Consider the following 144,179-nt stretch of genomic DNA (forward strand, 5'->3'; position numbering starts at 1 on the left):
TTATGAAAAGTTGTTCCTAATATGACCTCATGTTGAGAAATTTCAAGCCTCTAGTTTCACATTTCTTTGAATGGTTGGACATGGAATCATCACCGTTTATATAAAATGCGAAGCAGTGGCGAAAATGTGCCAGTTGGTGCTACACAATTTGACATACTAAATGAAATTGTTTCGTAAACCACCAGTTCGCGTCAATTGAGCTGTAAACGATTTTTATGTTATAAGTTTCCGTAACTATACCCAAGTAGAAACACAAGGGGTTGAAATAAACATGCCCCACCCACTCACAAACATGCATGGCATTTATCGATGTTTCTCATCGATTGTTATAAATCAGCCAGCAAAGAAATCAATATACTTATATTGTTTAATGAATTGACAGGGGCTAAAAAAAATTTTTGCAAACACCCTCTCTAGGAGGATAATATTTTTCATGTTCGAACTTATTGAATGATAACAGTACCGTTCTAAAATATATGAAGTTATATTATAATGTTGTTTGTTAATTTGTTGTTTGAATTTTTGCATAGGTCGCAGTATTTCGGTCAGTTTCACACATCACTTTTTGATTGGTAAGCTGAAGTACCAGCAAACTTAGAGGACAATTTTGTACGAATGAATACCAAGTGTGATCGCCGGTTACTGTTTAACGCGGGGATCCGTCGTGTCGTGTGCTGTCTTTATTTGGGATTAAAAGGAAATACCTGCGAGCACAAACATTTTGACTTGCTACTTTACGACATCTTGCGTACATAATGGAACCCTCCTGGGTTCCTAATGTATCCCGTCATCTCTACTTGAACCATAGTCTGAAGGATAATACATATTGTATACTTTTTATTATATGCAATGCAAATGTAGTGAAATAAACAAGATTCATACTAACCGCCCAGGTCGCACCAATGCCCCACAGTCAAATGTGTTATCACAGTCGACCATACCGGAACCTTGCAAGAAAGCATTACAATTAGGAAAGTTGCACGTCGTGAGGGACTTTCGGTAAATTGTCTCCAATCTTCAGGTGTGAAAGCTTAGGTCATTACATTCGTTTAACGTTTTGCACGACATGTATCATTTCCTTTTACGAGAAACCAGGCGGCAAAGAATGGCAGCTAACTCGAGGCCTGTGTCTAATGGCTCTCTTAACCAGGTGTGTGTTCCTTCCAGGGGCGATTTATAAAAAAAAATCAGTTGACACGTTCAAAAATGTATCAAAGGTTTCATGAATTTCCAAATTGTTCTCAACCACAAACTGATCGTAAACTCGGCGCCTTCTCTCTCTCGATGGAGCCATGATCATGCACAGATGCGACACGCTCTGGATCCGTGGGGTGGTTTTTAAAATGCAAATGGAACACCTCTCAGTGTGCCATAACAGTCACTTACTGAAACATATGGAGCAGTGTGTTTACCATTTTGACGAAGGAATAACTTAAAATGTTAGAACAAGCTTCCTATAGAATATATTCAGCACAGCTAAAGAGGTATTAAAGGGGTCTTTTCACAGATTTTAGCATGTATTGAAGTTTGTCATTAAATGCTTTATATTGATAAATTGAAATATTGGACCTAACAATATACAGTAAAAGAACAAGAATACAATAAAACAAAGAAAAAAAGTGACCATCAAGTGGGCTCGAACCACTGGCCACTGGAGCTCTGGATTTAAAGCCGTCCGCTTAGACCGCTCGACTATCCGTTCTCATGCTTTCCGGGAATGCATTTTTTACTTTATTTAAGCAATCCTCCTGGTTTCACAAAATATAACTTCAACAGCAGATCTTTCCAAATTATTCAACCGTTTCGCGTTGCAACGTTTTATATTTTTCAGGTTTTCAAATCGTCAAAAGATTGATATAATGGCTATTTTAGAGCATGGTTAATGTTCAGTATTATTGTTTCCTCACAAATATCATAACTAAAACAAAAATTTGCGAATCTGGAACAACTTTTTTTAATTTTGTCAATTTACCAAAATGTGAAAAGGCCCCTTTAGTATATCTAAGAAATTTATATACGTTGTAATTCTCGTTGCTTAGCATATTCTAGTGATTTGTATGCAACCGTATGCCGTTCGTTTTCTAAACGTGAACCATTCGTGGCAATAAATTTTTATTCGGCGTGAAATTTGAAATCACATACATAGTGCCTTTTTAAAAACGATTAGCGGAAACTTTCCCATTATTGAACGTATTTAAACGCATTTTAACGAACGCTTGACCGAATTTTTATTTGCCTCGAGTTTTTTTAATGAATTTTCCGACGATCAAAACGTTTTGCAGCGGATGAAAAAAGTAACACATGCATCCACTACCAACACTACAAACGATGTTCAACGTACAAATGCCCATCGGAACGAATTTCTCTCGTGTATTTGCCACTATCATTGAGTAAACGTCGCGACTTATTTTGACAATGCTTTTTAAGGTTCATGTAAAGTGTAAAAAGGCGTATTCTTCACATAGGAATACTTCAATAAATATTATGGGAATTAATTCAATTTATATGTCAATAGGCTTGTAAATACTTGTAAAACAGATCAGTAAATTCTTATAAAAAAATATGATGCAAAATGTTGCTTTTGACGAAATATACAGCGCACGCAGAAATTATCAAAATAACAAACGTAGTTAAATTGAACAAATTCCTTTGGTCAAAATATTGTATACACTTAATGTTAGATACTACAAATAAAAAGTCCACACAACACACACCAACAATCCTAAAATATGCAAAAGAAAAACATCAAAAACAGTCCAAAGTTAACACAAAAATTGGGAACTACTTTAAGTATGGTGGACTTTCCAGTGAAACTTCATTTTCAAATTTACTTACTTACTCGCAATACAGTACTCATTATAGTCACAAATGGCACAATTACAAAAAAAAAACTATATTACCAAAAGCCAAACACTTTGATTGTTCATTTGAAATATATAGGGCTCGGAAAGACGAGTAATTGGCTACCTTGAAACAAATTACACCATGTTTATTTCACAGCTTGAACACCATACACTTTCGTCAAACATGTGGGGCATAAAACATCCGGTTTCAAGGAAGTCGACATAACAATATTTTAATTAACGATCTAGGCATAATATTTGTGGGATCGGAAAAATAAATTATACAAATGTTGGGCACACGTACATATTAAACCAAGTGAACACTTATCTTTCTATGAAAACCTTGGCATCGATCAAAAATGCATTTGCTATTGTCTTGTCATGTTTACTTCGTTTACTTGTTCAGATAGCCATTATTTGCCGGAAGTATATTCGAAACAATTTATAAATTATTACCGATCCATTTGTTTCTCAATTTTTATAATGTGTTTATAATGTATTTTCAAGCTATCTAATCGAATAAATATAATATGTAAGCAATATTTAACAAATTCGTAAATGCGGATCAATACAAACTGCTGACCAAGATGGACGACAGATGAAATTAAATCGGGAGGAGACAAATGTATCAAGATTCTATTGAATTAATGAATTTCACGTAAGCTTCATTGTTATGGAGATTATAGGAAAATGTTATAGCTTCATGAAATATATTTTATAACATCATAACTCCTCTTGATCGCATGCTATGCAAGTGGAAACTTAGACTTTTTCCAAAATCTATAAATAGCAACTCATGGGATAAACATGTTCATTTTGAAATACGCATAGTGTCGTTGTGTGGCTTTATTGACGCAATTCAATGGTAGTAGTACCTTAAATATAACTGGCCTATACTGTTGGTGGTTTTATTTGGTTCATGTGTGTTTTTTTTAAATTAATTTGAGAATTTGCCATACATTGGAATATTTTTGCTAATAATGACATTATTACTAAGATTTGTGATTTTTTTTAATGTTTACATATATGGAAATAATATGTAATTATTTTAACCATATGTAAATTTCATTTATTTATTTTGGGTATTACTGATCATTTTTATATTTTTCAATTTCTTCAATGTGGGTCATTTTGGCACTTAACATTAACCTTAATGATAAGTTAATGATAAACCCAATTTAATTCTCAAATAAAGTTTACCATGTTAGAAACCTTATTGAGGGCAACTCTGGTAAATTGCGTAACTAAATAGTAACACGCAATAGAAAATATACATAAAATGGAAACTCTAATTGCATCAGAAAGCAACATATTTTACAGAGGACCGGACGAAGCATGTTAGATTGTCACGTGGAAACATCTACAACCATCCGAGTAAATGGGTACGACGTATTTTATCATGATAATTCGGTATACCAATACACACACAATATAGACAGCTATTTATATGTGCGGAAGTTGTGTCATTACTTCCTTATGCAAAGGCAATATTTTGTACGTTACTTGAAACATGCTAATACGGAGAATTGTGTATTCTTCAGTGTTTCGTAAAATGAGTGCCGATACAATTAAATACTATGTAACATGTACGAATTCAAGTTTAATTAATAATTTTGTCCTGAAATAGCTTGTGGCAAAAACAAGGGTACAAGTGTATCTGGGCAAACGAATCAATTCACAAACTAACGGCCAATCCTTTTCATCACCACATTTGTATCAATTATTCATTAGCACTCTTTTACAGTTCTTAGATGATTATTTCAGAAACAATTTGCAATGCCAAGTTGGTAGAGGAAACACTCAGTGGACATGTTCAATTACGCATGGATTAACATGAAACCGTTTCCATTGCAACATTGAAAGCGATGGTCATCGGTGGTTTATCAATGCATCATATTGTATGTCTGTATTACAAGGCCTTTAATCACGGGCGCCAATTCCTTTTTGCGATGCTTTAATAAATGAGCCAATGCTACTTCCGATGTGGCGCTAAGGACCGGATGTTATTAAATGCCAAACATAATTCTACATAGAGAGAAAGTTTTATATATTTTTTCCCCGTTTTTCGTGTTTTTTTTTAATTGGGCAATGTAGTGCGATTCAGTGAAGATTTATTCATCCACACATGTAGAGAAACATTTAAAAACAACCCATTTGGAAACGTTATGACCTTTATAAGTTGTGGCATTGTAAAGATTGTAACATAAAATCGATGTATTTTGCTTGTGTGACCAGCAAATTTCCACCCATCGAATTCACTAACAACGTCAAACCATTGGTTTGAACATGTATACGTTTTTCGATGCACAAAACATTGGCTTCTTGTCGATCTAATAGATCATTTTGTTTTTCCAAGAGATGAAGCCAATGCCAAGGAGGTGGCGCTAATGACAGGAGGTGGCGCCAATGCACAAGTTTGGCTATTTTCATTTTCGAAGCCGACCATACACTTTTTGTTTCGTTTTTCAGGTTAAGTGTTCAATCTTTTATCTTGATTCGATCATAATGAAATATAATTAAAAACGTAAAGTCTACATAATTATGAAGAAACATGTGTTGCAACGAGATTTTTAAATCTCTTTGATTGAATATACTACACAACTGGAAAGAAGCCTGAGTATAATAAAAAGGTAACGATTGAGCCGAAGCTTTCCTTACGTTTTGCAGATATTAGTAGGAATGAATGGCAATGTTAGCCTAATTAAGATGCATTGACCTGTGCCTTTCAGTAAAATAAGCAATTTAAAAGGGGCTTTTTACAGATTTTGGCATATATTGAATTTTGTTATTAAATGCTTTATATTGGTGAATGTAAACATTGGATCTTAAAAGCTCCAGTAAAAAATCAAGAATAAAATTTAAAACAAGGGCTGTTTGTAAAACATGCATGCCCCCCATATGGGCTCGAAGTTGTAGTGACAGCCATTTTGTAAATATGTTTTTTGTCACTGTGACCTTGACCTTTGACCTAGTGACCTGAATATCAATAGGGGTCATCTGCGAGTCATGATCAATGTACCTATGAAGTTTCATGATCCTAGCCATAAGCTTTCCTGAGTTATCATCAGGAAACCATTTTACTATTTCGGGTAACTGTGACCTTGACCTTTGACCTAGTGACCTGAAAATCAATAGGGGTCATCTGCCAGTCATGATCAATGTACCTATCAAGTTTCATGATCCTAGGCATAAGCGTTCTTGAGTTATCCGGAAACCATTTTACTATTTCGGGTCACCGTGACCTTGACCTTTGACCTAGTGACCTGAAAATCAATAGGGGTCATCTGCTAGTCATGATCAATCTACCTATCAAGTTTCATGATCCTAGGTATAAGGGTTCTTGAATTATCATCCGGAAACCATTTTACTATTTCGGGTCACCGTGACCTTGACCTTTGACCTAGTGACCTGAAAATCAATAGGGGTCATCTGCTAATCATGATCAATCTACCTATGAAGTTTCATGATCCTAGGCATTAGCGTTCTTAAATTATCATCCGGAAACCATTTTACTATTTCAGGTCACAGTGACCTTGACCTTTGACCTAGTGACCTCAAAATCAATAGGGGTCATCTGTGAGTCATGATCAATGTACCTATGAAGTTTCATGATCCTAGGCCTAAGCGTTCTTGAGTTATCGTCTGACAACCACCTGGTGGACGGACCGACCGACAGACCGACAGACCGACCGACCGACAGACCGACATGAGCAAAGCAATATACCCCCTCTTCTTCGAAGGGGGGCATAAAAAGAAAAAAAATAACTCTGAGAAGGGCTCGAACCACTGACCCTTGGAGTCCTGGAGTAAATGTCTACCACTTAGACCACTCGGCCATCCGCGCTCATACAATGAAGGATGTATTTTATACTTTTTATAAGCAATCCACCTAGTTTCACAAAATATAACGACACCAACATAACTCTCCAAATAAGTCAATCGCTTCGCGTTGCAACGCTTTATAATTTTCATGTTTTTAAATCGTCAAAATATGCATATAGTGGCTATTTCAGAGCATGGTAAATGTTCAATACTACTTTTTCCTCACAAATATAATAACTATAACGAAAATTTGCGAATATGAAACAACTTTTTTTAAATTTTGTCAATTTACCAAAACGTGAAAAACCCCTTTAATAGGGAAGACAACTCAGCGTTTCAAGAAGAAGTAATATCTTTTTATAACTTAGTGAATTTTGTTTTTGTATAAACACATTTGTTGTAGAGAACATATTTTGAGAAGTGTTGAAGATTTAGTTATTTGATTTATTGAATATAGCATATTTTGGATTTATATCGTAAATATGTTTTTGTTCAGATTATTGACTTCTTAATTGAGTTGGTTACTTATATATTCACATCTTGTTTTATAGAATGTTTATATGTTCTGTATAGATTTGTGTTTAAGTATTTACGTTGAAAAAATAAAAAGAAATCTGAAAAAGGAACATTGTGTATTAAATGTAAGTCATGTGATGATTCATATATCGTGCATTGGCGCCACCTCATGTCCTTAGCCCCACCTCTTTGGCATTGGCTACATGTTTTTGGAAAAATACAAAATTATCAAATAGATCTGCAAGATGTCAATGTGTCTGTGCATGCAGCAACTAGTATATGTTGAACGCAACCATTCAAAGTCGTTCGCGAATTAATCGGGTGGAATTTTGCTCATCACACAGGCACACTACATTTATTTGCTTTCAAAAACTCCACCATGTTGCAACTTATAAAAGACCCAAATTGAAAAATTTATGTTTATGTACATTTGTGGATGAATAAATCTTCGCTGAATCGCACAACATTGCCCGATTTTTAAAATATTGCGAAATATGTTGGAACAAAAATAAAACCTACTCACCCTGAAGAATTATCAGTGAAATTTCAAAACATCCGGTCCTTAGCGCCAGCTCGGAAATAGCATTCGCTTATTTATTATGGCATCACAAAAAGAGAGGTGGCACCCGTGATTAACGGCCGTGTATTACTGCAGCGACCAATAACATCACTCCCTTGCATAGCAGAACTTGTCAATGATATTTATTTTTAAGAGGCATATAGTTGAGTTGTTGAGGCAAAAAAATCTGAATAAGTTGGAAAATGCTTATGGGGTGTTGCTGCAGTTTTGCTATTTTTTTTCCACCAAATAGATTTTGCTCAAAATTTATCTTCAAGTACTATATACAAATAGATCTACTATATAGCATATCTAATTTAAACAAGGACCATTTAAGTTGATTCTGAAAATGAAAATAGATAGTCTTTTAGAAGCAGAATCGTAAATAAATAAGATTATAATAATTAACTGCGTTGAAAAGGTGTGCCACAGTTTGTTGTTCGTGATAAAATGATACGGAGCTGATAAACCACCACTGTTTACAAAAAGTTTCTTCACAGTTTCACAGAATTTAATGCGTTCCGATGGAAAACTACTAATCAAGTAGTACAGACCAAGTACAATTCAGTCAACTGTATTTAGTCAATTCGTATTGACTTTGTTGCCCTTAACGTTAAGACGGCAACGGTTTTTAAGCATGTGATCGTCAAAATTATAGCGTCGTAATCAAATGCATCACAGAATCTAATCGTCTGACGAAGATTTTTTTTCGTAAAGCTTCCTGATTACGGCGACAAAAAATACGTTCGAGTTGCGATGTGTGATTTCTCTCATTTACTGAATTTTTGTAACATTACAGAAAAAAAATAGTTCCACATTAGAGAAACAACCAAATAGGTTCATAATGCAGACCAATGTTTTAGAGAGGGGAATGATATGTCCAAGATTTAGCTGATTGGTTGAACTAATGTATAAAGTGTGCCTAGTAAAAAATTGAACTATTAGTACACAACGAAAATTGAGTTACGGCTCTTTGTAAGTGATCTCCTTTTGTGACCCTTAGCGTTGTGTGTGAAAATTTAATTGGGATGGCTCTGTGAAAAAGTGGTTGAATGCGTTTGCGTTATGTGTCGTCCCAGAAAAGCATGTGCAGTCCGCACAGGCTAATCAGGGACGACACTTTCCGCTTGTATGGTATTTGTCGTTTACATAAAGTTTTTACATAGCAAAAATAAAGTTTAGCCAGAAAGTGTCGTCCCTGATTAGCATGTGCGGACTGCACAGGCTAATCTGGGGCGACACTTTACGCACGTGCATTAAATCCCCTTTTCACAGAGCGTGGCTCAATGAAATTTATCCATCAGGTCGTGGATATCGAAGCCGCCTGCAAAACATGCCAGAATTGTTTTTATCTTTATATAAAACCTTGCAGTGTCAGAAAACCGAAATTGTAAACGTTTTGTTGATGTATTATCTTTCTTTGAATAATTTTACAATCCAAACTAAATTCACGTTATTGCTTGATTCAGCGGGCACAGGTGTAATGTGACCTTGGTTCGAATGGCTCAAAATACATTCCCAGGCTGAACCTCCATGCAAGTTAACTTCATCAAAAAAATAGTATGAGACTTGTTAAAGCCAAGTTATTTACAAGAACTCAGCTGTTTGACGCCTCAGGAAATGCCGGTCGTCCGCATGCCGACATATCTCATGACGTACATGCATTAAAACAATATCTCGTTTGTAGCCTCAATGAGGATGCACAACGAGAGAAACTAGGCCGCAAAACATTTTAATAATTTATGAAATATTTTGACACATGTAACCTGAATGACCACGGAAGATTTACAAACGAAGTCTACACGCACAGACTAAATAAAGAGTACACATAATGTATTATTCTGTTCGATTTATGAGAAGATTTTAGCTATAAACGTCTCAAAAAAGGTGAAAGAAAAGAGGACCTTCAGGTAAGCAGTGACGGTTTGAGGGCTTTGAGTACCATGGTTATGTTTGCACCACCTTTAATTGTATCCATGTGTAATGAAATTAATGTGATTAATAATTTTCTCATGTTCGCGACAAACCGTACAAAGACATTGGCAAAAAATTAGACTGTTGCTTGTGTATTGCAAAGAAGTATGAAACAATGCATCCCAATACACAATTTGAATGGTGGTTTAAATCATGTATGTCATTATTTTACGCACTAGAGAGTATTTCTTTGTAAATATGATGTTGTTTATAACGTTAAAAACGGAAATGGAAATTCATTTTAAAAGTTGGTATCACATTAATATCATAACACTACAAACAGCTAGAATATAGTGACCGTGAAAAGTGTGACATTTACCTGTACCTTTTGTTGTTCAAATTATTTTTAATAATTATGTTAAGATTGAACAAATGGGATGGCAATAGGTAATTATTTAATATGAAACGTCGGTTTTCTGCTTTTATAATGCTGGTCAAGCGGCTGAAAGCTTCCCCGTAAAATAATCACATTATAATGCAGATGAAATCATACGCGAATTACCAGCTAACCCGTGTACGTGATACCGAGGATAGCGAAGGTTTAGTGAAATTAGACACATTTTCACTGTTTGAATTGAGCTGAAAAGAATGAACAGGTCAAAAGAGTTAGTTAAAATGTGGTAACTGACCAATTATCTGCAACTCATCTTGCTACCAGTTGTTTATTAAAAATATATTTTATATTCGATATTTTACACGACTCACCCAGTCTAAGCCGAAATGATCCGTATCATTATCATCGTACATGCATGATCAGTTGTCAAACGAAAGTACGGTTTATATTCAAATGCATTAGTTTTCTCTTTCCGGGATATTGTTTTAGTATGTTGATGCTAACACCAAAAATAAACAACGGTTGCCATAGACACCTATAAACTCTTAGATGCCCACAATATCACTTTAACAGCATCTCCTTGCCTTACTTTAGCAACATTCCCAAGAGTGTCCCTATGTTTGAAATTTTACGCGATCTTTATTAGACACAGTAGAACAAAGGTCGTGTTGCTTTAAAAACTATATATAAAGTACACAATGAAACACATGTTGAACAGAATATCTCTGCGGCCAGGTATATCCTTAAGTATTATTTTATGTTAAGCATCAGCTCCATTTCGTCAAAATCAGAAAGAAAATAGAACACTTATGTATGCTTACACAGTTCGAATTTTTTAAGCGCCGAAATGCTTTTTAGCTTGGTCAACAGTGACGATAAAGACGCGGTTTGACATAGAAAGGAAAAAAGCATCTGATGTATATAAACAATCTCCTTATGGAAACTTATTATTTGTTGGAGAGTTTTTGACGTCTAGCTGCGTATGCGTGGTGTATTGTTTTAATGGTCATGTAGAACTCTATTTATTACACCAGGGCTTTTATGCACATGGTCGTGTCCACCCGTACGCATTTTACGATGTATGAAAAATTGACGTAAATAAACGCTATATATGCACCATAAATGTATAACATTTCACGATTTCGATGTAATGTGTTAATGCTTTATCATAATCCATTGCTTTTCGCACATTTGCTGGAAGCTCTAAATTAAACACGTTTTCGACGAGCTCTAAACAGTTATCTTCCACTAATGAAATATTGATCCTAACATAACCTGAAGTAGAGAAATTTCAAGCCTCGTGTCTTAAGTTTCTCGGACTAGTCGGACATGGTATCATCACCTTGATAGACGACATGCGAAGCAGCATTAAAAATTAGATATGGCGTTGAGTTGGTGCTACACATACATGGAATTGTTTTGTAAATTATTATTTCGCGTCAATTTCTCTGTCAACGAAGTTTTATGTTCTTAGTATCCGTAACGAAGAAACATTAATAATGTACCCTACCCGCAAAAATGCATTACTTTTTAATAATGTCTCTCCACAATTACAAATCAGCCAGCAATGAAAATTGATATACGTGTACTGTATTGTTGAATTAACTGACTGAACTAGATTTTTTGTAAACTGAGTTCTACATTTTAATGTGTTAACGCTTTTAATGATGGAAGTACCGGTGCTATATACACAGAGACAGTGTTTTATGCTTATGTAGTAATAATAATAATAATAATAATAATAATAATAATAATAACTTTATTTCATGAAGAATTCACATTAAGAAATAATTTCTTTTATACAATGTGGTCTTCAGTAACAAAACACAAGTATATATTTTGAAACATGCATACGAACATACAAGGGAAAAAATAAAATGAACTATACAGTTAAATGTTATAATAACTTCCTTATCAATTCCGACAACGTCGACGTCGACGACGATGATGATAATGATGACTATGCTGATTATGATAATACAAAATATGCAAAATATGATACAAAAATCAATCTTTCAAAAACCAATCTTTCAAAATAAATCACATCAGACACATCACAACAAAGTATTAACATAGAAAAAGTAAAAAATGAGCATATCAATGATTTGTTTGTAGGTATTCTTTAAATTTTATTTTGAATGTAGTATTCGAAGACACTTGTCGGATGCTTATTGGAATTGAATTCCATATGGTTCGTGACCGAAACGAAAACGCTCGTTTTCCATAATTTGTTTTAAACTGAATAGATGATATATCAGTATGTGTGATGGATCTAAGAGCGTACACATTGTTATTTGAGATATGAATAACATTATTGAAATAAGAGGGCATTGCGCCTATTACAAACTTATGAACATTAGATCCAATTAGGAAAGAACATCTGTTAATGAATGTCAACCAACCAAGTTCTCTGAATAAGGGAGCTGAAGGAGTTGAATATGGTTTATTCAGTATTATTTTAGCAGCTCGTTTTTGTATCGAATGTATTTGACGTAAGTGTGACTGTGTTGCTGAACACCAAATGGCGAAACAATAATCCATAGTCGTTAATATATATATGAGTTGTAAAATAGTTTTTTTGTTTCATAGTTAATAAAAAAGTTTATTCGTTTTAATAAGGCCAGTTTAAAGTTTAGTTTACGACATACACTGTTTATGTGAGATTGCCATGTAAGATGCTCATCAATCGTAACTCCTAGTAAATTAAATTCTTTGGTTTGTTCAAGGATAATGCCATTAATATTAAGTCTAAGATTGTCAGTAGAACTACGAGCTTTTGATAAAAGCATACATTTAGTTTTGTTTGGATGAATTGACATGTTATTAAAGGAACACCATGTTGCTATACTGTCCAAATCGTTTTGCAAATTTAATTGTATATTATGAATGTTATAATACGTGTAATGTTGAATCGTCTGCGTAAAGATCAATTGTTGAGTTTTTAACGAAGAATGGGATGACATTAATGTAAAATAAGAAATAAAATTGGCCCAAGTATAGAGCCTTATGGTACACCGGTATTGATATATTGAAACGACGATTTTCTGGAACCTATTTAAATACACTGTCTTCTATCAGAAAGATGAGATTTCATCAAAGCAAGAGCATTGTCAGAAAAATGGTTCATGCTGAGTTTTTCAAGTAAAATGTCATGATCGACTAAATCGAATGCTTTCCGGAGATCCAGGAAAATTGATCCAACCATGCGACCAGAATCAATATACTGTAACCAAGAATCTACAAGACGAATCAAAGATGTTTGACAGGAATGATTTTGGCGGAAACCAGATTGGTAACTGTGGAGTAGTTCATGATTTTCAAGATATGATTTAAGTTGATTTGTAATGTGTCTCTCAAATATCTTCGAAATTGTTGGGAGAATATAAATTGGTCTATAATTGTTAAGATCAATTTTATCTGCACCTTTATGTATTGCCAAAAAATATGCATCTTTAAGTTGGTCAGGAAAGATTCCAGCATTTATACAATTATTAATAAAAGAAGTAATTGGACCTACAATGGTATCCCCACAATATTTGAGAATTTTAGCGCCAATATTGTCTATTCCGGCAGCTTTGGATATTTTGAGAGAATTATTTTCCGAACGTCAAATATCGTAATCTGAGGAATGTCAAATACATTCATTCCTATTTTTTGTCTAAAAATGTTTTAAAAGTTTGATTAATGTTTGGGTCATATTTTCTTTTCGAAACTTTATGGGAAATGTGGATGCAATGATTGTTAAACTCTTCTAAGATGTCTTCAACATTTTCAATATAGTTATTATTTATCATTATTTTGTTGGAAGAGTTAGTAAAGTTTGTGGTTTTGTTAAAGCATTAAGAGTATTCCATTGATGCTGAACTGATGCATTTTCCTTCACCGATTGGTTATAAAACTGCCTTTTACTTTTTCTTATTAGGAATGTTACACGATTTCGCTGTTTCTTGTATTCATCTTTTTTATGATGCTTTTTTAACCAATCGCGAATTTTGATTTCTTGTCTAATTTCCGCTGTAAACCAACTGGGTAGACGATCAGATTTTATTCTTTTTGTTTTTAATGGTGCGTGAACGTTGAGCGCTTCATTAATTTTATTTAGTAAATAACTAAGTGAAGTATTTGGATCTGCTATTGTTTCAACATGTTCTACATTTGACATTAACAAACAATTTTGAAAGTTTGATTCATTGAAATTTTTGAATTGCCTATATTCTTTTGTTAAATGCGTGTTTTTAGATAGTTTATAACGTGTCTTTCGCGTGAAACACACTGGAAAGTGGTCACTTATACTATAGGACGATACAAACATTACCATGATTCGATCCGGACGATTTGTATACAAATGATCAATTATAAAGTTTGATGTTTTTGTTATTCGTGTTGATTGCCTGACCATTTGTTGGAGTCCATTTGTCATCACAAAAGAAGACCATTTATTATTACTGAACACATCTTTGTCGGAAAGAAATTTTATGTTTAAATCTCCTAATATAAAAAATTCTTTATCCATTAAGTTATAAGCGTTTTTAAAATTAGATTCATATGTCGATATCCATTCAATTGTAGAATCCGGTGGTCTGTATACAAAGTTTATTAAGAATGATTTTGTTTGAGAAAACATTATTTCAATCCAAACTGATTCTAACGAATTCACGTTCAAGTCCAATCTTTGTTGGAAAGGTATGTTATCTTTAATATAAATTAATATGCCTCCACCCTTTCGATTGTTTCTGTCACGGCGAATAATATTATAATTTGGAATTTGTATATCACTATCTAATATTTCAGCATTCAAAAATGTTTCAATAGGTCCTAATATGTGAATATCTGAATTATAAAGTACATATTTGATTTCATCAATCTTTTGTAATATGTGATGAATGTTTAAACAAACAACATGTAATCCACTATTAGTGAAATTAAAATTCAAAGTTGATTCTGTAATAATACTGCAATTTTCATTAGAAAAACAATGCTCTTTTTCAATGGTAGTGCTACTTTCTAATAGAGTATTTTTATCATTAATATTTGATACTAAGTAGACAGCTTCATTTGATACAATCGTATTTAAAATTCTAGTGTCAGAATCACATTTGCATACACAGTTATTACATTCTATACATAAGTTATTTAAAACATCAAATTTATTATAATTAACAGTACCGCTCTCAGAATTTGAAATGTGTGATGGCCTGATGCGAATGTCCTATGCCGCCCGTTGTTCAGCTGGGGCCGTGCTCTGACGGCGAAATCGTCCGTATCTCCTAGACTCGGACCACGAATTGCTATGGTAACTGTCCGATCGACGCCATTTCCGGTAGCAGTCATTTGTGTCGTGATTATTCAAGCAAGTGTTTTATCTTTTTATAAGACGCGCAAAGAATTTAGAGATACTTTTTATATAGGCTAAATTCTTTGGAACTCCAAATATTATCAATATAAAAAGTAGCTTAATATTTGAGAGCGTCAACAAGTTGGGCTAGTGTTTTATCATAATACGGTTTACTTGTGTGTTGGGTGTTTTGCTGTTTTCTGACAATAACGTAATGACGTCACCATCTATGTATAGAATGACATCACTGCGGTCAATGTACTCACTCTACCAATGCACAATTTCCTGGGTAAGCCTGTGTACCAGTTCTTCATACACAAACATATGCCAGTACCTGACAACTCCCCTACTTGAATCAGAGATGGTGAGAAATCGCCGTTGAAAAGATTTTGTTACAAATCCCATACAAATTGTATCCGGGCCGTAGGGAGACGGCTGTTACACGCGTTTCGAGTCTTAAACAGGTTTAGATTTGTGGCAAGTCTTCTTATACACGGTGATAAGGCGATTACCACAACTATTCCGCTCCCCGCCAAAATTTTATACTTCTGACAAGAGCACCGTATCCTTCTGACGAAAAGAAACATGGTGGACGAAGAAATATCCGGTAAGTGGGTACACAATATTTTATTATAAGACACTGCAAAATGATTGCCACTTCTAAAGCACTCCATCGAATTTCTGAACCAATATGTCGTCTATTTAAAAGTTTAACAGTCGTGAAATATTTAGCATGACTTTGAAATAGTGTTTACAAAAAGTCGTGTCGCGCTTGTCACCATTCGTACTTGTGAGAACAAGAGGGCCAAGATGGCCCTAGTTCGCTCACCTCAGAGGAGTCAGTTCATTCAATCTTTACCTAATGTCAAACATGACCTAGATATTGACCAGACAAACATCCTGGTCAAGTTTCATTGTATTTGAACCAAAACTCTGGCGTAGGGAGTGTTTTTGTTTTTGTAAGATTTGAAATGGTGAGCTATATTTTGAGTTGACCCCCAAACATCAAACTTTGCTTACAAGGATTTTGTATAATATAATGAAAATTTGGACAATCTAAAGGCAATAATTATGTGATTTTGCTCATCATCAAACTTGACTGACATCTTTCAGCAACTTTGATCAAGAATGCTTGAGAAATGTGAATGCTAGAGTGTTTACAAACCAAATGTGGACGGACGGACAGCGGACAAAGACCAATCCTAAAACCTCACCCGAGCAATCAGGTGCGCTAAAAAGTGTGTTTCACCGATCTGAACCATTTTCGCACTTGTCCAAGAAATCAATAAAACCAATGTATTGACTAAGTTTCACGATGATTAGGCAAAAAATGTGACTTCTATAGTGTTCGATCACAAGGTTTCTCTCTATATAGTCACATAAGGAAAACTGCCCCACCCCCCTGGCAGCCATGCTTATTGACCCATCGGGACCATTTGCAAACTCATCTGAGATATATATAAAACAAATCTATTCACCAAGTTTCATGATGATTGGGCAAAAAATGTGACTTCTAGAGTGTTCACAAGCTTTTTTTAAATATATAAATATAAGAAAACTGCCCCCCCCCCCGCCGGCAGCCATGTTATTCAACTGACCGGAACCATTTTCGAACTCAACTCTCGTATCAAGGAAACAAATGTTGTGACCAAATTTCATTAAAATTGGACAAAAAAATGTGACTTCTAAAGTGTTCACATGTTTTCGCTCTATACATATAGAGAAAAATGCCCCGCCCACTGGCAGCCATGTTTTTTCACCGATCTGGACCATTTTCGAACTCGTCCGACATATCAATAAAACCAATGTTTTGATTAACTTTCATGATGATTGGGCAAAAATTGTGACTTCTAGAGTGTTTAAAAGGTTTCTCTATAGCCATATAAGGAAAACTGCCCCGCCCACTGGCGGCCATGTTTTTCAATGGACCGGAACCACTTTTGAACTCAACCAACATATCATTAACACAGACATATAGCCAAAGTTACATGAAGATTGGGCATGGAATGTGACTTCTACAGTGTTTACAAGCTTTTCTTTTTTTTGACCCAGTGATCTAGTTTTTGACTCAACATGACCCATTTTCAAACTCAATCGAGATTTTATTGGGACAGATCTTCTGACCAAGTTTCATGAAGATCAGACAATAAATGTGGCCTCTAGAGTGTTTACGAACAAATGTGGACGGACGGACGACGGACAAAGACCAGTCACAAAAGCTCACCTGAGCAATCAGGTGAGCTAAAAACGAGAACTGTCACCATAGGATGACATATGCCCCCTATAAACGCTTTGATAGAAGTTATAGCATTTTTCGAAACCTTAACGCAGATTTCGAAACCTAAACGCGGACCCTAAGTTCAAGGTCAAGGTCACAGGGGTCAAAATTTGTGTGCGTATGGAAAGGCCTTGTCCATATAAACATGCATACCAAATATGAAGGTTATATCTCAAGGGACATAGAAGTTATGAGCATTTTTCGAAACCTAAACGCAGATTTCGAAACCTAAACACGGACCCTAACTTTAAGGTAAAGGTCACAGGGTTAAAAAATTGTGTGCGTATGCAAAGGCCTTGTCCATATACACATGCATACCAAATATGAAGGCTATATCTCAAGGGACATAAAAGTTATGAGCATTTTTCGAAACCTAAACGCAGATTTCGAAACCTAAACGCGGACCCTAAGTTCAAGGTCAATGTAACAGAGGTAAAAAATTGTGTGCGTTAGGAACGGCCTTGCCCATATACACATGCATACCAAATATGAAGGCTATATCTCAAGGGACATAGAAGTTATGAGCATTTTTCGAAACCTTAACACAGATTTCGAAACATCAACGCGGACCCTAAGTTAAACGTCAAGGTCACATGGGTAAAAATGTTTGTGCGTATGGAAAGGCCTTGTCCATATACACATGCATACCAAATATGTAGGTTATATCTCAAGGGACATAGAAGTTATGAGCATTTTTCGAAACCTAAACGCAGATTTCGAAACCTAAACGCGGACCCTAAGTTCAACGTCAAGGTCACAGGGGTAAAAAAGTGCGCGTATGGAAAGCCCTTGTCCATATACACATGCATACCAACTATGAAGGTTATATATCAAGGGACATAGAAGTAATGAGCATTTTTCGAAACCTAAACGCAGATTTTGAAACCTCAACGCGGACCCAATTTCAAGGTCAATGTCACAGGGGTAACATTTTGTGTGCGTATGGAAAGGCCTTGTCCATATACACATGCATACCAAATATGAAGGTTATATCTCAAGGGACATAGAAGTTATGAGCATTTTTCGAAACCTAAACGCAGATTTAGATGAAAAGGCCTTGTTCATATACACATGCATACCAAATATGAAGGTTATATCTCAAGGTACATTGCAGTTATGAGCATTTTTCGAATCCTAAACGCAGATTTCGAAACCTAAACGCGGACCCTAAGTTCAAGGTCAAGGTCACAGGGGTTAGAAATCGTGTGCGTATGGAAAGGCCTTGTCCATATACACATGCATACCAAATATGAAGGTTATATCTCAAGGGACATAGAAGTTATGAGCATTTTTCGAAACCTAAACGCAGATTTCGAAACCTAAACGCGGACCCTAAGTTCAAGGTCAAGGTCACAGGGGTAAAACATTTTGTGCGTATGGAAAGGCCTTGTCACATATACACATGCATACCGAATATGAAGGTTATATGTCAAGGGACATACAAGTTATGAGCATTTTTCGAAACCTAAACGCAGATTTTGAAACCTTAACGCGGACCCTAAGTTCAAGGTCAAGGTCACAGGGCTAAAAAAAATGTGTGCGTAAGGAAAGGCCTTGTCCATATACAAATGCATACCAAATATGAAGGTTATATCTCAAGGGACATAGAAGTTATGAGCATTTTTCGAAACCTAAATGCAAAGTGTGACGGAAAGACGGACAGACAGACAGACGGACGGACAGTCCGATCACTAAATGCCCCCTTTTCTTCGAAAGGGTGCATAAAAACATCCAACCTCGTATAACAATTAACACATAAATGAAACACAACTACACTGTATTATTATGAAAACATTAATAATCAAAGGGGAGTAACTACTGAATTCTTAAATGCAATATTTAAAAGAGTTGTCTCACATGTTACATGACCTTAATTCATTATTGTTTGCAAGCCTTTTTACTATATAAATATAAGGAAAACTGCCATTTCCCCCTGGCAACCATGTTTTTCAACAGACCGGAACCATTTTCAAACTTAACTCACGTATCTAGGAAACAAAAGTTCTTACAAAATTTCATGAAAATTGGGCAAAAAATGTGACTTCTAGAGTGTTGACATGTTTTCACTATATACATATAGAGAAAAATGCCCCGCCCACTGGCGGCCATGTTTTTTCACCGATCTGGACCATTTTCGAACTCGTCCGAGAAATCAATAAAACCATTGTGTTGACCAACTTTCATTATGATTGGGCAAAAATTGCTACTTCCAGAGTTTTAACAAGGTTTCTCTATAGCCAAATAAGGAAAACTGCCCCGTCCACTGGCGGCCATGTTTTTCAACGGACCGGAACTCAACCAACATATCATTAAGACAAACATTTTGACAAAGTTACATGAAGATTGGGCATGAAATGTGACTTCTACAGTGTTTACAAGTTTTTTCTTTTTTTTTTACCTAGTGACCTAGTTTTTGACCCGGCACGACCCAGTTTCGAACTTGACCGGGAGTTCATTGGGACGAAGCTTCTGACCAAGTTCCATGAAGATCGGACAATAAATATGGCCTCTAGAGTGTTTACGAACAAATGTTAACAGACGGACGGACGGACGTACGACGGACAAAGACCGGTCACAAAAATTCACCTGAGCAATCAGGTGAGCTAAACATGTAATAATCAGATGATTTTCGATGTGTCAGACCTGATGTGACAGACTAAAATCATTGTATATATAAAAAGAAGATGCCATACGAACCTGTTTGTTTCAATATCTGTTTAAGGCCTAATTTTTTGGTGAAAACATGCATCACTTACATACATATCGATGCACCGCGCAACACTGATTATAAACACCGTATTTATATTCCGTGTAACTGAAATTCGTGGCACCGCTAACTTCTGCACATGGTTTTAAATGATGAGCTAGAACGAGCCATCGTGAGCTAAATTTATTTACGATAATCTTCCATTTATCATGTCCCTGAATTGATCTTGAAATGAAGGCATGCTTGCACCAAAAAAGGTTCACCGAGATCGAATGTATTGCTTTCCAGTACGTGGAGGGCACATGTTTAAGTCTCATGTTTCAATTTATCTATATTGTTATTTATTGATTTCAGATTCACAATCCGTAAAAAAGATGTCCAGCTACGATTATGGAAAGGTAAAGGCAAATGTTGGTGTAAAACTAACCGAAGGAAATAATAAATTTAGTTATGTATAGAGTGTACAGTGTGATGTTGCTTTGGTTACATTTACTGAAATATGAATTTGGTGTTTGTGGCCAAAACCAAAGATATATATACCAAAGATGCTCTCGACTACTTATATAAAAAAAAGGGATTACAATTATAAAAAACAACTTTTTTGACTGTCTATAGAAGCTTGTGAGTGCATGTCTCCATAGATAAGGCATTACAGAGCGGTCCGTTTACACGAGATGTAAAGGGTTCGATTCATATATAGTTATTTCCGTCAAGTATTAAAAACAACAATTGAAAACCAAATATTTTCAAAATGCATTGTAATATTGCTTTGAAACCGTTTGTTTACCATCGTGATTCAAATTATGAATCCATTATTTGACATTGTTTTAATATTTTGCTTTATAATTGTTAACAAACTTACCACATTTTTATGCTTCCCGAAAATTTTCGGGGAGCATATTGTTGCCAGTTTGAAGTTCCTTCCTTACTTCCGTACTTCCTTCCTTCCGTCACACTTTTGTTACCGTTTCTCATAGAACCTTCAATACTTTACCGATCTCTTTCATATTTGTCATGTAGGTACCTTGCACTGACCTCTTCCTTTTGATGAGGTTTGAGGTCACTGGGTCATGGTCATCGAGGCTAATAATAATATACTTTTTCCGTCACACTTTTGTTACCGTTTCTCATAGCACCTTAAATACTTTACTGATCTCTTTCATAGTTGGCATGTAGGTACCTTGCATGGACCTCTACCTTTTGATGAAGTTTGAGGTCACTGGGATCAAGGTCAAGGTCACCGAGGCTAATAATATACTTTTTCCATCACACTTTGTTTACAGTTTCTCATAGCACCTTCAATCCTTTACCGATCTCTTTCATATTTGGCATGTAGGTACCTTGCATGGAACTCTACCTTTTGATGAGGTTTGAGGTCACTGGGTCAAGGTCACCGAGGCTAATAATAATATACTTTTTGCGTCACACTTTCGTTACCGTTTCTCATATCACCTTCAATACTTTACCGATCTCTTTCATATTTGGCATGTAGGTACCTTGCATGGACCTCTACCTTTTGATGAGGTTTGAGGTCACTGGGATCAAGGTCAAGGTCACCGAGGCTAATAATATACTTTTTCCATCACACTTTGTTTACAGTTTCTCATAGCACCTTCAATTCTTTACCGATCTCTTTCATATTTGGCATGTAGGTACCTTGCATGGAACTCTACCTTTTGATGAGGTTTGAGGTCACTGGGTCAAGGTCACCGAGGCTAATAATAATATACTTTTTGCGTCACACTTTCGTTACCGTTTCTCATATCACCTTCAATACTTTACCGATCTCTTTCATATTTGGCATGTAGGTACCTTGCATGGACCTCTACCTTTTGATGAGGTTTGAGGTCACTGGGGTCAAGGTCACAGAGGCTTATTATAGATTTTTCCTCAACACTTTTGTAACAGTTTCTCATAGCATCTTCAATACTATACCGATCTCTGTAATATTTAGCATGTAGGTACTATGCATGATGAGGTTTGAGGTCACTGGGATCAAGGTCACCGAGGCTTATAATAGATTTTTCCTTTACACTTGTGTTACAGTTTCTCATAGCACCTTCAATACTTTACCGATCTCTTTTATATTTGGCATGTAGGTACCTTGCATGGACCTCTACCTTTTGATGAGGTCTGAGGTCACTGGGGTCAAGGTCACAGAGGCTAATAATAGATTTTTTAGGTGGTTATTAACACATAGATTGACAAAGCGCATCATCGGGGAGCATCCATCAGTTTCACTGATATTCTTGTTTCTAATTAGAATAGCTTTATCATACTATAAAGCACTGAGAATAGTTGAGCACACTGTCTTTCGACAGCTCTTGTGGAATAATACAAACATTTAGTGCTATTTTTCCAGATCTTGCTGGAATTTGCGATGAGTGGCGTTGAGCGGTGCATACTTGCTAAGACGTGAAAATGTTAAAATCACAGTTATATTCAATACAGCATGCCATAATGTGTTGCAAACTGATTCTTCTACCATAAAATACCGTTTAACAAAAAAATCTTTCATTTAAAATCTGCAAAAAATACGATTTTTCCCGTCATGAAAGTCACTTCTTTCACGACATGCTCAAATTGTTTTCACTATTTTGAAGTTTATAGCGACTCAATTTTGATGCGGTAAACTGCAATAAAATGTAAAGTATATACTTCGTTCGATGAAATATCTTTTTATTATCAACTTACCTTCTTTCTCGTTTTTTTTCTCTTTCATTTCTGGACTCGCCAAATATTTTGCGGCCATGTTTTTGACAGAAGGATACGGTGCTCTTGTCAGAAGTATAAAATTTCGACGGTGAGCGGAAAAGTTGTGGTATTCGCCCTATCATCGTGTTATATCCATCAATATATGGCAGTTATGGACGAGACAGGATTTTAAGCAGTTTCATGACCTAATGACCCTTGATCTCTTAGAGGCTGAATACCTGATGTGTTTATTCCATTTGACCTATGTATCTTCTGCAAACTGATGGAAACGATTTCATCGCAATATATTTTTGTCAAACTGGCCACAGTAGCACAACGGAAGTCAATAAGATGATTAAACATTTTGCTAAATTTTGACAAGATTTAGACCATCATGCTCAGCTTGTTCACTAAATTTTATTATGCCCCCCTTCGAAGAAGAGGGGGTATATTGCTTTGCTCATGTCGGTAGGTCGGTACGTCCACCAGGTGTCGGTACGTCCGTCCACCAGGTGGTTTCCTGATGATAACTCAAGAACGCTTGGGCCTAGGATCATGAAACTTCATAGGTACATTGATCATGACTCGCAGATGACCCCTATTGATTTTTAGGTCACTAGGTCAAAGGTCAAGGTCACGGTTAATCGAAATAGTAAAATGGTTTTTGAATAATAATTCAAGAATGCATACGCGGCCAACAGGGCACACTCTGAACAATATTACTGAAGCAACTGGTCTGAAATCCTAAATCTATAATTATCAGTCCAATGAAACATCATCCTTTTAGTAAAATACAGTGGATCAGTAAAAATATTATCAGAATATGAGATTTTTTGTATATTTTGTATATTAAATATTGTGTTAATGTTTAATTTTGTTGATTAATATAAATATAAGCAGGACAGGGGAGGTAATACACTACAGGGGAAACAAATGCAATAAGTTTAAATTTATTGTTACAGATTTGCCTCCCTTGTAATATAATTAAATTTTACCAAATGTAAGGCTAACAGCATTTTTGTAATGCATACTACTACTACTACTACTACTACTGCTGCTGCTGCTGCTACTACTACTACTACTTCTACTACTACTACTACTACTACTACTTCTACTACTTCTACTGCTACTACTACTACTACTACTACTACTACAACTACTACTACTACTACTACTACTACTACTACTACTACTACTACTACTACTACTTCTACTACTACTCTACTACTACTACTACTACTACTACTACTACTACTTCTACTTCTACTACTACTACTACTACTACTACTACTACTACTTCTACTACTACTACTACTATTTTTCATGCAACTTTTTTTGTAATGCAGTCTGTAATTGTTATCATATGTATCAATGTCAACAATGTCAGGTCACTAGGTCAAAGGTCAAGGTCACGGTGACTCAACTTAGAAAAATGGTTTCCGGATGATAACTCAAGAACGCTTACGCCTAGGATCATGAAACTTCATAGGTACATTGATCATGACTCGCAGATGACCCCTATTGACTTTCAGGTCACAAGGTCAAATGTCAAGGTCACGGTGACTTGACATAGTAAAATGGTTTCCTGATGATAACTCAAGAAAGCTTACGTCTAGGATCATGAAACTTCATTGGTACATTGATCATGACTTGCAGATGACCCCTAAAGATTTTCAGGTCACTAGGTCAAAGGTCAAGGTCACCGTGCCAAAAATGTATTCACACAATGGCTGCCACTACAACTAACAGCCCATATGGGGGGCATGCATGTTTTACAAACAGCCCTTGTTTATATAGTGTTGAGTCTGTCTAAACGCCGATTTCGAGGGGGAAGATATGAATATTCGTATAGCCGAGATTGGTTGTGAGCTGACCAACGTTCTGAAAACTCAAGAGCCAAGTGGAAAGTTAATCTCGTCTTCTGAGTTGATCTAAGCAATTGAAAATGTTCCAACACTAACCCGAAGTATATATATTTAAAGTCAGAATTGGTGCGTATGTAAGGATGAGTTACAATATTTTAAATACAAAAGTCATGCCATAGAATCATTTTAGTAATAGAAAATTACAGCCTCCAACAATCGACGTGTATACTTGGTAAAATCCATATTGGCGCACATAATATCTGTTTGTTCGATTACCAAATGTTTCAATGAAGTGATGGTTATTTAAAAAGAACAAGTTACCCGTCTCAGTTCAATACATAGTGAGGAGTTAAAAAAGGAAACTCAAGTTTTTCTACACTATTTATTCTCAATAAAATATCTGAGAATTACAATCCATTCAAACAATTCCTCTTGCACTCTTATTTTTGAACAGCTTATGTGTAAACATTTTAAGAAGCAATACAAACATTCTATCAATGACAACACTACAATCTATTTCACAATACGAGTAACAGACAGAATACTTACAACAAACAGCAGATGTACATCATTTTTATTGATTCATGAAACATTTGATAGATAAAAAGCATACCAAAATGAGTTCAACATTCAATGCACATGACATGCATCCAAAATGTTTAATGCATACAAAAACTTGTCAAGAATAAATGTATAACTGAATCTTCTGATCTTTTTTTACAAACAAGAAATGACAATTTTTACACATTAAAAAATCTAGACTGGTTCTAATTTCAAGATGATTGCAGACTGTTCCTGGCAGTGTAGGCTGAGAAAAAGACCAACAATGCGACCAAAGTGGCAACCAGCTCACTTGATACAAATGGACCCTTCCATACGCCCTGAAATATACACGCAATATTATGTTGCAGCTTTGAATCTTATTTCAAGTACCTTTGCATTATTCATAAAGATTGATAGTGTTTAGTTGTGGTTTGCACAATGAAAACCATGAGATATCTAATAAACACTTGTAAAATAAATTTTAAATTATATAATGTACTGTTATTAAATCAACTTATTAAACATACTGTACAATGCTCAGCGTGTGTTTGCATTAAAATAACATAATCTTCATCGCCCCAATGTGGTCCCAGTTTGGCAGAAACTTTGTGAATTTGTAGAAAGTAAGTGGCGACAACTTTTTTCACACCATAGGGTACCCTGTGATATGCATTTTATTTTAATTTAAAATTAAATTTACTATGATTAATATTTTACATTTTACACCATTAATTTATAATTTTATATTGCATTTGACTATTGCAATGACGGCATTACAATCTGGGACAATATGTAACAAACATTCCTTCATTTTATATTTTTAATACACTAATGAACTTATTAAAAAAGTAAAATTACCCAAAGTTAAAGCCACAATAAATATTCTTTCGTACAAGAATGCAACAAAACATGACACAAGAAACCTGTCTTACTGCATAAGTCTAGATTATATCTAAATGACTGATCCTTTCCTTTCCTATCACATAAATACAAGTACTATTGTAAGCAAGCATGCCCAAGTGTAGCTTATGGGTATCACATTTTCTTCACTGTTCCTTATTTGCAACCAGGAATATTCCTGTTTGTCTCAACTTGCAATCAAGAGAAATTCTATTTACAAGTTTGACAATAACTCTTTTGACACAAGATTTTAAATCAATTATGCAAAGATGAAATTAACAACCCTACTAATGTGAGAACATAATTGCAAATTATCAGTATTAGATAGCAATAAATATAAGAAAACATCAACACACTACCAATTTTTGTGAACATAACAAGGTTGAAATATTTGGAAAGATGAAAACAGACAATGAACTAAATTGCCATTTGCAAACTGGATTTGTTAAAAATTGTTTTCGAAACAAAAAACAGGCATTTAAATGAACAATTTTGCACTTATTTGGTTAAAAGTTTTCAAAAAATTTGGAACTCAAAAGTCCCTCTGCATACAATAATAATAGACACACTCTTAAGAAAGTGAATGTAGTGATTTTTAAAGCATTAAGGCAATCTGACAATCTAATTTAGTTTGCACACCACCAGGCCAGATTGAAACCACAAGAGTTTAAACGTAATTGATTCCATCTAGTCTGCTGTGGATCAGTATTGGCCTTTGCACACAGTATTCAATATGAAATTGTGTCATCTTGTACATGTATTATCTGTTTACTTCAGATTGCCTTGTATATTAAAAATGACATCTTTTGAAAAAGATTTCAATTGATTTTCATAAAGTATTCTATGTGAAATGGTGTTATCTTTTTTTCAGGCTATATGTTACAAGAATCTTTGAAATGTACTGAATATATTCACACAAATGTTCTTTTAAAAGTGATTTTAATATGTTGTCAAAGGTTTATCAGCCTACTGGTCTTGGCACAATAAAACTTTCAAACTGCAGTAACTGAATACCAGGATTTATTTTTGTAATGATAAAGAATATCACACCGAATACCATGTTTGACTTGTGTTATTGTTATCATGGTGAATAACAATCTTTTTCATTTTTTTGGGCACTGTTTTTCTTTTCATTTCTCCATTCATAAAAATCAAATGACTTGTTTGTTAGTGGTCACGCTTAAATAAAGATAAACAAATTTATAAACAAATGTATGCAAATGTTATATAAAAATCTTATTTCATACAATACCCCCATTCACTTTAAATGACAATATCTCAAGATTTGGAAACAAGAGGACCATAGCCCTAAGGTGCCAACCGGAGACCAAAAGGAACTAGACTATTCTGAACAAGAGATGTTTTTGTCAGAAACACAATGACCCCTACTGCTTCGCTTTGAAGCCATATATATTTGACCTTGAAAGATGACCTTGACCTTTCACCACTCAAAATGTGCAACTCCATGAGATGCATGCCAAATATAAAGTTGCTATCTTCAATATTGCAAAAGTTATGGGCAATGTTGAAGTTTTCGGACGGACGGACGGACAGACTGACCGACAGTTCAAATGCTTTATGCCACCCTACCGGTGGCATAAAAAGTGCGAGCTGATATATGAAGATTGGACCCAAAGTGTATTCAAGAGTATTAACATGTTTGTATTTCACCTAGTGAAGTAGTTTTCTAGCTCACATATCCAAGTTCAAGCACAGTAGAGATTTAATTGGGACAAATGTTCTCAACTACTGACAAAGTTTCATGAAGATTGGCCAATAAATGTGGCTATTATAGCGTCAAGAAGTTTTCACTAAGCCACCATTCCCCCCAACCCCCCCCCCCCCCCCCCCCAGCAACCCATGTTTTTCAACAAACAGGACCGAGAAGTCATTAGAACAAGTATTCGGACTAAGTTTTATTTAAAGTTAAACAGTTTTCACTATAGCCATATAAGGAAAAATGCTCCACCCCCCTTCCAACTCAACCCAAATATGATACGAACAAATGTTCTGACCAAGTTTCATGAAGATTGGACAATAAATATAAATTCTTGTCGAATGTAAACAAGGTCTTACTATAGCCATATAAGATAAACTTTCCCATCCCCTGGTGGCCATGTTTTTCAACATAACCGAACCATTTTCATCTAATCCAAGATATCTTTAGAAATAATATTCTGACTAAGATCAATGAACTTTGAAGTTTGGGCAATAAATGTGACATCTAGAGTGTTAACAAGGTTTTATTAAAGCCATACAAGGAAAACTGCCACGTCCCCTGGTAGCCATGTTTTTCAACAGTTATTTTTTTTTGCTTTTATTTGTTACAGCCTGTGCCATTTGAATTGGGAAAATTGCATGAAATTGGGAAAAATAGTGCGATAAACCAAGTAATTGGGAAAAAATAAGCATTTAAATATGATTATAAGTAACAGAATTAAAATTGTTTTTAAGTTAATGTTCAGGGTTTTTTTTCTAGCCATTTTGGGAAAAGGAGTCTGGTCAAATTGGGATTGCTTTAATTGATAAATGTGGCAAATTTGGGAATATTTATCGAGAAAAAGACTAAATTAAAGTTATATATTTTGTAGGATGTTTAAATAAAAAGTTGAGATCTAGAGTTAAGAAATCATAAGTCATAAGAGACTTCTTTCTTAAATTTTTTTATTTTTTTTTGCGTTTTGTGGAAAATTGTCAGCTTTTTGGGAAAAAACATTGATTTTTGCGATTGGGAAGCAGTCGAAAATTGGCTGTAATTTTTAGCAAAAAAATCACTGACAAGCAGGAACAATTTTCGAACTCTTCCAAGATACAGTTTGGACACATGTTCTGACAACGTTTCATGAAGATTGGACAATAAATGTGGCCTCCAGAGTGTAAACAAGGTAAATGTTGACAACGGAAAATGGACCACCAACAAAAGGCGATCACAAAAGCTCACCATGAGCACATTGTGCTCAGGTGAGCTAAAAACAAGAACAGTAACTTACCGGATGGTTAACCTCAATAGAGAACAGGGACTTTACAGATGATGAGCTCTCTCCACTCCTCTGAGCCTGTAAATACAAAATATACTTGAGTGTATCATATAATATCAGGTGCCTTTCCATAACATATGTTTCTATTGAACAGGGGTCGTATTCCAGAAGCATCTTAAGTTAAATTTTATTCTTATCCTTAAATTGGAATATTTTCTTAAGTGTTTCATTTCATATTCATATAGATTGGCATCAAGATATACATGTAAATAATATAATTATGCCAATGTTATTTTAGGAATGCCAAAAACACATGTGTTTCATAATGTAGTAAAGAAATACATAACATTGTAATTTTTAACTTAAGTGAAATTATTTAAGAAATGACTTAAGATGTTTCTGGAATACCACCCCAGAAGTTACCTTGGCATTTTTATCACAAAAGTAATGTAGATTTTATTTTACTCAAACATAAAATAAGATTATAAGGATTATGATCGTCTGCATAACAGTCCCTTATATCAATTGTGTTCTGTACGGAGCTTTAAACTGAAAGGTAACCAATACATATAAAGCTTTTCTGTAAAAAAAAATCCCAAATGAACAACATAAACTTATCTTTTGACCCTAATGAAAGAAGACTTGAAGAATGATACAAATTTTAAATATTTGTACTGACTGAGCTGCCTTAATTGTTTAAATTGCCTGAAAATCAGAGAAAATGCTGTATAATCTTGCTTCAAAGCATGTTTACTAACTAAAGATAAATATAAATTATACAGGAAATATTGATGAACATTTGCATGTACTTTAGTGGTTTACCCCATGATGAATTTGCCTCAAAAATTGAACTTCTACAGAGTTATGAACCACATTTCAAATAAAGATTAAGATATGTTGCAGCAGTTGTGCTAATTTAGTTCAACAATAACTTTTTTCCAGAAAATTTGTCTGCAAATTAAACTTATTTTGTTTACCTTTGACCATGAAGGATACCTTGACCTTTCATCACTCAAAATGTTAAGCTCCATGAGATACACATGCATGCCAAATACCAAGTTGCTATCTTCAATATTGCAAAAGTTATGGCCAATGTTAAAGTTTTCGGAAGGACGGACGTACAGACAGTTCAAATGCTATATGCCACCCTACCGAGGGCATAAAAATACAGGTCTCAGTAATACAAAATAAGCAAAACCCACAACAAATATTTATAAAAATACCACTCTGTTGCAGACACAAAAGCATTTTTTTCGAAATCCACACAGTTTGAATAAACTTAACTATTAAAACATGCTTATAAACAAGAGCACCGCCTTGCGGGTGCAGACCGCTCATCTATTTTCTTTTTAAAGGTGAAGGGACTCTCAATTTCAATCACAAAGGAGGGAGGGGTGGAGTGAAGAGGGGTGTATAGTGTCGGGGAGTGGACATTTATCACATTATCTTCCAAGGATCTTTCGGGGGTGGGGGGGTGGGTGGGGGAAGGGGATTCTTGGGTGCGATGGTTGGACGGTATTTCAAAAATAAAATAATAAAAATAAAAAATTGTGTTTTTTTAACCGTTTCAAAAAAAAAATGGGGGGGGGGTGGGGGGTAAAGTGTGAGGGTGTGGTGGTCATTTGTGAGATGATCTTAAAAAAAATATAAAAAAAATTAGGGGGGGGGAGGATTCGGGGGGGATGGTTTGGGTGGAGTCTATTGTGGTATGTCAGGTAAGAGTAGTTTTGTCAAAGTATCAATCAAATCTAATCATAAATAAAGAAGTTATGGCAATTTTAGCAAAATTTAATAATTTGACCTTTAGAGTCAAGGTCATTCAAAGGTCAAGGTAAAATTCAACTTGCCAGGTACAGTAACCTCATGATAGCATGAAAGTATTTGAAGTTTGAAAGCAATAGCCTTGATACTTTAGAAGTAAAGTGGATCGAAACACAAAATTTAACCATATATTCAAAGTTACTAAGTCAAAAAAGGGCCATAATTCCATAAAAGTGACAACCAGAGTTATGCAACTTGTCCTTTTACTGTACCCTTATGATAGTTTGTGAGTGTTCCAAGTATGAAAGCAATATCTATGATACTTTAGGGGTAAAGTGGACCAAAACACAAAACTTAACCAAATTTTCAATTTTCTAAGTATAAAGGGCCCATAATTCCGTCCAAATGCCAGTCAGAGTTACATAACTTTGCCTGCACAGTCCCCTTATGAAAGTTAATAAGTGTTGCAAGTATGAAAGTAATAGCCTTGATACTGTAGGAATAAAGTGGACCTAAACACAAAACTTAACCAAATTTTCAATTTTCTAAGTATAAAGAGGGCACATAATTCTGTCAAAATGACAGTAAGAGTTACATAACTTTGCCTGCACAGTCCCCTTATGATAGTTAGTAAGTGTTGCAAGTATGAAAGCAATAGCTTTGATACTTAAGGAATAAAATGGACTTAAACACAAAACTTGACCAAAATTTTCAATTTTCTAAGTATAAAAAGGGCACATAATTCTGTCAAAATGCACGCCAGAGTTATCTAACTTTGCCTGCCCAGTCCCCTCATGATCGTTAGTAAGTGTACCAAGTTTGAATGCAATAGCATTGATACTTTCTGAGAAAAGTGGACCTAAACGCAAAACTTAACCGGACGCCAACGCCGACGCCAAGGTGATGACAATAGCTCATAATTTTTTTTCAAAAAATAGATGAGCTAAAAAGGGACTCAAATTTAACCATTACATCTTAATAATAAACTCTGAATGAACAACAACAATCCGATGATTCCAACAAATTAAAGAAGTGTGTCCGTAATTATGTTTTCATGTAAAACAGTACATGCACGACATCCATATGTTAAGTATTTTGTTTTGTTTTTCCTAATCATAATTTCAGTGGAAAGAATGGGTGTGGCATGTAGAACTCATCAAGGTGCATCTACATATGAAGTTTCAAAGTTGTAGGTGGAAGCACTTTGATTTAAGAGCCAATGTTAAGGTTTTAGCACGATGCCGGCGGACGACGAGCAGGCTATGACAATACCTCGGGTTTCTCTGAAAACAGCCTCGCTAATAAAAACAAGGGACAAAATTGTCACAAAACCAGGTTTTCATTGTGAAAAAAAAATCTGATAAAGGGAGAAAACTCAAACTGAACTTTTGAAATGACCAAAAAAAATTAACCCCCTTTCTTTCGTGGGACACACCGTCCCATGATGGTGAACAAATGTGCCAAATGATTTTAAAATCTCACAATGAATGACATAGTTATGGCCAGGACAAGCTCATTTATGGCCATTTTTGACCTTTGAACTCAAAGTGTGACCTTGACCTTGGAGATATCGACGTAATTATTTCGCGCGACACACCGTCCAATGATGGTGAACAAATGTGCCAAATGATTTTAAAATCTGACGATGAACGACATAGTTATGGCTCGGACAAGCTCATTTATGGCCATTTTTGACCTTTGAACTCAAAGTGTGACCTTGACCTTGGAGATATCGACGTAATTATTTCGCGCGACACACCGTCCAATGATGGTGAACAAATGTGCCAAATGATTTTAAAATCTGACAATGAACGACATAGTTATGGCCCGGACAAGCTTATTCCGCCAGCCCGCCAGCCAGCCAGCCCGCCCGCCCGCATTCGCCAATCTAATAACCAGTTTTTTCCTTCGGAAAACCTGGTTAATTATACAGTCTCTTTTGAATGAATACCACTATTTCGAAATAAATTTGCATTGACAAAAAGTTATTTAATGTAACTGAAAACAAGTAAGTAGTTAAACATTACTATGTCCACATAATAGAATATTACTGATGATAGATTTGAAATATCCTTGATATATAAACCTGGTTCAACGCTCTTTAAACTATGGGCAAACATAGGTACAATTACTACAGACTTATACACTAAAAGCACATTATGACCAATACAAAATATTGTTTTTACCTTTCTCAGGTTTGCAAATCCATCTTCATCGTAAAACTTCACTTCGTACGTCCCAGATGGGAGATTCTTGTTCTCGTCACTGAAGCTAACCTGAAAGACAATTTGTGTCATGTTACACAGATTTCATTAACCCTTTCAGTGCTGGAACCGAATTATGAAGGCCTTTGCAAACAGTTTGGATCCAGATGAGACGCCACAAAACATGGCATCTCATCAGGATCCAAACTGTTTGCTATTCTGAAAGTATTCTTTGAAAAAAATCAAAGAAAATGATAATTTTAAAAATTCAGCAGACAACATTTTAGCAGACGACAAATTTCCCAGCATGCAAAGGGTTAAGCCTAATTTAGTAGTTTGTTGTCATGTGACTTTTTTTCAAGTCATTTTCAGCTTTAACATATTAATTAGATAAGAAATGAACAAAAACATTACAGACCTGGAATGGGAATTTGACATTGTCATCATTTCTGGTAACAGCAACAGTTTTTCCATTCACATCAGCATAGAGAGTCAAATCCTGAAAGATAACAGATTTTGTGTTAAATTTTAAACAAATCAAGGCCATACAAGGGACAAAATTGTCACAAAACCAGGTTTTCATTGTGAAAAAAAAATCTGATAAAGGGAGAAAACTCAAACTGAACTTTTGAAATGAACAAACAAAATTAACCCCCTTTGTAAGTTTGTTTTTAAAAAAAATCTATTTTTAGTCGTGGCGACCTTGACATTGGAGATATTGACGTGATTCTTTCGTGCGACACACCGTCCCATGATGGTGAACAAATGTGCCAAATTATTTTAAAATCTCATAATGAATGACATAGTTATTGCCAGGACAAGCTCATTTATGGCCATTTTTGACCTTTGAACTCAAAGTGTGACCTTGACCTACGTAATTATTTCGCGCGACACACCGTCCAATGATGGTGAACAAATGTGCCAAATGATTTTAAAATCTGACAATGAACGACATAGTTATGGCCCGGACAAGCTTGTTCCGCTCGCCTGCCAGCCCGCCCGCATTCGCCAATCTAATAACCAGTTTTTTCCTTCGGAAAACCTGGTTAAAAACTCTTAATAATGTTAATGACTGAACGTGGCTTTTTGGTATGATAATATAATTGTTATATATAATATACAAAATATAAAGCTCAAAGGATTTCACCAAGGTGTGCGTTGATCTAATAATTACTGTTGGGACTTGATGGAAACAGCTAACAAAGAGATCAAGATAATCAAAGGGAAACAACTACAGCTATCAGGTGCTTCTTTAACCCTTTCAATCTCAGAATCAGAGTGAAAATGGCTATGTGCAAACAGCGTAAAACCAGAAAAGGCTGCGAGTAATTCGCAGTCGGTTCAGGTGTTATGCTGTTTGCTGCTCATCAGTAACTGTATCTAAGGGTTGGAAATGAAGCCTTTAAAATTTGAATCTAGTAAAAAAGATGTTTAATTAAATTTCACTTTCTTAGTGACTACAAATGCGTTAAAATACGTATCTAAGTGGTAAAGGGTTAATAAGAGTTTGACATCATAGGCAGGTTCAAAACATTAAGATTTGGGCATGGTTATCCACTCTTGATCTTTCAATAGGTGTTGTACAGATGACAAGCAAATTCTCAGAACATATAGGGCATATGCAGTTTTAGGGACCATTGGCTATTGGGCCCCTGTTCACTTCCATCCCTGTTTAAGTGCTGTATTTTTACCTTTATTGTCAAAGCAAATGGAAATACGGGAAACATTCATTGCAAAATGTTTTTGCTTCAATAGCACTTGTCCTTCATGTTAAATAACGGACATAATTCATGAAACTATCTAAAACCTCAATGTCAGAGTCTACAAATTAACATAAGATTGTACACTAAGTGAGCCTACCCTTGAAACTAAGTAAAAGGGTGAACATGCCTTACATTTTACTTTTCTCTGACAATCACAAATACTGCTGTAATTCATTTAACTATCTTAGCAAATGTAAAAGGTAAGACATACACTTGGTCCGCCCTTGCAGGTCAATGAAAACTGAACAATGAAGACAGTATCAGTTGAACTGCTGGCTTCAGTGGTTGTGTAGATACTAGGTTTCACCTGAGGGCTTGCACAGCTGTCACCTGAAATATAAAAGTGACAAGAACTCTGACAGAGCTTTAATTGACCATTCAAACATAATGACATTTTTAAAATGTTAGTGTATGAATATTCTTAAAAGTTGTCAATACTAATCAGGGATCGCAACTGGGCAAAGTGGGCGATTCCCTTTAATCGCCCGTATTAAAGCACCGGCAATATTCACTTCGCCCTAAAATCTGGCAATAATCATATGATCCGCAGCGCTATCAAAGTGGCCTCTGTTTATTACCGAATACACGCCGATGTCAATCAATTGACCGAATCGACGAAGATCCGCCCCAGTGGCATAGTAAATTACCTATTTACCTTAAATAATGTTTTGTAAGAATAACTTATTCTGGACGAAGCCTATTGGCAACCCATGCGAAAGACATTGGACCTCGGACATTTCCGATAACATTTGCTGAGGTCCTGTACTATTCCCGACATTTTCGGACCTTGTGTCCGACCATAAATAAATTGTGTGTTTTGGTAAAACAATGAAAACGAAACTTGAATATTAACAAATACCGAGTTCAATGTTCAAAACCAAAATATGACCAGTATTGATGCTAATGTGATTCAGAATTGTATAAACACAAAGTCCGCCATTTTTTGCAAGCGCTTATGAAAAGTGAATTTTTTGATGGGATCATTCCCATTTAACATGCGTAAATCAAGTGATGCAATGTGCGAGCATATTCATATTCACTGGTTATATTTGATTATAACAACCAATCAATGAGCGACTTTAATTTAATTTATAATTCATAAATTTACGTATTTTGTCTATAGTTTCAATGTGTCAATAATATCTCATTGTGTGCATTAATGCAGATGTATTTTTTTATTTTAAAATACTACATGTACCGAGTTGCACGTCTATATATAGTTACGGCACATGGTCTGTTTTGACACTCAGGCTTAAACCTTGCCATGCGTGGAACTCAACTCTGACGGCAAAAATTTCGCGCTCTTATTAAAACACAGGCTTTACATGGCATCATGTGTAGTGAATGGTGCAGATGAGTACAAATAGACTTAAATAATATTATCACGTGGCTGTAGAAAAATGTGTAATTCAGTTCTAAAAATGGACATGATGAAATATACTACTATTTAAATTAAATTGTTACCGCATGCAATTTGTAACGGGTATTGCTTTCACAACTTACTCGCCATAAGTTATTAATTGCTAACCATTTGCATTTAATTTCTCATAAGGAACAATGATTGTTTAAGTAATTGTTTATAGTAAAAAGGTGTGATGATACCCGACACCGTCTTTCATATACTGTTTAATTACCATTGGATATTGCGTAAATTTTAAAACTGTGATTTTGTGTAAATCAATCTGCGATAAACGCTAACTTCAAGACTGACGTCGATCAAAAATAATGATCGCCATTTATCCCTGCCCTTATGATACGCATTCTCGTAACCGATTGGACGCTTTGGCGACTGAAAAGTTACCCTAGAAGTTTTCGTGGTGCATCTTTGTCAGCATACATGGCTGTGTAATGTGACTATTATTCAATATTAGACAACAATATGAGTGCAGATTATCGGACGTCCGAGTGCCTTCCGCCATTTGTTAAAAGGACGTAATACGGACGATTTTTGGCGTAATTTACGGCCGGTAGTGCCGACTAAACGGGCATAAATTTAATTGTTATTTTATTGTATTTAGAGTTGTTAAACATTGTGAACATCATAACGATAAAAAACTATACCATGTATTTTTATTGTTTGTTTAAAGCAGAATAAAGTCCGGTAAAATGCGGTGAGGTCCGGTACATTTTTAAAGTTATCGGACCTCATGTCCGGTAAGATTTTTTTGTCTTTCGCATTGGTTGCTATTGGTGACCTACAAACGCCCAGGGCCAAAAAACCCTTCTTTGCAAGGGTCATTTTTTCTTCCCCTCAAACAAAAAGGCCCTCTCCCCACAGAAATTTCTTTAAAATCATGCATTTTTCTCTAAATTTTCAATCTACCTCAGTATTTTTCATTCCCCAAAGCCAGAAAATGGTGTATTTTTTTCCTTGGAAAAAAAAGGCTGTGGCCAATTCCCAAAAATTGGTGTTTTGGCCCTGAAAGCCTGTGATGTTAATAGCCAATGAAAACGTTGTTTGTGGAATGATTCCCGCGTGACAGATACAGCATTGTAAAAATAATTTTTGGTGAGAATTACTTATTCGGACAAATACTACTTCATTTTGAATGCGGATTCTTGGATGCTTGTAATTCGGACTGATGTGTTTTTCTGATTTTAATGTGTCATAGATGCAGGACGCGCACCTAGATTTATCACTGTGCATATATGATCAATTGCATTGTTTGCACATGACAAACGTTACAAATAACTTAAATCATCAAGAGTAATGCAACAGAAATTAAATAGTATGCTGCATACATGATCCAGAAGAACCTCATTGAGGTAAATCCATAACTGTGCATAAAAAGTCTACCTCTTGTAGACTTTTGCTGTGTGAGTTTTCCCAAAACTATATGTCATGCAGTCAGAAAATATCAAAAGTGCCTTTTTAAGTATATACACTACACAACCCGTGATTTTTTCCGGGATTCTTGCATCACCGCAATTATTGCAATGTGACAAATCTCGGTGATTTCCAAGCGACAAGAAAATTTGGGTGATGCCTCAGCGATTCCACTGTGACCGTTGCGCGCTGTATCTCGCTGTAAGGCAATCAGAGCGAATCACTGCGAACCGCCGCGTTTCACCCTTTTTTGCAAAATTCGGAAACATGAAAATTGACAATATGCATTTGGCAAACTAGGATACCCGAAATAATAAATATTTGTCCCATTGGGAATTGGCAAATAATGACTTCGCAAACTGGAAATCTGAAATTAGGCAATCTGGTTCAAAGATTGCGACAATCACAGCTTCCATCTGTTTAAACGATTTTAATTGCTTGGAGGTTAAACGACCTTCAACAGCTAATTGGTGTTGATCTGATGTGTAATGTCAATAAAGGTGTAAAAAAATTCGCGAGTCTGTGTTGATTACATCAGTCTTCGAATTAGCCTATAAGCCCGAAGCCCGAGTCGATTCTTGGGCCGGTCGGTCGATCCTAAATGCTAATAAAATAGCCCGATCGGTCGATTAAATATTTGAGCGTCATATCAATAACCTGATTTATACGCGTTTTTAAGAAGCACGTTTAAATTTGCTATTTAAATGCCTAAAATGACGTTTTAAAGCATGCGGCCGCCATTTTTCTAAACTGTCGTGTAAGCATCCGGGTATGTTGCTATTTAAAGTAATGATGCAATTGACGCCCAACCAAGATGAGGTTATTCAAACTGAACATGTGTAGATCACGTTCCGGGATGTTCGCGCATCGGGCACTTCGTAATGTTTTAAAATAATGACCAATCTAGAAGCGTATTTAATTTGAGAAGCGTTTTCCGAAAATGTATTTATAATTCATGAAAAATGGACAAGTAATTTTTTCAATAAAAATTAAAGAGTCTGTAAAGGATATTGTACGCATTGGGTTAAAACAAATTGATACTTATTACAGGTAGGTTTCCATGTGTTTTAATCAATTATTTTTGCGCATTAGAATAAGTTTTTTTAATGTATTATTAATAATTGTAGTACTTTCGTTTATTCTGTAATCTCGTTCTGCTACGTGACCTATTTTGCTACTTATAATCTGTTTACAAATATACAATACTTTTCACGGTTGACACATGCTTATCAAAACATCGGGAGTAAATTAAAGAAGCAGACATTGTCACTTGTAGATTGGGCAATTAACACACCCAGTGGCCTTTTGTTCTGAAGTCACATGCCGACAATTCAGAAATTCACCGGCGATTGTCCTAGTAATAATACGATAATAATCTGTTATTTTAATAGGCTGATGTATTTTTGAAGTTTTTCGGATATTTTTTAAACATGATAATAATTCGCTTTAAAATAAAACAAAACACCGGTCAAACTGATTAATGGAATCATTGAATGAGAACATGTGTAATAATAAAGTTACAATAAACAGCATAATTATCTGGTGCATTTTGTATAAAATGCATTTCAAAAGGAAACATTATACCCTTTATTACTGTAATCACATGCATCTGTTTTTACTAATGGAAGTAGATTTTCTGATTGTTAATAACTATTTTGGTGTTCCTGGCCAAAAAAGTCATAAGATTTAAATTGACCTCCTCGGGCTATTGAACATGTCTTCGGGCTATTCAAAATTCCATCGTATTAGCCCGAAGGGCTATTTGGCTAAAATATTTAGCGTGAAGACTGGATTACATGTATTACCTATCAGAGCAATACATGTAAGAAAAATAAATGATATAATTCAGAATTCCCTATCAGAGCAGTACGTGTAAGAAAAATAAATTAAATAATCCCGACGATTTAATAACTGTTAACAAATATTCACTTTAATTGTTACCAGTTTTACCTTTAGATTTATATTATTATTGTGTTTTCCGTTTCTCCATTTATAACTTTCAACTACCTGAATAACCTTCATTTATTCAACAGATAATTCATGAAAAAAGTGGAATATGGTTGTAATTCGAAGAAAAGTGGAATTAGGTGTTTCCACACACACAAATGTCAGAAGTTTTGAAAGCTGCAGATTCATATTTAGCAACTTATCATGAACTAAAGAATGCACCAACATTAAGAATTTACATACAGAGTTAAGGTTAAAGGTCTAAAAAGCTACATTCAGTGCTCAGAATCCACAAATTTACTTATTTTGATAATATCCATTCCCCACCCACTACATGCCACGTCTACATGTCGGCATTATCATCGTCAACGAGCGGACGAGTATATATGGAACGAATCATTTGTAAAATCAAATACAAACAATAAAAAAACGTTCATATATATACATACCGAACACCACCGATGGTGCAACCAGCATTAAAAAGGAGAAAATTGTCTTGCCGGCACAGTTCATCTTCAATGCGGTATGACTTTCGTGTCAAATAGTAAAAAGCTAAATACCGAAAAGGTGCCGTAAAACACCAAAGATACTCTGTGTAAAATAAAGAAAAGCGATTCGTCTCGGTCGTCTATTGGTTAAAATGAAATGCGTAGCTAAAGAAAAATGATTTTAAAAAGGCAATTCAAATAAAACATTTTTCATAAGTCTAAACGCTTATTAATTTGTATTATTGTTTAATTGATGCCACGATTTTGTATACAGTAAGTGGAGTGTAACCACGACTTTTATCCAATCGTGCAATAAATCGTCTGCTGATCCAGAGTGATCGTTACAAACAAACGTCTTAAATACTCAGATGAAAAATTTGTTGATATCCGTAATCGATACTTTTTATTTGCGTTTATCATAGATGGGGATATAAAATCCGTTACAGTGATGGCACTGCCACCTAATCAGTTTCAAGCAGGATCCGCCGCTATTCCTTCAACTCAGGTTGAGCTGAGTGTGTCGTGCAGGTAAACTGTCTTATCTTAGCAATATACCCGCGTGGGGAGTTGGACAGTAGGGCCGGGTGCTGGAGGTTTCGGTAAATGACAAGTTCGGTAAATTGATTTATAGAGTAAAAGCCGTGGAGGTTTCGGTAAATTGATTTTATAGAGGAGGTATACCTACAACGAGGTGTTAATGACACCTATTATCGGCTAACAATAACATAAGGGGCATTTATTTGCAAACTGTGGATTAATTTTGAGTTGAGTAATTAATGCTATTCCCAAGGTAAAGAATTAAGGGAAATGAATGAGCTACCTCTGAAAAACGAATTCTGTTAGGAAATTTTTGGTTAATTTTACGATTTAAATAAAGCAATACTGTTGTTTGTTTTTTAAATTGGTGCTTTTATTTAAATAACATAATAGTAACATGATAGTAATAAGAAATAATGATTAATAATGTTATTTTTACCACAAATAAACATCCTTTGATGTCACCACCAGTATTTTTTGGTAAACATGATTAAAGAAGGAAAACGTTTGTTTATTTCACAGTTTGAAAGTTACTGGTCGTGTATGTAAAAACTCGGCCACCAGTGTTAAAGCATGTTCACGATCTAAACATACATATCTAGATTGTTTTAAGAATAATACCTTATGTGCAGAACTGATTGTTGGAAAAAGAAGCGAGAAATTTATTTATATACGAAACAAACATATTTGATCTTAGTATTTTAAACCACCGAAACTTAACCATTATATAAACATGAGGTAGTTTGCCAACATAATGAATATGTTGCCCAGCTCTTGCCACGTGGAGGCCACCTCTTGTAAGAGCCACATTATTATATTTTTTTAACTGATACGCTTTAATTAAGGTTTTTATCAACTAATTGTTTACAAACATATATAAAATACAAAACGATCATGACCTTAATATATTATTTACCTCCATCGATTAGAATATTAATATGTCGCAAGCCTGGATAATTAATAATAACACTTTGCAAACATCTCTAATTTGATAAAATCAAGTCCGTACATTTAAACAGATAATTTAATTAGTGCCAAACAACTCAATTAATGAACATCAAAATTAATCCACAGTTTGCAAATAAATGCCCCTAATGTTATTGTTAGCCGATAATAGGTGTCATTAACACCTCGTTGTAGGTATACCTCTTCTATAAAATCAATTTACCGAAACCTCCACGGCTTTTACTCTATAAATCAATTTACCGAACTTGTCATTTACCGAAACCTCCATAACCCGTAGGGCCTATAGATAAATTGATATTGGGAAATAGTATAATAGATATAATTTCCTCACTAAATATGGCAAGCCAACTGTTCTCTTTAATAAAGGATTTGATTTTTAAATGTAGATTTCGAACTGATACAACATTCATTGACTAAAATGAAGCGCGCCATTATCATATAATAATTAATAGACCAGTTTATTGTTGATTTTTTACATGCAGGATTTTCCATGCATTTGCATTGACTGGTTTGCAAAAGCACTGTTAACATTAACATTAAACTTAAGAATAGACATGTGTTTAGTTAAGAAATTGATAAGAAAATCCTGAAAAATTATTTGTACAACACCTTAATAATATTTTATATATATCATATTTAGTATCAATTGATTATTGTTTATTAATACATTTAATTGCATCTTTATAAAAATGGTTGGATACTAGATCGATTTTTAAATTGTTATGAAATATGTAGACATGTGTTGAAAAAAAACATAAAATCTACTAACCTTGAAGGAATATATGTTAAAATATCTGGTCCCAAGCGCCACCTTGGAAGAAGCATTGACTCATCTATTGGTATTTATGCATTGCAAAAAAGAGATGGCACCAGTGATTAACGGCTGTGGAAAAGAGTTTAAATGAAATGTCTGCAAACTTATTCCTGACATTAAGATACTAATAATTGTAAGAAACAATGGCATTTAATATTGCAAGATTTTTATTAATAAACACAATAGCAGTAAAAGTAGGTTTTTTATGATAGACCATGACACTATCAACCAATTAACCATCTATGTGTACATGAACATTGTGTTTAAAAAGAATACTTAACTATGCAAGAATACTTTCTTAAATCCTATTTTAACATTTCTCATTCTGAAAAAGTCAGCTTCACAATCAATGTTTGTAGTTTGAAAAATGTATGCCCTTTTAATTGCGAGTTTCATCTGCATGTACATAAATGTAAGTCTACTCCCCAGGGCAAACTTGCAACCAATAATTTGTATCCGTTTAGTTAGTCTTGTCAATGTTATTGTAACTAAAATTAGAAAATTAAAAAAATGCGTTTAATAACTTGAGTTTGGATGGAGCTATTGCTCTTAATTTTGTATGTTGTTAGTTCACAGATCTAGCCTCAGTAGCATTGCACAATAATTTGTATCTAAATGAAAGTTTATTTTTAAGTAAAAGGTTGAAATTTTGGTTTTGTGACTTTAATTTACCTTTTTTATTGTTCATTAAAAAAATAAATTCAGTGTCATTTGCATTTAACATTCTTAATACATCACCAACTTATCTAATAATATTCATATTGTGTTGTTTTTTTTCAGTTTGATCATATTAACTGTACTATATTCATGTACAAGGACCTTTCATTGTATGCCAGTAGTGAAGATCAGTTTTATATAATCATAGATTTTTAGGGCTGTTTTGGTGCCTAAAGTCGGCCACATTTCCTTGCTAAAAAGGCATAGTGTTTACCCCTATAATGACATTAACATTCCATTCTTAATGTAAAGTTCAGATAAAATGAAAGACTAAATTTTGACATTAAACTTAATACTATTTCCTTCAGTTCTGATTTAAGTTTTCAAGGTTATGATGATGCATGGATGAGTTGCACCTGTCTTCTGAAAAATCTTACAGGGAAGGGGTGGGTTGTAAATGACATTTTGTTTGCGATCAATAGCTTCTTAGAAATGCAGCTAGTGTTCACAGTGCTCCAGCTGGGATTTGAAAAGGGCAGGGGGGCTTTTTTGTTTGAAGGGCACTTTGGACGCGCAGTATTTTGTCAAAAGGGCACTTTCGAGCGCGGGGGCGTTTCTGGAACGCTTCCTCTTGCATGTTAATTTATATGTTATGAATAATTGTAAGAATATAAAATTCCCATTATTATTAAACAATTCAAATACAATGTCTACAATGAGAAATAAATTATTTACAATGTATTGTAACAAGAGATTTATGAATCATCATATTTAAAAAAAAATAAAAAAAAAATAAGGGCAGGGGGGGCCCTAGGAAGGGCAGGGCGGAGGTTCGGGAGGTCAGGGTGGAGGTTCGGGAGAGCAGGGCGGGGCGCCCTTCAATTAAGGCCTTGCTGGAGCACTGGTTCACCTCTCTGTTGTGAGACCAGGGACTTGGGTTCAAATAGAAGTGTAAAAAGTACCGCAGTTTTGCAGATTTTATTCCTATATATGAGTTGTCCTTTTCATATCAAATATATGGCTTCCTTTTTATTTCAGGGGACTGAGAGATCTGGATGCATTTTCTAAATCTGATCCTATGTGTGTTTTATTCACTAAAGATGCCAAAACTGGCCAGTTTTATGAGGTAAAAACTTTTATTAGCCATATCTTTGGTTTTTAATAACAGTATATTAAAATGTACCATACAAATAAACAATATATGTAAACAACATAGAGTTTTGAATATAATGATATTGAATCTGTATATTTTGATGGTATAATAAAAAAAGATATTTAAATTCTTCTTACTAAATGTACATGTATAAGGAAGTGCCATAAATAGTGTAACTTTCACATCTTAACCCTTTCAGTGCGGGAACCGAATTTTGAAGGCCTTTGCAAACAGTTTGGATCCAGATGAGACGCCACAGAATGTGGCGACTCATCAGGATCCAAACTGTTTGCTATTCTGATATAGTATTGTTTAAAAAAAAATCGAAGAAAATGCTTATTTTAGAAATTCAGCAGACAACATTTTAGCAGACTACAAATTTCCCAGCATGCAAAGGGTTAAATGAGATGTATGAAGCACTTGATTGATACAATATGTTATTCAACCAGTGATATCACTGTTTTGGAAATGGTTTTGTGAATTATATGTCTTTAAAAGTTGAAAGTGGACAGAACAAAAATCAAGACATTTTAATCTAATGAGCTTACACTATATCCAGACATAAGCCCCCCAGGACAAAACCCCCCCAATGAAAAAATGAACATTTGGACAATTGCCCCCCAGTAGAAATGACGGGTAGGATATAAGCCCCCCAGTGCTTATTTTGCATCTGGATATTTGCCCCCCAGTGCTTATTTTAGACGTGGACATTTGCCCCCCAGTGCCTAATTCTAAATGACATTACTCGATTGAGCAGATAATCATGTCCAGTTATCACCACCTTTTAATCCTTTTTATTGATTAAATACAGAAGCCTTTAATTTTCATAAACAAGTATATTTTCAAAGCCACATGTCACACCTTTAACAAGCTGATAATCCTTTTGATTGATTAATTAAAAAACAATTCAAATTCTTTAAGATGTTTGTTTTACCTAAGATTAGGCAATTGAAGTGAGTTTCTGGACCTTTTTTATAATGATCCAAGTTTCTATGATTATATATTTAGGAGATATGAAATAATACTGAATCCAAATACAGAGATATACTAGTCTAATGGAAACAACATATGATATTAGCACTGGAGGGCTAATGTCCACTTCTAAAATAAGCATTGGGGGGCAAATATCCAGATGCAAAATAAGCACTGGGGGGCTTATATCCTACCCGTCATTTCTACTGGGGGGCAATTGTCCAAATGTTCATTTTTTCATTGGGGGGGTTTTGTCCCGGGGCTTATGTCCTACAATCAGCTTACACTAGTGTTATAATGCTTCATATTGAAATTTTAGTTGTGTGTCTACAAGCATATACTCATGTTTTACAACTAAGAATACGATTGTTAATTAATTGCATTAAGAATTTGGTTGCTGTATAATAGGGATTTTTTTTAAATAATAGGACACATGAAGCATTGTTGAATAAAAGTTCCCTTTAATATGTATTTGTTTTTTTCAAGTTTGGTAGAACTGAGACAATTCAAGACAACTTAAATCCTGATTTCGTAAAGAAATTTGTCATCCACTACTATTTTGAGGAAAGTCAAAAACTGAAACTGGAAATGTAAGTATCTTATGTATGTGTGTATACTACTTATATATATTTTGCATTTATGTATTATGGACTATTGCTATTAAACAATGGTATTGAACGCTGCATATTGTCTTTGATCCAGTGGAAAATGACTGTGAAACAAGCAATCAAGTCATAGTATGTAGTAATTAGTGTCTGTTTAAATCAAGTCATAAAGTATGTAGTAATTAGTGTCTGTATCAATCAAGGCATAAAGTATGTAGTAATTAGTGTCTGTATCAATCAAGTCATAAAGTATGTTGTAATTAGTGTCTGTATTTCTATGCTGTTTGTTTTTTATGTTCCCCACTATAGTAGTGGGGGACATATTGTTTTTGCCCTGTCTGTTGGTTGGTTGGTCTGTTTGCGCCAACTTTAACATTTTGCAATAACTTTTGCTATATTGAATATAGCAACTTGATATTTGGCATGTATGTGTATTTCATGGAGCTGCACATTTTGAGTGGTGAAAGGTCAAGGTCATCCTTCAAGGTCAGAGGTCAAATATATGTGGCCAAAATCGCTCATTTTATTAATACTTTTGCAATATTGAAGATAGCAACTTGATATTTGGCATGCATGTGTATCTCATGGAGCTGCACATTTTGAGTGGTGAAAGGTCAAGGTCATCCTTCAAGGTCAGAGGTCAAATATATGTGGCCCAAATCGCTCATTTTATTAATACTTTTGAAATATTGAAGATAGCAACTTAATATTTGGCATGCATGTGCATCTCATGGAGCTGCACAATTTGAGTGGTGAAAAATCAAGATCATCCTTCAAGGTCAGAGGTCAAATATATGTGGCCCAAATCGCTTATTTTATGAATACTTTTGCAATATTGAAGATAGCAACTTGATATTTGGCATGCATGTGTATCTCATGGAGCTGCACATTTTGAGTGGTGAAAGGTCAAGGTCATCCTTCAGGGTCAAATATATGGGTCAAAATTGCTCATGTAATGTCACTTCTGCAATAAGGAAGCTAAGCAATTTTATATTTGTTTGCAGATATGATGTGGATTCAAAAAGTAGCAGACTTGCTGACCATGTATGTTGATTTATGTTTATCATGAAATACAATCCAAAATGTGAACATATAACATGTTTTTATGTTTGATCCATGTGTTAGATAATGTTGGGATCTAGCGCAAGAAACTCATTCTGTGTATCAATTTGACATTTGTACAAACAATAATTTTTAAACACCAACTAATTTTGGTTTCAATAATTCCATTTCCACATAAATCTTCATAACACTTTTAATCTTTCAGTTGCTTACAACTTTAGCCTTTACAAATTGATTGTATGTGTTCATTCAAGGGACTTAATTCAATTAAACATATTTGTTTAAAGGATTTTCTTGGAAGGATGGAATGTACTCTGGGAGAACTTGTAGCAGCAGGAGGAAACTTTGAGAAACCACTCATGTTTGTATTTTCATTTGTATTTTCTTTACTTATCCACAGTTTAACTATCCCAACAATTCCAGAACAGGTGAACATGATGCGTTTCCATGTATGTTACATATTTCTTGATATACATACATGTCTATTGCCTGAGGCTTTTGATTTTAAATGTGTTGGAACAAATTAATTAGTTCCTGAAATGTTATTATGTTAAGCTGGCTCATTTTGAGAGTCACATACTATGATGTGAAAACCATTGCTGTAACAGTCTTTCTTTTTAATTGTACGCTGTTTCTATTCTGAGTGTTTAACTTGTTTGCAGTGGTCAAGGAAGGAATAATGGAAAAATCATAGGTAAGCATATATTACATCTTTTTGCTATTGAAATGGTGTCCCCACTTTTCATACAAAAATAATTGTTTGTTGAAAATTTGCTTCTGCAATTTTTAGAAAAACATGAATAATTCAGAGTAATAATGTTAATAATGAACTCAGAAAGAGATCATTCATCTTTTTGTATTTCAGTGCGTGCAGAAGAACTAATTAATTGTAAGGTAAGTGTTTGTTAAGAATAGGTAAATTATGTATCTAATGTCTGCTACGGGTATTCAATTTTGAATTTGTTATTAATGTGTTTTCTAGCTTTGCTCATCAAGTCCTTTACTACCATTCCTATGATGAGAAATAAATGTTTTGTTTAAATGGCGTAAAATCAAATTGACAGTAACAACAAACAACTCACAGACACAATATACCAGTAATAATATTTTAGCTATATTTATATAAAAATAAGTCAAATTGAAAATGTAGCTTGCTCTTCAGAGGTGTAAAATTTTGCTAAAAGCAAGTCGCCCTGCAGGGCCACCAGAGTACAAAATTAGGTCGCCCATACTTATTTTGTGGTTGCCCCACATTTTTTACAGTAAAATGATAATGATTCTATGTTTTAAGCAATCAGTTGTTTACTTAACTACACTGCAGATCCATGGATCATGATCGCGATATAGCTTGGGATGTACATGTATAGCACATCATTTTGTTTAATATAATTTTTTTAAACAACTCTATTGGCTTACCCATTTAAATGAATTACATCTACGTTAAATTATCAAACTAATTTAGTTAAAAAAAATTTGAATGGCAATTATGGGTTATACTAACAGGTAACAATGTTACCCTTGTCAAAAAATAACCCACTTTCATACCAAAACACACTTAAACCAACATAAAACTGTGTTTTTTCTGAGTTTTTCTTAGCGGAAGTTGGTTTTTGCTAATAAAAGTGAGTTTTATGTGCGCTAAACTGTGCTTAACTGAGTTTAAAGTTGGTTATTTTAAGAAGATGTGTGTTTAAGCGAGTTTTTTTCAGTAAGAAGTCGGTTTTTTGTGTGTCAAAAGTGAGCCTTTTTATTTATGAGTTGGTTTATGTGTGTTTAAGTGTGTCTTTTTGTTTTATAAGCGTGTCTTTTACAACAGAAGTTGGTCTTTTTTTAAACAGAAGTGGGTTTAAGCGAGTTTAACTTGGTCTTTTTGTAAATAAGTTGAGAGCTGCAACGAGGCTTAAAGACTCACTTTAACACACTTTTCAACAAGTTGGTCTTTTGTTTATTAATATAACTCATCAATGAAACAATAATTCTTCAACTGGGTCTTTGTTTGATGTTTATAGCCATAAATAAAACAAGTCAATTGTAAAGGGGCTTTTTTTACAGCTTGTTTGCCATTGTCCCTATTGTACATTTGTGTGCTCCCCATAATTTTTAGGGAATATTGGATGAAAATGGCTCTTTCAGAACATCACAGGTTCACAGATGGACAACAAGTATCACTGACAAAAACTAACAATGGTCAAGCTTAGTTTTATACATGAAAATGAAAGAGTTTGTGTTTCACTTTGAATTTTTTCTTTATGTTTGTTTTTATTATAAACAATATCTTATGATTGTTTTATGTCTTAATTTTTTATTTTTTTTTAAACAATCTCATATGATTGTTTATATTTGTTTAAAACAGTATTTACTTGTAAAATCTGCATATTTAAATAATTATGGTATTGGAAACATTATTTTGGAAATAATCTATTTATTTTTGTACATAAGTTATGCAAGATTTTGATATATTCGCATATGATACCATCATATCCATTTTCTTAATTTGGAATAAAATAATAAAATGCCAAACATTACCTGTGTTACATAAACTGTCAACAAAATAACAAGACAATACCTTAAAACACCCTTATTTCACACCACTAACAATAAACAGTTAACAATCTGTCAGGCATTCAGAGCTAAACAGGGTACTGATTATCTAGGGGTAGATAAGGCTACTGATGGGGTCCTAGAGATAAGGCTGTGTGGAATAAGATATAAGGCTTTTGATTGGCTATTGCACTGAGGAAGTTATCTTTTTGAAAACAACAACTTTTGAAAAACAAGCTGGTGTCAGCAACTGAATATTGAGCTAAATTTAATTCAGCAACATTAATATAAAGAAGTGAAAGACTTATAATGGTAGTGTAAAATGTCTTGAAATTCTGTCAGCATGAAGTATTGTGTGATGAAAACAATGTGTTTTTTACTGCAATGTGGAAATCAATAATAAGTTGGTTGGAAAGGAGGTTGAACTGCCTGTTGTTGTTTTTGGAATACTGAAGAACAGTTTTAACAGGTTTGTATTGTCATTTCTTCACCCCTTTTTTTATTTAGTTTATTGAATTAATTATGATCATTATCATATTTATGTATTGTCACTGGGAAATGTAAATGGATAAGTTATTGTATTGCAATTTAAAGGATAAACAACACATTTTGAAGCAAAAATAGATAAACTTACACATGAAAAAGTGTAAATGTTGTGTACAGTGAATAATTATGGTTGTGTTTCATGGTTATTGTCATCTAAAATTTTATTTATATCTATTTCTGGTTATTACTGAACGGATTTCTTTCCCTCTTACTTAATTAGAACTTATATATTTTAATTTTGAAGGTTAAACTCTTGCCACAAGGCAAAATTGACATCGTTGGGAAGATCCTTTGGAAAAAATGTGCATCATCGCCTGCCTGATGTATGGACTTTTAAACCTGGTTTTTACCCTGCACAAGCTGGCAAACTTGAGGGGAACAAGAGTGGGAAAACCTCGCCCTGTCCTTGACCAAGAAAGCTCGATTTGTTGAGAGGTAAACTATACAGGTTATTGCATTTACAATGCCACCAGACCACACAGCCAAATGAGACCACGCATCTTGGTACATTTTCAAACTGCATTTTCTACCAAACGCAATTTCTTTTAATAATTGATGAAAAGTGCTAAGTCACATGTGATCACGGGATTAAAATTTCAAAAATAAACAAACAAAAACAACAAGCAAATAACTTAAATTTATTATTATTAAAGCAACAAGATTACCATAACAGCAATATTTCATAGTTAAGTGGAACAAAAACATAACCAATCAACATGTTTGAAGAATGCCTTGCCCTTTTGAAAGTGATATGGTATTAATCCTTTGCAGATCAACTGGCATAAGAGATGCTCAAGAGGAGAAGGACACAAGCAGCATCAATGGAACAACTACATGTCGCTCCAGCGCCCGCTTTCCAGGTCTCTACCAGCTGCTTTCCAGGTCCCTCCACCCGCCAAGATCAGGTCTAGGTCCCTGCACTGGCTGCTTTCCAGGTCCCCTAGCGGTCAAGGTCTCTCCAGTAGCTGCTGTGCAGGTCCCAACACCGTATGCCGTCAAGGTCCCTCCTTAAGCTGAAATCCAGGTTCCTCATTCCACTGCGGTTCAGGTACCTCCAACAGCTGAGATCCAGGTCTCTGCAGCAGCTGCGGTCTAAATACTCCACCCGCAGTGGTCCATTGCGGTCAAACTTTTGCTTTAAAATCTTCCATAAATGTCTATTATTTTATAATGTATTGTAAAAATAATCTGTTAGTATTAATTTGCGGTGTACTATTTTTGTCATATAAACATAATTTTCGTACACATTGTGTTTTTTTCCCTTTTAACCACATTGGGCTTATAATGAACTGTTGTAATTGCTTCACAAAAACCATTTTTCTAGAACATATCAGTCCAAAATATTTTTTTTCACACTGCAAAATCCCACAAAAGGCTCACAAAAAAACTACTTTCTTAAAAAAAACTCACTAAAACACTGTTAAAACCCACAAAAATCAACTTACCCAAACCCACAAATTGCTTTTGTTTTTTTCACAGATAAAATACTGTTAATAACTAAGGTTTAAAGCGAGTTAAAAGCATGTTTTCACTGTGAAAAAAACTAACAAAGGCTTGCTTTCAGCTCACTTTTCGCTCACTTAAAAACCGTGTTTAGCCTGCTTATAGCTCACATAAAAAACACACTTTTTACCCACTTAAAACCAACTCCACAGACAGAAGTTGGTCTAAGCATGTTTAAAAAACCTCAAAAAACCAACTTGTAGAAAATCATACTCACTTTAAACCCACTTAAGATGGTTAAAAAACCCACTATGTTGGTTTAAAGCGAGTTAAACCAAGATTTAACTCAGAAAAAACCAAGTCGGTAAGCTAAAAAACCCAGTCGGTAAGCTAAAAGCGTGTCTGAAAAACCCGCTTTTAGCACAGTGCAAATACCACAGAGTTAAACACAGATGCCTGAAAAAACTCACTTTAAACCCACTTAAGACGGTTAAAAAAACCACTATGTTGGCTTTAAGCGAGTTAAACCAAGATTCAACTCAGATAAAACCAAGTCGGTAAGCAAAAAGTGTGTTTAAAAGACTCGCTTTTAGCTCGGTGCCAATACCGCAGGGTTAAACCCAGTTTAAAACTGGGTTATAACCGGATTTTGCTCACTTTTTTGACAAGGGTAAGTTCCAAAAGTGTATACAATTTTTTCTACACACAAGACACATGATGACGTGAAATTAGCTGATGTGAAAGTTCAAACAACTCATGTATTTCGGTGTAAGGAAAAGGGTACATAACTTGATTTCTAATGCCACAGTGAAAAGACGTTTCCATGGGAAGCACATGCTATAAGCTAATGACATGAGACTGTTACAATTCCAGGGTGTTGAGCATTCGGGCATTATGCTTGTTGCTCTATGAGTGAGGACACCAAGAAGGTGTGAAAAATGGGATTGAACAGGATTTATTCATAGAAAGGGATTTTATGATGATGAAAATGCGGTCACCTGCACGGGCAAGCTTTTTTTAATTGAATGCGAGCGGGCAATCTAATTTTACGCCCCTGCTCTTATATAATCTGTGCGGGGGTTATCAAACTTGAATTTTAGCAAGATGTTCTACACTACTTGACCATGCTTATTATGACGCGCCATTTTATGTGCTTTATAAATTGAAACAATTCTATTCTGGCTATATTGGAAAACAAATTGTACTGTGCAAGCATAAAGATCAATATATACATTCAATTTGCAGACCAATTTTCTAGTTTTCTTTATTAGAAAAGTGTTTTCCACAGTTTGTGATTTAAAAAATCGACTGGGTGTTAAACACAGTTGTGTGTAATACATGGTTAAGTATGTAATTTGCAACCCGATGAGATTTTCTCATGTTCGTATTTAAATATACACATGATATTTTATTCACTAAAGGAAACAATGCACATGCAGTTTCAAGGGATTAAACTAGATAAGAAGGATTTTTTTGGAAAGTCTGACCCGTATCTGGAATTCTTTCGTGTAAACGAAGACAACAGCTACACAGTCGTACATAGAACGGAGATCATAAAGAACACGTTGAACCCTACCTGGGCCCCATGTAGGATTCCTGCTCGGACACTGAGTAATGGCGACTATGACAGGTGAGTCTTGTTTAGTTCAACTGAGCTATTTGAGCTTTTGGGAAGCTTTAAGGAGACCATGTCAGAACTTGTTCTTCTAACAACTCATCCTTCTTAAACGCTTGACTGATTTTAGAGGAATTTCTCAGGAATACTTCTTGGGTAACACCCTTTGGAAGTTCAAGTTGTGGTCCATTGCAAATGCAGGCATATGTAGGTAACTTGAGAAATAATATTTTTTTGCCATCTTCTCTAAAACCATAAGGGTCAAAAGTTGAGTACATGACTTGTGGCTTTACCAACTGCACTGTATTTTTTTAATCACATAATATTGTATATTATATATTACTATTATTATTGTGAAAATGAGTTATAGCAGATAGATATACTTGTGATTAATTTCATTATACATATAACCTCTGTATTTGCATTTACTTACGTTTTATATCATATATACTTTTGGACTTAATGTTTATTGTATATTGAATAAACCATATAAGTCAAGTTAAATGTATAATTGCTATTCAATATATGATATGTTAGTAGCTCCTTTATTAAGAATCAAAACCTTGTGTTAATATACATTTGATAATCTTGACGTGTGAACTGTTAACAGGAACATTCTAGTGAAATGCTGGGACTGGAATAGCAGTGGAAAGTAAGAGGCAATATTCTATCTTTAAAAGTGTACTATGACAAGCATTGCCTTTCAATGACAGAATTATTACTTTTGAGAAAGTCGCACATCACATTTATCAGAAAATCTTTATAAAAATATATAAAATAAAGGCTGTCAAAAGAAGATACTCCAACTTTTTTTTTGGCCAATATAAGTCTCGCCATCTGTTTATTCTCTCATGCCATATATGAAGTCTCCCCATCAGTTGACATCACATCTGTTTATTCTCTCATGCCATATATGTCTCCCCATCAGTTGACATCACATCTGTTTATTCTCTCATGCCATATATGAAGTCTCCCCATCAGTTGACATCACATCTGTTTATTCTCTCATGCCAACATAAGTCTCCCCATCAGTTGACATCACATCTGTTTATTCTCTCATGCCATATATGAAGTCTCCTTATCAGTTGACATCACATCTGTTTATTCTCTCATGCCATATATGGAGTCTCCCCATCAGTTGACATCACATCTGTTTATTCTCTCATGCCACATATGAAGTCTCCCCATCAGTTGACATCACATCTGTTTATTCTCTCATGCCATATATGGAATATGCAAAATCTCTACTAAGCAAAGGTTTAGATTGATACCTTCACCGTCATATACATTACTTGTATAAAATGTCATGAATGTTTATGTCCATCTGAACTGATCTATGATTCTGTTTCTATTTTATAGTCCAGACCTGATTGGTGAATTCTCCACAAATCTAAGGGAGCTTACCAAAGGTCCAGGAACCAACAATCATTATGAGGTTTCTGTTCCTTGTCCAACTATAGCATCATTCAAAAAAGCTTACATCTGCTGTGAAAAACAACAGCCCATCTACATAAAAAAGGCTTAATAAGCTAAATAAACAGTTGGGTGTCCAGTAAGGACATAAATAAATAGACCCAGGAAAAGGATAAAACAGAAACAGACAAGAAGACACTCTTGTCCTTCTCAGAAATATATTATTTAATTCATTTGACACTAATTTTTGTTAATTTTTAGCGAGGCTGTTTTCGGAGAAAACCCGAGCTATTGTCATAGCCAGCTCGTCCGCCCTCCGCCGTGGGCGTCGTGCTAAAACCTTAACATTGGCTTTAAAATCAAACTGCTTCCACCTACAACTTTGAAACTTTATATGTAGATGCACCTTTATGAGCTCTACACACCACACCCATTTTTGGGTCACTAGGTCAAAGGTCAAGGTCACTGTGACCTCTATTATCAAACTTTAACATAGGCTCTAAAATCAAAGTGCTTCCACCTACAACTTTGAAACTTCTTATGTAGTTGCACCTTGATGAGTTCGACATGCCACACCCATTTTTGGGTCACTAGGTCAAAGGTCAAGGTCACTGTGACCTCTAATATAAAACTTTATCAAAAACCTTAACATTGCCTCTTATATTTTTGCATATAAACCATTATTGTTTACTTTTTCTTAAAAGTACAAAGTCAGCCGTGGGAAAATCTATTTTAAAACGGATTGACCTACTGGCAATCCTTAATAAGAAATTTCGGCCAATCAGCGCCATCGTTATATAAGCGCATCAACCAATTAAAACGCCGCTTTTTTAACCGCGTTAGGCCTTTCCACTGTAGAGCACTGCGTCTTTTTAACGCTTCATATAAAGGTTATATATTTTTAAACCAATAGATTTTTATTAAGGCACCGCACCAACACTGCAAAGTTTTATATTTATACCAATGGTACAGCCCAGTAAAATCGGGCTGTCCATTTTATGGCCGTTTTCGGCTTTTTATGCAGAGTTCTATGTTAAGCAGTGTGCTCGGGCAATGGTTTTTAACCGAAGTCCCGAGGGTAAATAACCCCATTAGTAACATTGCCTCTAATATCAAAGTGCTTCCACCTACAACTTAGAAACTTCATATAAAGATGCACCTTGAGGAGTTCTACTCGCCACACCCATTTTGGGTCACTAGGTCAAAGGTCAAGGTCACTGTGACCTCTAAAAAAAAAAATCTGACAAGCTTTTGCAGCTGAGCGTGGCGACCGTTATGCGGTGCTCTTCTTCTTAGATGTTTTAAAAAATGAAATTTAAGGTCTAAGGAAAGTTCAAGTTGGAAGTCTAATATCAGACATAATTTTTTTTTATGAATTTAAGAGTAAATGAAATTGCAAGATTTTATAAAATAAATGAATCTACAAATTTGATTTTAATATTTTGCAGCTCATTAACCGTCATATGAAAGAAAAGAAGAAGAGCAAGTATAAGAACTCTGGAGTGGTAAGTTTTGCTTTCTTGTATGATGCTAGAGGAATATAATCTTCTCAATCATTAATTTGAATTCTGTAGTTCTATGTTTTTAAGTTAAGCAAAGTTTTTATGTGGTCTTCTTATTATTTTGTTGAAGAAACCTTGCGAAACTTGAAATGAAATGTAAATATGTATGAAATGCAGATCAATTATATTTTTTAATTTAGTGCATTTTAAACTATGTTTAGCATGTCTGTTTTTATTGTTCATATACAATGTAATTTATCATGTTATGATTACCAAATAAACATTTTTTTTGCAGATTTCCTTGATGAGCTGTAAAGTAGAGCAAGAGTTCTCTTTCCTGGATTACATCACCTCAGGGTTTGTAAACCATTCTATTTGAGCTGATGCTCTGTGAAAAAGGGGTTTAATGCATGTGCATAAAGTGTTGTCTCAGATAAGCCTGTGCAGTCCGCACACTCTAATCAGGGACGACACTTTCCACTTTTATGGGTTTTTTCGTTAAAAGAATTTTCTTCATAGCAAAAATCAAGTTTAGGGGGAAAGTGTTGTCCCTGATTAGCCTGTGCAGTTTGCATAGGCTGGGACTACACTTTACACCCGTGCATTAAACCCCTTTTAACAGAGCGCGGCTGTTTTCCGAGAAAACCCGAGGTATTGTCAAAGCCAGCTTGTCTTCCGCCGTCCGGCATCCGCCGTGTTAAAAACCTAAACATTTTGGGTCACTAGGTCAAAGGCAAGGTCACTGTGACCTCCAAAAAAAATCAAAAAAAATCTGACAAGCTTTCATTTATTCAAAACTGCTTCGCAGCACCTGTTATGCGGTGCTCTTGTTAGCTTTACTAGTCACCAAATAGTCTGAGCTACTTACCCAAACATTAGGGGTGGTGTCTGCTTTAAACATCCAACATCTTCACATCATAGCAGTGTTTTTTTTTTCATTCTAAAAAAAAGGGTCAAGTAATCCGCCCCATTCCCAATGGAAAAAAGCATATATTTTTCCGAAATGGGAGCTTAAAAATTCCCAATGGAAGATTACAAAAAAAAATAATATATTTACTTATTTTTATTTTTATAGAACTCAATAGATCTAGATCTCAATTCCCATCCATATAAGTAGTTCAACCTTAGTAAATTTAATACTGTATTCTCAATTTTGAAGCATTTGTTAGCAAAACAACAAGAACACTAATTTCACAATTTTAGTAAAAAAATGCCGCTATTTTTCCCAATCCTAAGGGACCTGGCCCCATTCCCAAAATGGTGAGAAAAAAACACTGCATAGTGTCTGCTACAGATATTCAGTTTAAAATTTACAAATGTGTTTGTGGTTAATGGGTCAATGTGTGATGTCACTGACTACCGTAATTACTCTATGTTTTCGGACAGTCTAAGTTTTTGGACACCCCTTTTTTTAGGAATAATAATTATTTTTCGTGACTCTTCATTTTCATACACACAAGTTTTCGTCCATTATTAATGTCTCTAAGTTTTCGGACGGTATATTTTACATCGCTATTTTACCAAATTTCGGTCCTGTTTTCGATTTCTAATGACACTTAGATCATGGGGTTTTACAACCAGATTAACATTATTAAACATGGCAGGTGCATGCCTGAGGGCAACGAACCATTACATTTGCGTTATTGGGTAAATAACCTTGTATACCGGTATTAAACAGTGGTTTCGCCCGATAGCATAAGCGTTATGACAATTACCAGGGGTAGTGCCAATTAACAGTTCAATTATCTACCGCAATGGTACTACCCCTTCTCAATAACATAACTGTGACAAAAACTAACTATTGCAAGCTTTACGAACAATGGGAGGTGTTTGACAACAACTATCGGAAAAGAACAAACAAAGAATTCATAGTTTGCTTTTTTATTGCGTTAATTACAGGTGCATACTAGCGAGTATCGGTACATCACGTACTCATCTTTGAACTCGTTGGTCAAAGTACAACTTTGTAGTAGCTTTCTGTCAAATAAATTAAGCATTTAAAATCATTTAAAATGCAGTGCAAACATATATAACTGTAATTTATACTATACGGCATTGTATTTTACAACCGCGTGCTATTACCGGTAGTCGTTGATACAATTGGCGTTATTTTCAGACACTTTGATTTCGACTCTAAGTTTTCGGTCACCTGTATTTTGTGAATATTTTTCATATCTAAGTTTTCGGACACGAAAAAAATTAATTATTTTTAAGTGTCCAAAAACATAGAGTAATTACGGTAAGCTCACCAGAGCACAATGTCCTCATGGTGAGCTTTTATTAGCGCAGTTTGTCTGGTGTTTATTGTGCTTTGTTCCTCGTCAATATTTACCTTGTTAACACTCTAGAGGCCACATTTATTTCCAGTCTTCATATTCTTGTTAGGATGATTTGTTCATATAATACCTCTGCCGAATTGAAACTGGGTCACTGATGAGGTAAAAGACTAGGTCATTTGTTCAAATGAAATGAAATTATCGGATGGCTTAAACTTTTTTTACAGTCCAGGTCAAAATTTTCACACATTCTTTTGTATGTTTGCCTCAAACTCACTTTGGGTCCCATAAAGCTGTTCATCGATTAGGAGCGCTTGATTTAAGACACGCCATAATTGCAAACATGTCATCTTCTGAGTTGTTAATTGATTTGAGTTTAAGATGACATTTTGTAAAAAATCTGACCTTTTTTGTAGATGCAGTATTATTATGGCTCTAATGGCTACATCACAACATGTTTAATGTCAACTTGATGGAATAGAAAACTTGATGGAATAGAAAACTTGATGGAATAGAAAACTTTGTAACTTTGTATCAGTACTACAACTCATGAACAAAACACAGGCTGACAAAATGCCATTTAAAAAAAAAACAAGCACATAAATACATGTAATGCTGATTAATATTTCAGCAATGTGTAAATAGTGTTCATGCATGTTTTGTATATTGTGCTGTTTCTTACATATACCCGTAAATGTGCTACGTCAAAACGCTCTTCTATAATATACATTTATTATATGATATTTGTTTGATTGTATGTGTACTTTTTTTAAAGTATTGATAAATTAAAGTATTAAGAATTTATTTGGTTATTATGAATTCAATAGCAGAAAGTAGTGCGGAGTTTAGGCAGTATAAATACTCTTAAACTGGTAATGTAAATCTTATGCAGATTCACGTAAGTAAACATAAGTATATTAGACATTGGTTGGCTCGAATTCCTGATGGCTTGAACTTTTGCCTGTAGGTCCTGGCTAGTTCGAGCCATTGGGTTTCCACTTTATCTTGAATTAACGCTTGCTCAGAATGTTTTTTCTCATGATAATTTAAAGGACTCCAAAAAAGGTTCTTGTCTGTTGAAAAAAAAATAGCTGCAACAAGATATATTAGGTAAGCTTTTAATTTTAGCTAACCTGCAGCCTTTTACCACTGCTTGATGTTTCTTCTTTCTGAGGATGATTACAGCCATTAAACAAACACTATGAGTATGATATTTTAGTCTTTTTTATGATGATCATGGTCAACAATTATGATGATGATGATAATGATGAAGATTGAGATGATGATACTGGTGATTGCTTCAGAACATAAAAAACAACCCATAGTTGTAATTATGTTGAATTACTCTAATAAAATATTGCCATTTATTCAGATAAATATATTCAGATTTTTTTCCTTAAAAATCCCAAGGGCTAAACAAAGTACATGAAGAACTGTTTCATATGAATCTTATTTGACCTTTCATCGAATATACATGGTATGTCAGTAGCTGTAATTGGAATCTCTCCGATCAATAAATAATTCACAAGTAACCTAGCAAGCCTTATATAGATGATCTTTTTCCGGAGATACAACCAGCTACTGGCTAAATGTTTTATCCCCCATAAATTAAGATTGTAACATTTACTTATACATTCTGTGTTGGAAATATTTTAAAGTTTGTCATAATTATGTGCCTAGCAATTTCTTGTTCAATGGCGGACCACATTTGTTGTTCTGAAACAAACTAATTTGTATCAACAATTGATATTCAGATTGTGATATTATGAGCACAGGAGCTTGAACAAGGGTTGGATGTATTTTTATCCCATCATCAGACGTGCATTGTCGAAATAAACCACTGTGGAATAAATTTTCCTTTATTTCGACAGTGCTGAAATATAGCTGTCACGCGCGGCGGAGAATGGTCATATTACTCGGAATCAACTATAAAGTAATCATTTTTAGTAAAATCAAATGAGATTCAACAAAACAAACAATTTGATACCAAGATGTAATATATTTTTAACACATAATGCAACTCAAAAAGCAAAAAAACATTATTTACAAATATTAAGTGCGCGTACTCGTGACGTCATTATTAACACGTCATACGACACAATGCATATTCTTTCACGCTAAAGCTGCAGTTGTTTAGTGTTTTTTCCCCATTATTTCTTAAAAAACGGGGACGTAGAGGTATGATAAACGAAAAACAGGTTAGTTACTGATCTTTTTGTAATGTATTAGGCGCGGCAGATTACCGGAATAAACCCCCTTCGGAAGAAACCCCCTTCCTTAAAAACGACATAGCGGAAGAAACCCCCTTTCACATTTTGCATACGCGGAAGAAACCCCCTCGCTAGTTTTGCATAGGCGGAACAAACACCCTTCGAGTTTTCAGACAGGCGGAATAAACCCCCTTCGTGTTTTCAGAGAGGCGGAATAAACCCCCTTCCTAAGTGTTAAATCTTTCCCGCAGAGGTAGTAAAATCCCGACTCGAACGATTCCCCAATACATCCGTTTCAACCCGACTCTATTACTGCATGCTTGCTACTTTTCAAGTTTATATTCAAGTTTATATTCATTTCCCGATAATCCCGTTTATAACATTTTTAAAGCACTTTCTGGTAAATATTAACGATAAAAGCTCTCAATAATATCTTTAACACAAACCTTGCCATAGACTTGATGAAATATTCCCTCCGAACATGCATCAATCCCCTGACTAGTTGTGTGCTTGTTACAACGCTCAATACACCCACGCTTTCTATGCTGCATAATTTTCGTGGCCTTTTTATTGAGAAAAAGAGTCAACACAAAATAGAATTTACACTGCAAAAATATTTCAACGTTGCGGTAACATTTACATTCGGAAGTGTGTTTCGTATTAAAAAAGCGTTAACACCAACTTGCGGGAGTGTGTTTCGGATTTACAGTAAAGAAATGTGCCGGCCGTTTGTTCACAAGTTGTTAATGAAGTTGTTAATGATACACACTAAATATTAAATCTGTGAAACTCAAAAATCGTTATCGTGATAATTGAATGAAGGTGCGAAAATCTGATTAAAGGAGTGTACCGGCCGTTTGTTCACAAGCTGTGAAGAATTAATCAAGATGGTAATAAAACGAATAATGTATGAATGGGGGAAATAATTATTATTGAATGATAAAATAGACAAAAATAGAATAAATAGAATAAAATATATTAACATTTATGTACAAAGATCAAGCAAGCATATACTAGAAAACATTAAACAGATTGTTGTTGCAAAAAAGGACACGCATTTAATGATTAAACAGGCATATATTTACATTTATTTACAAAGATCTCAAACAAGAATATATTAAAAAGCAATAAACAATTTGTTGTTGAAAAAAGACACGCATTTATTAACGATACACAGGCATATATTTACATTTATTTACAAAGATCAAATCATTCCATAAAATCACACAATTATAGCCGAATGCTAATGTAATTAATAAAAAACTGTACATAACTTCACACAAGCCGCAAAGGCGCCGATCATGACACAACCTCTCATCCTTATCTACAATAGCCGGTACATTAAAGGACCTTTTATATAATTAAATGAAGATGCGAAAAACTATTTCCAAACTGTTATGTGCTGAGTAAAGAGGTGTACCGGCCGTATGTTCACAAGTTGTTAATGATGAGATGCTCGTGTGAATTTGTCTTGCACTCGTTTCAGTGAGATTATACCATTTTATATGCGTTAACTTTTTGCAATCATGCTTCCCGGGTACTTTCTGAAAATGAAAGTGTTTTTCTGTAAACAATTACCGTGCGTTTGAATGTAACTTAATCGTCTGGAAGGGGGTTTGTTCCGCTATGGAAGGGGGTTTCTTCCGCCTATGCAAAACTAGCAAGGGGGTTTCTTCCGCCTATGCAAAACTAGCGAGGGGGTTTCTTCCGCGTATGCAAACTTTGAAAGGGGGTTTCTTCCGCCCTGCCGTTTTAAGCGAAGGGGGTTTCTTCCGGAGGGGGTTTCTTCCGTACACCGCGCGGCAAGATTAAAATAATGAAACAATGTTTGCTTAAGATAACTTTGAGATTTTCCGTGTAGTTCGATTTTCTTATTCTATTTTTAAAGAAATAATTTACGACTAAGAAAATTGATGGGATAAATCAAATAGTAGGTCGGTGCCAAATAAAGCAAAGTTTATTTTGCTTTATTCGGCACCGACCTAGTATTCTCTTTTTCCACACTTAGCCAACCTGTGACACAAACTGTAATATGGTAGTCGGCAGCAAATACGGGGGGAAAAAAGTGCTACCTTAATGAAAGAATTTACTTTACATATTGGTCGTTTGTACATAAAATATATAGATACATTGTTGGCAGTAATTTTTCATGGGGTGGGATGTTATAGTAATTGCGTTATTCGTATATTTCTGTGAGGTAAAGGAAAGATCTATCATTGTGAGTTTTGTTTGCTAGTTTACTCCATGTAATAAAATGTGCAATTTGTATATTATCATGACGCTTCTGAAATGTGTTCAAATAGTGCATGGATTTTATTCAGTCCAGTTTGTTGTGTTACATGTATTCATCATATTTAATTGCTTTCACTTCAACATTTATAATTTTTGTAGTTACTTTTTTAACCTTTTACCATTTAGATACGTATTTTCGCGCATTTGTAGTCCCTTAGAAAGTTAAATTTAATTAAAGACCTTTCTTACTAGATTCAAGTTTGAAAGGCTTTGTTTCAAACCCTTATATACTGATGTGCAGTAAATAGCATAAAACCTGAACAGCCTGTGAGTAACTGACTGGCTGTTCTTGTTTGATACTGTTTGCACATAGCCATTTTTACTTTGCTTCTGAGTGGGAAAGGGTTAAACAGCATATTTTATATTTTTGAAAGTGTGGTTACTTTACTTATTATAACGACCACATTTATACATTTCAATACTTCATCATTTTAGAATTTTATTATTTGTTTAACTGTCTGTATTTGTATGGCCATATTAATAAAATACTCTCATAGAAACAACCATTTAAATGAGTGAAAAAAACAACAAAAGAGAACAATTGATAAACTAAGCGTCTTCTGATCTAAATTCCATAAAATAATGTGGGCTTTAACCCTTTGCATGCTGGGAAATTTGTCTTCTGCTAAAATGTCGTCTGCTGAATTCCTAAAATTAGCATTTTCTTCAATTTTTTTCAAAGAATACTATCAGAATAGCAAACAGTTTGGATCCTGATGAGACCCCACGTTCTGTGGCGTCTCATCTGGATCCAAACTGTTTGCAAAGGCCTTCAAAATTCGGTTCCCGCACTGAAAGGGTTAATCATTCTTCAGTTACTCAATCATCACCAATCATATCTAATCACGATTCATAGTCATCAATAGTAATCCATCATGTTATCAAATGTATACAGGTTATGAATGCGGGAGCATACCATAATCTATTGTAATTACATATGTGTGACATGCTACAGCATTTCTGAAGTTGAAAACAGGGCCTTATTCTCTTCCTAGTTCTGAATTCTTGCAGTCTGCTTTTTAGCTCACCTGAGCACAACTTGCTTATGGTGAGCTTTTGTGTTCATTTTTATCTGACGTTCTTTGTTAATTGTCAAAACTTACCTTATTGACACTGTAAAGGGCCACATTTATTTCCAATTTTTAAACAACTTAGTCGGAATATTGTCCCAACTGATATCTCAGCTGAGTTAAAAAATGGTTGCAGTCCTTTGAAAAACATGGCTGCCAGGGAATGGGGCAGTTTTCCTTTTCGCTATACCAAAACCTTGTTTACAAAATATCAACAAATATTGTGACCAAGTATCCTGACGATTGGATAAAAAATAAGTTAGATTTTGGGCTCACCTGAGCACAAGGTGCTCATGGTGAGCTTCTGTGATAAAATTTCGTCCTTCGTTCATTGTGTGTCGTCTATCGTGCCATGTCAATACGATCATTCTAAGAGACCACATGTTTTGTTCAATCTGCATGAATCTTAGTCAGAATATTTATTTCAATGATATCTTGGCCATGTTAAAAAACTGGGTAATGTGAGGTCAAAACTAGGTTACCAGATCAAATTTAAGAAAAAGCTTGTTAACACTAAGAGTCACATTTATAGTTGAATCTTGATGAAATGTGGTCAGAAAATTTATTCTAATGATGTCTCTGCTGAGTTTGAAAATGGCTGTGCTTTGTGGAAAAACATTGCCACCAGGGGGTGGGGCTGATCGACTTCCTCTAATGGTTATAGTAAACCTTGTTCTAATTTTTAAAACAGTTCCAGTACATAGAAAAATATGATATTTTGATAAACATGGTGGCTGGGGGTCGTGGCAGTTTAAAGTAAAATTTTAGCCCAATCTCAAAGAAACCTACTCAGAATGTTGTTTTAATGATATTTCAATTGAGTGCCAAAAGTTGTTCAAGTATTCCGATGTGTTCATAAATGTTGCTGCCACTAGATGCATTTAGTTTTACTTGTAATTTTGGTGCCATCTTTTAACACAGTTTGATGGTGCCTTTTTTCTGTGGATGACAACAGCCATTAGAGATTATACCATGATCGTGTTATATTAAAGTTGTTTTTGTTGATGATGTTGATGGTCCTGGTTTAGCTACTTGCTAACTGATCACACATTAATTATCTAAGGTTTTCATAATTATGTACATATACATTTTGTGTAAGAAATATTTTCAATTATGCAAAGTTTGTCATAATAGTATTCCTTAATGAAATAGTTATGTTTCATAAACTTCTTGTTTTCTTCTGAAGTCTTCCTTCTCAGTATTGTTTAGTTCTTAACTCTTTCAGTGCAGGAACCGAATTTTGAAGGCCTGTGCAAACAGTTTGGATCCAGATGAGACGCCACAGCACTGTGGCGTCTCATCAGGATCCAAACTGTTTGCTATTCTGATAGTATTGTTTGAAAAAAAATCGAAGAAAATGCTAATTTTAGAAATTTAGCAGACAACATTTTAGCAGACGACAAATTTCCCAGCATGCAAAGTGTGAAGGGTCTCAGGTGCTCTAGGGCCCATAGCCCTCTTGTTGTCCAGATCAGCCCATTTGTGGTGCCAAACAAATAGGTTGAAAAAATTGAATATTTATGCATATCAAATACCAATTTATGAAACAAAATTGATGCCATGAGCTTCAATAAAAGATATTAATTTCAGCTATTATTCTTGACAGTAGAATGCCATGACTGAACTTAATTATTCATAAATTTAGATGAATTGCTGTCAGGCTTGTAATTGTGTGACACAATTGTCAATAAAGTACCAGCATGTTTTGTGACACATGCTCAAATGTCCTTTTCTTGCTTTTGAATAAATAAAGCTGTTATACTGAACTGCTGCTGTTCGTTTTCTCCTGAATCCCTTGAATTCTGACTTCCAATCAAAGTAATTAATGTTTAAATTTAGCTACTGAGGGTACTGCATAATTATCAGCTCTCTAGCTGGTTGCTAAAAGTTTGCTTTAATGCAATATCAAATATCCTTGTTTAAGGCATTTTGAATCTGCAGAGAGCAGTTTTAAATGTGTGTACAACCTGATTTCATTGGTATAAAGTATTACTGTAATTGCTCTATGTTTTCGGACACTTAAAAATAATTTATTTTTGTTTGTGTCCGAAAACTTAGATACGAAAAATATTCACAAAATTCAGGTGTCCGAAAACTTAGAGTAGAAAATTGAAGTGTCAGAAAATAGCGTCAATTGTATCAACGACTACCGGTAATAGCACGCCATATAGTATAAATTACAGTTATATATGTTTGCATTGCATTAATACTTTAAAATGTTTACTGTGAAACCATTATTATTCGTCAGACATTAATTTTCGTCTTTTTCATCCTTCGACCGATGGACAAATTCAAGATCCTAACAAACAATCATATCCCATATTTGAAACAAATAAGACTGAATTACCGTAGGCATGAGGCATTTAAATCCAGCGTAATCCACGCATATACACAGGGCTCGAAATTAACACTCGCAAAATGCGAGAAAAAAATATTGCAAGGTAAGTTATAAGCCACTTGTATTTTTTGCAAGTAAAGAAATAGTGAAAAAAAAACGAGTTTTATTGCTAAATGCGTTCGACGGCATGAACACTAAACCGTAGGTCAATTTTTTGAACGTCCGAATACCCATATGCGGAAGCGCGCACCTTGTTTGTAAACTGGGATACTTATAGTACAGATACCCGGATGGTATTGGTACAAAAAACATGAAACAGTCGACTATTCACACTCAAGTTAAATCCGGTTTTGACACAGAGGGGTGTACATTATACAGTGTACTGACAACTCAATCTCTTGCACGACGGTTACATTACATTCACCTCTGTGTTCAATCGTGATACATCGGCTATCTCGGATTCCTCCGTAAGTGTCACCCCTCTTTCCCCAGCACGGTTTTTTTCGCAACCGCGTATTACATGTATTACAAACATTACAAACAAATCGGACGCTTATTTTCAATACCAGAAATGGACAAATTTAAGTGCTGACGAAATAGTCATTTTTTTAAAAAGGACGAAATTTCGTGCTGACGAAAATAAATGGTTTCACAGTAATTTATTTGACAGAAAGTTACTACGAGGTTGTAGTTTGACCAACAAGTTCAAAGATGAGCATGTGATGTACTGATACTATTTTATTTTAGTTATTTTACTGAGAAGGGGTAGTACCATTGCGGTAGATAATTGAACTGTTAATTGGCACTACCCCTGGTAATTGTCATTATAACGCTTATGCTATGGGGCGAAACCATTGTTTAATACCGGTTTGCAGGGTAATTTACCCAATAACGCAAATGTAATGGTCCGTTGCCTTCAGGCATGCACCTGCCATGTTTTATGATGTTAATCTGGTTGTAAAACCCCATGATCGAAGAGTCATTAGATATCGAAAACAGGACCGAAATTTGGTAAAAAGGCGCTGTAAAATATACTCTCCGAAAAGTTAGAGACATTAATTATGGACGAAAACTCGTGTGTCCGAAAATTAAGAGTCACGAAAAATAATTATTTTTCCTTAAAAAAGGGGTGTCCGAAAACTTAGAGTGTCCGAAAACATAGAGTAATTACGGTATATCATTAAAAATGGTCTTAATATTTTAATGCGATGTCAAATTGGCAGACTTTATTTTGCATAATTACTGAATAGTGCATACCAAAGTTAATGTGAATCTTTCTGCGTTTCCTATGTTATAATTGAACCATGGTCTAGGAAATTTGGACTTATTGCATGTGGGTAAAGCATCGTCTCAGGTAAGCCTGCGCAGTGAGCACAGAGTAATCAGGGACGACATGCTCTACCTAGACTGGATTTGAGTGGAAAGTGTCGTCCCTGATGATGTGGACCGCACAGGCTAATTTGGGACAATGCTTGACACATATGTACATCATGATGGCTCTATTATTTAAAGGTCAAATTCGCTCAAAGGTGGAAGGTAAAATTTTGCTGTATAAAAGCTTGACCAGACAGTTAATTCATCATTTGTTATGAATTTTAAAATAACTTGCGTACAGCGTTAACCATTTTTAGTTGTGTCAACCCTTGGTCAAATGTCAATGCCACACTAAAGGTCCAACAGGGTCAATGTACAGCTTGTTCAATATGTATAACCATTATTGACAATTGGTGTGAATCTTGCAAACAGGAATCAAACTTCTGTTTTTTAATGTTTGGTTATAGTGATTGTTAGCTCACATGAGCGAAACATTCATTCGATTCACTTGAACAGGTTTTAATTTTTGGTAGGAAGTTAGGATTTAGCAATATTATTAATTAAACATTTTGAGACCCTCAACAAATACTATTCACCTGGCAATAAATTTATTTGATGTTTTGTGGGTCTGCTCAACCACGAAATCAAATGTTCAACAATTTTTTACATTCAAAGTCTTATATTTGATAAATAAAAACCAACTGAAGGCTCCATGGCATTGTAGTGACCTGTTATATGGACAGAAGTTGAATGCTGAGGTCCATAATCAGTTAGGGTTGCCTGGCTGGTAATACCATACTTATAATACCGTTGGGCTAATAGTGGGGTTCTTCATTTCTTAAATTGTATCAAATATTTTAATCTTTTAGGTGTGTATCCGATATAGAACAATCAACTGATTTGACTGCAGCACAACTCTTGACAAAAAAAAAGAGTCTTACATTATTTTGAGTAAATTATCATTTTAAACACTACCAATTTCAACAGAGAAGTACAACAAAACTCCACTTCACAGTGCTGCATATGTCTTTTTATGCCCCCGGATCGAAAGATCGGGGGTATATTGTTTTTGGCCTGTCTGGCAAAATTGTATGTGTGTGTGTGTCCCAAAACTTTACCCAAAACTTTACCCAAAACTTTAACCTTGGTCATAACTTTTGCAATATTCAAGATAGCAACTTGATATTTGGCATGCATGTGTATCTCATGGAGCTGCACATTTTTAGTGGTGAAAGGTCAAAGACAAGGTCATCCTTCAAGGTAAAAGGTCAAAAAAACAAATTCAAAAACTTTACCCAAAACTTTAACCTTCTTGATAACTTTTGCAATATTGAAGATAGCAACTTGATATTTGGCATGCATGTGTATCTCATGGAGCTGCAAATTTTGAGTGGTGAAAGGGCAAGGTCAAGGTCATCCTTTAAGGTCAAAGGTCAAACAAACAAATTCAACAACTTTAACCAAAACTTTAACCTTCTTGATAACTTTTGCAATATTGAAGATAGGAACTTGATATTTGGCATGCATGTGTATCTCATGGAGCTGCAAATTTTGAGTGGTGAAAGGTCAAGGTCAATGTCATCCTTTAAGGTCAAAGGTCGAATTTATGGCTTCAAAGCGGTGCAATAGGGGGCATTGTGTTTCTGACAAACACATCTCTTGTTTACCTTGGCCGTGACATCATTAGTCTACATGTATATAAAGGGAGTGCGGTCAATAGTAAATTCCATCCATATTAAAGATATACTTATTATCATATATTTTATCACTTGATAAAGGCCTTAGCAGTAATTAAAGTAAAGAAGAGGAAATGTATGTGAGGTACAATATATATATGTGTGTGGTATGTACTGCTTGTGATATTTACTATAATTAGATTTGTTCACAAAAACCTTCAAATTGTTATTTTGTTATGTCCTACAGAACAGAGATGGCGTTCACAGTTGCTGTGGATTTTACACAGTCCAATGGCAGCCCTTCGCAGCCAAATTCACTGCATTATATCAACCCCTATGGGCAGCCCAACCAGTATCAGATGGCCATACAGGCCGTGGGTGACATCATACAGGACTATGACAGGTAAACATTATGTCAGTCTTTTGAAGTTAACATTTTCAGGATTAGCTGTGACAAGTTGGGTCAATATTTTAAGATAATTGGATAATGAAAATCTTCTGTAAATTGCAAACCCATCAAATTCACTCCCGTGATCAAATTTATTGTCCCATGTAATGACACAACTCAATTGAATGATAATTAAATATCCAGATATTAGTATGTATGCTTTGATAGTCAATGAAAACAAATATTTGTTCCTTGTTAAGCTTCTTTATTTATCATGTGTGAAATTGTGTGCTTATACTGTGGCTTCAAAGTCTTGAATACCTTTTCTTAAAATTAATCATTTCTAAAAACATGTTATTAAAAAGTCACACTTTTATGTGCCTCTGCTGATACATGAACATATTTGTTTCTTTTCACTAAACAAATCAGTTTTCTACTGTTTCCATTCTTTTTGAGTGTGTGTATAGTGTTTTCACTACTAACTTGTGTGATCTGTGCTTTTTGCAGTGATAAGATGTTTCCTGCATTAGGTTTTGGTGCCCGGTTTCCTGATAACAGTGTACAGCATGAGTTTGCACTGGTTAGTTCTTTTTTTATAGAAGAGTGACATTTCATGCATTTTATTTTTATGCCCCCTGTAGGAAGGCATATAGTGATCGGACTGTCCGTCTGTCTGTCTGTCCGTAACACTTTTCATTGAGGTTTCGAAAAATGCTCATAACTTCTATGTCCCTTGAGATGTACCTTCATGTTTGGTATGCATGTGTATATGGACAAGGCCTTTCCATACGCACACAATATTTTACCACTGTGACCTTGACGTTGAACTTAGGGTCCGCGTTAAGGTTTTGAAATCTGTGTTTAGGTTTCGAAAAATGCTCATCTTCTATGTCCCTTGAGATATAACCTTCATATTTGGTATGCATGTGTATATGGACAAGGCCTTTCCATACGCACACAAAATTTTACCCCTGTGACCTTGACGTTGAACTTAGGGTCTGCGTTTAGGTTTCGAAATCTGCGTTTAGGTTTCGAAAAATGCTCATAACTTCTATGTCCCTTGAGATATAACCTTCATATTTGGTATGCATGTGTATATGGACAAGGCCTTTCCATATGCACACAAATTTTGACCCCTGTGACCTTGACCTTGAACTTAGGGTCTGTGTTTAGGTTTCGAAATCTGCGTTTAGGTTTCGAAAAAAGCTCATAACTTCTATCAAGCGTTTATAGGGGGCATAAGTCATCCTATGGTGACAGCTCTTGTTCTCTCAATTATTTTACCTACTTTATATATCATATATCATGTTATTTAAATAAAATCCTGCTATAATACATGTGATCATTTCACACTAAACTTCTTGTAAACTATTGTCCCAAACAAAACAAAACCATAGTAAAACAGGGCATTGTTTATCACTATTTGAAGACTTTATAAGTTAATGCTCTGTTCATTTATTTTTTTGCCATCATTGCAATTTATATGTGTCACCTATATGAACATATTTTTTTTTAAGATGTACATTTACAATTATATTTAAAATGAAAGTAATTTAAATAATACAATAAAAATTACCATCAACAATTTATATTATACAGCTTTTTCATTTTATTATTGACATGCATTAAAACAATAAGCAATTCAAGATGGATGCGTTAATACCAAATATACAATTATCAGTCATATTAATCATTCACTTCATATGGTTTTTGTTTTCTTTTTCAGAATTTCAACCCCCAGAACCCTTATTGCGCGGGCGTGCAAGGCATTTTAGGGGCATACAATAACGCAATCAGGTGTGTGCAGTTGTATGGACCAACAAACTTTGCACCTTGCATCAACCATGTGGCCAGGTAAAAATGGTCTGATAAGAGTAATAAGAGAATATTCAATCAGATTATTTTATTAGAATAATTGAATATTATAATAAATCCATGTTATGCGATGAAATACTAACAATACAAGTCAATGACAAATAGGAAAGTAACTATTTTTCTGAGATTCACAGGCATTAGTACTGACATTATATTTGTATTTATCAATTAAAGGGACTGTCAACCACGAATGACGAAAAAAGAAAAGTTCTAAAATACCTGTATATTTTTTTACAATTATTAGTTTATATTGATTAAAACATCAGGACTGGTATATTACTTTACTTGAAAAAAAGTTAATATTTTCAGTATACATTTTGGTAATAAAATTTCGCGATGTGAAATCAAAAGTACATCGCGAAAATAGGTGACATAACGATATACACGCTATAACTAAAGCAAGTAGATTGATCATTTTATATATTAGATATATACAATTCACTACGCATGCACAATTTGCATTCCTGTGTTTACCATGTGACGATGATAATCAATCTACTGGCGTTATCAACTTTTTTCAAGTAATGTAATTTCAACAAATATTTTAGTTCATGTTTATTTTAAATTAAAAAACATTGACATTGACAAAAAGCAACCAAAATGTCCAGAAGTCCTGTGCCCACCACTTCCATTTATTTTGCCATTCAATGTTCTGCTTTCAGATTTGCGGCTACCAAGAGGGATGGCTCCTGCTATTTCGTGTTACTGATCATCACTGATGGTGTGATTACAGATATGCCTCAGACCATACAGGCTATCATCAATGTAATGTCTCTATTATATCATAATTATACCTATCATCAATGTAATGTCTCTATTATATCATAATTATACCTATCATCAATGTAATGTCTCTATTATATCATAATTATACCTATCATCAATGTAATGTCTCTATTATATCATTATTATACCTATCGTCAATGTAATATCTCTATTATATCATAATTATACCTTTCATCAATGTAATGTCTCTATTATATCATAATTATACCTTTCATCAATGTAATGTCTCTATTATATCATAATTATACCTATCATCAATGTAATGTCTCTATTATATCATTATACCTATTGTCAATGTAATGTCTCTATTATATCATAATTATACCTATCATCAATGTAATGTCTCTATTAAATCATAATTATACCTATTGTCAATGTAATATCTCTATTATATCATAATGATACCTATCGTCAATGTAATGTCTCTATTATATCATAATTATACCTATCATCAATGTAATGTCTCTATTATATCATAATTATACCTATCATCAATGTAATGTCTCTATTATATCATAATTATACCTATCATCAATGTAATGTCTCTATAAAATCATAATTATACCTATCATCAATGTAATGTCTCTATTATATCATAATGATACCTATCGTCAATGTAATGTCTCTATAAAATCATAATTATACATAACTATCTCTGATGCCCTCCACAAGGCTAAGGATAAGGGCAAATGGTCTGGGCCAGTATTCACCATTCTTTGAATAAAAAGTTAAGAAATTGAATTGTATATGAATATGTACAGGCTGCCACAGATGATTTTGTCATTAACAAAATGTTTTACATGAAGAATGATTTAGATACAGGTGGTTAATACCAAGTTGGACTTAAATTTATAGCAGCTTTTGAATATTCCGATTTAAAAATATCCTTTATGCCTAGACTTAAGTATAAGAAATGGTTAATGAATACGGGCCCTGGTTTTTGTTTCTGTAGCATATTTTGTTTATACAGCTGGAGACCATCCTTGGAGTTACATGTCATTATATGACCAAATTAAATTAGGTGTTAAACACTTGAATAGTATCTCAGATTTCTTTAAATCCTACATAGGTTTATTGCAAGGGGAAATATGTTCACCAATTATGTTTTCTCTTTGTTCTTAAATGATATTGAAATGCATTTACAAAGTGATTTAAATGCAGGCATAACCATTGACCAGCTATCAATTTATCTTTTGTTATTTGCCTATGGTGCAGTGTTATTCTCTGAATCAGCGGATTGATTACAATTGTTGTTGAATAATTTGAACGAATATTGCAATAGGTGGAATATAACTGTAAGTGTTGAAAAGACAAAAATTGTTGTCTTTCATAAAGGTCTTTTGCCTGCCGGGTACAGTTGGTTTTATAATAACAATCCAAATGAAGTAGTAAAAAATTTCAATTACCTTTGTATAATACTGTCGAGTAGCGGAGCCCATATACAGGCTACAAAAACGCTGTTGGCAAAAGCGCTTCAGGCGATGAACTCATTGTTTAGTATTACGAAATCGCTAAATGTACCAATCAAAATAATGTTTAATTTGTTTGATGCATATGTTGCTTCGATCCTTAATTATGGTTGCTAGCTTGGGGATTTACTAATGCGGAAAATATTGAACGTGTACAGCGTAAATTCTGTAAATGGCTGCTTAATGTAAAATCCTCTACACATTCAAATGCATTGTATTCCGAAGTTGGAAGATATACGTTGTATATTTGCCGTTATTTGCGAATAGTAAAGTATTTTTTCAGACTTTTCGACTTTAAATCTGCCTATTGTATTTTAAACAATATTATTCGTAAACAATGCGAAGAAGCAAGAAGCATTACACGTTCCAAATCGTGGGCATTTTACAAGAATCTGGTTTTAACGACGTTTGGTTGTATCAAGAATCTGTTAATATAAACACCTTTATTCCAATTTTTCGAAACCGTTTAATAAATACTTTTATTTCAAATTGGAGAGCGGACGTTAATGAAAGTTCCTCATTGTACCTTTACAAAGAAACCTATTTTTGAACGATCAGTTTTCTTAGATATCTTGGAGATTTCAAAATTTGAAATATCATTGCAAAAATGCGGTTATCATCCCATAGCCTGTTTATTGAAACTGGTAGACATAAAAATATTCCCAGAAACAAACAAATATGTAAAACTTTTACAAAAGAAGACCAAGTATGTTTAAATTTGTGCAATTATTGAATGAAACTAAAAAAACGGTATTATTACTTAATTAATTCGTCTAGCTAATTTTTGCATTCGAAGGTTTTAAACTTAGGGCTGACAATATATAAATATGTTATATTATTTTTCGATGTGAAAGTATATTTTCAAAAGTATATATATTCAATTATTTAAATGTGAATTGTTCAAGTATTACATTTTAATACTCTTTGCAAATTAAGAGCCCTCTCATTGTTCTGGCATTCTCACATTAAGCCATGCTAGTATATAACTGATGTACTGTATACAATGACATGTATTGTTGACGCATGTGAATGTTTTTTTTTGTCTGTTCATATTGTTGTGAGGATGAGCTGTAAATGCGTAAGTCATAAATAAACATTCTGTTCTGTTCTATATCATTATTATAACATAAATTATAAGATGATAAAATGCTAGTATTATATATAACATTGCTGCATAAAGTATGAGGATGATCCTTGTTGATGATTGTATCATAGTTGTTTGAAGAATGAAGAATGTTATTTAGATCTAGTTTTACTCTTTTTTTTTAAATTCCCATAGTCCTACAACTATTTTACACCTGCAATGTGAAAGAAAAACAACACAAACAGAAATAAATGAAACATATAATTTATTTTCAAGGGTTTTTCTGTTTTTAGGTGGAATTATTTTATTCTAGTCTAATGGCTTTGTATAAAATGTAATTTATTGAATTAGTGGACATTGCCTAAGAACTAATGCTATTATTTCATGTTTTCAGGCCTCCACTTTGCCGATGTCAATAATAATCATAGGAGTTGGATTAGCCGACTTTGAAGGTATATTATTATCCCTATTATTTAGTATGAAACAATCAATAGATATTGTTTAAGTATTAAAACAGAATCAATACAGTAGTATAGATTGACCTTCTGTCAGTTTGTCAGTCTTTCTGTTCATCCAAATTTAGATTATACCTACAAATCAACTGCACTAACGTAATGTTTGCACATTAGTAAAATTGTGTGTTGCATTGTCGTTTTAAGCTTGTTTAAAAAACTGATGTTAACAAGGAATAACCCAAATCATGGGGATTTTTCTAATATTTTTAAAACAAAATACATTTTTAGCTCGACTTTTTGAAGAAAAATGAGAGCTATACTACTCGCCCCGGCGTCGCTGTCACTGTTGGTTAAAGTTTTTTATAAAGTCAAATAACTTTAACACTATCAAAGATAATTAACTCAAACTTGGAATACTTCTTTATGGAAACAAGACAATTGTGTAGGTTAAGGTGCATAACTCTGTCAGCATTACAGGGGTCGGCCAAGAGGGCGACTTTGGCGAAATTTTCGCCGAACGTTGACTTATATCCCTTTTATTAAAGAGAAAAGCGAAATTCATTTCACCCTATTTTTCAAGTAAATCCATAAACAAACTATACCTGTATTAAAAGCAACATCGCATTTAAATTCCAGCAAACACAATTTATTTCCTCACACCCGATAAAAATAAATACAAATGAAGTCAAATCTCCGATAGTTTTCACACATTGCATCCTCTATGGAGCTAATGTATTAATGCTGTATCTGACAGAACTGCATGTTGCCGGTAACGTAGTATTGATCAATGCCTTTTGGCCATAATTGCCACCTGCTGTGGTGTTACAAGTTTACAGTTTTAACTCCTAGAAATCGACCCCAACATCAAAGACCTTTTATGTCTACAGTCTACCAACAGCATTGACAGCTTGCGTTTTTTTCGGGGATTGGTTTAATTTAGGTCATTTGGAAACACTGTTGTGATTGTCAAAGACTTGTGTATGTAAATGGTTTTATTGTTGTTTCTACTTGAATTTGAGCATAGGGTAATTATCATGTTTTATTTAGAAGACAAAATTAATATTAAATATTAAACGAATTAATACAACAATATACCCCCCATTTTTTTTTTAATTGTGGAGTAGATGGGTCTTGTATGTAAATATAATTTATATCAAGCACTTTCACAAACACTTGAATACTGTAAAAGGGTTGTTTATTGTTTTGTTTTCTTTATACTTGATTGTTTATTTTAATTAAAGTAAAAAAGAATTGTATCAGCAGGATTCATAATGCACATCTTGTAGTCAGCAATTTAAAAGGGTAAAACATTATGCAACTAATTACAAGATATACAAGATACAACAAAAAAACATGACTTCTCCTTATTTCTCCTGACTTCTCCCTAAATGACAGCCAAGAGAGAAGTCGCTTCTCACTAAAATTTTACCCTTGGCCGACCCCTGCATTATTTTTAGAGTTATGCCTCTTTTTATACTTGGATACTTGGAACACTTAATTTAACTATCATAAGGGGACTGTACAGGACAAGTTGCATAACTCTGGTTGGCATTTTGACGGAATTATGGCCCTTTTTGACTTGGTAACTTTGAATATTTTGTTAAATTTTGTGTTTAGATGCACTTTACTTCTTAAGTATCAAGGCTTTTGCTTTCAATCTTCAAATACTTTATAACTATCACGAGGGTACTGTACCTGGCAAGTTGAATTTGACCTTGACCCTTGAATGATCTTGAATCTTCAGGTCAAATACCGTAAATAAATTTTGCTTAAATTGCCATATAACTTCTTTATTTAGGATCAGATTTGATTCATACTTTGACAAAACAACCCTTACCTGACATACCACAATGGACTCCACCCAAACCATCCCCCACGCCCCCCCCCCCAATTTTTTTTTTCATTTTTTTTCTCTTATTTTTGAAATCCCATCTAATAAATGACCACACACCCATATTATTCCCCCCCCCACACACACACACAAAGATTTTTTTTTTGAATTATGGTTAAAAAAAAACACTAATATTTATTTTTATTATTTTATTTTTGAAAGACCATCCAACCATCCCACCCAAGCTATTGCTATCAAACTCTAAATATAATCTTATTATTTTGTTTTATGTCTTTAAAATGTTCAATAGATTGTGGAAAATATACCTGAACTCAGAATCGTCTATAGGAATACGGACAAAACTCCTCCCGGATAAAAACCCTCCCGTCATTTTCATAGGGGGCGGACGAAAACCCTCCCATGAATAAACATGGGCGGACAAAAACTTTCCTGTAAAAGAGATTTAACACTGACAAATGTAATTGTTTCACTTAGTGTTGCATTCATTAATCCGACAAAATTACCCATTGTGTGTTTTGTGTATTGTGTTTTCAGGGGTGTGAAATTGAAAGAAAATGTGTATCCATTAACTGTAAACATACCGCTTTCTAATGTGCATATATATCTGGTAATCCAATATAATAACAATGTCAATTAAAACATAAAATGAAGCCATTTATAGACAAGTGAATTTAAATTTAGATTTAATGCAATACTATACAGTGCAACGTTTAATCGCATCATACGCTCATTCATGCAAAAAAAGTGCTTTACGGGAAGTTTCTGAAACCTTTGCAAAAATGAAAGTAAAATTCTGTTAACAACTAACAATTCGTTAGCATGTAACTAATTTGTCTTAATAACTTATTTAATTTATTTCTTTGACAATAACGTTTTCAATTGCATTTTTGCAGACAATATATAAAGCATACTGTATTGTCAAATATGTCAATGTTGGGTTATTTAGGCCCACTAATCAGCTAATCATAACAATGAACTAGTTAATGGCATACAATAATATATATTAAAATAGCAAACTGTGAATCTGCAACTGCGGACAAAAACCCTCCCGTGAAAGCAATTAAACACCGACAAATGTAATTGCTTCACACATTGTTGCATTCATTAATCCGCAAAATTTACTCAAAATAGCAAACTGTGAATCTTCAACTTCTTTTAGTTTTTAATACGGGCAAAAGCCCGCGAAGCAGGCGTTGACCGTTCATACATATGGAAATTTAGACATAAAATTACTTGGATTACCACATATGGATGCGTCTCACAAAAATTTGCCACGCGACATATATTTTCGCGATGCTATGTATGACCTTGAACAAATAAAAAACACTTTGACATATGTTAAATCACATGTAAATACATACCTCAGGAAAAATTATATCAATGACATCATAATTGTGTAGCCAATCGCACTAAATATTCTCGCATTATTTGTTTTTCTTCGCAACCGTTCGAGAATTAACAGGCCAGCCCCTATAAAACTGACGGGAGGGTTTTTATCCATGAGGGTTTTTGTCCGGCATTCTCGTCTATAATGTACCACTTCTTTCAAACATAAGCGATCAATATTTTTCAATGATGACCCGCTTCCAGTTAGAATATGACTTTATTACCTTGACCATATTGAATATGAACAATTTCCCCATTATGGCTTACGTTATACTGTCAAGCACTCGAAAAGTCGAGCGCGCTGTCTTCTGACAGCTCTTGTTAATAATTAAAATGCAGACATTCTGATCTAGTCATGGCAATTTAAAGAACAGATAATGTTTCTGGTTAGCCCATATTACAAGAATAAGTGAAATAACCAAAACTTTTTGTTGACATTTTAAAATGCAAAAACCGGGTAATTTGTGTGAACACCAATCAATCTCGATATGCATTGACACTTCTTTTGGTACAAGTTGCATACTTGTTAATGCATAATTTGTAAGATTTGGGCTGTTTTCAGCTTCATGCAAATGTGAACTAATACATATATTGCATTTGGACATCAGAGGAATTACTTTTGGGTGACACCTTTTCAAGGTTATTCAAATCATTATGATCCATAACATATATAGGACACTAGAGCTAAAAAAGATTATTTTTTTTAAATAAATCTTCAAAAATCTTTTCAGAAAAAACAAGGGTCATAGTTGCTTAAAATATTTTAGTGGTCCCCTATTATGTTTTGTCAAATCATGGCCCTGTGAACAAAACTTATCATGACCTAGGGGTCACATGATTTTAATTTATATTTAGTATGCAAATCGTGCCCCTGGTATCGAAACTGGGATCAAAATTGGTGAGGGCCTTTGGCTATCTTGTTTGTTGATTACATTTAATACACTAATAGACTCTGAAAACATGGTTCAAGTTCTTAAATCATATACATGTACTGTGAATAGTAATAGATTTGCACAATTAACCCTTTACCACCTAGATACGTATTTTCATGCATGTGTAGTCCCTTAGAAAGTTATATTAAGATTAAACTTGTAAAGGCTTCATCTCTAAATCTTAGATACTGACTGATGTGAAGCAAACAGCATAAAATCTGAGCACACTGCGAGTTACTCGCAGGGCACACTGCGAGTTACTCGCAGGCTGTTCTGGTTTTATGCTGTTTGCACATAGTTATTTGCACTTTGCTTTTAAGTGGGAATAGGTTAAATTACTTGACTACAAATGCTAAACTTCAATGAAAACATGCTGACCCTTTTCGTTATTTATCTGATAAGGATTTCACTACATTTACAACAACATTGAACTATATTATGATTGATTTTGAATGACTGTGTATTATTTGTTTCTCATAAAGCAATTGCGAATACATGTAATTGCACTTAAAACAGGAATATTTGTGTGTGTGCGTGTTTCGAAATATCAAAGCTAAATTATATGGTGTTTTATATGAGTTTTTTTAGGAGAACGGTACTTGTGGGATGTTATAATGATAAAAGGCTGTATTAACATACCGGTTAAAACTGGCTTTTTTATTAGGAATTCATTTGAACAATTTGCCTGTCACAAAAACTGTTACTTGTGACAAAAGCAAACAGTCATAAAATTAATCAAGTACCATGCAGTAAAGAGAAAAACGGATATTGCCGAATATAGTGCTCTTAGCTGGTCTGTTTTAGACCATCATGTGTATATTATTTATGCCAGGTTTTATCTCTGTACAAGGTGACATGAATTGCTTCAACCAAGAAAAAATGACTCTGATTGTTCTCAATTAAGTTAAGTGCTCCAGACTTAAAAAAAAATAATGAGCAAAAAAGATTTTACATTGCTTTTTGGGGGTATTTTCCCCCCATTAGGTTGGTAGTATAAATTGTGTATTGCCCCTCTTGTAAGTGTAATGCTAGTTGAAAACTACAAAGAAGTTAACAATTGTCTCAATAATTTTAAATCTTATACAAAAATATTCCAGCCATGAATTTGTTGGACGGAGATGATCAGCGGTTGAACTATCAAGGCCGATATGCCCAGAGAGACATTGTTCAGGTATAGTTGCCTGCTTTGTAGTATCATAATTATTTCATTTATGACAAGACTGGTTTACCTTGCAAGCGAAATGCACAAATGACTCATTTTGTTTATCTGTTTATTTCTTTAGCCTTATTTTAAATGTTTATGTTTTTGTCATAAAACCATACTATTATATATGCCAAATTGTGATTTCAGCATGTTATGAATTTACAAAACAGTTATTTTTTCTGTATCAACCAAGCAACCAAATGCAATACCTGTATGGTTAAGACATTTTTTTCATTTCAGGTCAAGTTTTCTTAACTGCTTATATATCACCCAAAACATTTTTATATGCATATCTTTCACCATAACTCTCCTTGTGAATTATTATCCCATGTATTGTTTAACAGAAATTGTAACATTGTTTCATATAAACTTGACTATAAACACACTTTAACCCAAAATTATTTTTTTCACTTCAAATTAAAAACAAATAACTGATTTTAAAGAGCATTTATAAAATTATCAAAATCCAAACTTAATGTTTTTCCCATTTTGAATTTTCCTTTATTCTGTATGCCTTATAAACTTTTTTTATATTTCTGTTCTTTCAGTTTGTTCCATTTCGAAATTTTCTGCTACGAGACACACAAAATGTTCAATTGATACAAGCAGCCCTTGCCAAAGAGGTGCTAGCAGAAATTCCTCAACAAGTAACAGACTATATGAAACAATGCAACATTTCTCCTAAGGCCAGGCAACCGCTCTCTGCACCTCCAGCATATACAAATTAGTTGTAACTGCCTGTTGCCGTAAGAGACTCTTTGCTTGCTAGGGTTACTGTTTATACTTATTATGCCACGCCATAGGCGTATGGATATTGTTTAAGCGTTGTCCGTCCTTCCGTCTGTCCGTCCATCCGGCCGGCATTTTTGTGTCCGGAGCCATATCTTAGTAGTGCTTTAGCAGATTTCATTGAAACTTGGTATGAGTATATATATAGATAAGAGGATGATGCACGCCAAAAGGCATTGTACACCATCTGTTAATAACGGAGTTATGGTCCTTTGTATCTTAAAAAAATGCTTTTTTAGCTGAGTGTAAAATATGGCACTTTTGTGTCCAGAAGCATATTGGCGGGGGATATCAATTCAAAGAATTTGCTTGTTGTCCCCTACTGGTTTCACCTGAGGGGACTTATGGTTTTCGCTCTGTGCGTCTGTGAGTCTGTCTGTCTGTCACACTTTTCTGGATCCTGCGATAACTTTATTAGTTCTTCATATTTTATCATGAAACTTTATACATGGATAGATGGTAATATGGACATTATGCACGTCATTTCATTTTGTTCCTACGTCAAACATTCTGGTTGCTATGGCAACAAATAGACTAGAAATACTGCTGAAAATGGAAGTTTTCGGTAGGGGACATTTATTGCTTGGCAAAAGTCTTGTTTTATTTGTGTTTCTTATTTTTTTGAATAACAATTTTATTGGTTAATTTTGTCTGCCAATCGTTAAAGTAAAAAGTGATAATTGTTAAATACTTGTGTTTTGATTTTATGTCCTGGAAAATATATCTTAACCATATTGACAGATTTATAATTGTTTCATGTATATTTCTTTAACACTCTTGGAGACTTTTCTTATTTAACACTTTTCAAATTTGAATATCTCAGATATGAGCTTAGATTTTGATAAAAAAAATTACATGTGATTATTTGACATTTAAGGTATTCTTAGAGGAATACATACTGGTTAATCTCATTAAAAAAATGAATGGCACACATAAATATTTAGAAGCTGAACTGCGCAATTTGGAAATTGGAGGCTACCTACCCAAGGTGCTAGCGTCCAATTGTCACTAATGAATTATTTTATTGTTACCTTGCACCGAATGTAGTCAAGTGATCACATCTGGAACTTTAAATGAAAATCTTTACTTATAAGTGAGATAATCAAGTTGTAAGTGCTGGGTAAGAAAAATGCGTGGTTGCTCTCTGGAATACTCATATGAGCCATCCATATTGAACAAGAGCTGTCACCATAGGATGATATATGCCCCCGAAAAACGCTTTTTCGAAACCTAAACGCAGATTTCAAAACTGATTAAACCTAACCGCAGACCCTAAGGTCAAGGTCAAAGGGGTCAAAATTTGTGTGCGTATGGACAGGCCTTGTCCATTATCCATATACACATGCATACCAAATATGAAGGTTACATCTGAAGCGACATAGAAGTTAAGAGCATTATTCGAAATCTAAACGCAAAGTGTGACAGACAGACAGACGGACGGAAATGCGATCACTATATGCCCCCGAAGTTTTATTTTTTCCTGGTGTGAGAACACAAGAGAAATGTTGAAATTGAAATAAATTTAGAATAATATAGCGTTTCGGCTTCACATCAACAGTTCCATGTGCGAAAAAGAAAAAACTATACATACCCCACGTGCTGAACTGTCCAATTGTAAATGATGAATTATTTTATTGTGAGCTTGCTCAAGATTTTGTCAAATAATCACATGTAAAATTTTAAATAAAATCTTCACTAATGACTGAGATATTTAGTTTGAAAAGTATTGCGAAGGAAAAGTTTTCAAGTGTAAGATATAATGATTATAAGGCATATTTTTGTATAACAACTTTTGGCTTCTACATAAAACATTGGCACAACTGTTATTTACTTTATTTAGGTTAATAAAAAGTAGAAGAAAAAAACCACCAATAATTGATTGTTCTTTGTCTAAAATTCCCAACACCACTTTTAAGTATTCAAAATAAAAGTGTCTGTCATCATTATTTCACCTGTAATTCCATATTTGTCATTTTATTTCTATCCCTAAACAGTTTGTTCCGTTCAGAAACTTCAACCAGCAATACTCTAACCAAGGCTTCCACGTGGCCCAAGCTGCATTAGCAAAAGAAGTGCTGGCAGAAATACCTGAACAAGTCGTCTCCTACATGAAATTGAACAATCTGTTACCAAAGCAACTACAACAACAAACTGGCAGACAGCATTAGCTGAGGAAGTACTATAAATTTTGTTTAGAAATTTCATACATGAAAATAGTTTGCCAAGGCAAAAAACTACAACCACCAACAGTTAAGGCATTAAAAGATATGAAACTATGCCTATAAATGGTCTTCACCCCAGAAGATTAACACTAAAAGTTCTTCAAAGCAATATCTACAATTGGTCAGACATGATAAAAGACTACTTACAAAACTAGTTCTTACAGAAATGTCTGAACAACTAGTCTAGAAGTACTAGTATATGAAAATGAACAATCTGTAAGCAACAAATACAATTTCAATCAGGCAGGGTAAGCATTGGTTATGAAGTCTTTTATATAAAGGTTCAGCAGTTGTTTGAAAAGTCTTTCATGTCATTCTGTACGGACCAATACTGATCGATTGTAAAAAAAAATAGTTTAACTTTTTTTTTTCAGCACACACACTCAAAACAAAGATTGGTCATGCAAATCAAATTTAATTGAATTAAATAGACTTTGACTACATTTATTTGACTCCGACAGCTCAAGTGTTAGGTTGTAGAGAAGAAAACATTTTACAACCAAAGTTCTTACATTTGTCAATTTTAAAATGTTCTGTGCAATATTTTTATTAAACTTTACCATTGCAAAAACAACTCAAAAGTGACATTAGTGGTGATATTATCAAATGACATTAAACAAAATGCTTTTTGCGTTATTTATTGTTTCGAAAATGATACTGCATGTTTTTATTATCAAAAACTATATAAACTAATTTATTTTTTTAACCCTTTCCCACTCAGAAGCAATGTGAAATTGTCTACGTGCAAACAGCATAAAGCCAGAACAGCCTGTTCAGATTTTATGCTGTTTGCTGCTCATCAGTATCTAAGGGTCGGAAATGAAGCCTGTAAAACTTGAATCTAGTAAGAAAGGTCTTTAATTAAACTTAACTTTCTAAGGGACTTCAAATGCGTCAAATTATGAATTTAAGTGGTGAAGGGTTACAGGACTTCTTCACAGAGTTTCAAAAATGCCAATAAATGTTTTAAACACCCCCCCCCCCCCCCCCCCCCCCCCCCCCCCCCCCCCCCGATATGTGGAGTAGTAAAAAATAATGATCAAAGCAAGAAAAAAACTTGGATTGAACCTAGGACCTCTAGATACAGAGCTGATGAGTTATCCAACTGAGGCTGGTGGGAGTAAAAGCGTATTTTCAACAGTTTCTTAGTAATACAAATATTTTCAAAACTAATGACGAAAAGTATTGCAAGCGCCTTATAAGTTAAAAGATTTAGGTGGATGAGTGTTGATAAACAAACATATATATGAAGCGTTTTCTGTAACTAGAATACTATTTTGCTTTTAAAAGTAAATGCATTCATTTTTGTTTTAAATATAAGACTTATTTCGTTAATTGTCATGTTCCCAAAAGTGAATAAGTGATTGTAAATATTTGTTTTTATTTATCTGTATTTATTGTTACTATTGTAAATTGCATCTCTATGTACTTGTACAACATGTTATTCTTGATTTTTTATACTTCATAATGTACAGATTTATTTATGTATGTTTGCCTTTTGTTAATATCCAGGGCCCATATTCATCAACCGATTCTTAGACTTAAGAATAAAGAATAGACTTAGAACCAAGAAAAATGTGTTCAGTGTTTGAATATATACAGGCCTCCACTGGTGAATAATAATATAGATAGAGATGTTTATTCTTGAATATTCTAATTTAAAGAATTTTCTTTATTATTAGACTTAAGTCTAAGAATTGTTTGGTGAATACGGGCCCTGTTAAAATTTTAACAACGGTTGTTTATTTTTACAATACCATGCAATGGTGTTATAGCTTTATAGTTGTCTTGAATATGCAAATACAAGTGTGTGTGTGTGTTGGCAGACCAGCTACCATGTGCTAGATAACCTATAAGTTGACAACATTTCTAGAAGCATGAATATGAATGCAGCTTTTTCCGCTATGTATGAATAATATGCAAAATACCACCATCATTTTTCACAATGTTGATCCATATATCTGAATAATCTGCTTTCATAACTATTGTGTTAAATCAAATAACCGGTATATATTATGAAGTACATTTTCTGTTGATTTAAGTTCTGTAAAATGACAGAAAAAATACTTGAACCTGTACTAAAAAGCAATAAATCAGATAAATATCTATGTGCATGTATTTCTTTTCAAGATAATGTTATTTTGTTTTATTTCAATCCACAAACATACATTTCAATGTAGCTAATGTTATATACTTTCAAGATGTTATATAAAGGTATTTGTTGTAGACTTGTAAGTTATTTTTTTGCAATAATTTTTCCACAAGGTAATATTCTTGTATTCGTCTTTTGTTTGACAAGGAAGTTTAACAACCAGTGTTCTTTTTTTAAGTTCTACAAATGCTCAGGCTTTCAAAGTTTACTATTCTAGTTTGTTACTGGTCATGTTAGTGTATTTTCACTGCAATATGTCATTTAAATTATGTGTATTAAGCGATATAAGTATTGTAGAAATCTGTAATGGTTGTGGGTGTTTAAATATAAAAAGTGTATTTCATTTATTATATATCATATAATAGGAAAGTGTAAGTGAAAAATAAATTATAGTGTGAGATTATTTAAAACAGAAATGTGTGACTGGTTTCAGCATTTAATATTATTGTTTATGCTAGTTCATTTTGTACATGAATACATTAAAAGCTATTTTTGTTATGCTCTTTGTGTTTTACTATGTCATTAGATGTAAAATGAAGATTAATTGAAATGAGGACATGTCCCTACTTTAGATGTAAATGTTCACATTTACAAAGAAATTTGCAGTTAATTAGAATATGAGTGAACAGAATATATATATTTTTTATGTGTTTTTGCAAAATATAGTGTAGGAATTTATTAGAAAAAATGTAGTGTTTTATCAATAAAAAGTTTAATTTGCATTTTTATACCTTATAATCTTTACAATGTATATTATTGGTTATCTTTAATTAAAGTATTTAATAATCACGACTTTAGTTCATTGATGTGTTGCTGTGGATGTAAGTGTTGTTATTGGTTATGTGATAATCGATTATGTTTAAGATGATGATAATATTGTTTGTGATGATAATTATGATGATGTTTGTGAAGATTATGATGATGATGGTGGATGTGATGATGACAATGATGATGATATTGAGATAATGATGATATTTGTGAAAATTACCATGATGATGATGATGATGATGATGATGATGATGATGATGATGATGATGATGATGATGATGATGATGAGTGTGATGTCGGTTATGATGATTGCTGTCTGTGATGACGATAACAATGTGTGTGAAGAAGATTGAGATTAGTTCGAAGACAGATGGCATTCAGGAGACTAACCAAGTCAATGTAACAAACTATATTACCAGCTGTTTAATAAGTCTATCGTTCCTAGTTTCACCACGTTTGTTTAAGAAGCACATGTCAATGCTCAGTATATAAAGCAGATATGTTATTGTGCTTCTAACGTAGCTATATACGTCTCACCAAGCCGTCATACATTCAGTGAAATGAGTGATCTTGTGACGTCGCGTCGGTCACGCTTATTAATAGAACTAATTTAGCTTTTTCACAGACACATCACACGTTACGGAAACGTGCATAATTGTGTAACCGAAATAAATAGAAGCATGAATCCATACCACCGTCCATTAGTGTTCGTGTCCACTTTACCACAGAGTCGGTTTTAGTATGATTATACTCCAGGAAACACACAAAATCATGTGTCAGTATAGGTATGTCGGGTTTAGTAGCGCTAAACTATAAGCCGGGCATTTTGTTTGGCAAGATTGAAAACCGTGTACAATATTGATGCTTGTTTCAATAACGAAGCAATTGTAACCTGGGCTAGCCTCACTAACGTATTTAAGTCGATACTCTGACTGTCAATATAAAGTACGATATATACGATACAATTAAATAAAATTAATACAATACTAAATTCGGCAAAAATTAAAAGTTTCAGTATAAGAGGAAATAAATATCCTGTTTACTTTGACAATAGTTGTTTTGCTTTCAAGTTTCACGTTTGTTTCCTGAAAATTTAAGGCGTGCCAGAGACATTCGACTCACGCGCAATTTTTTGTAATTTCATGCTGCGGTTCTTGCCGTGAAAAGGTGTGTACACTTTAAACGTAAACACGATGTTGACTAGGGCAAAGTATTTCATATTTATGCAACGTTTCACCGCGTATCATCCACAGGTGGTTAGCGTTGGCTATGATATTAATTAGTGAAAACATCATTTTGAATGATAAATAATCATATTATATAAATATATTTGATAGTGAAAAATTGATAATGAATTTTTTTTTTCAGAAAAGTTAATTTTTCGTTATAATATTATTATTTATCATTCAAAATGATGTTTTCACTAATTAATATCATAGCCACACGCTAACCACCTGTGGTATCATCCAACTCGTTAAGTTTTATTACAGCTGTATGTTCCCACACGAACGTTAGACTTTCGCTTAATATCATAGCCACACGCTAACCACCTGTGGTATCATCCAACTCGTTAAGTTTTATTACAGCTGTTTGTTCCCACACGAACGTTAGACTTTCGCTTCTCCATTTCTTATTAACCCTTTGCATGCTGGGTAATTTGTCTTCTGCTAAAATGTCGTCTGCTGAATTTCTAAAATTAGCATTTTCTTCAATTTTTTTCAAAGAATACTATCAGAATAGCAAACAGTTTGGATCCTGATGAGACGCCATGTTCTGTGGCGTCTCATCTGGATCCAAACTGTTTGCAAAGGCCTTTAAAATTCGGCTCCAGCGCTTTAAGGGTTAAAGCGGTGCTTTAAATAATTAACATCCCGGTAAAGTAACTGAAATTTCATCTTAGTACCTGCTGTTAGCACGCGAACCCCCATTATATTTCTTTGAACGTAACTTTCTATTGCGTATAATTAAATATGCATCGGTTTTACTAGTGATCATTTGCGTGCGAATGGTTGATGTTTGTTTCATTATTTCTTGCGACAACGGTCATTATTTGTACCGAACACCTTCAAAGGAACTTGTTCAGCGATTTTTCGAATATTTGAAAAACGTAATTACATTTTTTGACCAACGAAACTATAAGGAATTGAATATTGTATACTTAATATAATAGGAAGACATAGTTACGTTAAATATTGTTTTTGCCTCCACGGGATTCTAATTCTTTGGCAAGTGAACGTCATGGTTACGTCTTTTTGCCATTTTTATAACAAAATGTTTACTCCTGATGAAGGTCTAAATTGACCGAAACGTTGAGTGAATAGATATTTAAAAAAAACAAAGAAGTTGTTTCTCTGTTTTATATAATTATTTATTGACATTTATTATAAAATGCATCAGTTAATTACATTACAATCCATTAATTATAAGTCGGCTTCCTTCATCCATCGTTAGCACGTGAATACCAAGCCTTTGTTTGTATGAATATGATCAAGGAGGCTTTGTATGTTGTACCTCACCAAGTGTAGTTTGCTTTCTTAACGTCGATTGTTAGCGTACGAAAGTCCACTCTTTCGTTCTTTCGGGTTAGTTGTTCGGCTTGAACTTAAAATTTACTCGCTCACTATTCCGACACTATACGCGTTGTAATAAAACAGTATATCTACTCTGATGTGCAAGATATATACATTTATAAAAATATTACACTAAGTATTTTAAGATGTGATTTGGTGAGCTTGGAATGAATTGTATTAACATACAACAAATATATACTTTAAAACAACAACACGAAATTGTTTCAAATAATTAAATTACTGTATAATTAATTGGTTATACAATATACAAAAACTGATGCAAACCACTGAATATTTGCTATTACATGAAGAAACGACCTGTTCTATTTTTAAATGATCATTCAACAAGGATTTGTAACACTTTCATCACTTACAACGACAATACATTGCATTCAAACCATTTTCAAAACGATATACTAGCATTATATATTGGTATTTTTACCGATCTCTGGATGATTGTAATGTAATAATGCTTTTACTAGAGTAAAAACGTCAGTTCTACTCAGCATCATAATAAGTATATTGGAATATCCGTTCAATTGAGCTAGAATCGATATAGCTGTTCACTGAATCAACAAAATTTCCACATTAAAAACCCCATTTAAAACACACTTACATCAACACTTACATTCAAGCACAGTTTTTAATTCCACGGAGGTCATAATAGTCAGAAGCAGTAAGGCTTCTACAAGCCCTTTTTGCAAGTATTTGTAAGTTTTCGATTTAATGAAACACTTCTATAACACCACGTTTGTATAATTTACAACTAGCGTACATGTGTACTTTACCATCACTGAAAATCCATCAAATCTCCAATCGTTGTTTAAGATCTCTACTGCCTTGAATCGTATCGCAGCAGTAAAAATAAAAATATACACGCACAACTATTACGAACCAATCTCTAGAAAGTTAGAAACGACGCCTTTTTCAGTACATGTACGTACGTTCTTGTTAAATTTGCTTAATGTCGTTGTCTCACATACTAATTGCCATCACCGTTGTTATCAGATGAATATAAGGGTATGCGTTCAAAGTACGGTATCTGAAACTGGGGTACTTTATAGCTTTTGAGCCACATTGGCCCAATAACCGCCTTTTCTGTAAACACGTCTCTCCAAACACCAGCTGGGATATAAATATCCCTTACCACATGACTTGTTGGCTCACTGCTCTCGCACAAAATAGGCGCAACCAGGTATTTCCCAGCCACAATGAACTGGTCATCAATCGTGAACGATGTTTCGTCGCCTGTGTTGTTCCACCACATTGGCTGAATGATTGGATCGCCATTAAGGGTGGCATTTGATGTTTCATATATGACCTTTGTGATAGTCTCAGAATGTAATTTAGATAGATACCGCGCTTGTTGAATCACGCTTTTGTCATATTCCCACGGCTTTATTGTGTACCGAACAGCCGGAAGGAATGCAGACAGCTGCATCCATCTGATGTACAAATCCATGCTTGGGTATTTGTCCCTATCTGCTTTAATAGGATCGACCTCAAAACCATCCGACAGCACAAACGGGTAGCCCATGATACCTAGATTTAGCACATCCGGTATGATGTTTTTAAGACACTTAGCGTTTCCATGCTCCACGACAGATGAAGGTATTCCTAGAAGAGTAGATATATGCTGCGACTGTGATGTACTCTCTACTATAGAATTGCCCAGATCTGAGACCATATCAGAAAACATGTGCTTCAATTGATTTGGTGTCAAATGATCCACGTGGAACACTGGCTTGTGTGGTACCCACGATGACGTACCGTAGGCAAGCCTGAAAGTCCTTATGTCGTATGTTTCTGAAAGGTTCCGTATTTTATTGCTGAACCATTCCCTAGCCAACGGGTTAGATACGTCTAACATTGCCCCTACTCCATGTTCCCATTTTAACAAAGCAGGGACCGTTCCGCCAACGTCACGAATTAAAAAGTCTTTCAAAGCTAATTCCTGAAAATGAAGCGAATTATAACTGAAGAACGGAAAAACGTTTAACGAAAGTTGACATCCGGCCTTTTTGACGATAGAGAACGTGTCCGTTAGGTTATCGAAAAACTTTTCGTTAAATGTGATATCACCAATATTTGCTTCCCACTTCCCGTCAATTTCAATTGAGCTGCAATTTAGTTTATGCAGAGCTAACAACGTGGCCAGGTTTTCTATAATTGTATCATTAAGAGTGATTGTGTCAGAGTCCCATTCCGTTGACCAATGTGGGAACTCTATTGATTGCACTCCAGGCATCTCCGTTATCTTCGGAAAATATCTCTGTCGGATATATCGATGTGTATCCATCATATTTACGCCGTTGCACACAGTATATGCGAATGTCTTAAAATTCATGTCGTCTCCTTCAAGAAAGAAATCCCCGTTGTTCTTACCGATGACACAAAAAGAGCCGCTGCGTCTGGTGTTCCAACTGATTTCAACAGGGTAATTTGAGTCTACAACGACAGTTTCACCTTTGGATGAAATCCAGTAATACTCAACTGCAGAAGAAAACGTACCGCTTTCGTGGTGCTTTGCCTTATTGACAGTAAACGTAAATGCGCTATCTTGTATTGGCCACTTACTTTCGCTTTTGTTCATTGGCCCAAACCAATGCCCATCACCAAGATTGTAACAGTCAAATGGATAGGTTCCTTCGAGCATTTTCCAAGTTACATTATAACACTGAGTATTTTGGCTTACAAAATGGGCAATATCTAATCGTCCATGCTCTTTCCAACTCAGGCACGTTTTATCTGATATTTCAGCATAATTCGGGTAGCAATGGGTTGGATTCTTCCACATCGGTATATCTAACCCGAGCGTTCCAGAAAATGTGTCTAAGCCGTCGATGTCATTTATGGTCAGTGTTCGTTTCGTGCCATCGAAGAATACTTTCTGGGACGTTTCCAAATACTTCTTCTCCGCACTATGGAAATGTAAACCGATGACCACAAAGGTAAACGTTAACAGAAACAGCCCCAGAACAAGTAAATGAAGCTTATACTGCTCAAGAAGTTGTTTGCGTTCGGACCAAAGCTGAAAAAAGAAACATTTTTGTTCTAATCTATTTCAAGAGTAGCAATTTGTAAGATATCATCAGGTTAAACAAAAACGATAACTTCATGTTATTATTTAAGAATTGTTTATGAGAGATTGTGAGATGAGCTATTGGCGAACTAGACGTTAATGTTTAGATTTCGTTATAATACTGTTTGCAAAGCATCTTCATTCAACACCAACAGCCAATAGTAAGACGTCTAGTTTCTCAGTTGAAACGGGGTATATACATTTTTAAGGTACATATATACGCATACGTAAGCAAAACATATGCATAAAAAGTTCGTCGTTATAGATCATTCTCAATTCTTTTTTTTAACCACAATTAATGTACATGTAGGCTTACTTGCTTGATGTTGCTTTTAGTGAAAAACTTCAGACGCCGGTGATTATACTGGTCCCTCATTTCCTGCATTGCAACAGCTCCGTTGTGGTCCAGAAAAAGGGCTATTGAGTCCTTCCGAATCTTCAGTGGTTTGGGAGCAAACGAGTCCTCTGACACCAAAGATACACAATCAGTTGATCGTGTTTTTAAAATGGATTTTGGAACAAGGGAATCAGAAGATTCTCTTCGCTCAAAAGTTGCAGGTAGAGAGCATGTCGAAAGTTTGTATGGATCTTTTGTCATTTGATGTGAAACTATATCAACAGTATCATTGTTGATGTGATTTTTATTTTCTGGGCGCGGTAATCTCTTCAGCCTATCGTTGGTATACTCATGGTAGGAAGGTGGTGGTGTACTGGCTGCCGACGAGTGTGCCCCTCTCAGTGAATCTTCATCGTCTGCCACGTTTGCACGGTTTACAAAATAATCTTCCTCACCTTCACTGAAACTTATTTCGCTTTCCCTTCGTACCATTGTACCTTCATTGTCTACATTGTCCTGTGAATAATCATCTTGTTCGGTGTGTTCTTGCTCAGTTTCACTTATGCGCGTTATTTGCTTTGGTCTCGCTCCCAAACTCGTGTCATTCCACGTTGTCTCATCAGCTGTATGTTCTAACATGTGCTCGGGCTCCTCATGCACAGTCTTTGGTTGATCATTCAATGGCACAAGTTGGATTCCGTTAACAAGAGTACTTGTACCAAAAGATACCCTCCTTGTTTTGGTGCTTTCTACCGGTGATGTTATCTGTTCGGTTATTGGATGTTGAAGTCGCGCATCTGATGAAATTTTTCTACGCAGTGGTGAGCCCTTATTTAAGACTTCCTGGATTGAATATCCTTCTTCTAGTTTTGCATCCAAAGAAATCTTCCTGGAAGGCGCGTTCGCATGTACAATTTCAGCTGCGTCATTTTTCAGTAATTGGACCGAGCACGGCAACACATTACTGCTCTTGACCTCTGGACTCTGTTGATCACCTGCATGCTTCACATCCTTCTTTACCTTGTTTTGTGGTCTCACGCTTTTAAGTGCATGGTTATCTAAAATATATAAACTGCACTACATAACACAAGTCACATTCGCGCCTTCTTAAATGTTTGTCTGTTCTTTAACATACTACTCTGTAATAATGATGTGATACATCGCCTTATTTAACAACTTAATGACACGTAAAGATTGGGATAAGCCAAAGACCTAGTCTTTGGATAAGCGTGTATTTTATGTGTTAGTTGGTATTAATAAAGCGCAAACGAAAATACGTTCATAACGTGTACATGCTTGAGATAAAACTAAAAATGTCCATTTCGCAAAACTTTGTGAAACAAAACACAGCAACACAACTTTCATTCGTGTTTAATTCATCTTGAACTTCATCTTAAAGCACTCTTATGTCGATATGTTTCAAACTAAGCAATACATTAAAAATATTTGAATATACATGTACATGCTAATACCGTACCCTTTTCCGTCGTTTCCCCAGCAGACAAATAGGAACGTTTCCTTTGCCGATTCGGGCTAGTCGGGGATATCAGGTAGTTGATGCTTTCTCGTAGCACCTCTTCGTTGTTTGGATCAATGTGTACCTTTAAATGATTAGGATGTGCCAACCTTTTTGGCTTCGTTTCATCGTACACAATGTCATTTACTATCGATGTCATAGCCCCTGTTTCACCTCTGTTTTGGTTTACTTCAACTTGTTCCGTCTCCATTATCGCTTGTCGTGCATCTTTTTCGCAGGAAACCACGCCTTCATTAAAATAGGTATCGCCATCACTACCAGGCGGGTTAACCATTACATTGTCCAATCCCGAAAGAGTTCCATTTATTCCGTGTTCCTTCTCGGAATCTTCGCCATTCACATCTGAATGATCACGGCTCTTCTCGATGCTAGTTCGCTTGCCGAGTGCCCTGTCTTCCATATGATTACGGTCTGGTATTTTACTACCTGCCTCATTGGCTGAACGCTCCTTGACATGTGACATCTCCGTTTCTACAGACTTGATGTCAGGGTGACTGTAAGCCACGATCGTTCTCTTTCTTCTCCGTCTAGGCGCAGTCTCGTCATATTCCGCCGACATGGTTGAGTTGACGCGTTGTTACCTTAAATTAGAACAAAACCTTCTTTTTTAACATGTATACAAAAAACGCTTGATAACATTTGTCATCGTAAGTGTGTCAGTTTTCGCAAAATCATTCATGCAAAGAACATGCCAACCGCATAGTTATAGATACACGCATGCCCAAGAGTGCAATTAAAAGCGTAAAATTTGGCGTTTATTATTTCATCTACGGTCCGGTGATGAAATAACAAACGTCAAATTTTTACCTTTTTATTGCACTCGAGAGCATGAGTGTTTTTCACACAATGTGGTTCGCAGTTTCAGTATTGTTTGAAGTACATGAAAACCAATGAAATGCAACAATAATCCACTGTTCTTGTTTTTCCATATATTTTCAATTCGATTCTATTTGTCAGAACGGTTTTATGATATACATCTAATGACTATATTAATTTTACATACCTACTTTAGTTGAATGTGATTATTAGTTAATTTTACCATTTAATATACCAACAAATTAGAGCAGATAGCTTGGATTGTGATAAGAATTACATAACTTTTTCAGTAACTGTGCCTTTTTTACGGTGTTTAAGAAACACACCATAAGCACAAATGTCTTCATGCATCATATTTGATTGGAATAAATATGCTTATTTGAGTTATGAACGCCCGTTTAATATTTATCAACTTATTATATCGTATTTAACTTCCAACTGACAACATGATATGTTAATTTATGCTAACGAAATGGAAATAAGTTGAAAACAACTTCTTTCATTATTTACTACATAGTGGTTTAAAGGTTTAGGTTGCAACATGTGATAGAGCGTCCGTGATCGCTTGTCTTATAAGTGCATGATAAATACATATTTACTACATTTTACACAATTTGAATTTATTTAATATTAGAATACTCGCACGTATAATTAATTCAATTGTCAATAACCTACTTAAAACTAATGGTGTGTGGTGGGGGGGGGGGGGGGAGGGTGAGAAACTACTTGCTATCTTTACCGTTTCTACTTTTTGTTTTGCTATCTTCACATGTGAATCAAATGCAGATAGATAATGTCTTAAATTGTAAAATATCCCGCAGCGTTGCGAAATACCCACGTGTATTGCATTATCATCGACTATACACTGCTATATCGATTTAATAACAGCTTTCAGTACGCACTATTGATCCTACTTTCTCGTAAGATAATGTAGAGCAATCGTTTCAAGCGTTACGCGTCTGATATATTATATCTGGGATGTGGGGTTGTTTTAAATATGGATTTAAGATAAGCAAAGCAAAAAATGGTATATCTAGTGGTAAGTCAACGAGAGACGCTAAGACAGATACTGTTGCTGGGGTATCGACTCTTGTTGATGGAGTCATACGCCCCATTGCCTCACAGCCATCACAGATGACAACTGAATCAAAAGGTAAGATAAAAACATAGCGACGATGATATTTAAAACGTTTATTTCAATCAGGTAAGAAAACTATGATAATGTGATGCAAGTACAAAACCAGACACGAAAACAATGAATGGCCGTACATCGAAAAAACAGAAAGCTTGAAGCCCTTTAAGCACACACGCGATCGATGATAAAGTTCATACCTGTAAGTTACACTGGAATGTTATTGATATAAGGTTTGTTGTTGGTCTTAAAATCTATTGGAGGTGTAAAATCATCCAAGCCTAAGTTTTTATAGCATTCGATGTAATGTTAACACATATTTGATTATAGAACAGTTTTTTCCGAATTCAGACAGGTGTTTATGTATATTTTTGTAAATATAATATCAAGGAAACAAAACATCCCCGCCCTACGATTATCAGTTACTCTACATTTAACCAGTGTTTTAATGGTTTATCGGTAGTATATTTGTCAAACGTAAAGTTGATATTAATGGCAATATTTACCGTGTCCTGTTATGAATGTAAGCTCATTTCGTATAATATGTAAGTAAGTAGAAAAGAAGAGTGTGGATATGACATTTATAGTTAAGTTTATTTTCTTAAAAGTGTAATATGTTGTATTCATGAAAATCTTATTTAACAATATATTGTTCGTTATACCTGATTTTTTAAACAACAATCTATAAGCTCTTTTCGTTATTTCATTCCATTTTGGATTCTTTTTTACTTTGTTTACTTTTTAAAAATACAACTAGATCTTGACTTGAAAGACCCTCACAGCGCGTGTTGTGTATGTTGTTTTACTTTAGATGATGAAGATGCCGCCAATCTGGACTTTTGGTGCCTTAGCGGCTGTGTTACGACCATCTGTTCAGGGGTTCTCATCATTATAGCGTTCCCCGCAGGTAAATACATGTGATTATAATCTAGTGTGATTTTTTCGCAATACGACCTTTCTTTATGCAACGGTGGGTTCAATCAATGACGCTAGCTTGTAACTTAGAAACGGTGGGTTCAATCAATGACGCTAGCTTGTAACTTAACAAGTTATTTTAGGAGCAGTCATTTGTGTACTTTGTTTTAAATGACATTTCAAATGTTCTGAATGAACCCATTCTGAGAAAGCTAAATTTATCACCAACAAAAACGTATGTTCGCATTTTCCGTGTGGTAATGTTATAGTGCAACATGTATACTCATAACATACAAAATATTGAAATTTAATATTTACTTTAATTTATTTAATATTTTACGTATCTTTATGTAAACAAAATGTCATTCGTTTTATAATGGGTAATTGAAAAGTATAAATTTCGATTTTTGCTGCAGAAGTTGTCTTTATACAGTGCATGATCGGAACATTTTTGGAAGATTTGATCACTTGTTACAGATTTTCGAAATGAACATTTTTCAATTTTTTGTTAGACATTCAAAGAATAAAAATACGCTGTACATCAGAGTGCGTAATAACATTGATGCCATAAACTTATACTGAAAATACCACAGGTGGTTAGCGTGTGGCTATGATATTAATTAGTGAAAACATCATTTTGAATGATAAATAATCATATTATAACGAAAAATTAACTTTTCTGAAAAAAAATATTTCACTATCAAATATATATATAACAGGTGGTTAGCGTGTGGCTATGATATTAATTAGTGAAAACATCATTTTGAATGATAAATAATCATATTATAACGAAAAATTAACTTTTCTGAAAAAAAATATTTCACTATCAAATATATATATAACAAGGTATGCAACTCAAAATCAGCCCAAAACGGGGTGCATCGCTTTGAACAGCCATATCTTCATCAATTTTGCAGCGATTTTCACGATTTCGGTCTTATTCAACGCAGAAATGAATTTCCTTTCTGGAAATGTATATGTCTTGCAATATTTTTACAAATGCTGGGTCAACTTTTAAGAAATAACACGATACACAACACGCATGACCCAGTTGACAGTGATCATGCTGTCTTTAAGACTGAAATCTTCACGGAGTAAAGGGCAACTTCCCTATAAAGTTCATGTAGTTCGATACCATAATTCAATAAAACGTATGAAAAAACATTATTACCGTTCTTGTCGTTACATTCTGCATCAAGACTAACTGTCCAGCGCCGTTTGAAACCTTTGTTTACATACATTTCAACTAACTGACATTTTAAACATACGAGTGATTTCATTGGTCCAATGCGGAGGTGTGTCTTTACAACTGGAGATTTCATTCATAAAGAATACATGATCACTGTCAACTGGGTCATGCGTGTTGTGTATCGTGTTATTTCTTAAAAGTTGACCCAGCATTTGTAAAAATATTGCAAGACATATACATTTCCAGAAAGGAAATTCATTTCTGCGTTGAATAAGACCGAGATCGTGAAAATCGCTGCAAAATTGATGAAGATATGGCTGTTCAAAGCGATGCACCCCGTTTTGGGCTGATTTTGAGTTGCATACCTTGTTATATATATATTTGATAGTGAAATATTTTTTTTCAGAAAAGTTAATTTTTCGTTATAATATGATTATTTATCATTCAAAATGATGTTTTCACTAATTAATAGCATAGCCACACGCTAACCACCTGTGGAAAATACAATGGCGTTTACGAATGATCATCATTAGAAATTGATAGTTATTAAACGTCACAAACCCGAAAAAAAGAGAGAATACTTTGGAGCATTTCTGTAAAATTTTCGTTATTTTTTGAAAATACGTTGATTGCTTACATACATGATAAAATCGTTATGGTGGTAATGAAAAAGCCCGGTTCAACAATCAACGTTTAAATCCAGATATCAGTACTTCAAAAACAGGCGGGGGTTATCTCTTTCTTTCTTAAATTCTATTCTCGTGTAATACTGGAGCTTTTCTTATTCCGATGGTCATACCAGTGTTTTCTTTGTCTGTCAGCATCGTTTAATTGTATTGTGATTGTTTTGACGCGTGTTTGGTTTCTAATTAATATTGGGGTAATGTGAGGTATGGCTTGGTCACGAACCGATTTAAACACCCCAATTTTGCATTGACTTTTCCAATGCGCTGCTCCCTGTTTTGATCATAATATATTTATAATTAATGTTGAGCTGTAATTGTATTGGGTCACAACAATAATTGCTCTCCTGACTGAGTTTCTAATTTGTCATTGTTTGTTATGTTACACGTATCAATTAAAAATATCTAATGGCGTACTTACAAAAGCCAAAACATGTTTACACATCCATGTAAATGTTCATATGAAATTTTCTTGGCCCATTTCCCATGATGTGTTTTTAAATGAAGTTTATTGTTTACACGGTACATGGCGACAAACTGTGCGAGTATAAACATGGTGTTGTACAACGTTGTGTTAAATAATGTTATGCGTTTAATTGTTACGAAATTACTTGTAACCAGTCTAAAGTTTCGACAATAAGGCAATTTAAATCACTGACTTTGATTTTCAGGTGTCCTGTTATGTGTGTATGCCTCCAACAACAACGTCCTAGACAAAAACCTATTGGCCATTGGCATCGTACTATCGTTGTTCCCGGTCATCGTCCTTCCTATTGTTGTGGTTGTCTTATTTAACCGTCGGCGACTTAAAGCGATAAGAAAACAACGTCTTTCCTCCGAGAGTTTACCGCCGACAGACATGCGCTTTTGACACTACGAAGAAGACACAAACGTGCTTTTCTGAAATATTTGTCTTGGTAAATGTACAAGACGGGCTGTTGTAAGTGAAAAATATTAAAGGGCGATGCATGTTGACCCCAACGTATTACATTTTGAAATTGTGTTTGTACCATAAAAAGAGCGATGAACATGTTATAAGTTTATAGATATATTAATTGATATTTTCATCGATGTATTTTTTAGTATCGGTCGCGTCCTAGAATAAAAGATCAACAAGAAATTTAGGCGTAAGCTTCTGTAATAAAACATTTCATTAGACATTCATTTTGATTTATACACTTATACCTAGACGTTTATAAATATCCTGTAAGAATTAAAATGTTACGCTACTAAATATTTCTCGGTTTAAAACTATGATAAAACGTGTCATTAATGTGTGTATGTCTTATGGCTTCTATAACAAATGCATGTATTATAAAGGAGAAAGCGATTATATGAGCCGCGTTCTGAGAAAACTGGGCTTAATGCATGTGCGTAAAGTGACGTCCCAGATTAGCCTGTGTAGTCCGCACAGGCTAATCAGGGACGACACTTTCCGCTTTTATGTTATTTTTAGTTTCAAGGTAGTCCCTTCTTACCGAAAATCAAGTTTCCTGCACATGTTAATCTGGGACGACACTTAACGACTTTGGGCTTGTAAATTTACAGTATACCGGTACATGTTTCTAATAAAATATTTTAACAATTCGCTTTTACAGTTGTGTTATAATAAAAATAACGATTGACTAACTGAATAACATGACGATTTTCTTTGTAAGTACATGTATTGGGTCCATGATCATGTCGCAAATCGCCTGTGCAAACTGTCGTTAGTATGTAAATAGATTGACTTGCCGAAAGTAAGCATTATCAATATAACCTCTCAATCAGACTTCATTTACAAAGGGTCGTGAACACTTAATATACAATTAAATGAGTCGAATTAATAGTGCTTTGAATTTGTGCAGAATTAATAATGGATATATAACGTCAACAAATCCGGAATTAAAATTGAAAGCGCATATTGTTTGAGAGATTTACAACTTTTTTAAACATATAATAGCTTTGTGTGGTACGAGAAAATATTTTCCTGTTGGAACGGACATACACTAACCACTTCTGCAAAAAGGAATGTTGTAAATACACATAAAATGACATAAATGTACTATGTTCACTTATTCTAAAACACAAGAGCAGTATATTTTTTTTTTATGTTTACAAAGTTACGAGTTTAGGGTCGGAAATATTCTGAAGAATTTTACTTTTCTTGAATTATTGTATTTACTAAGGTTAACGATATATCTAAAATGTGATTTATCTTTAACCAACAAAAGCACAATCAAACACGGATGACTTGAAATCTGGAATATGAACAATTGGCAAAAAAGTAAACAGCATTAAAACTGAGCATTACAAATTGATATTAAAATTTTTTAACTTTATAAATGTGCTGTGGTTTGTTCATTTTTTTCTTACAAAAACTCTGAAAACTTTTTTCTAAAAAAAAATCAATAATAAAATCAAAATAATGCATTAAACTAATAGAAAAATACAATTTATAATGATATATCTTAATTCAGCGTTAATAGAAGAGATACTGACATTTTAAATTTGTTTACCGTACACAAACCTGCATTGTATTCCAGTATATCAAATCGTTGGCATTAAGTATTATGAATACTTCCATCAACCACGTAAAAACAATACATCCATAAATTATTTTAACTCATGAAAGTCGACGATTAACCATTAGTGGCGTTAAATGCGACAAGACACGTGAAAGATTCATGATCTGAATGAATGCTTTTTAGGAAAATGCCCAATGAACTGCAATTTATTAAATATTATGTATTTTCGTTAATTTTTTTATATATAAATATATAGCATACATTAGTTTTAAATCTGAGAAAACAATAATCGTCATTACGTTCCTTTAACCCTTTGCATGCTGTGAAATTTGTCGTCTGCTAAATTGTCGTCTGCTGAATTTCTAAAATTAGCATTTTCTTCGATTTTTTTTTCAAAGAATATTATCAGAATAGCAAACAGTTTTGATCCAAACTGTTTTCAAAGGCCTTCAAAATTCGGTTCCCGCACTGAAAGGGTTAAAGTTGTTACTGTATATGATGGATTATACATATTTAGTCAATTTTTGTACAAAGGTTAAGACTGAAATATGACAATATTTGAGCATTCTTCGATATAGTAATTTTATAACGTTCTTACGTTAACATACAGACCTTTTCCGAAAACTGGTGACCTGCCTTGAACATGCCATCATTTATTGAAAATCCTTTATTACCTCACAGTTAATATGCAATTTATTCGGTCTTTTTTCTTAATAACGTTTTTAAGCATGTGGTTGTCGAATCGTCTAAAAACTGGCTTGAACTTTTACTTACATAACATCTGATTAAAATGGTATTGTGACTTATGATATTATATGATACACATGTTAAAAAGTCAACTTAAACACAAATTATAGCGTACGTGTTATTGTTAACAACTCTTTGAAATTGACACAAATTAAAAATACCTTGCAAGTCTTATCTGTTATTTTATTAACACGGGTTTTCACATCAAATTATGATATATCTGTCTTCGTTACGAGAAACAAGAATTCCCACGTCACTACGAGAAAAAAAAATTCCCATGTTACAAACCGCATGGTCTTATCAACACGACACCGTTAACGCAATTGTGTTATGCTGATAACGGTAAGGATCTGCATGTGGTACGATTGACAATGTTGATTGTTAGAAACTATGAGCACTGTTTTCATGCAAAACAAATAATAAATCAAGATTTCTAAACAAATGTAAGGCAGCATACAGGTTGAATCATTCAATTAAATAAAACTAATTTTTTCTTGTTTCGACATCTTTTACAAATTGTACTTCACGTTTGCCTATGGAACCTTACACCGTTATTTTATCAACGAGTAGTATATTACTTGATGCAACTACAAGTTCTATTATATAACACTGACACAATATTAATATTCCATATCAATTAATTTAGTGCGAAAAGTTATCACTATTGTCATGTCCATAGAAGTAAAAAATGTAGAGTTTATATTGTTGTTGTTCTTTTCTTAAAAGTTAAGTGAAAGCTAAGCATATACAGGGGGCATGCGTATACGGGAGCTGACTGGGTTTAAGTAAGGTTAGTTGGAACTGAAATAAAAAATGGCGTCGTTTTCGCGATTTGCGCCAAGGAGTAGCGTGCATTTTCACCCGGTAAGTAAATTTATATTTATATTTCTTTTCAATGAATACGCCCTTTCGGCTCAACGGTGTGTGTGATTCATTCGGATTTTTGTTTCAAATTCGTAGACGTCGGAATAAATAAAGTCATTGAAGGAAAACCGTCCACAAATGTGTTGTTTTAAGTACTTGACCTTTGACATGTTGAATGTGCGGATATTACAACTAGTGATACGATTTTTTTGTCAAAAAGAGTATGCTTACATAATATATTGTAGCTTAATCATTTGAAGGAGGAAAACAACAAAAATCAGTCATATGTATTCCCAATAATGAGTTGAGTTGCAAATGGATCAAACTTCTGCACCTATTTCAAGAAGCGCCAGATATTGAATCTATAAGCAAAGTAATTTTCAAAGCCTATAACGTGTGTTGACAGTTTTAGGACTGCACACACAGATATGGTTTGACCATCAGACATTGAAACAGCACATGAGCACAATACCTCACAAAGCCTAACATATCTTTCATTAAAAAAACAAACAACAATTACAATTAGCTAGAATTGCAGCTGTAATTTGAAATTCGCCCCGTTCCTCATGAGTCTGGTAAGTTATACATAACACAGCCTTAGGCAGGCAAGGACCTCACAATCTCAGAAATACACAGGACCGCCGCTCTTCGTTACATGCATTAAGTATGACAATTGTTTATCCCAATAAATAAACGCGCTTGAGGAATGTGAGAAAATATGCATTGTTAATCGGAAGCGATCTGCCTTTCAAACACTGTAACTGCCCTAATGATGATGTGAATGAAAAATGTTTAATAAATTCCTATACAACAAAATAAAATAATTCGATTAAAAAAGTTCATTTCAATGCTGACATTACAAAATAAAGCAGTCAATACACGAAAGCAATATTTTAGGGCCTTATTTACAACAGAATTATTAAATCTCGAAAAGGTACGTGGCACAACTCAGAGACTTATTCAGAAATGTCTTTAAGCTTGCGATTTCTATAACAGTTTATTGGCTATTTATGAAGTTCAATAAAACCCAAAACCTGCGTAATGCGTCTGCGCTAAAATAACTCAGTTGATCTATTTACAATTTTACATAGGACCGAACGCCCGTTTCCTTCTTCCTTAAACATCACGTATGCACATGTAATTGACGTTGAAAGGATTGTACAACACCGTCTCTTCCGCGGTCAAGTCCCACTGGTTTTATCCATTTGCAAAATGTTTTAATAGTGAACGATAGAAAAGTTTTGTTGAATTTTAATATGACAAAATATTTGCTCAATGTCAATTTTGCTTAATTTTTATATTACACGGTGAATTTTAATGAACGAGCCAGTTTTGCTCGGTAAAAAAATGACAACTTATTGTTAGTTACACACGAAGTATCTATGTTGACCTTGTTACAGCTACCGTAATCGGAATGCGTTTATGCTTATTATTATGGTTGCAACTTCATTTACAAAACAAAATACATAAACTTGTGCAAAATTCTGATGTGTAACCCCCCGTTCACACATAGCTGCGACTTTACGACGATTATCCCGATCAAGCCACGATCTGAAAAAAGGATCGAGGCCGATCGGAGTCTAAATCGAGCAATTTGGCAAATTATGGTCCTCATTTCGACCGTTCTACGATGCCCCACGTCAAACTCTTACTGCGTTTACTGCCGCGACATTCAAGATCATACTATGACGCCACGCAGAGCTTTTACTGCGCTTTTACTACGATCACGAAGATCTCTCTACGATGCTTCCGCGCTGCCTGTATGATTACGACGCTTCTACTGAGCTCTTTTTACGACTTTACAACGATTCTTGTTGGCCACGATCCCGCTACGCTTGTTTTGAGCATGTTCAAAATAAGCGTGGCGAGAGAGTAGAGCTCTCCGATCATGAAGACTCTACCGCGACCATACTGCGCTTATAAAGACTCCACTACGTTTCTCCTGCGATTTGTCACGATCGGCCACGTTTTCGGCCACACTTTTATCGTAGTAGAAGCGACGTCTATGTGTGAACGGGGGATAAGATACGTAAAATATTCACATGCAATGGACACAATTGATTTTCTTTCTGTTCGCGAAAAGCATGTTAAATTTTATTTTATTTACAGTGCGATGACTCAAAAATGTGGAAAGCATTAAAATCGAAATTAAAAGGCACATAATAAATCAATTGTTTTCTTTATGTAATTTGCTCTTGTATCTACTGACACCAACCAGTGTTAACAAACAGTTTTGTATAAGTGGAAATGGTAAATCCTTAAATGTTTATAATGCCAAATGGAATTATTAAAATAATGGAAAATAAAAACAAATCTTATTTGTATAGAAGAGAGATAATCGAAGTATTAAGTGCCTCGAAAAATAAAGAATTTAAAATAAATAATTTATAATTATATAAACATTTGTTATTTGCTTTCGATTCACAGTTTTTCAAAAATGCACTCTCCTATATAATACTGAGTATTAAATTCTGAGGTGACTTTTCTTAGGAGAAAACAACTAATCCCTACACCTAAATAGTCGATGTAGCTCGTATATGGTCATTCTTGTCAATTATAACCAATATGCAATATTTATTCACTTACCTCGATTAAATTGACGCGCTATGTCGCACCTTTCCTTTTCACACGTAAACAAACTCCGCGAGTACGGATTCTACGTAACGTTATTACGACATCCGTTATATGTGTGTTTTCTTTTCCAGGTTTTCAATACAGTCTATATCATAACGTGAGTTTTTAATTTTTAATTTTAGCCGTCCGTTTGTCAAACGTTTTGCGAAATCGCGTATGCCACTATAATATTGAATCTTTTTCCAACCGCAAAATGACGATACGTTGTCAATATGAGCTATGCCACGTTTTATGTTATTTGATCTCGTTTCCTCTCGGACATACGAATAGTTAACGTACATATTAGGGGAAGATAACATTAATGTGTGCTGTTGTGTTCTTTTTATTCGAAAATGATCACACAGAACATAATTATTCACAAAATAAAAGCATAACCCAAGTGAACAAACACCACGAATAACTAAAATATATACATGGTTTTGTATAACCCTGGGGCTAAATAAAATTACACCACAAACAAGACATCAATTGTCTGACAACCTGTGAACTACAACGACTTAATTAACGTCAACGCGAAATGTACATGTATGCGACGTTGGAGCGTTACATCTTCGACGCGAGACAAGCTTTAAATGAAGTGTTTTATTGTACGAAAGGAGAGATAACACTTACAGACAAATTGGTAACTTATATCTAAGTTATTTAGAGCAGCAATGTGACGATATACTGAATTTGTGTCAATTAAGAACATTAATTGTACTCTTGAACAGTAATGGCGAACGAATGTAACCGAATTATGATGGCTTCACAAACTAGAAGCTTATAATTACAATTGCAACCAAAAGCGGGACGATATATTACAGCGTTTTAATCCACAAAAACGTTTGGTTGTTAAATCCGAGCAGATTGTGGCCAATACAACATTCGAACTCTTTGTTCACATTATTTTCATTATGTGATACAATTCTTGATTGTTTGCAATTGCATTATATACCCGCGGCTCTTTTAACTAGTATATATGACACGTTCCCAGCGTGTCGTCTTGCCATAGTAAAGGAAGGGACACAATGCATTCACGAAAGTTAAATCAATAACATAAATATAATCAAATAAATTAAAAACAAACAAAGTTTGGTATATTTGACAATTACTATTGCATACTTAAAAACATCACAGCTGCGCATATCCTGCATAAAAACGTTGCGCAATTTAAATTTATTTTTAGTAACGACGTCAACTGAGTTTTGCTGACCATTATTATCATTATAAACAATTATTATTGTTACGTTTTAGTCATGTGTCTAAACTAACGTTTTGTTAAGTTTTCATGGAAATAAAACAAGGACATGCTACAATTTATAAATTATTGTGAAACATTTATAAATAACAAATCGAATATTTCCAACGTGTTTCTGACAAGTTAGTTATCTTTTCTTTCGCATGGGTAGCAATTAAAAACTAGTGTCATCTCATTTCAGGAAAGTAACTAGACTGACGCAATCCAGTACGTGATATGAATATACAAGTTTTGACACAATAATACTTTTCCAAAGGCTTTAAAATACGTATGGCTTCGTAAGGCATAATCACGACGCAACGGCACAGAGAAAACCATCTATATGGTTATAAGACAAGAAAGGATTAGTAAACAAATCCCATGTGGATACCAAGACACTTCGAATTTTACCCCATATATCACAAGGGAATACACAATTGCTTCGAAAACCCGTCGGCTTGTGCACCTCATAATTGTATCAGCCATTGTTCTCGAACTTTACGGAATCTAGAAATGTCTATTTAGGAAAACATCGCTACGTTTTACGAAAATGCTCCACTCTTAACCCTTAAAGCGCTGGAGCTGAATTTTAAAGGCCTTTGCAAACAGTTTGGATCCAGATGAGACGCCACAGAACGTGGCGTCTCATCAGGATCCAAACTGTTTGCTATTCTGATAGTATTCTTTGAAAAAAATCGAAGAAAATGCTAATTTTAGAAATTCTGCAGACGACATTTTAGCAGACGACAAATTTCCCAGCATGCAAAGGGTTAAGAAATCTTGCATTGTCATTTTACGGCAAAAAGAGGTTTAGGATCACACAATGGATCGCGCGTTAAAAAGTAGGCAGATGCAGAAAACAATATAGGAATAACATTTCATTGACGCCACGGACATTATATCATTCAAGTTCGAATCGAAATGACTGCTAAGGTACACATATTTGTATTAAATCTCCCTGTATTAAGGTCCCTTAATGAAGTTCGAATGAAAACCTCTGCTTTTTTTATAAATATTTATCTTCAGTTTTTTTTTGCTGAACGGATAAAATATGTTCATATATCAATCAAAACCATTCTTTCATTGTGCATTTTTAATGTGGCTTTCAAGAAAAAAAACCATCAGTCATCATGTCTACACAGACACTTGTATCTTGTTACAAACTGCACTGGACTGGATGTGCAACTAAAAAACATGTATTATATCACTAGGATTTGTTAGAACATCATAAATTGATGCATACAACTTTGCAAGTGGGCTTCAATTTTCACTTGCAAATTTGTCTAAGCGTGCTTTGTTGGATGGCTAGCAGCAATTCATGAGTTCTTCCTAGTGAAGTTTCATTAATCGTCGCTGTCGTTCTCAAACCTTGTAGCTCCAAAATTTTCAAAATATTTGTTTCGTCTTTTCCGAATATATGAAGTCTGGCGCGTGTTTTGTGCTATATCTCGTAGCTCTACGCCAATCAGAGCCCTTGAAAAAGCCACGTGACGAAATGTTGTAGAATGATTGTTGGCTTTTTTCCCGGCGAAAAGTCGTAGCGACGCCATTTCACCTATAGGTACGTCGTTTCGTTTGGACAAATTTGACAAAAAAGGTTTTTATATTTTTTTGTATTTGCAACTACGAGGTTTCCTATCAGGACTAATTGTCGTAGCTCATACAAATGACAAAACTGTGGTGACAAAATATCGTAGATACCATGTCTGACTGTCAGTATGACTGATCAGTATGACTTACGCGTCTACGGCTTATACCGTATTTTGCAGCTTCATTTGTTTGGTATTTTTACAGAATTTCAATTTCTAAAACATCGTAATACAAAAATGAGACGGTTTTTTCTCTCTCCTGAAAAGTTGGCATTTTGTAGCTACGAGGTTTGAGAACGACAGCGATTATTTGTGTTATTAAGAAGTGAGTGCTAGCACCGAGGCACAGCATTTTACTGATTTATTTCGTTGACATACACTTTCTTGAAATGATAAAATCTTTAATTTGTGTTTGATCTTAAAGGGGAATTTTCACAGATTTTGGCATGCTTTGAAGTTTGTCATTAAATGCTTTATATTGATACATGTAAACATTGGATCTAAAAAGCTCTAGTAAAAAATCAAGAATAAAATAATAAAAAAGTAAGCCTCAGCAGGGCTCGAACCACTGACCCCTGGAGTCCAGGAGTAAAAAGCATGCGACCTAGACCACTCGGCCATCCTTCCAGAAACAATGACACATGTATTTCATACTCTATATAAGTAATCCTCGTTGTTTCACAAACTATAGCGACAACAACAGAACTCTCCAAATTATTCATTCGTTTCGCGTTGCAACGCTTTATAATTTTCAGGTTTTTAAAGCGTCAAAAAATGCATATAATGGCTACTTTAGAGCATGATAAATGTTCAGTATTACTGTTTCCTCACAAATATCATAACATAAACGAAAACTTGCGAGTCTGAAACAACTTTTTTCAATTTTGTCAATTTACCCAAACGTGAAAAGGCCTCTTTAAGGATGTAATAAACTTATGCCATACATTTTCGTTCGTCCGAACCGTCTCCGAGTGAGATCGGAAAGCAATAATGTGACCAAACATGGATTGTTATGAGCCAATGGAAGCACAAATGCCTGTATGCTGTAGATATTAAGTCCACATTTTTACAAAGAGAGGATCTGTGTCCGATTGCGGCATAGGCCAAGCTGTTGAACCGACGTTTATTTTTTATGTTATACTCATTTAGACTATTCCGTAACATGTAGTATATGTTAATAATAAACACAGTACACGTACATTAAACATGTCCATTTATTTCCTTAATAAACAATTCCCATGTCTTATAATTATACAATAAATCGTGTTCTAAGAAAACTGGGCATAATGCATGTGCATAAAGTGTCTTCCCAGATTAGCCTGTACAGTCTGCACAGGCTATTCAGGGACGATATTTTCCGCTTTTATGGCATTTTTCGTTAAAATGAAGTCTCTTCTTAGAAAAAAATCCAATTTAGGTGGAAAGTGTCGTCCCTGATTAGCCTGTGCGGACTGCACATGCATTATGCCCAGATTTCTCAGAACGCGACTCCAATAAAGAAAACGTTTTTTTTTCAAGGTTTTGGTCATCCCTTCTTGATCTGTGTAGTTACCATGTTAACATATTGTTTGTTTATTAGTTGACTATGAACTATTCATCATCTGCATATATTTTGTCATCAGTATTTACGTTCTTAAGAGTGTACTTTATATTTGTCATCGCGCTAAGAACACAATTTTCCAACTTTCACACGTTTTTAACAAAACATATTCAAAACACAAATAAGCTCTCCACGTATTACAAATGTCCACAATAAATTCTCTCCACACATACTCTTGCCTCTTTAAAACTATTATCCCGTATAATACACTGTTACACCACACAAAAGAATATAATCTTTAGTTTGCCACAAAGAATAAATAAATATATATATATATATATATATATATATATATATATATATATATATAGAGAGAGAGAGAGAGAGAGAGAGAGAGAGAGAGAGAGAGAGAGAGAGAGAGAGAGAGAGAGAGAGAGAGAGAGAGAGAGGAGAGAGAGAGAGAGAGAGAGAGAGAGCTAGAGAGATTAGAGAGAGAGAGAGAGAGAGAGAGAGAGAGAGAGCAACAAGGTCTTGAGAGATTTTAAATGTACTCGTATGCTGAATAAAACATCGCGACTTGAGTGCCATTATTGATCAATTTAATTCTGATGGAAATTGATGATTTACTCCAGGTACGATATTAACGCACGTCTGAGACGGATACGACGAATCATTGTAAAAATGTAGCAATTTAAACAAGTGTTTATCGAACTGTATTCGAATCAAATGCGCTCTGATCTGATATTGATTTAAAAAAGAAAAGTTCGAGTACGGTTTCATTGATTCCATCTTTATTGAAAAGCCTACACTACGTCATACGTATCTCTTTGTTTGAATAAGATCGTATTTAAATAAAACAACAAAACCAACACCAACAATATATTCACGCAGTCGGTACATTTGTTTTACGTTTGTTGATGTCTGTCGTATCCATTTCTTTATTTATGATTATCATATAACAGTTTTCGAGCCAACTTACAAAGTCATTAATAGATTTTGTACAATTGGTAAAACTACTAATTTAATATAAGGAAATATACAGAATTCCGTTTGAACGGGTAACTGATTACTTCCCATTCGTACTGCTCGTCTTGTCCGATTTCTGTTGTTCTGCTATCGTCAATTCAGCATTTGAAATGAATTTTGTCGGAAACGGTTCATCGGCTCCCATGAATTAAAATGATAACTACGACGATTGTTAAATACTTAAAAAAATCGGACTGTACTTTTTAAAGTGTGTTGGACAGCATGTTATGCGTTTCTGAAGCAGAAGATGATCGGTGCTTGAGACGACTTCGATTACACGTTAGAGAACATACGACTGATAATAAATTACCGATAACCAAACCGTTTGTTCAGTATGTTACATTATTTATGCTTGTTTTTCTGGAAACAGTTGAAGACTCACGTCTGTTATAAAAGAGAGACTTAACTACAAGAGGTTTGATCATGTGATGTTAGGTGTTTTCTTGTAGGAACAAGGCCTACACAGCATATTGTTACCGTATTGTAATATCAGAGGAAAGGTTGAGTTTTTGCCAAAGGTTTCTCCGTTTTAGAGTATGCAAAACCAAATATATTTACTATTTTATTATAACGTTGTATTTCATGGAAACGATCGGTTCTTAAATCCAAGTTGATTGTGGCCAATACACAATTTAGAGATTGTGTTCACATTTTTGTTACGATATGAAGAAACAATTCATAATTTGCTATTATATTCTATATCGGTTTATATTACTGGTACTATAAATTAGATCTGATATTATCACGTCATCTCGCCATATGAAAGGATAGGACATACTGTATTAATAAAATACCTATTAAAACAAACTTCGATTTAGGTGAAAATGACTATTGCACATTATGGCCTTCTTTCTGAATAATAAGTTGTTGTTTTCCTTTCATATCGGTAGCATTTTTAAAAGCTATTGTCATTTTTATTCAGATAAAGAAAACACACAATGCAATGTTAATATGGAGATGTTTACAAAAGTGACACTATTCCAAAGGCATCTGTACAAGTATGGCTTCGTCAGACGTTATCACGATGCAACCACAAACAGAGCAATCTCTCTATTTGGTAATAGGAAAATGATTAGGAAACATGTCCCTTGTGGTTACCAATAAACTTCAATTTTAACCCACATATCATTTGGGGATACAAAATTGCTTCAAACGCGTTGACTTATGTGCTCCATAATTGCATAAACCTTTTTCGGCATAGCTGTTTAACGTCACTTTTGACCTTAAATGACCTTCATTCATGATAGGTCCCACATGAATAAATCCGAATTGTGCATTGGCTAATAATAAAAAAAATCACCGTAAACATTGGATGCATATTATTTGAACTGAAATATGAATATATTGTAAATTACATGTAAATTACAATAAATAAAAACTGTCATGATACAAAACATAATCTAAATATAACATCGAAACGTTTCTCCTCAGTTTACCAAGCAGTATAGCATTAATCACATGTCTCTACAATTAGAAGAAGCTACACAAACAGGCTAGATTGCACTTTACCGGTACGCAGTTGTTTACCATTATCGACAAAGCGGGGGTTTGGGGGCGGTAGCCCCCGATACTAAAGAAATATAAAGGTGTTGGAAATATATCTGTCTTTGATTTATTCTAATCCATACATGCGTTTATTAGTGTAAATATGTTTCTTTGTACTTTGTTTTGTTCATTTTTTTATAGAAAGTTCGGTCTTTCTGCAAAAAATTCATATCACTATGATGCTTGCAATATTGAGTCTTTTATGTTTACATTCTACTAACATCTTTACACATTATAACACATTATATTTTATTTCATTCCAACATTATGTCCATAGTATTGCAGTGGCGAATATGTTTTCTTTTCCTATTGAAACTTATGTATTACTCGTTCAATTATGAAAAGCAAGTCAATACAATACTTATTGACAATAAAACATGCAATTTCACCTCTTCTTGTTCATCATTTCTAATTTGTTAATATATAGTAAAATAAATAATCTTACTATCACACACTACCTTCATTAAAATACATGGTCGCTTCATTTCATCTCCTTTCAATGGTCGTAAACATTACAACATCAACGCCGTATATTTTTTAAAAGATATTTCTTGTTTCTATGTCTATTAACGATGTCCCGATCTGTCTGTCAAGGAAAACGTCGCTACGTGTTAAGAAAATTTCCATATCAAATATCTTTGTATTGTCCTTCAAAACCAGAATAGTGTATTTATAAAAGATAATGGATCGTACTTACAAACAAAGGTTTTAACAGAAAAAACGATGAACACTTTTTTTGCTGCAAGAACCCTAAATCAACTAAGTTCGAATGAAAACGTCTGCGAATTTGTATTTCATTTCATAATTATGCTGGTCTTAAATATGGCCATCGAAGACATTCCTTTATCGTGTATTGCTTTTATAGTATAGCTTTCAAGAAAAATATATCATTAATTACGTATTGTTATAAACTGCTAGGTGTTACAGCATATCTAATAAACGCGTTCGATATTACAATAAATTGCTAAGACATCATGTATCTGTGCATTTTATTTTAGCGCGTGAGTTTGAGTATGCACGCGAAGTTCATCATCATCATCATCATCATCATCATCATCATCATCATCATCATCATCATCATCATCATCATCATCATCATCATCATCATCATTATCATCATCATCATCATCATAATGAATCCCTTGACCGGTTTGGCCGTTGGGGGGAAATTAGTGATGTCGATACAGAAATCCTCCTCCAGTCAGGTATGTTGTATGTTGCTGAGACGGCCTCGACGTCGACCTCCCTCTAGTGTTCCCTGGAGAACAGTCTTGCACAGAGAGTTGTGCCTGATGACGTGTCCAAACCAAGCTTACTGTCATCGTTTGACGGTCGCCACTAGGGGCTCTTGTGGACCAATATGTGTTGTAGTCATGTGCCGGAGTACTCGTTGGTTAAGGAGATGCGGAGCAGTCGTCGGAGACATTTATGTTCAAAGGTCTTATTATGCGTTCTGTATCCGCGTGAAGCGTCCAGGCCTCGCAGGGACTTGTAGAGCCTGTATTTGGTGGGAAAGCTGATGGAACTGCTTATCCACAACTTGCTCAGTTTGGCAATTGCTGCCGTCGCCATGGCAATTCGTATTCGGACCTCAGAGGTACTGGTAATATCCTTGGACACGGGTTGGTCTTCGAAGCTGGTCACTTCTTCGGGCTTCTCGCCGTTCATTGCGATGTCTGTACTGGTGTTATTCGTGCTGTTCACCAAGATCTTCTGCGTGCTGAACTCCATCCTGTATGCTCTTGCTCTTTCATATAGCTGTTGGTGTGAAGTTCACTGCTTGTGCCACCCATGAGGTCTATGTCATAAGCAAATGTCAAGCTGGAGATGTGTCTTCCACCAATGGAGATAGAGGTATGGTGATCATGTAGAGTCTCCTGCACTATCTTCTAAAGGAAAAGGTTAAACAGGACGGGAGAGAGAAGACATCCCTCACGGACGCCAACTGATGTCCTGAAAAGGGCCTCCTGCTGTCCGTTGAGACGTACTGCACTGGTGGCGTTTCCGTAGAGTTCTTGGAAGACTTGCACCAGCCCTTTATCCATACTAAATCCTCTCATGACTGATTAGTCAGTACACAATAGGAAACGATCAATCCTAAATACAAGGTAAGAATTCGTAAAAAAACACAATATGCCATTCAAATCTTTGTATGAAATGTCAATACATTGAGAATATTACAAATATTTCTTATTATTTAATCAAAACCACGTCCGAAAATGAACCAACGCGCTACATTTATGTAATTTAAAGGTAGTAAACAACATAGTATATCATAGGCAACAATGTTGGCGAATAAAACAGGTACGTGTAATATTTATTTAACTTCCAATTCGGTTTTGTTTGACGTTTTGTGTTGCAAACAAACTGTTAACCAACATGTACTGTAATGTTGCAAAATGGACACAGTTTCCAAATAAAGCGGTTGTGTATAACGCACGCCCTTATTTGCTCTAAGTATAATTGTAATTTGGAATACCGCCATTTTCCGTCCATAGCCGTACATGACTCGTTAAAAGTGAAAGCACACGAGTTAACAAAAGTTTTATTAAACTGATTGCAAATATTGATCAAAATTTCATTGTTTTTGTAAAATTAAACGAGAAGCTTTCATTATTTTCATTTGCTCCCACTTTAATCTTAAACATCAATCCTCCCCGTTACTGGTGGGTCTTGAGTAAAGAGGAGCAATACACTAGCCACCAAACGAAAATGAATACAGTTGAGTCTCAAAGTACTGGTCAGTCAAACACACTGGATCCCGGCGACGAAGGCTTAATGAAACAATTGACCAAAGCTGGTGTTCAAGATGCGCTATCACTGCATTTACGCATCCTCCGCACATAGATTTGACTGGTTCCAAGCTTAGCTCGTATCGAAGCCATGTCTCCATTTCACACTACACTATTAAAACATTTACATATTGTTGATTTTGTATACGATTAAAAATATTCATTTTTAACTTTATTTAAACTTTAGGAGTTTGACCTAATATAAATAATGTTAACATATAGCAACGTTTTGCTATAAGTACGTTTTTCTTAAAAAACACAAATCCTTCCTGGAAGTTTTGACTAGTGAATGAAGTGAGTACCGTTTATCCATAAGAACAGGTAACAACTGCTATGTTATTCCTCCAGAATGGGGTATGCACTTTCTGATGTGTGTATTTGGAGGGAGTGGGCATATTTATGGGGATGCTGGCCTTAATGGTAGAATCTGATGTATTTGCTAGGTTAACAGCAGACATATTGTTATCGGGCAAAGATTTTGATAGGGCGTTACGTGCCATTATTATGATTGATGAAGTATTAAATAATAGGTTCATCTTTCAGTTTGGTGAATGGTCAAAGAGAAACTCCAAAGGTATCCAACCCAATCTTTTGCAGCGAATATGCAATTTGAAACTATGCACAGATGGCATTGATGTTGATGACATATTGCGTGAGATTGAAACAGAAGTTGTCCCTTTCATTGAGATGTTCAGACTAAAGGTAGATCAATGTCACCATTATTTAAATTCTGGGATGACTATCTGACCAAAGTATCCTTGCCTATCAAAATCTTTCTTGCAGCCTCTAGACATGGAATTTGGGATTCATACCAGACTGCCAAAACAATGCTCCTTCCTTTCTTGTTTGCCTCAAACCGAACCACCTATTGCAGATTTATGACGATCATTCAGTTGAAGATGAATCGTCTGCCTGAGCAGCTGATAGAGAACATTGCTGAAGGACAGTTTGTAGCCAAAGTAACAACAGGTTTGTTTAATGCAGGATGGATCTACTGTATCCTAGAGGTAACTGGAAATAAAGCTTTAAAATCAGCAGGAGGGATAATTGGATTGACCCATAATGAAGGCGCCATAGCTCAATGGTTTTTATCTCGACCTATAACTGCAAAGTATGCCATGTCTTTTGCAAATTCTGGAAGGGTTGGTTCAGAACAACACCATACCGACACTGAATACCACACTAAATCATACAATAATGCTGTGCAGCAGATGCTGTCCTTGTATGAAAACGAAATCTTCATTAGACCCATTTTTTCTTTCCTCACCCCCAGAAAAACTGGTGAATATGGCTACAAGTGTTGAACCTACACAAGACGTTGCTTCAAGTCTACTAAACTGCCATGAAATTGGGAAAGTGTTACTTGTGGTTTTCGTCAGTAAGAGGTTCATATCACAGGAAGAGTCAACAAAGAAACAATTCTTTGACCCATTACCTCGTTCCAAAGTTCGAACAATGGCATCCTCAAAACAAGCTGTCCGCACAAGATCTAAACCAATATATATGAACGGAGAGGAAATGTATCTGCGTCTACTGACAATAAATTCTTACAAGAAAATGCCATTGCAGCGAGTTCTATCTTTCGAGAATGCACCAGTCCCATTAAGCCTTTTTACTGATAAGGGTGCATGATGATGACGAAAAAGTCAGACTTTCTCGAAAAAGTGTAACGTCTTGCAAATGAAAATCCTGACACCAGTACAACTGATGATGCAGATTGTATCGTTTATGATGGTATGGCGATAATTCAAATTTTAAAGCCTCCTTTCAGTGGAAAGACAACATATGAACCCATGGCTTCCAAGTTTTGGAAGTACGTTTTGTCTTGTAGCCGTGGAGTTCAACAAGTACACGTTATCTTCTAAAGGTATTTGCCGAATAGCCTAAAATCACAAACAAGACATAATAGAGGGGATACTCCAGATGATGAACTAGTTGTTACATGCATTAACAATCAGATGCAGATCAGGGACTGGAAACGAGTATTGACAAGCAGCACAAGCAAACGCCAGTTGACCAAACTGTACACAGAGAACTTGACTCATCACTGTCCTGAACTGCTTGACGAAAACCAAGAAGTGTATGTTGCTAGTGGCATGGGACAAAAGGCATTGAACTTTACCAATACATGCGTGTCATTTCTTCCGAGTCTTTACTCCAAGCGAGAAGAAGCAGATTACAGGATGTTGCTTCACGTCGCCTATTCACCAGGTTCTGATGCAAGGACTATAGTGGCTGTTAGCCCAGACACAGACGTCTTTGTTCTGCTGTTACACCATTTCAAGGAGTTGGCTGTTGAAAAGTAATACTTCAAAACTGGAAGAAGACCGCACCAGATATATACCAGTTCATTCTGTCTTCAATGCTCTTCAGCCTGACCAGAGAAGTATTTTGCTGCCAGTTTATTGTGTTACTGGTTGTGACACATGTTCTTCCTTTAACGGCATTGGAAAAAAGCGAGTTTTTCAAGTTTTAGCTAAATCAGAAGGCCAACTTTCTGATCTTGCAGAGCTCGGAACACAGCAGTCGTATTACCAAGAACCAAAGTTGCGGCTACAGCTTTTGCTGGGATGCTTTATGGTTACAACGACTGTGTATCACTAAATGCATTGCGCACTAGTATTGCCAAGTCTAAAAAAAAGGTGAAACCTAGGAAATTGCCCCCCACAGATGACAGTCTCCTGCTTCACTTACTGCGTTGTGTATATCAGCTGTTGATCTGGAGGAGCGCTCTATCCCCTACATCATTACCTGATCCTGTAGATTTCGGCTACATAGTGAATACAGAATCTATTCTGTATGTCCCACAGATGATGACACAAGCTGCAGCTGCCCCAGAGCTTATGAGCGATATTGTATGCTGTTGTACAAATTCATGCGACGATGAGTGTGTATGTTGTTCCAATGAGCAGCCATGCACTGAGGCGTGTGGATGCAAGGGATCCCATGCCGGTGAAAGTTTATGTCGTAACTTGTTTACAATACTTGCAACAGTAGAGTTGGAGGGTTCAGAAGAAATGTGAAACTGTTTTAACATTATTTAATTACAATGATGATTATAATGCCCTTTATATAATTTCCCCAAGTCATTGGTTTTTTTCTTTATGACATAGCTTTGATATTTCAAACCGCTATAGAATATGCATGTCATCTTTTGTTGATGATGGTGTGTTATTTATCTTCAATTGACATTAAACCAGACATATTGTTTGATTAGATTGAAATCTTCTCAGTGTTTAATATTCATGCATGACCAGATTTTATAATAATAATGAATATCATGATAACTTTAGTATTGAGATGTGACTTATTTGGTACTGAGACTATTCCATAATACTTAGTGATGTAACGTTGTTGAATACTGTTTATGTGTGGCATCACCACACCCCATCCACATTGCTTTTTGTTATATACCTGCTTACGCTTGTTTTGTTCGATATGCATAAAATGTTTGGTTAAAATATTAAATCAAAGTACAAGCTATCAATTTAAGGTACAAGTGTGACACGAAGTTTATTATACCTGACCTATAACCATAACTGCATTGTTGAATAATAAATGTGTAGTTTTATTGTATAGTTAGCAATAAATTCATGTAAATATTGATATGAAATGTCAATTTAGTGTGAATTTAACAAATGTCTTATACACCCCAGGAAACCCGATACCTTGCGGGTCGTGTAATACCATAGGGGACAGTGCTGTGCATTTTGGCATGAACTTACATAGGGTAAGTAAATTGGAAAAATTAAATTTTTTAAAGTCCGATTTGAAACAACTGTGTATTAACATTGATAAAACAGATATTGGCCTACATGTAGAAAAAATCCTGACAAATTTTCTTAAAAAAATGACCGAAATGTGGCTCCCTGAAGTAGAAGATCGGGCAAAACGAGCCATGTTCAGGCATTTAGGGGAGAAAAAACTGCTTTAATTTGCAAGCCACTACAATAATTAAAGGATTTATACAAACTTTCACATGTCTGCCATAACCTCTCAGCAGGGTTTCTCCAGAAAACTATTTATTGTGGAGAAATTTGCGTTTTTAATGACCATGTTGGGAAATCATTGATACCATCTGGGGAAGACCAGGAAACCATATGTGGGCAGTGACTTTATAATTCTTTTCAGCCATTTTGTTGCAATTTCTTTGCTTTGTAGAGGCCTACAGTAAGTGTATGTGGGCACATATGCATTCAATTGTACTTTTAATGCATATATATGATAAAAAGTGCCTTTTCAACTTTCTCAAGTTTTATTTCTTTTTACCAACACTATTTTGGAAAAAATAAAGAAAGACTTGACTGCTTTGTCGCATACATTAATTGGTTAGGTACATAAAAATGATGTCTTAATAAGTGTATATGGGTTTTTTATGTAAAATATTTATGTGGCGTGTTCTTAGACTTTTGGTGCTAATTCGGCAAGTGTCATAATGAGAAAAACTCATTTGAAATGAAGTCGCTAAACTTGCGCTTAATTTTGTTTAGATTGCCTTAAGTTTTCTGTGATTTTACTGTTACGCGTATTTAAGTAACATTAAAATCGGCACAGACTGGCCTTGGAAAGAATTGTCTATCAAACAAAATAATAGTTTATTTTGACCTTTTAATTTCAATGAGCCGACTTGTTACTCCCCTTTTAACGAATTTGGCCATTGCTAGTTTATAGCCGCAAACAAGACTTCAACACATGATGTTGATACCTTTTTTATACATTTAACCACACAAGTACAGTTGATTAAAAGAATAACACTTACCTTGTTCACAGACAAGTTTAATCATTGTTATTATTATTAAATGATTAAACTTTTAGTCATTTGTTAAAACATAATGTTTTTGTTATTTTAAGTGTTTAAATTTTAACGTTATTCCCTATGTGTTCGATAACTGGTTCGTCCACCATATTGTCAATAATAACCGCAAGGGGAGTTAGACAGTATAGATATATACATGTAGATAGATATCTGACCTTCTTGAGAAGAAGTTTGATAAGTTATTAATACCACACTGCAAGAAAACACTAAGCATGTTTGCTAAATGCATGTGATATATTAAGAGGATGAAATGGAACACTGTGCAAAAGCAACTTTTCCTGTCTATCCCACTTGCAGATGTAATAATGCAAGTTGCCAACCAAAAAGGGACTAATAAAAGCTCATATTACAGCTAGTTGCTGTAACAAATTTACAATCACAAGCAGTCTTTGATTTTGTGCTATGACAATGGTAGATTTTAGAGTAACAATAGCTCTCATGTTGATATAATATGTTTGTTGAAGACATTTTACCTATACTCACTTTATTACAGTATGCATTTTTAATGATTTATATCCACCTGTGATCATAACGGTATGTGTTGCGCAAAATTCATTGATGCATCTACATATGAAGTTTTTAGAACCCAGGAAGGGCCAATGTAATGTTTCTTTATCAGAGAACACAATGACCTTTGACCTAATGGCCAGATAATGTAGTGTGATAATGTAAAACTCATTTAGGTCAGGTGTATCTACATAGGAAGTCTGAAGATTGCAGATGGAAGCATTTTTGTTCTGAAGACAACATTAACGTTTTCTATTAGAGGTTGAAGTGACATTGACATTTGACCTTGTGATCTGACACTGGATTTGACCTGTAAAACTCATTGAGGTGCATCAATATATGAATTTTGAAGGCTCTGGGTGGAAGCACTTCCATTATACAGTCTATGATAAAGTTTTCTATAAGAGATTTAAGTGACCTTGACCTATGACCTAGTGACCTAAAAGACGGTGGGGTGTATATATAAAGCTAATAAGGTTGCAACAACATATGAAGTTTGAATGTTGTATGTTAATTTGTTCAAAATTTATTTCATGAAAATAAATCGGGCGGACAAACGGACAAAAAATCGGTACGGACGTAACATACTGGGACAGGTACGGTCGGGACAAACTGATTCCTATATAGCTATATAGCCCCCCAAACAGACTTTGTGGCGGTATAATTATGTGTGTGTGTGTGGAGGGGGGGGGGGCAACACTAGCATTGTGATAGCTTTTTTACATATCTAAAGTGAACATTGAATAACCACATTATATACAAGACAAAGGATTCACGTTTCTGAAATGATGTTGGATGAAAGCCAAATAATATCATTGAATGTATTAAAAAGCATTAAAAGTACATTTGTATGCATATGTGCCCACATACACTAACTATAGGCCTCTACAAAGCAAAGAAATTGCATTAACATGGCTGAAAATTAGGTTTTTTGTCACGAAAAAGAATTATAAAGTCACTGCCCACATATGGTTTCCTGGTCTTCCCCAGATGGTATCAATGATTTCCCAACATGGTCATTAAAAACGCAAATTTCTCCACAATAAATAGTTTTCTGGAGAAACCCTGCTGAGAGGTTATGGCAGACATATGAAAGTTTGTATAAATCCTTTAATAATAGTAGTGGCTTGCAACTTAAAGCAGTTTTTTCTCCCCTAAATGCCTGAACATGGCCCGTTTTACCCGATCTTCTACTTCAGGGAGCCACATTTCGCTCATTTTTTTAAGAAAATTTGTCAGGATTTTTTCTACATGTAGGCCAATATCTTTGTTATCAATGTTAATACACAGTTGTTTCAAATCGGACTTTGAAAAAATTAATTTTTCCAATTTACTTACCCTATGTAAGTTCATGCCAAAATGCACAGCACTGTCCCCTATGGTATTACACGACCCGCAAGGTATCGGGTTTCCTGGGGTGTTATATACAGGTACATGCAAACTAGTTATTAAAAATCAGAATAAAATATTTGTCAACTCTTATCAAGTAATCATGTTTTTGTTGTATTTTTACATTGTCCTGTATGCCTGGCGGCCATATTGGAAGTTATCTTACCGGTTTCCATAGCAACATAACTGCAAAATCTATTCATGGTATTAGAGGGAAGTTATTTAAGTTCGCTTTGAAATATAATCTGGTTAAGTATTATCAACTAAATTCAAAACAAACAGAAAAATACACGGAATTAACGGTATTTTTCATTATTTTTGACCTTTGACCTTACATATAACATTGACCCTGACATTCAGTGACAACCTTCATGCATTATTTTATTTAGTATTCAAAATATGAACAATATTCACAAGCAATTTAATTGTATCAAATGTACGTGAAGAATATGACCATCTTCTTATCATTACCCTATATTAAAAGAAATGGCGGCCATCTTGGCCGCCATCTTGGATTTCTCAGCTCGGCCATGATTTATGCCAATTTATGCCGGTGGTCTGATAAACTTCAAGGTATCCCGATCATTTTGGTATATGACATGGCTGTGCAACATGGTGTCCAGGTCCCTGTTTCTAAAAGCGCTGAATGTCACCCTACTAGTATGGCATTGTCATTTCCGGATTTGATTCAGTGCGAGTCCAGATAAATAACACACAACACGAATCTGGCTGGTTTCGCGATGGAAGATTATCAAATGACGCCCAAGCGCTTCTTATACATAAACTAGACCGGGTAGGGAAAGAACTATTGTCCGCGTTGAACGACTTAAAGTGTTTGCGGGCGGGTCTAAAACATGAACTGTGGGTCGAATTGGTGCTTCAATCGCATCGCGGAAAAAGATTGGACATGATTTCCTGTATTGTATGTTTGTCAATCGGATGCCCAAGAGGAATATAGTTGTGGTTTGCATTTATGCTATTTGGCGTGCTTATCTACAGATGCGTATTCATCTGACACAAGTAGTTTATTACTACGTTCTGGTCATAAGTGTTGCAATCCAGTGATGGATAATAATGACAAAATGTGATAACAAGTGTTGGAATACATTTCTCTAGTGAATATCTTGAGATCTTTCCTCTGATAATGTGGTCTGTACTCGAATAACGCGATGTCTTTTAATAAGTGATTTTGTTGATTGATAACAGTGAAAGTGACTTAAAAGAGTGTTAAATCGTAAAATTGTGGCGCATTGTGCTTTTACCTTTAGATTGAAATTTTCGTAAAATGTAATTATGGATTAGTCGTTCCTGTGTTAGCTGATCAAAGAATCAATCTTGATTCATCGACTATTCCCGCAACTTCCGCACAGTAAGCCTCGTGTCTTACGGTCGCCATCTTGGATTGTATTACTACTTTACTCACCAAAATGTGATCAGTCTTTTGTTACAAAGCTTATACGACGCGCATTAAACTAGCGCTAAACTTTCTGCCAAAACTTTGATATAAAGAGCAACGTTCAGTTGATGTGCATTGGACCTTTTATTCAAACGATTTATTTTCAAACATGATTATGCCTACCTTCGAAAAAGACAGGGTATATTGTGTGTTGGATGTCGGTCGGTCTGTTAGAATGCCAGTTCGTTTCCGACCAATTTCTCGATAACGAATTAACCGATTGACTAGTAGATAACCCCTATTGAAATAAGTGTCACTAGGTCAAGGTCACTGTCACAATAAGTGTGAAAATCATATCCGATTAATAACTGGTCAACGAATTGACCGATTGGCTGTATAATTAACATGTACATTGACCTTCGAAAGTCGATATACCCTATTGAAATTGAGATCACTAGTTCAAAGCCCTGTAGGAGGGTGCATGTCTCCGACTGCGGATCTTTTATTTTGCCACGTTATTGTCAACTTTTAAAGAAGAATTTACGTTGCTATCAACGATAACTACACCTTAAGTGAAACTGAATTAATTACATTTCGCGATGTTAACACTAAATATTTGTAAAGTGTGATTAAGCGAAGCGAACAAAGACAATTATTTATTTATGCAATACATTTCCGATAGCAGTTCTGGCTAAAAGTATGTATGATGAGATTCATACAAATTGTTTTAATCAAATTGACGACTTGTTTTGTTATTAATACTGTTATTAATGTCTGTTTCTTTTATAATTGTATTTAGTTGTAAAACATATGACATTGTTAGATTCTTAAAAAGTTTTAACAAATTAACAGTTTGTGTTTTATAATTGTTATTATTCAATATAACTAGGATTACTATTACTATTAGTATTTATTGTATAGTGATCAATATAATTTTAAACTAGATTTTTTTTTTCATTATTTTATAATGTATTAATCAGGGTGCTATTTCAGCATTTTGTAAAATAATGTTGCTTCTCAAATGAAGATGTGCGAAGCTATTCAGGTGCAGTGCTAAAGAAGTCTAAACGCATACATTTTACTTGTCAATTTAGTTTAAACATATTTATTTCAAACATTTCACACTTGTTTACATAGTATTACAACAATGTTTATAATACGTTCATGTTCGAATGGGATACGAACGGAAGACACGGTCTTATAGAGTTCTTTTCCCTATACAATAATAGTTTCATGTTGTCAAGCGAACATAATTAGATGTGAACAATTTAAACAATAATAACATAATGGTAAAAGAAAGAGAAACTCCGTGTATAGAGTCTCATGTGTGAAAACACAGAAAACGGATTAACATGTGAGCCATGAAGGAGAGAGAGAGAGAGTAGCAGAGGTTTGGAAAAAAAGAGAGGTGTTTAAAGGCTTGTTGAGTGAAAGGGGAGAAAAAGGGATTAAGAGTCGTTCTGTAGCAAATTACAAATCAAATCGCTTACTCTTGGTAATAAATTTATGAACTGCATCAGCTATTTTAGTATTGATTAAGTAGTCACGACTGGTGTCTCCATATAAAATAGTTTCAATGCAGGGGAAGGAATACATGGATATTGAGTTTATAAGTTCACCGCGAATATGTTCATACCGAGTGCATTCAAGAAAATAATGTAACGTCGTTTCGTGAAGTCCGCATATACATAACGGAGAGGAAATAATATTGCGCCTGAAGAGATGGTCATTTAATGCGCTACATTTTGTACTTAGGCGCGTGTGTAACATTTGAGGGCGTCTTTCGCCGTACGAAAATAATGGATATGGAATCGGTCGATCTGTGTTAATAAGCCTTTTGAAGGAATATAACGATTCAGCGTTTTTTACGTCATCGGAGAGATTATTCCATTCAGATATAGTTGATGGTAAGAACGAATTCGAATACAGTGACGTTCGTGCTTGAATTGTTTGGAGATTAGACGCATTTCTTAATAAGTAATTGCTACGCGATCCAACTGTTGCGGGTAAAAGAGATTGTAAGAAGTTTGGTACATTGCAAGAGTGCATTTTATACATTAATATTCATTTATGTTTGCGTCTTCGTTGACTGATAGTTTCCCATCCTAGCTCATTATACAGATCCTCTTGTGAGACTAAACGCGTGATCCAGATGCTATTCGCGCTGCTTCGTTTTGGATTTTGTCAAGTTCATCTTTTTTCATATTGCGTACAATTATCGAATACAGCGTCTGAGTACTCCAGGATTGGTCTTATAAACGAAACATATATTTTCTCGAGAGTCTTTCTATCAAGCATTATTTTTAATTCACGCATTACATGAATTCGTTTCCATGCCTTTTCCTTTATAAAAGATATATGCGCATGCCAAGTACAGTCATTTGATATAAAGACACATAAATGTTTATGGACATCAACAGTAGGTATATTAACATTCTGCATAGTCAATGGGGTATGGGATGGTTTATTTATTTTGCGGGATATAAGCATCGATTCGGATTTTGATGGGTTAAAACATACCAGCCATTTGTCAGCCCAGCTGTATATTTTATCAATGTCTGACTGCAGTAAGACTGCAGTTTCGTTTGGCGAATTAACTACCATGAATAGGCTGGTATCATCAGCGAACAAATGAATGTGTGCTTGTATGTCGGCGATAATGTCATTAATATACACTAGAAACATAAGTGCCCCTAGAATAGAGCCTTGAGGGACACCGGTAGATAGAGGTTGAATTCGCTCCCGGTAAAATTACTTTTTGTTTACGATCAGAAAGATAATTAGACAGAAAAGATAATAGATTTCCTCGAATTCCTGCTTGTTGTAGTTTGAATAAAACACCTTTATGCCATACTTTATCGAAAGCTTTACTAAAATAAAAAAATACAACTCTGACTTCAAGGCCATTGTCTAAGGCTCTGCAAAATGTGTTATAAATATAAGTAAGCTGATTGACAGTCGAGTCACCAGGCAAAAATCCAGATTGAGTTGGTGCAAAGAATGATTTCGAACGAAGAAAGTTAAATATGTGTTTATGTAATATCCTCTCAAAGACCTTCTCGATAGTGTTAAGAAGTGATATGGGTCGATAATAAGACGTTAAAGATGGGTCGCCTTTTTTGAAAATCGGACACACATTTGCGATTTTCCAACAAGAAGGCATTTTGCAAGAAATAAGACAAGAGTTAAACAAATCACACAAAGGGTATCTTAATTGATGCATTGCTTCTTTGAGGATACGATTATCTATTTCATGAGGACCGAACGCTTTTCCTATCTTAAGACATTTAATTGAGTCAATGACCTCCTCCTGTGTTACATGGATAGACTGAAGACTGTTAACGTTTGTATGGGGCATAGTTGGAAGTTCGTGGTTGATTTCATCAATGGAACACTGGCTAGCAAAGTACTGGTTTAGCATATCAGCTTTGCTAATGTCATCCACTACAAAGGTATTAGTTTGGTCATCGTAAAGAGGTGGAATTGTGTTATTTGATTTCGTAGGAATAAATGTTCGAAGAGTTTTCCACCAGTCTTTAGCGCAAAGGTCAGATGACTCTAGTTTCTGTGAAATATTGTTAAAATATTCTAAATTCGAATTGCGTTAAAGTACTGTGAAACCATTTATTTTCGTCGGCACAAAATTTCGCCCTTTTCATAAAAATGACTATTTCGTCCGCTCTTAAATTCGTCCATTTCTGGTTTTGAAAAAACAAACACAAAAAACGTCCGATTTGTTTGTAATACATGTAATATGCGGTTGCAAAAAATCATTCTGGGGAAAGAGAGGTGACACTTGGTAGTCACTTGCAGGAGGGGGGCCTTGTTTGGCATATGCCAATTAACAAGTCTGTTATTTTAGGTGATAGTAACTGTCCCTTATTATTTTATGTCATTGACACGTTCTTTGTTATGATTAGCGGATAAGTGGGACTGAATAATCGTTAACGAGTGTTTTAAACAACGAAGCATGGAAGAATGGACCATGCAGTTAAAACCAAACAACCAAACACAAATCAAAATGATCTTTATTAATTTGTAACAAAGCGCAGAATATATTTAAGTCAGGTGTTGATCACACATCGTCATATTTTACTTGCGTTTAATAGTATTGTCTTTAATCCGGATTCGCCGCGTGTAGGCTGTATAATCTGCAACACCCCTGAAAAACACAATACACTCAATGGGTAATAAAGTTGTTAACAATTAGCGTTAATCAACACTATTATACCTAAACGAAGTCGACGCATTCGATACAGCCTTATTGCATTCGCGTTTTACAGGAAATGTCAGTTGTCAGTACACTGTATAATGAACACCCCTTTGTGTCAAAACCGGATTTAACTTGAGTGTGAATAGTCGACTGTTTCATGTTCTTTGTATCAATACCATCTGTGTATCTGTATTATAAGTATACCAGTCAACAAACAAGGTACGCGCTTCCGCATATGGGTATTCGGACGTTCAAAAAATTGACCTACGGTTTAGCGTTCACGCCGTCGAACGCATTAAGCAATATAACTCGTTTTCGTTTTTTTCACTATTTCTGTATTTGCAAAAAATACTAGTGGCTTATAACTTACCTTGCAATCTTTTTTTCTCGCATTTTGCGAGTGTGCGAGTGTTAATTTCGAGCCCTGTGTATATGCGTGGATTACGCTGGATTTAAATGCCTCATGCCTACGGTAATTCAGTCTTATTTGTTTCAAATATGGGACATGATTGTTCGTTAGGATCTTGAATTCGTCCATCGGTCGAAGGACGAAAAAGGCGAAAATTAATGTCGGACGAATAATAATGGTTTCACAGTAATAGAACCTCATTCCTTACATGACGGAAATTAGGCCAGTGTATATCACTATTGGATTGTTTTGCTTTTTTGTACTAGCGTTTCCGTTTTCGAATTTGTTTCTTTATGTTATTAGTTATCCATGTAATATCACGAGAACGGATACAAACATTTTTGTTCGGAATACATGTGCTTGAAATGTGTAATACTGTTTTAGTAATATTTTCTGCGTAGATATCTACATTTTCGAATTTTAGAAGACCCCAATTAGAATCGGTCATTAATTGTCGTAGTTTTGGAAAATCTCCAATATCGTAACGCCAGATGTGTCGATAAGTCGTTTTACATCTGGGTTTTGTAAATTTTAATGTAATAAAAACCGGGAAGTGTTAACGAACAGTTTGATCTAAAAAGGGTTCGCCTGTTCCAGAAATAAGTACACTATTCTGATTGCTTACAAAAATTAAGTCAATTATAGACGCTGTGTGTTCAGTTAAATGTGCTGGTTCGTCAATAAGTTGCGTTAAGTCATGTTGTTGACATAAATCATTTATTTTTTTGTGCCGACGAGTCTGCAAGAGCGTTTATGTTAAAGTCACCTGTTATAATAATATCATTTATTTGCGTGTCTCTCTGGCTAGCCCTATAGAATCTTCAATGGAAAGCATATATGACCTATCTGCAATAGGCGGTCGATAAAACACGCCAAAAAGAATAGATATATGTTTTGAGGGAAAAACTTAAATGCATAAACATTCTACATTATTTACTTCAAGATCGTGTCTGCGTTTGAAAACAATACTTTCATTAACATAAATAGCTATACCATCACGAGAATCTGATTGGCGATCATTACGAATCGGTTGGTGGAAGCCGTCAAAGAGGAGATCAGTAGATGGGATAGAACTATTTAGCCATGTTTCAGTAAACCCAATTACATCAAAGTCACGTAAACCTGTGTAAAGAAGATCTATTTTTGCATCAGACTTTGTATCTTGTAACGAACAAAACTTATGTGGCTTGCAGATGAGGAATAAAGAGTGGAAGAGGAACTGCTTACATCTGTATCAACAGATTGATCAAAGTAGGTCCTGTGTTTGGATGAATATCACCTGATCGTATTAAGACTATAGAGATCCAACAACATAGAACGACACAAGAGAAACAATTAAGGAGCGTTTTGCAGAAAAAGAACGTCAGTATGTATATTTTTCCTATCAGGACACGTTTGCGTGGGTGTTCAATAATCAGAGATATGTTTGTACACATGCGTACATTAATTTGTAGTGAAAAAAAGGCTTGTTACATTAAGCCATAATTGGCATGCGTATAACAAGTGTATGAAAAGTGAGAAAATAGTGATCTATATGCAACCATGACAGCGTTTACTGGTTTCTGTTTAATGTACTACATAATAATATTCTCCAATAAATACGAGATAAGCCAGAAACGCTGACATAATACGATGGTTGCATTTGGCAATAATGCAATAATGCGACAGGGTTGACGAAAAGATTTGGAAACGCTTTTTGCTATAGAACTGCTTCGAATAGGAGCTTGAGGTATGAGAGCGATAAAAGATATGAAAGGAAGGAAGAAACAGATAGAGGATGGTGATAAGTTTGGTATCATTTTCATGATATTTGAGGGTGTTGGGTGTATAAATAAGCACATGAATAGTCACCAAGTATTGACAATACAAATGGGAACCATTACAATTAGTAATAATCTACGTGAACATAACAATAAAAGGTGTCTGCAAATCACTATAGTAAGGTCACCATAACGATGATATTTTACGAAAAGGTACACTTGCAAATATAATAATGTGAAAGCATTGCGCAGAATGCAGCAATATAATGATACAATAAAAAAATGCAATATAAAATTGTATACTGGGTTACAGTAAGTGTTTGTAAATGACTATAGTAAGCGTCAACATGACTATGAAAGTTTACGAATAGGTACACTTACAAATTAAATAATGTGAAGGCACTACGCAGAATGCAGCAATATAGTGATACAATAAAATAGTGCAATATAAGATTGCATACAGTGTTACAGTAATTATAATGACATCAGCTAGCACAAAACACAACGCAATTCATATTTTGAAATTTACAAATATTGAGCATTGAATTCTATACTTAAATACTGGTGAATTATTATCATTTTATCGAATTTAGTTTTAATAGACACGGGCAGCTTAAAAGCCAAAGTACCATCAGATAACATTTGATTGTTTTACATATAGATGCAGGCCAAAGAAAATTTAATCGCCGTTTTGTTAACATGTAATTTTACAATAACATTTATGAATAAGCACAGGCATCACGCAATCAGGAATACTATATCACACCTATATGCTCACACACATACACTACAAGATTACACCACTGACGATGCATCATTGCACAAGTCTATTTGATTTAGACTTATACGATGCAGTACACGGTAATAGTTGTTTAAACATTCGACATACATTGTATTGATTGTTTAACTAAGATTATTACACTATATTGAGAGTCTTACTGGAAAATGAAAGGTTAGAGTCTCAGAGTGTATTTAGCATTTTTTCTGACATAAGAACACACATAATTAAAAGAAATACTACGTTATAGTGAGCTCAAGCAATGAGAGTTGTGACTTAATGAGACTGGGCCGCAAATAGGCTATAAAATGATAAAAACATAATATATCGGATTAAAATAACAATTGGCATGTGGCATTTTCGTCAGGCAATGAGAATGTATGTACATGTGTTATGTTAAACGCAAATTTCAAATGACAATATTAAATATCGCATTCTAACAAAGATTGGCAGATGAACTTAGAAATACAGGGACAAAAACGGCATGCTATCTTTGTTAGATTATGTTTACAACAGCAAATAAATAATTCACTTCACTTGAGATTTATGTCACATGAGTTCAAGTTTAAATTATTTAACAAGTATACAAAAACAAAAACGTAATATCAGTTGTGTCGAGATGTTTGCAAATGTTCAGGAGATCACGGGATTGGCAATATAGATTACATAAGCACGAGGATTAGTTTATTTAAGAGAAAATAAACAAACACTGCTAACACTAGGATATCGTGATCTTCGTGCGTATAAGAAGGTCAACTGCGATAGACATATTGAGCATTTTGTTATTTATTCATTATACTGAGATATTTTACTGAGATGTACATATAACAAGTATTTTGTTTAACTTACTTTTGCACTTTATAGATTAGCTTAAACGGTTGCACAATATATATTTAAATAAAAAAGCCGGTTAATTAGCTTTGGACGCATTTTAATTTATTGTGTTTAAGTGTGTGTGTTTTTTTCAAGTAAAAAGTGTCAAAAGATAACGGAATTTGCTATTGTATTCAGATAATTAAATGCTTTCTGAAAAAACACAATAGGCAGTACGGTATAGTAATCTAGTTTCATCTCAGTAGGTTAATTCTGAATTGGATATAAGCTAATCAAGACAGGTATACTGATCAAAAAAGATATGTAGTTTTATATTTACATCATTTTGTATTTTTCAAGATCAGATTCGCAGCTGATGCGTTTGATGGCTGTTACGCCATGGCACTTTCATTATTTTTTTCCGTTTTAACTAGACCACGGGAAGCATACAACAGCTGCGCACGATATTGGGTCAGATCTTCGTTTCTGATGATGCTTTCGTGTCTACTGCATGCTTTCAGTTCACGTCTTTTTGGGTAAAGCTTTTGCCTGGCCATGTAGCTAGTGAACTTGACGATTATAGGCCGGGGTTTACGTCTGCCACGTTTTCCAGTCCGGTGAGAGCGGTCTATTTCATTGACAGAAACATCGACATTCAGGGTGTTGCACAACTTAATTACCATGTCGTCTGTACTTTTCTTTGATTCAGAACATTCCGGGATGCCAAAGATTCGGACGTTGTGTCGCCTGCTGTATTGTTCACAGGCATCCATTGCACATTACAGATCCATAACGCGGTCACGTAGAATTTTTTTATCATGGCGCAGCGACTGGTTTGTCTATCTCGAGGCATTCTATGCGCATAGATAGTCCGTCAACAACCCCGGAAACGATCGACTCAACCATACTTTTCATTTTCATAGAAAGCGACGATTCAATAGAATCTTCCACATCCTTAACTAACGCCTGTATGGCTTTGTCATCCAGTTTGAAATCCACCTTCTCTGCATCATCCATACTTTCAAAGGTATAATAAAAGTCAGCGCAAGAACCACTTGCCAACCTATTTTTCTTGATATAACCACCCTGCTCTGGTGTTGACAAGACGGATATTGTCCTTTTGGTTTTAGCACCTGTATTAGCTGTATTAGGTGTAGATGCTTCAGAGCTCATATTGAAAAACTTATCAGACACTTATTTGTTCAGTATAGATTGCACAGCCGAGGAGCGTGACGATACTAGCAGATAATAGCAGAAAATAACAGTAAATACCGCCAGATAAATATATGCGGTAAACACTATGCACATCAATTGCTGATCAAAATAGCTCATATTTAAAAAAAAAGAGTTTTCAAATGCATGTAAACTCATAGTTCCGTGGCAGATTTACGGCTTTATGTCCAATTTTTTTCTTGCACTAGTCCACTAGAGCATTCATATGTTTCACACTGATATACATCACACCCAACACTACTTGTAGAAACGTTAGAACATTAGGAAAAATAGCAAAAAACACGGTCGATAAGAAACAAAACAACCAATATGTCCGCCACCTAATTTCTCTATATGCATGAGAGATGACTACTTGGCCTTCATTATACGTCGAAAGCTCCCGTTTTACAGGAAAACTGTATTATGAAAGACTTATGATCATCAAGTCATCTCCCAAATTATGCATGTTGTACCTTGTGTGGCTCATTCTGATGGCACGACCACAATAAGTGAGAATACTACAGTGTATGAACACCACTGGAATATGACAATTATGTCTCACCATGCAAATGTTATCATTATTATAATTAAAAAAATCACAGTTTACTATTATTTAGTATTAATAATGACATTAATGAATTATGATTTTCGCAATATTGACTCAGGTGTCTTATGAAAATCATAATTGATATAATAGAAACATTCATATATGTAGTATTTGTTTTACAAGTATATATCTTATGTTATGTTGGTATCAATAATCAATCAATGTTAGTTTAACTTATAAATCTATACTTTGATTTGAGTTTTCTCTTTTGGAGCCCAAAAATACTATCACATTAGCATTCCATACTTTTGTTGAAGTACTGTAGAAACCAGGGATTACCCCAATATTATTTTACTGAGTCAGCCTGAATCCTTACGTTATTGGTGTAAAAACATCGATGTTACATGTTTATAATTCAATTAAAGATGCATCAAGATTAAAATGATTAATTTATAAATTAATAATGTATCAATAACAATGATTAACTGTGTTATTTTTGTAATTAATGCAGTATTGTATGAAAGAATTTGAAATCACTTTGAATTCAGACATCAAACTTGGTCTCAGACAAAACGATTTATGTCATATTCTGAATGTTTTTTTTCTTCAATTTATTGGAGTATTTATTATATTAATTTAGCATAAAACACTTTTCCGTGACAAATTTTATTAATAATGATGGGATGTTCTTTAATTATAATTCCATTTATAAACTGTGTTAATGAAAGCAAAACATCCAGTTTTTATTTAAAAAATAGTTTTTTATGCAAGCGTCTATTTCATTTATAATTTAAATCAAAACAGCAGATTTTACATTATTGAAAATATTATTTCAAGATTGATGTCATATTCCAACTTCACACAGTATGGTTTATTGAACATTATATACGACTGTATGGGTATCTATATTTTTGAAGTAACAGCAATGCAAAATGTATTTATTTTTTCTATAACTTAACCATATTAGACCTAACGCTCATGAAAAGGCACTGCTATGCATATACCACCTTTTTAATACACATTTACTGCATACACAGACTCATTAAAAAATTGAACAATTTATAATACTCTTTATATAGATTTTCTTTTGAAATGAGACACTTAAATGACATTTGCCCACCAATTCGAGATATAAATTGCGTTCGTATGCTTTTTTCATTGCAATATATTCTTTATATGAATTATGTGTTCTGCTCTGAAAAAGTGTATCTGACATTAATGTTTTGTGGTATTTACATTTCATGGACAATGCAATTGAAAGATCAATAGATAAATATAATAGTGTTGTTTCCTGCTCCTTTTTAACTCAACATTGCTTTAAAATGTGTTTATATGAGACTTGTATTGATTAAAACAAAAAAGTATACTTGACAAAAGCAAATTTGCTGAATTGAACTCTAAACCGTGATTCTAAACTGAAGTTTCCCCTTACTCGTATTTAATTGTATTCCCGATCTGGATATCTCAGTTGGATATATTTAAATAACTTTATTTATGTAAGTTATGGTTAATTATATTTTTTATTATTTATCACTTTTACAAGTTTAACATGCTTGTTTGATGAATTACGAAACAAGATCAGTGCATAATAATATAAAATGAAAATATATTTCCTTGAGAAAAATGGCAGTAAAAATCACTTGGCAATAATACTTAAGTCTGAGACATGTTGATGCATTGGAATTTGCAATGGATATTGTGACCCATAATTATATAATGATATACTCAAATGCAAGAGTGTTGTCATGTTACAATTTAAAGCCTACATTTTTTAAAGTCGGTATTAATTAGGTGTTATTTTTATTTTGTCAAAATATTTTAGTGATGAAAAGTGAAAATTTGATATAGTTACTGCAAGCTAAGTTTATTAATTGACTGTTATTTAGTTTGTGGGATGTACATGAACATATACCATGTTTTATGCAGAGGACAGAAGCATAAACGAGTTACTCATTTTGTAGTGAATTATTGAGCGAATGATCAAATAATACATCAATTGATTATAAAAAAAGGTTGTGATGGCATATGTATTGTGTCCATCAGCTATTAGAAGGTCCATGTTTTATTCTTACTTACACTTACTTTTGTCAGAGTTCTTGAAAAATTATTTAAACCATATGCATAATTTCTTAAGATAGGGTTGAATAAGCTCGGTTGATTTTGGGCCGAATCGACCTAGGTTTTAGGCAGAGGCCGAATAAGTCTGCTTTACTCTGAAGTAATCAATTATTGGTTTACCCTCAAAACAGGCTGCATTGTTAAAAAATGCCTCAGTCTTTAATTGCAATATATCTAAAATAAATTGTTGTTGTTTTTAAATAATGTTTTGTGCTTTTTATTTTAAGATAAACATGCCGTGAAAATAATCGTTCTGCACAATTCTTTGCGTTATCTTAATAGAAGTACCATTCCAATCTTGGTGGTTAGTGAACTGCAAAAGTGTCATTACTATGTCAAAAGCACCATAACTATGAAACACTAGTATATTGCATATTTTAATATCCCACGGGCATGATACTGATGATAATTCAGCATGATACACATTTCTTATTCCCATGTTCACTAAAAGTATAAAAAATCCACTTCAAGTTCTATGTGGGTGCCACTGCTATTTTTTCGAGCTTTCTCGTTCAACATTTTATCTGACATTTGTCAATAAGAATTTCGAAGCTCTTTGGCGCGGCCATATTAAAAATAGTTCAAACAATGGCGATCATTGAATCAGAAGCAGATTTATGCAATAAATCGTCTCATGATCCAGAGCGATAAAAAAATGTCGATCCGCAAAATATTGTCGGCTTACAAGAACTGTTTTAAAATGAAAACTTCGAATCGTGTAAGCCGCTTGCAGATTTTCAACTCTTAGTGCACGCAAACAAAACAAGACTCAAATAAACATTGTAATTTACATATTTAACATCGGCGAGTAAAGCAAACGCAAAAAGCATTAAGAGATTTGGCTTTAAAATGCCAATTATAAAAAATGTGTGTCACAAGAAGAGCTGAAGAATTGTTTATATCTTAAGACTGGAATTTACAATATCGGCGAGAAGAACGCTGCATCATGTAAGGTTCACATTTTGTTAGTTAAACATGGCAGTCATATTTGTTTTTGGTCCTTTGCTTTGGCGAAACAAGAATTTATGTTTAATTGAAACATTATGTGTTCTACTTTTGTATGTAGTATTTGAAATGCTTATTTATTTTAACCTGGTATAGATTACTTATAGCATGCTATGCAATTAAGGTACGGAAGATTAATTTTGCCAAGATGTCGTACATCACATTTTTTAGCCGCTGGACCCGGTCTAATAGTCATCATGGAACATACTGTATTCTTTGAGAGATAGGGATACATAGTTTCTAAATGTAAAAAAAAATATTCAATACAAAAATTGGCAATCTGATTATTGAACAGGAGGATCTGTAAGATATTTGATGCTTCAGATCTGTCCATGTTGCAACAAAGACATATGCCTCCCCCCCCCCAAACAGGGCCTTGATTTTTTACCAAAAAACTGACCGTAATCATTAATCTTATCATATCAGTGTGACTTGGCCACTCAAGTAAGTCTTTAGTTGACACAGAATTATGCACTTCTGTTAAATCATCGTTTTTGTAAATGGGTAGAGCATATTATAGTTTTATAACTTGTGATGTCAAGACGATTGAATACAGTCGGTTGAATGAAAATGTAAGCGATACTCGTTTCTCTTTCCGGAAAATATATTTTTAGTAGATAATCATTGAAAAGACTGACATTTTATTGACTCAGTCGCCATAAGCATCTGTTTTCGTGTATTACACAGTTAAAAAACACTTCAATTTCTTTATATTGTTTTACAAACCATCCGTTGATTGTGACACGAATCTCATTTTTCAATATTATACTGTTTATGAAATTATGTTGTCGCAATATATGCAATTTATGTGTTTTCTTTATAGATCTTGATACATTCAGGTGAACATACCAATACTCTGTGAAACGATTTATACTCGATTAAGAATGTTTGATTTGATTCGATAATCGATTATGATTTTGTCTGATTTCGAATCACTAATTAAAACCTTTAAGAAAGATTGTGACCTCCAAGTGTTATCTATATCATGCACTGCAAGGCATGTTTTGAACATGTGTCCGTAACAGGGACGACACTTCATCATTCATATTTTGTTTAAACCTCTTTATTTTAGATCGATTGCGATGGAAGACTTAGCCTTATTCAAACACTATCGAGTTCGTTTCCTGGGAAAATCAGTACTTGGTGTTTATAAAGGAGATAATGATAATGCTCCCTGAGGAGGGATCGAATCCACGAACTCCCGATCGCAATTCGAACAACACATGCACTACACCACCGCGACCGTAAGTCATATTTTACACAAGGTTAATACTAAAAGGGGTGTAAACATATTTAACATTATATATAAGACAAAAATAAACACTTTGTAAACATTCAAGCCTGATTGTTTTTTAGCATTCTATTCAACAGCTTGGACTTTCATATTCACATAGTAATTTTCAGTGTTATCAGAAAGTACACATTTGCATGATCTGTTAGCAGTTTGCATTCTCTCTTGAAGATATATATATATATATGGTCCAAACAACATGCACCCTGCTTGTGTGTTGTCTTTGAGAAGATTAAGAAATATCCAGTTTTAATTTACCTTAATTTTAAAAGGGATTATCTACTGTTCAAGGTCAATGCATCTGCAAAGAATGAGTCCCATCACTCAATCCTTTGATGACAAAATAGAACGGAAACCAATTTAACACTTAATGTCACAGTGACCTTGACCATCGGACTAGTGGCCCCTATTTTAATAGGGGTCATCTACTGTCCAAGGCCTATGTACATGTGAAATATCTACTAAATCGGTCATTTCGTTGACACGATTTTCACACTAATTGTGTCAGTGATCTTATCTTTTGTTCTAGTGAACCTAATTGCAATAGGGACCATCTGCTGTCCAACGCCAATGCACATGGGAAGTATTAAGCCAATCGGTCCCTTAGTTCACAAATTATTGATCGGAAAGAATTTTCACTCTTATCGTGACATTGACCTTTGACCTAGTAAACCCAATGTCAATAGGGACCATCTGCTGTCCAACGCCAATGAACATGGAACGTTTCAAGCAAATTGATTCCTCCGTTCACAAATTATCGATCGAAAAGAATTTTCACTCTTAGTGTGACAGTGACCTTTGATTTAGTGACCCCAATTTCTACTGGCAAACGCCAATGCAAATGGGAAGTATAAAGCCAATTGGTCGATCCTTTCAAAAAATTATTGATCGGAAACGAACTGGTCTACCGACAGACCGACCAACAACCAGCAAACCAATAGACCCTTTTTTATTTAAAGGGGGCATAATAAATATCAGTTTGATTATTTACTATCAATATATGTACTGTATGTGTCATCTATGGTAGCTAAGAACTGAATCGCCAACATGTTTTACTCAATACATGAATATGCAAACACAAATAAGTTTCAAACCTTACAATCGTCCTCAACAAATTGCTATTCGCTATTTATCTACAAGCGCCTCTCCGAAACTGTTATCTCGTGAAACACAAATAGACTGCTCACCACAGCAAACAATAATGCTTTAGTTTGCCATAAAGTATAAAGAGACAGTTACCAGAGCCTGTGGCGTTTTGAATATACTGCGTGGAGCATCGCGACTTGCGTCCCATAATTGAATCAATTTTATTGCGACGAAGCCTTGCAAGAAGATGAAGCAATCTGAAGATCAAGTGCTTTTATAAGACTGTTTTTAAATTAAAAACATTTTCAGCATAGAAACTATAGAAACTTGTTAATTAAAATAAAAACATAATGTTAGAAAATCAAGTCTGAATGGCTGAATGAATAAAAAAAGACCAGAGTCACATGTGTTTCCGTTACAAATATAAAACTTGCAAGTATCTGGCTGTATGTGATCAGTGTTAATTTAGAACGACCCACCTAAAGTATTATTATCATTATTGTTTATATTATTTTTAATGTGTTATATATCATATTATAATTGTTATTATTATTATTACTTGTATGTGTCAGACATATAGATTTGTACATTCTGCATTTTATTACTATATGGTAGTGAACGTGTATTATAAAAAGAAAATTTATAAGTTTTTCTGAATTATTTGCAGTTTACATTTCGTATTGGTAACAATAAAAAAAAACAAAGATCATCTTACGTCACAAACACAATCGGTCTTTTAGAATGCAATCATATAGCTCTATTTGTACATTTTCATTAAAGCGATTTTTCAAAAGGCCTCTGAATAAGAACGCTTTCGTAAGTCGTAATCACGATGCAACCTCAAACAGAGAAATCCTCTCAATTTGGTTATCCGATAAGAATGTATTAGAAAACCAGTCCTTTGTGGTTACCAATAAGCTTCAATTTTTATCCCATACATCATTAGGGAATGCTTCGAACATGATTACTTGTGTGTCCATTATTATATCAACATTTGTTTTTATGCGTATTTTTGGTATCCAGATATGTCTGTGAAGGAAACGTCATGACTTTTTTGTTCCATTTCAAGAAACATTTTTATTATGATTTTTTAGCAAGAAGAGTTATAGAATTAATGATTATGGAGTGTGCACGTTAAACCAAAGGTTAATGCAAAATAGAGGAAGAATACGTTATTGAAATGTTGAATCAACGTAGTTAAAATTAAAACCTCTGCTAATTTACAAATATGTGTCGTCAATTTAATTTTGTGTTGAACAGATAAAATATGTATAATATGTCAATTGAAGCCATTCCTTCATTGTGTGGCTTTCAAGAAAAATATACATCAATAATTATGTCTACGGAAACACTGGTACTTTGTTACAAACTGCACTAGACTGCAGCGCACATCATAAACGTGTTTCAAATCACTAATATTTATTAGCCCATAGTGTATAGGTGCATATTATGCGTGTGAGTTTCAATTTGCACTCGCAAATTCCTCTTCGTGTATTTTCTTTAATTGATAGCAGCAATTCTTGAGTGCTTCCTAGTGAAGTTCCGTTTGTGTTTAGCGAGAGCTAGCACCGATGCACAGTCTTTTAGTGTGTATAGATTTCATTAGTTGACATACACTTTCGTGAAATAATATAGTCTTGCATTGTTTGATTTATCTTAGGGTTAAACCTGTAATGAGCTTATTCCGTACATTTCCGTCACCTTGAACGGTATCAGAGTGAGTGCGGAAAACGACTTTATTTTGGTCAAAATCCAAAAAAATAACGGTTCTAATGCGCCAGCTGGAAGCACAAATGCCTGTATGCTATACATGTAAAGCCCAAATTTTAAGCACAAATAGAGAGGTTCGCGGCCGATTCCCGCGTAAGCCAAACTGTTGAACCAACGTTTATTTTATTATTTTATTCATTTTGGATCATTCTAAATAGTTAAATGTTGATAATTATTATATGGAAATACATTTTAACATGCCAATTTATTTCTTTAGTACAGAACTCCCCTGTCGTAAACGTTAATGAACACGTATGTTTAATTCCAAAGTCTTGGTGAGTAATCCCTTTCTGATCTGTGTACATTTTGTTTGTTACATTATAAGGTGATTATGATATATTCAACATCTGCCCATATTTATGCACACGTTTGCACAATTGAACTATTCCAATTAGACATTATGTAATTCAAAAAATAAAAGCTTAGGACACCAATATGAACTGAGCAATATGGCATATTTCTAACCAGCAGTTAATGGTTATTGAATATAAATACGATATGTTTCATACGTGTACAAAAATAAGTGAAACTTATGCAGCATGTGTATGGCATATTCAATAATTCAACGTGGATACACTGCGAGTGATGGTGTGGCATTAAAATGTATACGGTTAAACAAAAAAATGTTTATATTTTTCGACCAATGATCATCAAAGAAAATTACTATGCACAATGTTTGTTGTATTTTATTTCCTTTTTTGAAAATCCTTTTCAACATAACGTTTCACTATGGATTGGCATTTTTCTGGCTTTCTGAGAGGCGATAACAAAACAATATTGTCTTTGATCCACTTGTTACTACTCGTTGACTGTCATAAATTCATGCATTATGCATAAATTTATACCAAACAAGTATTGATGTATCAATATTCATGTTCATACAGGTATGGCAAGCGGTTCGACGCATAATCCCAAGAAACTAGGTGATTAGAATGAGAACCTAGGTTCTCGTTTGAAGATTGCACATGGCTTCAAGAACCCAAATTTTCAAATGAGAACCTAGGTTCTCATGAGAATCTATGTTCTCAGAATGAAAACCTAGGTTCTCATGAAAAGCCTAATTTCTTGGGATTATGCGTCGAACGGCTTGCCAAATCCGTGGTTTGCATTTGGGAACCATTGGTTCTCTGAGAACCTAGATTCTCAAATAACCTAGGTTTACAGAGAACCTAGGTTCTCATAAGAACCTAGGTTTCATGAGAACCTACGTTCTTTGAGAACCCAGGTTCTCATGAGAACCTAGGTTTTCAGAATTACGCATCGGACGGCGTAAACTTGCTCGTTTGGAATACGGGACACATATTATTCAGGGCGCAGGATCAATGGGGTTCACTTATGATTACACACGGGCTGGACAGAATGAAAACACGCCGTTAAGAACTTTATTATTGAAGATATCTCAAGTTATTGAAATATATTTGCAAAGTCTTTAGTGCATAAGTTTTTCTTGCAGTGTTGTCGATATCTTACGATTGAATAATACATTTTTACACATTATCAATAGAGATAAAACTTTTATTTATACCATAATGATTGCTTACTATATCACATACATACTAACAATAGAAAACTGTACCGTACAGTCGCTTGAGGACCGAACAAGGGAACTGAATATCTGAAACTCATTTAATGCTGTAACAATGCAAAATGTAACGGTTGATTTGAATTTGTTTCAAGTTTTAGTCTCAAAATAATATTTACAATTAAAGATGTTTTTTATAAACATTTTATTTTTTTATGAACGTGTTCAGACCAATGTCGACCGATTACTTTACTAATTTCATTTCACAAGAGGTTTCCTACACGTTTCGTTGAATATAACTTAGCATTGTCTGAACATTGTTCAAAAATATTTTTAGGGAGTAACATTCACTGTTTCACGTCTATTTCTTATCATTCTACACATATGCCGCCAGCGTGTACCAAGCAATGGGAGACAACTGGATGTCAATTATGGTAAGCTGCTCGACGCAATTCCCAAGAAACTAGGTTTCTCAGGGGAACCTATGTTCCCATGAGAAACTAGGTTTATGAAATCCCAAGAAACCAGGTTCCTCATGAGAACCTATGTTCTCATTTGAAAACCTTAGTTTACGCTTGAGAACCTAGGTTCCCATGAGAAACTAGGTTTTTTCATGAGAATCTAGGTTCGCATAGACACATTGCACTTAGTTTTTCATGAGAACTTAGGTTCTCAGTCTGAGAACTTAAGTTCTCGTTTGGTATCCTATGTTTTCACAAGAACCTAGGTTCTCATTTGAAAATCTAGGTTCTCATGAGAAACCTAGTTTCTTGGGATTATGCGTCGAACCGCTTGCCATATACGAGTGTAATTTGAAATTTAATAGTTATGATACAATCGGGAAAAATGACGTTTGCCAACTTGGAAAGTCTGAGAATCCTAAATTGATATAAAACTTTCTCGTAATATTTTATTGTGGCTGCTGTTTTTTTATTTGTTTAATGCCCTTTATTTAACATTCAAAATAGATTAAAAAATAAAATATATTGGGTGCATCTTTACAAAATAAATTTCATATGAGTTTTGTTTCTGCTAAAGGTCGTAAGGTGTTTTTAAGGCAGTGTCTTTTAAATGGTTTCAAAAAATCAATTTATATCATACAGTTGTAATCTGAGCCCCCTTGAGGCTATAAAAGGCCAGTCTTAAACAATAACACAAGTCAGAATACAGAATTCTGATGTTCTCAGAGACTTTTGTGCCGCATCCCATGTACATTACATGAAAATCTCACTCATACATACATGGTAATAATTCGAAAAGAACACGATATCACTAGTTTTGCTTTAATTCAACACACGACGTATATTGTCGTCATTTCTTATTATGTAACAACTACACAATTAATTAAAAGCTACAAAACATCACACTGTATTGCTTAAAGGTAGTAAACAAAATGTTAGGTAATCTGCCACAACGTTGCGTAAATAAACATTCTATATTAGCAAGTAGGTGTAACGTTAATTTTTTCTCCAGTTTAGGTTGTTTGACGTTTTATTGTGCTTACAAACTGTTAAACCCTACGCCATTTATTGCTGCGTAAATGGACACCGTTTCCAAAAACATCGCTTGTTTATATCGCACGACCGTAAGTGCCAATTATAATACGTTGAACTTACATAACCGCATTTTTGTACAAATGCCCATTTAGCGCTTATTAAAAAAATCACAAGCTTGAACAAACTATTTTAAACTGATTTTCAAACCTTGAACACAATTTTCATTTTATTTTAAGAGTAAACGAGACGCTGCGATCATATTCATTTCCTCACACATGATTCTAAATAATTCCCCGTGACCAATGGGACGTAAATAAAGAGGAGATATGCCTTTGTCACCAAACGACTCATAAATACAGTTGGGTTGCACTGTTCCGGTACAGTCAAACACACGTGATCCATGCGACGACGGCATACTGTTGTTGAAATAATTACAGAAGCAGCTTTTAAAGCTGCAAAATAACTGAATTGCCAAAACCTCCGCGCAGAGATTTGATTGGTTCAAAGCTTAGTTCGTATCAAAACCCTGCTCGATTTCATACTACGCGATTATTTCTTATTACATATTATTGTTATTACGCGTATTTGCGTTTAAAAATATTCATTTTGTAAGTTATTTTACTTGTTC

General features: G+C 34.5%; 4 protein-coding genes and 1 long non-coding RNA gene across 7 annotated transcripts; 3 read left to right on the forward strand and 2 right to left on the reverse strand.

The window, feature by feature from the left end:
- Positions 1–25,295: 25,295 nt before the first annotated feature.
- Positions 25,296–40,518, reverse strand: LOC127865110 (translocon-associated protein subunit delta-like). The gene is made up of 6 exons (XM_052405016.1): positions 40,300–40,518; positions 35,288–35,406; positions 33,732–33,812; positions 33,296–33,385; positions 29,361–29,426; positions 25,296–25,808 (listed from the first exon to the last, which is right to left on the reverse strand). The coding sequence occupies exons 1-6, from the start codon at positions 40,361–40,363 to the stop codon at positions 25,701–25,703; spliced, it is 528 nt and encodes a 175-aa protein (XP_052260976.1). The 5' UTR covers positions 40,364–40,518; the 3' UTR covers positions 25,296–25,700.
- A 151-nt stretch (positions 40,519–40,669) lies between these two features.
- On the forward strand, positions 40,670–86,723 carry LOC127865093 (copine-8-like). 2 transcript variants are annotated; one of them, XM_052404990.1, is made up of 20 exons: positions 40,670–40,866; positions 44,351–44,438; positions 45,924–46,027; positions 47,047–47,086; positions 47,392–47,465; positions 47,767–47,798; positions 47,970–47,998; positions 53,056–53,264; positions 53,860–53,901; positions 54,609–54,684; positions 56,111–56,167; positions 56,460–56,521; positions 69,588–69,743; positions 70,236–70,308; positions 71,455–71,582; positions 72,266–72,368; positions 75,337–75,394; positions 80,665–80,738; positions 81,320–81,517; positions 83,555–83,694. In XM_052404990.1, the coding sequence occupies exons 1-19, from the start codon at positions 40,787–40,789 to the stop codon at positions 81,497–81,499; spliced, it is 1,665 nt and encodes a 554-aa protein (XP_052260950.1). In that variant the 5' UTR covers positions 40,670–40,786; the 3' UTR covers positions 81,500–81,517; positions 83,555–83,694. The 2 variants fall into 2 exon arrangements, with proteins under 2 accessions (XP_052260950.1, XP_052260951.1); XM_052404991.1 differs by lacking the exon at positions 81,320–81,517 and having other exon boundaries at positions 83,555–86,723.
- On the forward strand, positions 48,015–51,434 carry LOC127865125 (uncharacterized). Its single transcript, XR_008042495.1, has 2 exons — positions 48,015–50,626; positions 50,963–51,434. It is a non-coding gene; the product is annotated as an uncharacterized LOC127865125 (long non-coding RNA).
- A 2,321-nt stretch (positions 86,724–89,044) lies between the features above and the next one.
- LOC127865077 (uncharacterized) lies at positions 89,045–102,538 on the reverse strand. 2 transcript variants are annotated; one of them, XM_052404967.1, is made up of 4 exons: positions 102,379–102,538; positions 94,169–94,809; positions 92,671–93,749; positions 89,045–92,303 (listed from the first exon to the last, which is right to left on the reverse strand). In XM_052404967.1, the coding sequence occupies exons 2-4, from the start codon at positions 94,785–94,787 to the stop codon at positions 90,255–90,257; spliced, it is 3,747 nt and encodes a 1,248-aa protein (XP_052260927.1). In that variant the 5' UTR covers positions 94,788–94,809; positions 102,379–102,538; the 3' UTR covers positions 89,045–90,254. The 2 variants fall into 2 exon arrangements, with proteins under 2 accessions (XP_052260927.1, XP_052260926.1); XM_052404966.1 differs by lacking the exon at positions 102,379–102,538 and adding an exon at positions 102,083–102,368.
- On the forward strand, positions 95,894–100,550 carry LOC127865113 (uncharacterized). The gene is made up of 3 exons (XM_052405020.1): positions 95,894–96,197; positions 96,988–97,083; positions 99,635–100,550. The coding sequence occupies exons 1-3, from the start codon at positions 96,023–96,025 to the stop codon at positions 99,832–99,834; spliced, it is 471 nt and encodes a 156-aa protein (XP_052260980.1). The 5' UTR covers positions 95,894–96,022; the 3' UTR covers positions 99,835–100,550.
- Positions 102,539–144,179: the final 41,641 nt, after the last annotated feature.

The sequence above is a fragment of the Dreissena polymorpha genome, chromosome 1, assembly GCF_020536995.1.
Source record: "Dreissena polymorpha isolate Duluth1 chromosome 1, UMN_Dpol_1.0, whole genome shotgun sequence".
In the NCBI taxonomy this organism is placed as follows: Eukaryota; Metazoa; Mollusca; class Bivalvia; order Myida; family Dreissenidae; genus Dreissena; species Dreissena polymorpha.

What these genes read in the sequence shown, in the direction of transcription:
- LOC127865110 (XM_052405016.1), bottom strand. Translation starts at nt 40,363, where the DNA reads ATGAACTGTGCCGGCAAGACAATTTTCTCCTTTTTAATGCTGGTTGCA. An exon ending in ATGTCAAATTCCCATTCCAG is followed by an intron (nt 33,386 to 33,731) that starts GTCTGTAATGTT and finishes ATTGTCTTTCAG; the next exon opens with GTTAGCTTCAGTGACGAGAA. An exon ending in CTATTGAGGTTAACCATCCG is followed by an intron (nt 25,809 to 29,360) that starts GTAAGTTACTGT and finishes TGTATATTTCAG; the next exon opens with GGCGTATGGAAGGGTCCATT.
- LOC127865093 (XM_052404990.1), top strand. Translation starts at nt 40,787, where the DNA reads ATGGCACTGCCACCTAATCAGTTTCAAGCAGGATCCGCCGCTATTCCT. An exon ending in AGTAATGGCGACTATGACAG is followed by an intron (nt 53,265 to 53,859) that starts GTGAGTCTTGTT and finishes AACTGTTAACAG; the next exon opens with GAACATTCTAGTGAAATGCT. An exon ending in CTGGATTACATCACCTCAGG is followed by an intron (nt 56,522 to 69,587) that starts GTTTGTAAACCA and finishes TATGTCCTACAG; the next exon opens with AACAGAGATGGCGTTCACAG.
- LOC127865077 (XM_052404967.1), bottom strand. Translation starts at nt 94,787, where the DNA reads ATGTCGGCGGAATATGACGAGACTGCGCCTAGACGGAGAAGAAAGAGA. An exon ending in TGGGGAAACGACGGAAAAGG is followed by an intron (nt 93,750 to 94,168) that starts GTACGGTATTAG and finishes TATATATTTTAG; the next exon opens with ATAACCATGCACTTAAAAGC. An exon ending in CTAAAAGCAACATCAAGCAA is followed by an intron (nt 92,304 to 92,670) that starts GTAAGCCTACAT and finishes TTCTTTTTTCAG; the next exon opens with CTTTGGTCCGAACGCAAACA.
- LOC127865113 (XM_052405020.1), top strand. Translation starts at nt 96,023, where the DNA reads ATGTGGGGTTGTTTTAAATATGGATTTAAGATAAGCAAAGCAAAAAAT. An exon ending in GATGACAACTGAATCAAAAG is followed by an intron (nt 96,198 to 96,987) that starts GTAAGATAAAAA and finishes GTTTTACTTTAG; the next exon opens with ATGATGAAGATGCCGCCAAT. An exon ending in CATTATAGCGTTCCCCGCAG is followed by an intron (nt 97,084 to 99,634) that starts GTAAATACATGT and finishes TTTGATTTTCAG; the next exon opens with GTGTCCTGTTATGTGTGTAT.